The sequence below is a fragment of the Neoarius graeffei genome, chromosome 4 (genome assembly GCF_027579695.1).
Source record: "Neoarius graeffei isolate fNeoGra1 chromosome 4, fNeoGra1.pri, whole genome shotgun sequence".
Classification (NCBI taxonomy): domain Eukaryota; kingdom Metazoa; phylum Chordata; class Actinopteri; order Siluriformes; family Ariidae; genus Neoarius; species Neoarius graeffei.
The window spans coordinates 31,665,424-31,809,602 of NC_083572.1; the positions used below are offsets into that span (position 1 = coordinate 31,665,424).

The 144,179-nt window shown below is 43.0% G+C and overlaps 3 protein-coding genes across 13 annotated transcripts; 2 read left to right on the top strand and 1 right to left on the bottom strand.

Annotated features, from left to right (window-relative positions):
* Window positions 1–3,309: 3,309 nt before the first annotated feature.
* On the top strand, window positions 3,310–5,118 carry LOC132884558 (transcription factor Sox-21-A-like). Its single transcript, XM_060918417.1, has 2 exons — window positions 3,310–3,618; window positions 4,738–5,118. The coding sequence occupies exons 1-2, from the start codon at window positions 3,310–3,312 to the stop codon at window positions 5,116–5,118; spliced, it is 690 nt and encodes a 229-aa protein (XP_060774400.1).
* Window positions 5,119–12,547: 7,429 nt separating this feature from the next.
* On the bottom strand, window positions 12,548–56,004 carry gpr180 (G protein-coupled receptor 180). Of its 6 annotated transcripts, none has more exons than XR_009654518.1 (10): window positions 55,806–56,004; window positions 55,406–55,546; window positions 40,114–40,314; window positions 28,555–28,735; window positions 28,402–28,451; window positions 28,075–28,232; window positions 24,409–24,600; window positions 16,463–16,540; window positions 16,103–16,347; window positions 12,548–15,585 (listed from the first exon to the last, which is right to left on the bottom strand). XR_009654518.1 is itself a non-coding variant. In XM_060919122.1 (10 exons), exons 3-10 carry the CDS (start codon window positions 55,530–55,532, stop codon window positions 16,195–16,197), a joined length of 1,140 nt encoding a protein of 379 aa, XP_060775105.1. In that variant the 5' UTR covers window positions 55,533–55,546; window positions 55,683–55,720; window positions 55,806–55,886; the 3' UTR covers window positions 12,548–16,194. The 6 variants fall into 6 exon arrangements, 4 of the variants coding, with proteins under 4 accessions (XP_060775105.1, XP_060775103.1, XP_060775104.1 ...); XR_009654519.1 differs by having other exon boundaries at window positions 12,548–15,245; window positions 15,361–16,347; XM_060919122.1 differs by adding an exon at window positions 55,683–55,720 and having other exon boundaries at window positions 12,548–16,347; window positions 55,806–55,886.
* A 112-nt stretch (window positions 56,005–56,116) lies between these two features.
* On the top strand, window positions 56,117–115,914 carry LOC132884972 (dTDP-D-glucose 4,6-dehydratase-like). Of its 6 annotated transcripts, XM_060919126.1 has the most exons (14): window positions 56,134–56,197; window positions 56,287–56,311; window positions 56,428–56,683; window positions 56,762–56,828; window positions 56,931–56,999; window positions 59,731–59,821; window positions 59,943–60,085; window positions 62,394–62,492; window positions 62,603–62,662; window positions 62,767–62,810; window positions 62,889–63,054; window positions 72,366–72,421; window positions 88,880–88,977; window positions 89,229–89,365. In XM_060919126.1, exons 3-14 carry the CDS (start codon window positions 56,604–56,606, stop codon window positions 89,318–89,320), a joined length of 1,065 nt encoding a protein of 354 aa, XP_060775109.1. In that variant the 5' UTR covers window positions 56,134–56,197; window positions 56,287–56,311; window positions 56,428–56,603; the 3' UTR covers window positions 89,321–89,365. The 6 variants fall into 6 exon arrangements, with proteins under 6 accessions (XP_060775108.1, XP_060775110.1, XP_060775107.1 ...); XM_060919125.1 differs by lacking the exon at window positions 56,287–56,311 and having other exon boundaries at window positions 56,117–56,197; XM_060919127.1 differs by lacking the exons at window positions 56,287–56,311; window positions 89,229–89,365 and adding an exon at window positions 112,041–115,914 and having other exon boundaries at window positions 56,123–56,216.
* The last annotated feature ends 28,265 nt before the right edge of the window (window positions 115,915–144,179 follow it).

The following is a 144,179-nucleotide window of genomic DNA, read 5'->3' on the forward strand; positions in this document are numbered from 1 at the left end:
CGGACACAGCCAATGGTTAACACTCATTAGCCAATGAATTGTACGAGTAATGCATCTTAAAAATGGAGCAGATGACTAAACAGGGGGGCGATAATACAATCTAAATACATACATAGATAGATCTAGATATTAATACAACCCCGATTCCAAAAAAGTTGGGACAAAGTACAAATTGTAAATAAAAACGGAATGCAATTATTTACAAATCTCAAAAACTGATATTGTATTCACAATAGAACATAGACAACATATCAAATGTCGAAAGTGAGACATTTTAAAATTTCATGCCAAATATTAGCTCATTTGAAATTTCATGACAGCAACACATCTCAAAAAAGTTGGGACAGGGGCAATAAGAGGCTGGAAAAGTTAAAGGTACAAAAAAGGAACAGCTGGAGGACCAAATTGCAACTCATTAGGTCAATTGGCAATAGGTCATTAACATGACTGGGTATAAAAAGAGCATCTTGGAGTGGCAGCGGCTTTCAGAAGTAAAGATGGGAAGAGGATCACCAATCCCCCTAATTCTGCACCGACAAATAGTGGAGCAATATCAGAAAGGAGTTTGACAGTGTAAAATTGCGCAGAGTTTGAACATATCATCATCTACAGTGCATAATATCATCAAAAGATTCAGAGAATCTGGAAGAATCTCTGTGCGTAAGGGTCAAGGCCGGAAAACCATACTGGGTGCCCGTGATCTTCGGGCCCTTAGACGGCACTGCATCACATACAGGCATGCTTCTGTATTGGAAATCACAAAATGGGCTCAGGAATATTTCCAGAGAACATTATCTGTGAACACAATTCACCATGCCATCCGCCGTTGCCAGCTAAAACTCTATAGTTCAAAGAAGAAGCTGTATCTAAACATGATCCAGAAGCGCAGACGTCTTCTCTGGGCCAAGGCTCATTTAAAATGGACTGTGGCAAAGTGGAAAACTGTTCTGTGGTCAGATGAATCAAAATTTGAAGTTCTTTATGGAAATCAGGGACGCCGTGTCATTCGGACTAAAGAGGAGAAGGACGACCCAAATTGTTATCAGCATTCAGTTCAGAAGCCTGCATCTCTGATGGCATGGGGTTGCATTAGTGCGTGTGGCATGGGCAGCTTACACATCTGGAAAGACACCATCAATGCTGAAAGGTATATCCAGGTTCTAGAGCAACATATGCTCCCATCCAGAGGATGTCTCTTTCAGGGAACACCTTGCATTTTCCAACATGACAATGCCAAACCACATACTGCATCAATTACAGCATCATGGCTGCGTAGAAGAAGGGTCCAGGTACTGAACTGGCCAGCCTGCAGTCCAGATCTTTCACCCATAGAAAACATTTGGTGCATCATAAAACGGAAGATACGACAAAAAAGACCTAAGACAGTTGAGCAACTAGAATCCTACATTAGACAAGAATGGGTTAACATTCCTATCCCTAAACTTGAGCAACTTGTCTCCTCAGTCCCCAGATGTTTACAGACTGTTGTAAAGAGAAAAGGGGATGTCTCACAGTGGTAAACATGGCCTTGTCCCAACTTTTTTGAGATGTGTTGTTGTCATGAAATTTAAAGTCACCTAATTTTTCTCTTTAAATGATACATTTTCTCAGTTTAAACATTTGATATGTCATCTACACTATATTGCCAAAAGTATTTACTTACCCATCCAAATTATCAGAATCAGGTGTTCCAATCACTTCCATGGCCACAGGTGTCTAAAATCAGGCACCTAGGCATGCAGACTGTTTTTACAGTTTGGAACTGGCCCCTTCCTCTTCCAACATGACTGTGCACCAGTGCACAAAGCAAGGTCCATAAAGACATGGATGACAGAGTCTGGTGTGGATGAATTTGACTGGCCTGCACAGAGTCCTGACCTCAACCCGATAGAACACCTTTGGGATGAATTAGAGTGGAGACTGAGAGCCAGGCCTTCTCGTCCAACATCGGTGTGTGACCTCACAAATGCGCTTCTGGAAGAATGGTCAAAAATTCCCATAAACACACTCCTAAACCTTGTGGACAGCCTTCCCAGAAGAGTTGAAGCTGTTCTAGCTGCAAAGGGTGGACTGACGTCATATTGAACCCTATGGATTAGGAATGGAATGTCACTTAAGCTCATATGTGAGTCAAGGCAGGTGAGCAAATACTTTTGGAAATATAGTCTCATCTCATCTCATTATCTCTAGCCGCTTTATCCTTCTACAGGGTCGCAGGCAAGCTGGAGCCTATCCCAGCTGACTACGGGCGAAAGGCGGGGTACACCCTGGACAAGTCGCCAGGTCATCACAGGGCTGACACATAGACACAGACAACCATTCACACTCACATTCACACCTACGGTCAATTTAGAGTCACCAGTTAACCTAACCTGCATGTCTTTGGACTGTGGGAGAAACCGGAGCACCCGGAGGAAACCCACGCGGACACGGGGAGAACATGCAAACTCCACACAGAAAGGCCCTCGCCGGCCCCAGGGCTCGAACCCAGGACCTTCTTGCTGTGAGGCGACAGCGCTAACCACTACACCACCGTGCCGCCCTGGCAATATAGTGTATGTTCAATTCTGAATAAAATATGGAATTTTGAAACTTCCACATCCTTGCATTCCGTTTTTATTTACAATTTGTACTTTGTCCCAACTTTTTTGGAATCGGGGTTGTATATGAATTAACATTAATGGAAAATGGAAACAAAAGGGTTCCTCCACTGTTTTTCTAAGAACCCATATTAAAGCTTTATTGATATAATTTTGGGATATCTTCCAAAAGATATTACTATTGCTTGAGTTAGTGATGATGATGATAGTAGAGACTGGAGTCTAACAGATCACACAAAATCCCCCATTTGTGTTTAATTGGGCTGTGACTGAACAAAACCAAGGCCTTTCCGCAGAACAAGTTATAGTGGCGTTGTGGGCCGAAGGTAAGAACATGGGGCGTGTTTCTGTTACGTCATTGTCTCAGTAGGAGGGTCTAGAGTTCACTAATCACCCAGCACCTGTTAGACAGCAACTTGACAGAAAAGTACCACTTTGCCTGTTGGTGATGTGCTCTAAAAGCTGGTTTATTTATATTTTATATTTTTTTGGAGTGTTCACGAAATGGATTTGGGAAAAGCAACATATTTTCATAGGACACTGTCTCGGTAGCGTACACTTAAAAAAAAAAAAAAGTACTGTATCTGCTCTGAGGTGTATTTATCACTTTGGCCGACATCAGGAATGCAACGTTTAGTTAATCGAATTTGAGGTGGCGCTGGAACTTAAAGAAGTAGCAGCCTACCTGTCTGAAAGAGTTAGGGAAAAAATGTCAAAACAAACCGACCATGTAAAGCGTCCAATGAGTGCCTTTATGGTTTGGTCGCGAGCCCAAAGACGGAAGATGGCCCTTGACAACCCTAAGATGCACAATTCTGCGATCAGCAAGTGGCTCAGAGGAGAGTGGAAACTTCTGTCAGACTCAGAGAAAAGACCGTTCATCGACGAGGCCAAATGTCTCCGCGCAGTTCACATGAAGGAACACCCAGACTACAAATACAGACCACGGCGCAAGCCAAAGAACGGGTATCAGTATCATGTGGCTTATAACATTAGAGAGCAGGACGCACTCAAAGGCGTACTCACGAATCTGGTCTGTGAAGATTCTCAGTCATCCAGGTCATAGTACACTGTGGGTGGTAAAAGAGAGCAACTGGACTTGCTTGAAGATTCTTGAAGACGTTTCACCTCTCATCCGAAAGACTTCTTCAGTTCTGTCTGACTAATAGGGAGTATCAGGTATTTATCCTCTCATGGATGAAAAGCAATCCTAAGGTGTCGTTGAGTCATCCTGTTGGTGTGGGTCGCTGGGGGTTGGGATCTGTAGAAGATCCTCCTGAGTTTCTCAGATAGACCAGAAATGTAGGGAATGACAATGTTCTTGCATTTATTCCTGTTATCCCCCTTGTCCATTATGTTCCTTTTTCGGAGGATAACAGGAATAAACGCAAGAACATTGTCATTCCCTACATTTCTGGTCTATCTGAGAAACTCAGGAGGATCTTCTACAAACACAACATTCCGGTACATTTAAGAGCTAGTAACACCCTGAAGCAGAAACTGGTCCACCCTAAGGACAGAATAGCCAGACACAAACAGGACAACATAGTGTATGCAATTCAGTGCAGTGAGGAATGCACGGACTCGTATATTGGGGACACAAAACAACCGCTTCACAGGCGCATGGCTCAACACAGGAGAGCCAGTTCCTCAGGCCAGGACTCTGCTGTCTACCTTCATCTTAACAACAAAGGACACTCATTTCAGGATTGCAACGTATGCATTTTAGCCAGAGAGGATCGTTGGTATGAGTGAGGAGTTAAAGAAGCCATTTTTGTCAACCTGGAACGGCCATCACTGAACAGAGGTGGGGGTCTAAGACATCATTTATCAGCCACCTACAATGCAGTCCTCGGCACACTTCCCAGACAACTGAATGCACACCAAAACCCAGCTGTTTTCAGTGGCTCACAGGATGACAGAGAGAACCAACAATTCATTGATCACCCCAATGACTCTAGGCTGTTCACACCCAGCCCCTAGTGTCCCACACCAACAGGATGACTCAACGACACCTTAGGATTGCTTGTCATCCATGAGAGGATAAATACCCGATACATCCTATTAGTCAGACAGAACTGAAAAAGCCTTTCGGATGAGCGGTGAAATGTCTTCAAGAATCTTCAAGCAAGTCCAGTTGCTCTCTTTTACCACCTACAGTGTACTAACGAATCCTGAAAAGACTGCTGCCGCCATCGGAGTGCTGCTAATCAGTCACTCTGTGCCAACGACCCCTTACCCTTATCTGGATATAAACTTGAAAACATCAGAATTGTTGGCGACTACTTTTCCACACACCTCGCTTGATTATTTCGGACATGTTGTTGCATTTCCGAGAATGGGAATCCTTGGTGCCATGCACCCCTCCCCGAGCAATCCTGCTTACATGATGCCCTGCAACTTTCCCGTGTGGATGGCCTCTACTCCTCACACTCCTCCTTCAGCTTTTGTGGTTTTGATAAATATGATGCGCAAGACTCTGCACGAACTTTACTCTGCATTTGCAGCAGCCTTATGAGGGCCACACGCACTTTATACTTTAATACAGTGTCCTGTAAGGACACTTTTACTGCTTAACGCTTTTATGCATATCCTATGAAGTGTAGAGTGCGCGAATATAATAATAATAATAATAATACCATAACTAAAGTTACACCTACTCATCAATATTTAATATTTTGTTAAACGTAGAACTCTTTTTGGAAAATAAGAAACCATAATTAACCCATGAATCACCAAAGAACCCTTTTACTAAGTTTGACTCAATATGTATGAAATCGACAATAATTCAACCACATTGCTGTCCTTCAATTTTTGATTTCCATGAGAACAGGCAAATACACTGGTGAATATACAACATCAATCAATTAGTCTTCAGACCCTTGCTTACTTTAATGCATCCTGATAGGTGTAGGCTTAAAGCAAGTAAAGGAAACAGGGGAAAATGACAAATTTAAAAACATTTTTAAATTGCTTACATTATAAATGTAAAGAGGCAAAGAGACCCCAATGAGAATATAGGTGTGGTGGGGTTTTGTAAATTTCAGGAAAAAAACTACATAGCCTTAAATAATAAACAATTAATATTAGCCTACATGACTCCTGCTTCCAAAGCAATATCAAGCCAATTAAATGAAGCCAGTATGAGATCTGCCTAGATTAAAGACCCACTGACAGTCATTTCGTATTAATTTGTAAACAAACAATATACGACTCCAAAGATAAATTCTGGTTTTAATTCTTGGTTTAACTGTCCGTTTTAAACATCAGAAGTAATTTTAAATTTCGCACAGGGAGATTGACCTGGATATGAACTGGGCTCATTCAGAGATGCCGGAAGTGACGTCACATCAGTGTGTTGTTTTTGTTTACAAGTCACTATGTTGGTTCAGTTCTCACAAGTCTTGTGATATTGAGCTGTGGTTTTTTTGTGATTTCCTTGCGTGAAAAAGTTAAATGGCGTCTAACCAAAAAGGGATTATATGTGTGGCTTATGGGTGTTCTAACACCACGTCGGAAGGAGTGAAACTCCATTCCTTTCCTTGGAAAAAACACCCTGAAATAGCAAAAGAGTGGGAAAGAAACATTTCCAAAACAGGTGCGAACTGGAAGTCAACAAAATGGTCACGTCTCTGTTCAGCACATTTCGAGGAGCACTGTTTCACTTTGTCGTCCAGAACTCGAAGAACGTTTGATCCAACTTATCCACTGGCGTTGGAGGAGTCAGCTGTGCCGACGTTGTTTGACAGGCCCAGGCCGAATCAATCTGTCAAAAGAGAAACAGATGACAGCAGACCCCCCCGAAGGGGCGGTCAAAAAGCGAAAGTCCGGTGGTGCCTTTGCCAAAAGAGAACGAGCCAGGGTACGTGGCTATGTGTTGTTATTCAATACATGTATGTTGTTTAAAATTTGTTGTAACGTCACAAATGCGTCTTATACCATTGCATATTACTTATCAATAGGCCAAAGCAGCTAATACCAGTAATGTACAACAACTGAAAGGCCAATACCTTGTTTCATATATTTCAGGGATGCAAACAGCGCGCCTTTTGGCGGATGGCGCCTTTTTCACGGCTGAATCGTGCAGATCCGAATTTTTTTTTTGGGGGGGGGGCGTTGGAGTGTCTGATTTATAATTTCAAAGTAAATTCTGTATTAAAATGACTAAATAAGCAAATCCGTTACAGTCCATGAAACAGGAAGTATAAGGATGAGGAAAAAACAGTTTAAATCGGGAAGCTGCGCACATTTGCGCAGTCCTGCCGCTCAGGCTGCACAAATGTGCGCAGCTTCCCGATTTAAACTGTTTTTTCCTCATCCTTATACTTCCTGTTTCATGGACTGTAACGGATTTGCTTATTTAGTAATTTTAATACAGAATTTACTTTGAAATTATAAATCAGACACTCCAACGCGCCCCCCCCCCCAAAAAAAAAATAAAAAATTCAGATCTGCGCGATTCAGCCGTGAAAAAGGCGCCATCCGCCAAAAGGCGCGCTGTTTGCATCCCTGATATTTAGTTAGGATAATATACATGATATATGTTTGGAGTGATAGATATAAGATGTCATCCGGCATGTTTTGAAAGTTTGTGAACCCTTTAGAGTTTTTGATATTTCTGCATAAATATGACCTAAACTTCTGGTAGCTACTGTATCTAACATGATCTAACAGGAGCTTAGACATGATGTTTTTTGGAGTGGGACCAATAGTGTGATGTGACCAGGACCATATGTTTAAGACATTATGCTGTTTAAACAGAATCTTTAATAGACGTGAGGGCAGACAATCTCGATAGCTTCCCTGCTTCCTGTTTTGTTTTCATGCAATCCAGAACGACATACACTGATGTGACGTCACTCGCCCTAGCGGCAAAAACGGGCAAATGGCTCATGGCGCTTGTAGAAGCTGGGGCAAAAAACACAAAATCGGCTCTGAAATTCTTGATTTTCTACAAAGACGACCCTTTATTCAAGTTGAGTTTTGGATATTTTATTTCACAATACAGCAATAAAAAAATAAATACACATATTACGTGGTGTAAAAAGTTGTGTCAGTGGGTCTTTAATATGTATAAGAATTAACACTGCCACCAAAGATTCTAGGTTATGAGAGCCTTTGCCTGTCAGGTCTGTCTTTTAAAATGCTTAAAATTGTGTATACTTTCATCTTTAACAAACATGATGATGATCACAAAAAGAAGAAGAACTAAACCAGATGAGGGTGTGTATCTCATCTCATCTCATCTCATTATTTCTAGCTGCTTTATCCTTCTACAGGGTCGCAGGCAAGCTGGAGCCTATCCCAGCTGACTACGGGCGAAAGGCGGGGTACACCCTGGACAAGTCGCCAGGTCATCACAGGGCTGACACACAGACACAGACAACCATTCACACTCACATTCACACCTACAGTCAATTTAGAGTCACCAGTTAACCTAACCTGCATGTCTTTGGACTGTGGGGGGAAACCGGAGCACCCAGAGGAAACCCACGCGGACACGGGGAGAACATGCAAACTCCACACAGAAAGGCCCTTGCCGGCCACGGGGCTCGAACCCGGACCTTCTTGCCGTGAGGCGACAGCGCTAACCACTACACCACCGTGCCACCCAGGGTGTGTATTTGCAACCTTATTTCATCATGGTGAAGTACATAAAGGATGAAATAAATACACAAATTCTTTTCACAATGCTGGGCAGGCTATACATATTAAGGTCTAGCACCCAACATTATTTGGAAATGAAACATGGGGCTCTGGATCAGCTTGTAGCTTTAAAAGATAGAATATGATATGACTGAGTTTCTATAATAGAATGTAATTTTATTCTTAACCTTGCTGGGGGAAAAACCCACGAGAATACAGGTTACCAACCCTCTGATTTAATTTATTAGTTAATTAATAGCCCTGCAGTGATGCGGACATGTTAGAACAGGAAAAAACAATAAAATGTACAGGACAGAGGGTACTGTAGAAACAGGGTTGGGAAACTACGCATTAGCAAAAATCTCTAATGGTTTCCAACACATTATGGAGATTGGTTTACTGGTTTCCATCAGAATCAGACTCCATTAGAATTTTCTCAGTTACTATCAAATACCACAAGAACATTGCTTTCTTAGATGATCACTGTCAAAATAAAATTGAATAAATAATTAGGAACACATTCTATTAAACTACCATTACAGGAAAAAAAGAAACACAAAATTTTTTTTTTTTAAAGTGTTACCTGGAATCCCCCACATTAATTATTTTGTCATTGCAAATGATGCAGACATGTCAGTACGAAACTACATGAGTTATCCTTACATGAACAACACTTACAATAAAAAGTATTCAGTGGTTAAGAGGAATAGACCCACTTTAAATGTTACATTACCTTTCTTGCATGTGCCATATTTTTAACAGACAGGCAAGCACAATCAAGGACACTGTTGGTTTAAACAGAAGTTTTAACCTGGTTTACATCTTGACAGACCAATTTACTAGCATCTGTAGAAACTGTCAGTGCAATATGATGTCGCACGATGTTCTGTTATTCTTTTTATATGACTGGCTTCTTGAATATGTAACTGGTTTTTTTACCTTTAATTTTTTGATCACTTTGAAATTTTGGAATCAATGACACCCAAATGTCCTGATAGGAACAAAAATATTTATACTAATAGCATACAAACATTAGCATTTATCTGCAGTTAAAAACGCAGGTTCGTGGAGTGTTTTACAGCTAACAAGGACGTGCTGTAATCATTGTGCAATGGCTATATAGTACTCCCCAGTGGAGAAAGCCAGGTATAATAAGCCATGGTAAAAACACCATACTTTCATACCAACATAGACATATCATACTTTCCATAATGGACACAGGTCTTTGTTTTGAAGAGTGTACCCCTTTCAAAAGATCAATATATTCTCTTTTTATTCATTGCAAAAACAAACTTTCACTGGCAAGCTGATTGTCATTTCAGGCACTTGTGAAAATGAACATCAAACCACATACAACATTAAATGTACTTAGTACAGGGATCCCAGCAGTAATTGAAAAAAAAAAATAGAGGAATGTAAGAAACTATCAGCAGGGGTCAAGGGGGCTGCAAGCCCCCTGAAGCTGTTGAGATTTTAACATTTAAAGATGCTATAGAACACATTTTTTTACATAGATTTAACATAGAAAAGCAACAGAATTTAACAATAATGTGTATCTATTTGATGCCATATTTTGTAATCAATGACATAAGTGGCAAAAAAAATATTTATAAAAATTAGATGAAAATGTAGCTTTGAAGAATATACTTCTAACCCGGACACTGTTGCGCTATCTCTTTTATGGACGATATCTTTTTTTTCCACGACATATTGAATTAAGTTCAACGCATTAGAAACAAAAGCACGAACTGAGTTAAAACACATTTTCTAGCAAATGGGCGCAGCCATATTGTTTTCTCGTTCTATCGCGTACAGTCTCGCGGTATTTACATCAATTTAACTTCCGAGTGTTCCCGAATGTCAACGAGAACAAACGAAGCTGACAAAAACATCGCTAAACAAGCAAACCAAATCAGAACATATTCTGCTGGTCATTTTACTTAACGGATATACACAGGGGTGAAAGTAACTTTTATTTCTTGCCGGTACTATTATTTTGAGTCATCGTGCGCGCGCCGAAAAATACACCTAATTATTTATTATTGTCTACTTATCAAGCATTCACTAGGACTTCTTATCACTCAGTAGTACTAGTATAGTACTTTTTTAATCACACTATCACTCATCCACCTGTATCAGTTTTTGATTATAAATAAATTGCAAACACATCATTTCAACAAAATTGTTTTAATAATTTTTTTTTAGCTGAACAGTTGAAAACTAACTTTTCATTTTGGACATTGGACACAGAACAGTGTAACAGAACAGAAAAGTGAAAGTTTGTAGGTAAAAGTTGTCCTCTCTTCCTTATCTTATCAAATATATCGTTGTGGTTTTCTGTTGGTGTTTTTTGGATTCTTTGTATTTTCCCACGGGTGTGTCGGAACGTTTGAGAAAGTGCGCGCGTTCTACAGTAAGTGCGTGTGTTCTCAGTGCGCGTGCCATGCATCGGGAGCCTAGTTACTCTGCTCGCTCCAACCAGACAGTAATCTAGAACCTTTGCCCCAACTTCCACTCGATTTACGAATTCTGATCAAAGCCATTTTTAAATAGCCCATCATGAAACGTTAACATGTTTCTTTATATGCCTTTTTATTTGGGAGGCTTTGCAACTAACGTCTGTCTGCTAAAACACTGATTACCAGCTGCGCACTTTATAGCACAAGATCTGGTTAAGCCGTACGCGCGCTGTAGCTCGCTCGTTGTTTGTCCAGCGAAACACTGCACACATAATAGAATATTGAAACATCAACATATGTTTCTGTATATGTTGTTTTTTTTTATTTGGGAGGCTTTGCAACAAACGTCTGTCTACTAAAACACTTTGGATACCAGCTGCGCACGTTGGCGCAAGATGGTTAAGCAGTGGGCTCCGTGCACTATCTCGCACATTGTCTGTCGAGTGAAACACGGAAGGAATTCACTTCAGACAATTCAGAGACAGGTCAGAACGCGTTATATGCAATGTATATTGAGGAAAACGTGTTGCTTTTGGTAAACTGACGTTAGCAGGTGTGGTGTTATGCTTAAAGTGTATTTTTTTTCAGAGACAGTATATTTTTCTTTCTGGTACAGCCAAATCTTTTAGTGGTACGCCGGACCGGCCAGGACCGGCTTACTTTCACCCCTGGCCGTGCCCCAGTTATAAACGGCGTGAGCACAATGTTCTAAAGCTTAACCACGATTTATAAAAGGTGTATTTGAAGCAGTGGCGGCTCCTGAATTTTTTTTCAGGGGGGGCAATTTTCCCCCGTTATGTCTACACGGACCATAAATGTCCACAGGACTGAAGTAAATTGACCTAGGTAGCAAATCAATTGGCCCAACTTGTTTTTGCCTGGTAAATTCAGATATCAATATAGACAATATCTCTTCTCTCCACTAGGTGGCAACACTGAACAAGTTAAAGGTGGCAAACTAAGGCTGCTGGGCCATAGAAGGTTCACGCTGCACGTTCACGTGAAGAACCGGACCCTGGGCCATTAAACTTCATGCTTGGATGTTCACGTGTTGCGTCTGTTCTACTTTGACCGAGTAACCAACAATACGGACTCTTCGGATGACGACGATTGCCTCATTCTGCTTTTACTGAGACAGAGGAAGAGAAAAAGGAACAGAATTTGGAGCCGAGAACACTTCCTTCTGAGAGAAACCCGTGGTGAATTCACCGAACATTCTATAATCTGCTTGACAATCCCGATGAAGAACTATTTTTCAATTATACCATTCAATTATATTTTTTCTGAAGTTTTCCCCTGAAAGCATAGAGTTATCTCCCTTGACCCGTTCTGATTGGCTGGCGCGGCGGTGACCGCATGCATTGACTGGAATTTCCATCTTCACGCCTAGAAAAAAGTGTGCATGTTCATTTCACGCTTCACGCGTGAAGTGTGCAGCGTGCAACGTGAACGCCGTTCTATGGCCCAGAGCAAGTCATGCTACGTTTGTCCACTTTTCTTTACACGCGTGTAGCGTGTAGTGTGCAGCATGCAGCGTGAACCTTCTATGGCCCAGCAGCCTAAGGTAGCCTAGTAAACTAGACCCACCCGCCTAGCGGCCAAAAATATTTTTGCCTACGAGTGGCAAATATTCACATTTAGTCTGGCTTGCCAGGCTAAAACTAAGGAAGATTCATTGTGAAGCCTTCAAAGCAAAACATTTGGCATCACAAGCAATTAATATTACATTACTCATTTATTTTCTCATATTTTTCCAGTATTCTATAATAAGTAGACACAAATTCTTAATTATAAACATATTCTAATTTCTTCATTCTAAAGAATGCAATTAAAGTGGCAGGATATAAATCCAAAACAAGTGTTTATTTAAGTTTTGAAAAAGATGAAGAAAAGCATAACCATCAAACAAACATGTGCAGCTTAATTATGTGTTTTTTTTCATATGGAATTGCACCATTTTAACAACAAATAATAATTCTAAATAAATTCTGCAGTTTTTTCCCCCAAGAATTCCTCCAGAAAGCCATGCCTTAAAAGGAAATTTAAAGTATTACAAGCATGCCAATGAACACAAAAGGCTTTAGTTATTTAGCTATATACACACAAGGTTACACAAGGTTTTGTAGTCAGTGCAACTTGGCTTAACAAGTTGGAAAAAAGGTAAGGTGCTGCTGGCTCCAATGAACACATACTGTACAATATATAAAAACTGAAAATATGCTTAATTTACACCAAGTCAGAGAGAACTTGAGGCTACTGAAATATTCCAAGCATGGCAATGTTAAACTGCCATTGGTAAAACACACACACAAACAACTTTTGCCTAGTAAATTCAAATATCAGATATCACTGTACCGTCTGCTGTGCTACTTCCAGGGTGGAAGAGAACGCAAGGGTAGCAAAAAAGAGCATTGACTACATCACAGCCAGCTAGCCAAGTTTTCCGGTGGTACCAGTTCTTGTTAAAACCTCTTGAGTAGGTCTTCTCCCCCTTCGTAGACACTTGCTTGATGTTTAAATTCGGTCTAGGAGGTCCTAGCTGTTTGATTGCCGTTTTCTCCTCATTGGTACGACGACTAAAGGGAACTTCTTTCAGAGACGCTATCGTATTGTTGCACTCAACATTCGCCATCTTCTTCATAGAATGTTCACACATTTCCCGCGCAAGTTGCGTTTTCCAGCCCAAAATTATGTTCAAAACCCGCCAAAAATCACTTAAACCCCCCCCAATCTGGCAACACTTGTGCGGCGCAACAGGCGTATGACGTAAGCACACTGCTTGTGCGAGCACATAAAACCTAATAGAAAATGCATTGGGAGCATGATTTTCGAAAAAAACGTACGTACCATTAGTGTCAATGGGAGATTTTGGGGCAAATCTGAACCTGACAGAAATCGCCCCAAAAGGGCGTGGCTACACCAGGCGCGACCTTAGCCTGATTGGACAATGACATTACTGTTGCCGTGGTAGTAGGAGTAGATAAAAAAAAAATCTCCCTCCCTGTTTGGGAGTGCGTCGCCCAAATCGCCCCCATTAACGAGCTGCCAGTGATTTGAAGAGTCCTTTATTATTTGTCCGAGTGAAACCACCAGTGATGTGAATGCCATGTCTCAATCTGATACCCAGTCACTTAAAAACATGATGTTTGAAATGCCGATTAATTTCGTTGACACAATTTTCTATCAAAGACGAGACTTGGCTGACTAACTGCTGAGCGGGCAGCGCGAGCCCTGCATGAGACGGAATTGAAGCTCCAAAAACGCACCAACAGAAAAACCAAAATATGGGAGACATTTGCAGAAGTTTTGAAAACAGATTACCATACTTCCTGGCGTTTAGTACCATTATTTTCCTATTTATTATTTTTGCGGCTCGAATGGGTGGATTTGAAAGCGTCGGTCGATGCACAGCACTGCAAAAGGAAGCTGCTGCTGACACGCGTCACACATCCTATGACTTTTTAAACATGCTACTCTTCATCGGAGCTGGTCAAAAATGGCATATTGTGGGTAGATGTGTTTTCTTCTCAAACAGCGAACGTTACTAATTTTATGTGGGTTTTTTTTTTTTTTTTTTAGTCAGCATAAACCCGGGCGGCACGGTGGTGTAGTGGTTAGCGCTGTCGCCTCACAGCAAGAAGGTCCTGGGTTCGAGCCCCGGGGCCGGCGAGGGCCTTTCTGTGCGGAGTTTGCATGTTCTCCCCGTGTCCGCGTGGGTTTCCTCCGGGTGCTCCGGTTTCCCCCACAGTCCAAAGACATGCAGGTTAGGTTAACTGGTGACTCTAAATTGACTGTAGGTGTGAATGGTTGTCTGAGTCTATGTGTCAGCCCTGTGATGACCTGGCGACTTGTCCAGGGTGTACCCCGCCTTTCGCCCGTAGTCAGCTGGGATAGGCTCCAGCTTGCCTGCGACCCTGTAGAAGGATAAAGCGGCTTGATATAATGAGATGAGATGAGCATAAACCCTCTCTCTTACAGGTGCGACGCACCGGCCCTAAATCTTTTGACGGTGCGCAGCACCGTCTCTACTTTCACCCCTGGATATACAAGAGATTAAAAAAACACTTTGGCTAGGAAAAATAGCGGAATTCCGCTAAATAGCGGACGTCTGGGATCACTGTTAGTAATTCAGACAACAAACAGTGGCATCTTTATTCAAGTTTAGTTAAAAAAAACAACATGCTTGTGACTATTCGTTTTGTGTGCAAATGCGTATGCTGCCGATTGCACTATACAGTCAATAATCTTTTATCATGGCCCACCAATAAACAGAGCAGATATTTATTGTAAATCATTGTTGTAAATGAGTCATATAAAAGATCTTTCATAGTGTGATTCCCTAATACTTGTGAACTAGTAACACTCATTGATCTTCAGTAACCTTATCCTTGTCAGGGTCATGGTATATCCAGAGCTGACAATGATAGGATGCCTGTCCATCACAGAGCAGTGTGCGTGCGCACATACTCACACCTAGGGGCCATTGTGCCATCTTGAACCAGTCCCATGTTCCAGCTATTTAAAACTGTTTAGATGCAATCTAAGGAGACAGGTAACAAATTAAAGGAAAAATACAACAATGTATCTTAGTAAGTGTCTTAGTTTTTACCACATGGCGTAAAACAGCTGAAATGCTCCTTGGTATAGATTCTTACAAGTCTCTGGAACTGTAGTGGAGAGATGAACACTATTCTTCTCAACCTTAGTTGGTGTTTTGAAAACAGCATAAAAGACTGCAGCCTACCATGTCACTCAAATCTCCTCAAGGTCTTTAATTGGGTTGTGGTGTGGTGACTACACATACCGGTAGCACATGATTCCCATCCTCATCAAACCATTCAGTAAGCCTTTATGTCCTGTAGATTGCAGAGATTGTCTTCCTAGAAAAGACCACTCCCATAAATGTGATCACAATAACTTTGTATAAATTTTTTAGTGATTCTTTCCTGTAACAGGGCAAGTGGAGTCAAATCACACCAGCAAAATACGTCTGATAACAGAGCGACTGATATTTTCATGTAATTTGTCATCAGTCAACAGTTTGTAATTTGTAACCTTAATAAGTATTAAAGTACAGATAAAATACAGAATTTCTAATATAAGGTTATGGAAATACCAAGAATATTACATTTCCATATACCAGGACTTTTCCATCTATGTGCATGTCTAAAATGTCATTTTGTTTATAGGGATTCTTAACTAGATGAAACATTATTAGTCTGCAACATAAAAGAAAAACTCAGTCCTGCATGTCCATCTCAATAAATTGTACAGGTGCTTATTTTTCAGAAGGGCCCAGCTGTTTTATCTCTGCCCTGCAACATTGCATATAAAAAAAATGCATATCTGGAAGGCAACATGTTCGTATGGTAAAACGTGATTTTGCTCCCTACACACCTCTTGCTCCATCTCTCAGCAAAGTGATCCTTCTAGAGTGGCCATGTGCTCCTTACAAACATGCATCAATAGTATAGTCTAAATACTGCTAGTCAATGTCGTCCCCGTGGGCTTCTAGACATAGTTAAGGGGAGTGTCACGGAGGAAAGCGAGGAGACTTCCCAGTAAAGACTACGAGAGAGGAATAGCCTATACAAGATCACCAATGAGATGGACTGGCACAGAATCACACCAATGGTTATGACCTAAAACAAAACAAACAAAAAACAAACAAACAAACAAACAAACAAAAAACTCATTTTGAGCTACTTCATTTTCTTAAATATCTTGGAATCATAGTGTCAGTGGTAGCTCACCTACCTTTTCCTTTTGGTACTCACTGAATAGGATGGAAAGAAGAACAAGGACTGGGTGACACAGAAACCACAGGAAACAACCCTAAGACAACACATTTTTTTCCTCATTACTTAACATGACAGAGTTTACAACCCTGTCCCAACATTTTTGGAATCGAAGTACAAATTGTAAATAAAAACAGAATGCAACGATGTGGAAGTTTCAAAATTCCATATTCTATTCAGAATAGAACATAGATGACATATCAAATGTTTAAACTGAGAAAATGCATCATTTAAAGAGAAAAATTTGGTGATTTTAAATTTCATAACACATCTCAAAAAAGTTGGGACAAGGCCATGTTTACCACTGTGAGACATCCCCTTTTCTCTTTACAACAGTCTGTAAACGTCTGGGGACTGAGGAGACAAGTTGCTCAAGTTTAGGGATAGGAATGTTAACCCATTCTTGTCTAATGTAGGACTCTAGTTGCTCAACTGTCTTAGGTCTTTTTTGTCGTATGTTCCGTTTTATGATGCGCCAAATGTTTTCTATGGGTGAAAGATCTGGACTGCAGGCTGGCCAGTTCAGTACCTGGACCCTTCTTCTACGCAGCCGTGATGCTGTAATTGATGCAGTATGTAGTTTGGCATTGTCATGTTGGAAAATGCAAGGTCTTCCCTGAAAGAGACGTCGTCTGGATGGGAGCATATGTTGCTCTAGAACCTGGATATACCTTTCAGCATTGATGGTGTCTTTCCAGATGTGTAAGCTGCCCATGCCACACGCACGAATGCAACCCCATGCCATCAGAGATGCAGGCTTTTGAACTGAGCACTGATAACAACTTGGGTCGTCCTTCTCCTCTTTAGTCCGAATGACATGGCGTCACTGATTTCCATAAAGAACTTCAAATTTTGATTCGTCTGACCACAGAACAGTTTTACACTTTGCCACAGTCCATTTTAAATGAGCCTTGGCCCAGAGAAGACATCTGCGCTTCTGGATCATGTTTAGATACGGCTTCTTCTTTGAACTATAGAGTTTTAGCTGGCAACGGCGGATGGCACAGTGAATTGCATTCACAGATAATGTTCTCTGGAAATATTCCTGAGCCCATTTTGTGATTTCCAATACAGAAGCATGCCTGTATGTGATGCAGTGCCATCTAAGGGCCCGAAGATCACGGGCACCCAGTATGGTTTTCCAGCCTTGACCCTTACGCACAGAGATTCTTCCAGATTCTCTGAATCTTTTGATGATATTATGCACTGTAGATGATATGTTCAAACTCTTTGCAATTTTACACTGTAAAACTCCTTTCTGATATTGCTCCACTATTTGTCGGCGCAGAATTAGGGGGATTGGTGATCCTCTTCCCATCTTTACTTCTGAGAGCCGCTGCCACTCCAAGATGCTCTTTTTATACCCAGTCATGTTAATGACTGTGGCAGCGGGGGCGTGGTCAAGCGCCGGTCTGTGACAGGAGGGCGGAGTCAGGGAAGGTAAGTGGCAGAATCACTACACCTGAGAGCAATTAACCTGTTTGTGTGTCTTCCCAGTGACCGCGCCCTATATCAGGAGGGAGAGCGAGAGCGGAAGGAGCTCATCCCTAAACCAGACACCGGTTGTGTGTGTGTGTGTGTGTCTGTGTTAGTCACTGGACATTGTTAGACTGAAAAGTGTGGCAATAAAGCCTAGTTGTAAATCTGATCTCTGTCCTGCCGTCCTCTGTGCTCCACCCACACATAGGGAACATACCACAGTGGTGCTGAAACCCGGGAAAAGTGGAGCATCAACCCAGCAGCCCCATGGAATCCTCCCCGTTCGCCGACCTAGTCCACGCCCTCGCCACGGCTCAGCAAAGCCAGCACCAGGCGCTTGTCACACTCAGAAAGGAACAAGAGCTGCGCTTCGAAGCCCTGGTGCTGGCCCAGCAGGAAGATCGCAAGGCGTTCCGGCATCTCCTCGCGTCGGCGGGGTCCACCAGCGCTCCGGCCGCGGGCCTGTATCCCCTCACTGTCACCAAAATGGGCCCGCAGGACGACCCCGAGGCGTTCCTCACGTTGTTTGAACAGGTCGCCGAAGCCTCGGGGTGGCTGATGGAGCAGCGCGCGGTGCGCCTCCTCCCCCTGCTAATGGGAGAGGCACAGCTGGCCACGCTACAGCTCCCTGCCGACCGCCGGCTGGCCTACGCGGACCTCCGCTGGGCCGTCCTCCAGCGCGTGGGGTGCACACCGGAACAACAGCGCCAGCGCTTCCACGCGCTGCAATTGGAGGAAGTCGGCCGGCCGTTCGCGTTCAGCCAGCAGCTCCGGGACGCCTGCTGGCGGTGGTTGAGGGCCAACGATCGCGACGCCGAGGGAATCGTCGACCAGGTGGTACTGGAACAGTTCATCGCCCGCTTACCAGCAGGAACCGCGGAGTGGGTCCAGTGCCACCGCCCGGCGTCGCTGGATCAGGCAGTCGAGCTGGCTGAGGATCATCTGGCGGCTGTCCCGGCGGCAGGACAGCAGATGGCATCTTCTCTTCTCTCCTCTTCTCTCTCTCTCTCTCTCTCCCCCTCCTCCTGTGTCCCATCCTCGCCCCATTCCCCCACCGCGGAGGCGGGGGCCGGCACCACCCCAGCCGGCCCGCTGCACCTGCGGTGCCCTCCCGTTTCTCCCTTCTGTGTCTGTCTCTCCCCCACCTCAGGTCAGTGAGCCCCAGATCACCGGTGCAGAGGGAAAGCCCGGGCCGGTTTGCTGGCGCTGCGGGGAGCCGGGCCACCTTCAACAGCAGTGCACAGCAATGGAAGTGGGCACGGTGGTTTGGATCCCCGATGCACCAGAGGCCGCCCTTGATCGGGCCGGAGCGTATCGCATACCGGTGAGTATCCAAGGGGCTACATATCAGGCGTTGGTGGATTCTGGTTGTAATCAGACCTCAATTCGCCAAAGCCTGGTTCAAAACGAGGCATTGGGGGGAGCACAAGGGGTGAAGGTGTTGTGTGTGCACGGGGATGTTCACAGCTACCCTTTGGTGTCGGTCCACATTATTTTCAGAGGGGAAAAATTTATAGTGAAGGTGGCGGTTAATCCTCGCCTTACCCACTCTTTAATTTTGGGGACTGATTGGCCGGGATTTCGGGGTTTAATAACACGCCTAGTAAAGAGTGGGTCCTGCCATTTGACAGGGGGAGGTCCCAGTGTCGCTTTGGCGGGAGCAGCTGTCACAGAGCCGTCTACGCCATCTCCGCGTCAGAGTGAGGAGCCGCTGGCTCCTCCTCTCTCTATTGGGGAATCCCTCGCGGATTTCCCATTAGAGCAGTCGCGAGACGAGACTCTGCGGCATGCGTTTGACCAAGTGAGAGTAATCGATGGTCAAACGCTCCAGCCGAACGCCACCCCATCCTTCCCCTACTTCGCGATTATGAAGGATAGATTATACCGAGTGACGCAGGACACTCAAACTAAAGAGCGAGTCACGCAGCTTTTAATTCCGAAGAGCCGCCGGGAATTGGTATTCCAGGCGGCTCACTTTAATCCCATGGCTGGACACTTGGGGCAGGATAAAACACTAGCCCGAATAATGGCCCGATTCTATTGGCCGGGGATTCGCGGCGATGTCCGTAGGTGGTGCACGGCATGCCGCGAATGCCAGTTAGTAAATCCAGCGGCCATTCCAAAAGCGCTTTTGCGCCCTCTACCGTTAATCGAGACCCCGTTTGAGAGAATTGGGATGGATCTTGTTGGGCCATTAGATCGGTCAGCACGAGGGTACAGCTTTATATTAGTTCTGGTGGACTATGCAACGCGATACCCGGAAGCAGTGCCTCTGCGCAATATCTCAGCACGCAGTATTGCAGAGGCACTCTTCTGCGTCATCTCCCGAGTTGGAATCCCGAAAGAGATTCTGACTGATCAAGGCACTACGTTTATGTCATGAACACTGCGCGAACTGTATGGGTTATTGGGGATTAAGCCGATCCGCACCAGCGTGTATCACCCACAAATGGACGGTTTAGTGGAACGGTTCAACCGCACCCTCAAAAATATTAAGAAATTCGTAAGTGAGGACGCACGTAATTGGGATAAGTGGCTCGAACCCTTTCTGTTCTCAGTGCAAGAGGTCCCCCAAGCCTCCACGGGGTTCTCCCCGTTCGAATTATTATATGGGCGTAAGCCGCGCGGCATCCTGGACGTGCTGCGGGAAAATTGGGAGGAGGGACCTTCACAAAGTAAGAACGAAATTCAGTACGTTATGGACCTGCGCGCAAAACTCCACACGCTCACCCACCTAACTCAGGAGAATTTGCGGCAGGCCCAGGAACGGCAAGCCCACCTGTACAACAAGGGTACGTGCCTTAGAGAGTTCACACCGGGAGATAAGGTACTCGTACTGTTGCCCACGTTGAGCTCCAAATTGATCGCCAAGTGGCAAGGACCCTTTGAGGTCACACGGCGAGTCGGGGACGTCGACTATGAGGTGAGGCGAACGGACAGGGGTGGGGCGCTACAGATTTACCACCTCAATCTGCTTAAACTCTGGAACGAGGAGATCCCCGTGGCGTTGGTGTCAGTGGTTCCGGAGAAGGCGGAGCTGGGGCCGGAGGTTCAAAAAGGGACATTGGCATCACGTACTTCTCCGGTCCCCTGTGGAGACCACCTCTCCCTGACCCAACTCACGGAGGTCGCCCAGTTGCAGACCGAGTTTTCGGATGTGTTCTCGCCCCTGCCCGGTCGCACTAACCTCATAGAGCACCACATAGACGCCCCCGGGGGTGGTAGTGCGTAGCCGCCCTTACAGGCTACCCGAACACAAAAAAAAGGTGGTTCGGGAAGAACTTCAGACCATGCTCGAAATGGGCATCGTTGAGGAGTCCCACAGTGATTGGAGCAGCCCGGTGGTCTTGGTACCCAAGGCTGACGGGTCGGTCCGGTTCTGTGTGGACTATAGAAAAGTCAACGCGGTGTCTAAATTCGACGCGTACCCAATGCCTCGTATTGATGAGTTGCTCGATCGACTCGGCACTGCTCGCTTTTATTCGACGCTGGATTTGACGAAGGGATCCCCTTGACTCCACTATCCCGAGAAAAAATGGCCTTTTCCACACCGTTTGGTTTACACCAATTTGTCACCCTTCCGTTTGGGCTGTTTGGGGCACCCGCTACGTTTCAGCGGCTGATGGACAGAGTCCTCCGCCCTCATGCCACTTATGCGGCCGCGTATTTAGATGACATCATCATCTATAGTAATGACTGGCAGCAGCACCTCGAACATCTGAGGGCCGTCCTTAGGTCGCTGAGGCGAGCGGGGCTCACAGCCAACCCAAAGAAGTGTGCGATTGGGCGGGTGGAAGTACGGTATCTGGGCTTCCACTTGGGCAACGGGCAGGTGTGTCCCCAAATTAATAAGACGGCAGCAATTGCGGCCTGCCCGAGGCCCAAGACCAAAAAGGGGGTGAGACAGTTCCTGGGGCTGGCTGGCTATTATCGTAGGTTTATACCTAATTATTCGGACGTCACCAGCCCGCTGACTGATCTCACTAAAAAGGGGGCACCACATCCGGTCCAGTGGACGGAGCAATGCCAGCGGGCTTTCTCAGAGGTAAAGGCTGCACTGTGTGGGGGGCCACTTCTACACTCCCCTGACTTTTCTCTCCCCTTTATGTTGCAGACCGATGCGTCGGACAGAGGGCTGGGGGCGGTTTTGTCCCAGGAGGTGGAGGGGGAGGACCGCCCTGTCCTGTATATCAGCAGGAAGCTGTCGGTGCGTGAGGGGCGCTACAGCACCATAGAGAAAGAGTGTTTGGCCATCAAGTGGGCGGTTCTCGCCCTCCGGTACTACCTGCTGGGGCGCCCTTTCACCCTCTGTTCGGACCATGCACCCCTCCAGTGGCTCCACCGCATGAAAGATGCCAACGCGCGGATCACCTGTTGGTATCTGGCGCTCCAACCCTTTAATTTCAAGGTGGTCCACAGGCCGGGGGGCGCAGATGGTCGTGGCGGACTTCCTCTCCCGTCAAGGGGGGGGGGGGGGGGGGGAGTCGGCTGCAGGCCGGACGGGGCGGTGGGGGTATGTGGCAGCGGGGGCGTGGTCAAGCGCCGGTCTGTGACAGGAGGGTGGAGTCAGGGAAGGTAAGTGGCAGAATCACTACACCTGAGAGCAATTAACCTGTTTGTGTGTCTTCCCAGTGACCGCGCCCTATATCAGGAGGGAGAGCGAGAGCGGAAGGAGCTCATCCCTAAACCAGACGCCGGTTGTGTGTGTGTGTCTGTGTTAGTCACTGGACATTGTTAGACTGAAAAGTGTGGCAATAAAGCCTAGTTGTAAACCTGATCTCTGTCCTGCCGTCCTCTGTGCTCCACCCACACATAGGGAACATACCACAATGACCTATTGCCAATTGACCTAATGAGTTGCCAATTGACCTAATGAGTTGCAATTTGGTCCTCCAGCTGTTCCTTTTTTGTACCTTTAACTTTTCCAGCCTCTTATTGCCCCGTCCCAATTTTTTTGAGATGTGTTGCTGTCATGAAATTTCAAATGAGCCAATATTTGGCATGAAATTTCAAATTGTCTCACTTTCGATATTTGATATGTTGTCTATGTTCTACTGTGAATACAAAATCAGTTTTTGAGATTTGTAAATTATTGCATTCCGTTTTTATTTACAATTTGTACTTTGTCCCAACTTTTTTGGAATCGGGGTTGTACAATTAATAGCTGTAAATGCATAATACCCTAGTTTTAAAAGCCCATCCATACCATACATGAGAGACTGACCATCAAAGTAGTGTCAAACTACTTTGATCAAACTAGAATCAAACTAGAATGAATCCTCATGCAGATATCTTCATTAATTAACTCTTTGAAATTTATACATAGGAGCATTTATACACTAAATTCAGCGTTCATGAAAGATGATGTAAGTTTAGGAAAACACACACACAAAAACAAACAAACAAACAACAAAAAAAAAAACTATCTCCCAAAGGCTCTGGAGTTTGGGTAAATTTAGGTACAAGTTCACTCAAGTGATCAGGTTCAAATCATGGAACCCGGTGAGGAGTTATTGCAATTTTATATACTGATTATGCTTTCATGTGTAAATAGTTTAGTCCAATTACACACACAAATTTAATGGAATCTTTGTGAAGGCCAGTTGTTTCCTATTTATGCTATCAATTAAAGAAATAGTAAATATGGAAAAACAGTAATTAGTAAACAAGCCCAAATCCATGAAGACAAATTAGGCCTCAGTTTCCCAAAAGCATCACAGCACAAAGATCATCATTAAATGGTACCACAAGCAGAACAATGAACACTCTCTCTCCTAGTTAAGATGCTCTTAGCGTTAAGAAGATTTTTGGGAAACCCACCCCAGACCAGTCCTTTAATTCACATAAAAAAATGCTCATCTGGTATGCCTCAATCTGCAATGTGCCATATAATCTCAAGTGTGCTGTCCCCCATCATCAGGCACCGCAAACACAACAGGTTTCCTTTCTGTTTAACAGCAACAACAGCAGGGTTGCCAGAGTGGGCTAGTTCAAAAAAAATACTCTGTGCCCATGAAAATCTTGTTTTACAGCAAATAACTGGAATTATATTTAATAAATTTCAAAAAAACAACAGTTCAAAAGCAGTGTAGGTGCAGACAGTGACCTCTCTCATATGGCCAAATGGGCCCAATGCCCAAATCAACATAATCAGTTTATCATATGTGCTTGATGAAAATTCCATTCCAGATTTAGTTCCCCTTTTGCTGTTATAATAACTTCCACTCTTCTGGGACTGTTTTCTCCTGGATTTTGATAGCGGTGGGGATTTGTCCATTCAGCCACAATTTTGAAAGTTTGTTCCTTATTCAGAGACTCCATCAACACAGTTACTTAGTGCCTTCTCAATCACATCTGATATTTTCACACAGACATCTGTGAATCTGCTCAAGTGTAGTCATTTTGAAATGAACTGAATTGATTTACCTTGGCAAAGCTGAGATAGAAGCTCCTTTTTAGTGTGCTCCGCTCTGCAGAGATAATATGGTACAATACTGATGCAAGTATCAGTGTGAGAGAAACACGCAGCACCATCAGTAGTAACCCAGGTACACTGCGATGACCATGATAACTGTAATGTTCAGTGTCCTCAAACTGCTCCCAGATCAGCAGTGCTCCCTACAAGGTCACAAGTATAAAGAAACTAAACTGAGGCAAGTTTGGCTACTAAAATATAGTTGGAAACATTTATGCACTGATTAGAAATGGCATTAATTTATTCATGTAGAATCAACAGGTTTTATTTTGTCAAATTACTCCACTGTATGTGATCATATTATGAGGCTAAATAGTGAGTGAAAACAAACTGGTTACTGAGTTTGGTATGTGCAGCTTTAAATAAGACAGTTTAAATGCACATACCAAAGCTTGCTGATTTGTTTTTAAAGAGACACTACACTAAAAAGGCAAAGAGAGAGAAAAAAATTAAAAGATAAATGGTAAAGTCAGCATTTAAAAAGCCTACTATTTGGTAAAGTAGGTTTAGTTTTATAGTTGTTAAGCCTCCCTAAGTGTCAGTTATTGGTAAAACCAGCTGGCTTAAAATTTAGAGTACTTTATTGTGGAGGACACGGTCATCATAGTTTATTTTAATCATTCATTTCTTAGTCAGCAATGTCTATACACAAATCAGCCACAACATTAAACCACCTCCCTAATATTGTACACAATGACTAAATAAACAATAATACAAGAAGAATAAAAAATTTCCCCTTGTGCCACCAAAGCAGCTCTGACACATTGAGGCATGGACTCCACAAGACTGCTGAAGGTGTCCTGTGGTATCTGGTACCAAGACATTAGCAGCAGATCCTTTAAAGGCCCCCTTGCATCGTTTTTTCATTAATTGTGCGGTGGTCTCTAGTATGAATGAATGCCCTGTGAGCCGGTTTTGGTGAAACAAATGCTGTGGTTCTCCTGTTTCAGGCTGTTCTAGTTTGGTGGAGGAGTGGGTGGCGGGAGAATGACAGGATTTCAGCTCTTACTCATTAATATTCATGACATGTAAACGTGTTACCTCTGATTGCTGTTAGCCAATCAGTAAACGTGTTACCTCTGATTGGCTAACAGCACTGTGACGCTACCTCCAGTGGGTCAGAACAAGCGGATGTGGGTGTCTTTGTAAAAACTGTTTTGATTGGCTATTATGATCTCGACATCGATGTTTTGACCAATAACAATGTAGATGTGGCAGCGGGGGCGTGGCCGAGCGTCAGTCTGTGAATGGAGGGCGGAGTCAGGGAAGGTAAGTGGCAGAATCACTGCACCTGACTGGAATTAACGTGTGTTTGCGTCTTCCCCAGTGACCGCGCCCTATAAGAGGAGAAGGAGTGCAGAGGAAGGGAGCTCTCTCCCCAACCAGAACGCTTGTGTGTGCGCGCGCGTGACTGAGAGGGATTCATTTATTTATTTATTTAATTGAATACTCCCTAGGGTGGCACGGTGGTGTAGTGGTTAGTGCTGTCGCCTCACAGCAAGAAGGTCCGGGTTTGAGCCCCGTGGCCGCCGAGGGCCTTTCTGTGCGGAGTTTGCATGTTCTCCCCGTGTCCGCGTGGGTTTCCTCCGGGTGCTCCGGTTTCCCCCACAGTCCAAAGACATGCAGGTTAGGTTAACTGGTGACTCTAAATTGACTGTAGGTGTGAGTGTGAAAGGTTGTCTGTGCCTATATGTCAGCCCTGTGATGACCTGGCGACTTGTCCAGGGTGTAACCCGCCTTTCGCCCGTAGTCAGCTGGGATAGGCTCCAGCTTGCCTGTGACCCTGTAGAAGGATAAAGCGGCTAGAGATAATGAGATGAGATGAGATGAGATGAATACTCCCTGTGGCAGCGGCTCTCATCAAGGCACGAGGCACGGAGCGGAGCTCGCCTCGGGGTGTGTGGGGGGAATAACGTCCCCTGGCTGGGAGTTGACGGGCCCTGGCAGCGCTGGTTCGTTCGGGAGAAGGCAGGGGTCACTGGCTGCCAAGTCTGGGGAGGCTGGGACCTCCCCTGCCTGAGTTACGAGCGTGCAAAGTCAGGCTGGAGCCGCCGTTGAAATGAAACTGATGCGGACGCTGCGCCTCAGGGCGAATTACGTCATGTGGTGCAGAGCTAGCCCACCCAGGGAGCACTCTTTCATTCGGGAGAGGGCAGAGGCTGCTGGCTGCCAAGTCTGGGGAGGCTGGGACCTCCCCTGCCCGAGTTACGAGCATGCAAAGTCGGGCTGGAGCCGCCATTAGAAACGAAACTGATGCGGAGCACCGCGCCGCACCTCGGGGCGAATTACGTCTCTCTCCTCGCGCTTTCTTACCATGGGCGGTCGCAAGCCAAGGTGGGCGAGGCCATGAATACTAATTTTCGAAGTGACGTAACTTCGTATGGCTTTTTCTGATCCGCTCGTTTTTCCAACTATTTTCTTTCATAAGCTAATACAGGGAATGGGAGTAGAATTACACTTTTACATGCAGCATGCATATGCAACTCGGAGTGAACTATGGTATTTCAAAAAGAGCCAGTATTAAACGTTTTTGGTAGAAGGGCACCTTTAAGTCTTGCAAGTTGCGAGGTGGGGCCTCTATGGATCGGACTTGTTTGTCCAGCACATCCCACAGATGCTTGATTGGCTTGAGGTCTGGGGAATTTGGAGGCCAAGTCAACACCTTGAACTCTTTGTCCTGTTCATCAAACCATTCCTGACTAATTTTTGCAGTGTGTCAGGATGCATTATCCTGCTGAAAGAGGCCTCTGCCATTAAGGAATACTGTTGGCATGAAGGGGTGTACTTAGTCTCCAACAATGTTTAGGACGATGGTATGTGACAAAGTAACATCCACATGAATGCCAGGACCCAAGATTTCCCAGCAGAACACTGTCCAGAGCATCACAATGTCTCCAACAGCTTCCCATAGTGCATCCTGGAGCCATCTCTTCTCCAGGTAAGTAACGCACACACACCTGGCCATCCAGATGAAGTCCAAGAAAACATGATTCACCAGACCAGGCCACCTTCTTTGATCGGTGGGCAGGGATCAGCATGAGCACTCTGACTGCTTGCTGTGTAGGCGCAGACCATTGATGCACTGTGTGTTCCAAGACCTTTATCATAATCAGCATTCATTTTTTTCAGCAATTTGTGCTACATTAGCTTTTCTATGGAATAGGACCAAACAGGCTAGCCTTCTCTCGCCACATGCATCAATGAGCCTTGTTGCCAGTTCACTGGTTGTCCTTCCTTGGAACAATTTTGGTAGGTACTAACCACTGCAAATTGGGAACACTCCACAAGACCTGCCGTTTAAGAGATGCTCTGACCCAGTCATCTAGCCATCACAATTTGGCCCTTTGTTAAAGTTGCTCAGATCCTTATACTTGCCTATTTTTCATGTTTCCAACACATTAACTTCTAGAACGGACTGTTCACTTGCTAGCACCAGCACTGGGATGGAGTCATAATGAATGATTCAAACGTGAATTAACTGTAGTGTGCAGCTTCAATCCTCAGCAATTTTCTTTGAAGAGTCCTTAAACATCCTTTATATCTAATTTATTACAAACAACATTAGCAATTCTGGTCAAAGCTTTTCTTTATAGGTTATCAACTATCTGTAGTCTAACCTGTGCAGCAACTCCTCCAAGAGCAAGAGCAGTGGACGCGGGAGAGGAGTCCCACTGCAGTGGTTTACTCTGGGATTTCCTGTTTCGGCTCAGTGTCCAGCCCATACACAGACTCAGCAGCATGTACAGCATCTGTACTTGAGCCACCATGTCACAGACTACACAAAAACACATACAAACAAACAGTACTGACAGAGATGTCCCAATCTTATTTACAAAATACTTAGTTCTCTCATTGTCCAGTTGTGAGGGTTTTATAAATACAGTGACACTAGTTATTATAAACAGTAAATGATATGTAAATGTCTAATGAAGAGGATGACTTACACTCTGCTAGGTTGCCCATCAGAGGTGTTCCCACTCCATCTCTAGCATACCTGCAGAATGAACATAACATAATAACCTAGACTGATACCATAAGAAATAGGAAATTTTCTGATAGAAACAGAATGCACAGCTAATGTCAACAGTCAGTCTCACTTGGCCATGTGGATGTAGTTCAAGATCACAGATAGACCTTGCAGGAACAGAGCTGCAGACAGGACCTTCAGCACTGTGTGCATGGGACCTCCCTTATACAAAGCCTGCCACAGGGGCTGCATGTAGATACAGGAGGCCACAAAATAGGCCAGGATCAGCAAGAAGAAAAAGCTGTGCAAACCTGAGGACAGCAAGAGGACCAGAAGTGTCACACTGTTCTCTGTGAGAGAACACTTTCCCTTTTGAGAAAACACTTTTAAAACAAAATAGGCAAAAGCAAAACAATATTGTATGGCCTTGTTTATCCTACTCTTGCCTGTTTTGCATGGAAGTGTGCAGCAGCACCATCAGTTAAAGCCAGTCTGTAACTTTTTAGCGTCAACTTGGTATTGTTGTTCAGTAACCATAATCATGTGTTGTAGGCTAAGCAAGTAATTGGCTTAAATGTGTCACATTAAATATTAAAAAGAGTTTGAATCCAATGGAACAGACAAGAGAAAATATCCAGCTTTTTGAAAAATAGACAAACTTTTGACCACATTTGCTGACGTATTTCCACGTCGATAAGTAAGTATTTTTTTAAAGTACTTCCTTTTATTTAATTTTTTGGCCACCTAATTGTTAACATTTACCCTGGCTGCTTGGTACAACAGTTCACAAGGTCAAATTTAGACATTTTCCTTGACAGACATTCCTAAACTTACAAATGGTTCCCTTTACATTATTTATCACCCCAGAAGTCAATCTTACTACCCCCAAATGTAAAAAAAATAATAATAATAATAATAATAATAATAATAAAAAAATAATTTTTTTTACACACACACACACACACACACACACACACACACACACACACACAGGCCTAGAAAAACTAGCCAAAATTTGTTCATGTATGAATTTTACTTCTGTCAAAAATAATGCAAGAGAGTAGTTACCATTGTTCATGACTAATGTGCATTTATTTCAAGACCCGAGTATTTTGATACTGTTGTTAAATACATAAATGAGAACAACACAGAGCACCATAATATAATATCAACAAATAATAATATATTGGAAAAACTTGGCAACTTGGTGTATGAGTATTGAATACAAATATACTTACTATCATGACTATAGCACCCAAACTATGTCCAACATGCTTTCTGTATTTAACCATTTATGAGAGAGAAAGCATTAGGAGCTTCATATTGACTAGGAATCAACTTGAAAAAAATTAATTATTCCATAAAAATCGTGGGCGGCACGGTGGTGTAGTGGTTAGTGCTGTCGCCTCATAGCAAGAAGGTCCGGGTTCGAGCCCCGTGGCCGGCGAGGGCCTTTCTGTGCGGAGTTTGCATGTTCTCCCCGTGTCTGCGTGGGTTTCCTCCGGGTGCTCCGGTTTCCCCCACAGTCCAAAAGACATGCAGGTTAGGTTAACTGGTGACTCTAAATTGACCGTAGGTGTGAATGTGAGTGTGAATGGTTGTCTGCGTCTATGTGTCAGCCCTGTGATGGCCCGGCGACTTGTCCAGGGTGTACCCCGCCTTTCGCCCGTAGTCAGCTGGGATAGGCTCCAGCTTGCCTGCGACCCTGTAGAACAGGATAAAGCGGCTACAGATAATGAGATGAGATAAAAATCGTATCACAGCCAAGGCCTACCCTGCTCCCACGTTTGCTTATAAGTCCTTTGTCGTTTCTCCTTCTTGTACGCTTTATTGGTGGCCTTTTTCTCCTCTTCAGACCGAGGTCGCTTTGTCCCCGTTTCTGGCGGTTTCTGTACACCTTTCAGAAAATTCCACATCGCAACATAGGTTTGGCAGATGTAGATGTAAACAACAAAAAAAACCACAAGTGTTTAAATGGGCGATAATGTGGCCACATCTATTGAATTTGATAACGTGATGTGGCAGTGGGGGCATGGCCAAGCGTTGGTCTGTAAATGGAGGGCGGAGTCAGGGAAGGTAAGTGGTGGAATCATTGCACCTGATGGGGATTAACCTGTGTTTGTGTGTCTTCCCCAGTGACCACGCCCTTTAAAATGAGAGGAGAGCAGAGAAAGGGAGCTCTCCCCAAACAGAACACGTGTGTGTGTGTGTGTGTGTGTGTGTGTGTGTGTGTGTGTGCGCGCACGCGTGCGTGGCTGGGAAGTGATAAAAGGCTGAAAAGCTAGCAATAAATAGTTAATTGAGAACTCAGTTCTGGCCTGCCGTGCTTCTGTGCTCCACCCACCTGGTCCAATACTACACGTGATTACCGCGATATTCAATGAGATGCGTTATATGCATGCGCAGTAGTGAAAAAAACGACAGCCTGACTCGTACACGATATGATTCGGAATTCTTCGGTAGTTTCCGTCCTGCTGATAAACACATCGATTAGCACAGACATGGCACACGCTTAATATGTGGCGGCTTTAATTGACAGTGTGTCTGAATCTTCGCTTCATATATATTTTTTATTTTCAACTAGCCAGCCAGGCTGGCTAGTGACAGGAATTACCCGCCAAATGACAAATTAAGTCGCCTCGGGCGACCAGACCACCGTCAATTTCAAGTCCTGATATATATATCTCCCTGTGATGACCTGGCGACTTGTCCAGGATGTACCCCGCCTTTCGCCCGTAGTCAGCTGGGATAGGCTCCAGCTTGCCTGCGACCCTGTAGAACAGGATAAAGCGGCTAGAGATAATGAGATTATATATATATATATATATATATATATATATATATATATATATATAAATAAAAGAATAGGGTAATCCTTAGACACAAGAGTGCTCAAACTAGGAGCAATAATACAACAAAATAAAGAGAGAAAATACTTCAATTTGTACGCATGATTTTATTGCGCACGACAAGCCTGTTTCGAGAGCAACTTGCTCTCTCATCAGGTGCAGCAAGAATATCAGTACACGGCTACTTTTATACTCAAAAGATGTTTGCTAAAATAAACCTACTAGCATGCCGGCATGCGCTGGCTAGTTCATTGCGCTTGTTTAGCGTGCCTAGATGTGGTTTGCATACAATGTAATATTTTTCTGCGAGGCACAAATTACAGTGCTTAGTGCTATTATTATATGCTGGAGCGCGTGCTATAATGTCCTATGTCAGTATATAATTTTCTCCGGATTCCTTTAGAGTCCATATATGTTTACTCAGCTCTGTTGCGTGATGCTTGCCCTCGTGACGGAATGATGCAGTGTGGTTATTGTAGCGTGACTTGAATGTATCCCCCGTAAGCCCGAAGGTTTCCTTACCGCGCTCACTCTCAACGGTGGCTTGGTAAATAACGTTCTTTGTAAGGCACGCGCCGTTGAGGGGGCAGGTCGTCTTATTGCGGCAGTTACACATCTTGGGCGGCTCCGGTGTTTCCGTCAGTATTTTCTTGTTGTGTGCGCTGATTTTGGCGGCCCAACTTGGCATACAGGAATAACTCAACTTAAGGGTGTTCTTGTTGAAAATCCTAGCCAGGGGATGCCCACGTCTAAAGCAATCCTTGATTGTTGCAAGGAATTTTCTCCCCACGTTTGTTTTAACCCGTTTGTTGTAGGGGGGGGTTAAACCACATTATCTTCCGGCCACGATTTCGTCTGGCACGGAGTCTTTGTGCGTTGGTCGCATCAAAGCATAGGCGGTGCCCATAGCAGCTGCTGTCAAGGGCATGTTGGTATTGTAGCGCCGCTTTATCGAAGCATTCGGCGGACGAGGATATTTTGTTAAGGCATTTGTTTACCCCTACTGGAATGTTCTTGGTGATGGTGGGGGGGTTGCTTTCCTTATGTACATACAATGGAATGTTATTAGGTTTAGCATAGGGCTCATATGAATGCTTATTAAGATCGAGAGTCACATCCAGGAAATTAACCACTTTTCTGTTTGCATCTATTGTTATTTTCAGGCCGTTGTTGGTAAATACTTTACATATTTCCTTCTCGTTGAATATCGCGGTAATCACGTGTAGTATTGGACCAGGTGGGTGGAGCACAGAAGCACGGCAGGCCAGAACTGAGTTCTCAATGAACTATTTATTGCTAGCTTTTCAGCCTTTTATCACTTCCCAGCCACACGCACGCACGCACACACGCGCGCACACGTGTTCTGTTTGGGGAGAGCTCCCTTTCTCTGCTCTCCTCTCCTTTTAAAGGGCGCAGTCACTGGGGAAGACAGACAAACACCGGTTAATCCCCATCAGGTGCAATGATTCCACCACTTGCCTTCCCTGACTCCGCCCTCCATTCAGAGACTGACGCTTGGCCACGCCCCCGCTGCCACATCACGTTATCAAATTCAATAGATGTGGCCACATTATCGCCCATTTAAACACGTGTGTTTTTTTGTTGTTTACATCTACATCTGCCAAACCTACGTTGCGATGTGGAATTTTCTGAAAGGTGTACAGAAACCGCCAGAGACGGGGACAAAGCGACCTCGGTCTGAAGAGGAGAAAAAGGCCACCAATAAAGCGTACGAGAAGGAGAAACGACAAAGGACTTATAAGCAAACGTGGGAGCAGGGTAGGCCTTGGCTGCGATACAATTTTTATGGAATAATTAATTTTTTTCAAGTTGATTCCTAGTCAATATGAAGCTCCTAATGCTTTCTCTCTCATAAATGGTTAAATACAGAAAGCATGTTGGACATAGTTTGGGTGCTATAGTCATGATAGTAAGTACATTTGTATTCAATACTCATACACCAAGTTGCCAAGTTTTCCAATATATTATTATTTGTTGATATTATATTATGGTGCTCTGTGTTGTTCTCATTCTCATTCTGCAGTCCGGGTACTGAACTGGACTGCAGGCTGGTCAGGTCAGTACCCGGACCCTTCTTCTACGCAGCCATGATGCTGTAATTGATGCAGTATGTGGTTTGGCATCGTCATGTTTGAAAATGCAAGGTCTTCCCTGAAAGAGATGTCATCTGGATGGGAACATATGTTGCTCTAGAACCTGGATATACCTTTCAGCATGGTGTCTTTACAGATGTGTAAATATATACCCAGTCATGTTAATGACCTACTGAGTTGCAATTTGGTCCTTCAGCTGTTCCTTTTTTGTACCTTTAACTTTTCCAGCCTCTTATTGCCCCTGTCCCAACTTTTTTGAGATGTGTTGCTGTCCTGAAATTTCAAATGAGCCAATATTTGGCATGAAATTTCAAAATATCTCACTTTCGACATTTGATATGTTGTCTATGTTCTATTGTGAATACAATATCAGGTTTTGAGATTTGTAAATTATTGCATTCCGTTTTTATTTACAATTTGTACTTTGTCCCAACTTTTTTGGAATCGGGGTTGTACTAGGGGTGTCAAATTATCGCGTTAATTGCGATTAATTAATTATAGTCATATTTAGTGTGTTTATGTTTTTTAATCGCGTTAATCTAATTTTTAATCTCTAACTACTGTTTCTGTATGCGAGTTGCCTTTTTATAAAATCCGTTTTTATGTGTTGGGCTTCTTGTGCTCGAGTTGTTGGGAGTGGAAAACAATGGTCAGTCACACCTGAAGTGGACACTGATTGGCTGTCATTGTGTTTGGGCTTGTTTAGCATAAACTGATAGGCTCCCATTGAACTTGGGGAGGACAGGGTGAAGAGCGGTGAAGAGACATGAAAATGGAGGAGCATGTGAGAGTTGTCGGTCTAATGAACGGGAAATTTACATTTCAAAAACGCCCCGACGGCACCATCAATAAAGGTAGAGTGATATGCCTTCTTTGTAAGAAGGAATTTGCTTACCACTGAAGCAGCTCAAGTTTAGCATACCACATCAACGCAAAGCACCCAGTCATGAGTGCAGCCACAGCTAACGTTAGCAGCGAAGACATTAGCAATTTAGCAAGCTATAGCAAAGCTCTTCACCAAACTAAACTCAAGAACACCCCGCGTATGAGCAAGTCTGCGACCGACAGGCTGGAGAATGTTCTTGCCAAGTGGATAGCGATGAACTGCAGGCCGATAAACATAGTGGAAGACGACGGGTGTTGCGAACCGCGTCCAATGACCCATCATACAAGCCACCGTGCAGGACTACAGTGACGACCAAAATCAGCAAGATGTATGACGGCGAAAAGAAAAACAAACTTGAGATTTTGGTGGAGGATTCGCCCAACTGTGTTGCTATAAATGGAGATCACTGGACCTCAGCTGGCAACCACAGCTATTTGGGGGTGACCGGACACTTTATTGATGGTGAGTGGAACCTCAACTAATTTGCGCTGACCGTTATGAAAACAGAAACCAGGCACTTTGCTGTTGAATGCGCCGAACAGTTCCTCAAGGTGGCAAATGACTGGGGAATTGAAAACAAGATATCCACCATCGGTACAGACAGCGCAGCAAACATGCTGGCTGCTATGAGAGCCCTTCCATACGAGCACATCGCCTGCAATGCTCACATTCTCCAGAGGACCATCACAGTCTGCCTCGATAGCAGTGGGTTTGCTGGTGTACTAGCAAAGTGCCGCAAAATTGTTGGCCATTTCAAACAAAGCCCTGCGAGTACCACAGAACTTAACCAGCAACAAGTAGCACTTGGAAAAAAGAGCGAGCAACTTATACAAGCTGTACCGACTAGGTGGAATTCAACACTCGCAATGGCTAATGCTTCCTACGCAACCGAGAGGCAGTCCAGACTACATTGGACCAACAGAACAACCACAGATTGGTCATGCCAACCGAAGCTGAGTGGGGGAAACTGCAGAGGCTGGAGGTTCTGCTTGAACCATGCAGGTAAGCCCAAATAAACACCCATCCATTTTAATTAAATAAACCACTGTCACATGTGTAATCCAAAAATGAATGAACATTAGGTAGTTACTTTTAAGGAAAATTAAATTGGAAATCAGTTACACTTTAATTTAAATTTCCAGCTAAATTTATTTTGCAAACTTATCCACCTCTGCAGGTACGTGACTGAGCTGCTGGGTAGTGAGGCCGATGTCTCTTGCTCTGTAGTGCTGCCTGCTTTTTGCCATCTGGACCATGTCATGGACATCATTGATGATGATCCAGCCTACGTGGTGAAGTTCAAGAATGCCTTCCAGAAGGACCTGGCAGCACGGCGAGCTGATGCCAACGAGACATGGTTCAAGGTGGCCACAGCACTGGATCCACGTTTCGAGGATTTGAAATGTCTTCCAAGAGAAAAGAGGGAACAGGTAAAGACTATAATGATAAGCTGGACTAATCTGTCCAATTTATCAAATCAAACTTTATTTATATAGCACTTTTCACACATAAGAAATGCAACACTTCTTCAAAAATAAAATAAAACGGCCCACTGCACTTTAATGACAATTATTCATTCATCCACCATCCATCTATTCATCCATTCATTCAGGTGTGGACCAGTCTGGAGAACATGCTCCAAGCAGCAGAGGCCAGAAGAGTAGCTACTCTCCAGCCCTCCACAGAGGATGATGAACCAGCTCAGAAGAAGAGGAGGAGCGCTCTCCTGCTTGGGTCTGACTCTGACTCAGAAGAAGATGGAATGGAGTCTGGAGAGCTCCAGCACTACAGAGCAGAGCCCAGCATCAGTATTGATGACTGTCCCCTGTAGTGGTGGTATGCTCACTCAGGAGCCTATGAAAAGCTGTCAGCCCTAGCACGCAAGTACCTGGCCTCCCCGGCAACCTCCGTACCTTGTGAGAGACTATTTAGCCTCGCAGGCCACATAGAGCAAAAGAAAAGGGCAGCCTCGCTTCCAGAAAATGTGACCAAGCTGGTCTGTCTCAGCGACTGGCTGAAGAAGAAGAAATGAGGCATGAGGTCAGCATAGCTGCTATGCCCTCTGTAGCCTACTAGAAGTGATTGCTTGATGTTATTTCAGCACTTTATTTTGTGATGATGAACAATGTTATTTTTGATGTGCTAACTTACAGCACTGTGATTGATGGGTCTGTTTTATTTATTTTATATTATCTGAAGCAGAGGAAAAGCAGCAAGTTCAGCATTCAATACTTGTATTGCTCAGAAAAGTGTTCTTACTGTTTTTTGATATGTTAACTTACAGCACTTTATATGGGCCTGATGGGCCTTTTATTTTATTTTTAAATTACTTGGAGATTGACAAAAGAACAGCAATATTCCCTCCCTGGTGGTCGAAACTAAAGGTTGCAGGCAGCACTTGAGACTAGTCTCAAATACAGCGGAATGTAAATGGTTACGACTGCATCTGTTCAAGTCTGTTAAAAACAATAAATGACTTTATAAAGCCACTTTTTTTGTTATATATCAATCTTTTGATCTGCCACAATAATGTAATGAATTTAAATGAAAATACCTCAAGTCGAGGGCTTTTCTCAGTAATTTTTAGGTGAGATTAAAAAAAAAAAAGAGAGAGATTAATTAGATCAATTAATTACAGATCATAATTAATTAATCTCTCAATTTTTTTAATCTCTTGACAGCACTAATATATATACACACACACACATACATATCTCCAGCTGCTTAACCTGTCCTACAGGGTCGCAGGCAAGCTGGAGCCTATCCCAGCTGACTATGGGCGAGAGTCGGGGTACACCCTGGACAAGTCACCAGGTCATCACAGGGCTAACACATAGACAGACAACCATTCACACCTACGGTCAATTCAGAGTCACCAATTAACCTAACCTGCATACCTTTGGACTGTGGGGGAAACTGGAGCACCCAGAGGAAACCCACACGGACATGGGGAGAGCATGCAAACTCCATACAGAAAGGCCCTCATCAGCCGCTGGGCTCGAACCCAGGACCTTCTTGGTGTGAGGCGACAGTGCTGATCACTACACCACTGTGCCGCCTAATATATATACACACACACACACACATTATATATATATATATATATATATATATATATATATATATATATATATATATATAAAATTATCTCTAGCCGCTTTATCCTGTTCTACAGGGTCGCAGGCAAGCTGGAGCCTATCCCAGCTGACTACGGGTGAAAGGCAGGGTACACCCTGGACAAGTCGCCAGGTCATCACAGGGCTGACAAATAGACACAGACAACCTACAGTCACAGACACTCACACCTACAGTCAATTTAGAGTCACCAGTTAACCTAAGCTGCATGTCTTTGGACTGTGGGGAAAACCGGAGCACCCGGAGGAAACCCACATGCAAACTCCGCACAGAAAGGCCCTCGTCGGCCAAGGGGCTCAAACCTGGACCTTCTTGCTGTGAGGCGACAGCGCTAACCACTACGCCTCCCTTTTATATATATATATAAATAAACACACACACACACACACAGTGTCTTGCAAAAGTATTCATCCCCCTTTATGTTTGTCCTGTTTTGTCGCATTACAACATTGTGACACAAACAATTAAAGATGAAACAATTAAGAAACAAATCTGGAGTATGCATAGGTATTCATGCCCCCCCAAAGGTCAATACTTTGTAGAGCCACCTTTTGCTGCAATTACAGCTGCAGATCTCTTGGGGTATGTCTCTATTAGCTTAGCCCATCTAGCCACTGGGACTTTTGCCCATTCCTCAAGGCAAAACTGTTCCAACTCCTTCAAGTTAGATGGGTTGCATTGGTGTACAGCAATCTTCAAGTTGTATCACAGGTTCTCAATTGGATTGAGGTCTGGGCTTTGATTAGGCCATTCCAAGACATTTAAATGTTTCCCTTTAAACCACTCCAGTGTAGCTTTAACAGTATGTTTAGGGCCATTGCCCTGCTGGAATGTGAACCTTCGTCCCAGTCTCAAACCTCTAGCTGACTCAAACAGGTTTTCCTCCAGAATTGCCCTGTATTTAGTGACATCCATCTTTCCTTCAGTCCTGACCAGCTTTCCTGTCCCTGCTGATGAAAAACATCCCCACAGCATGATGCTGCCACCACCATGCTTCACTGTAGGAATGGTGTTCTCAGGGTGTTGGGTTTGTGCCACACATGGCATTTCCCATGATGGCCAAAAAGATCCATTTTAATCTCATTCTTCCATGTGCTTGGGGAGTCTGCCACATGTTGTTGGGCAAACTCCAAACATGTTTTCTTAAGCAATGACTTTTTTCTGGCCACTCTTCCATAAAGTCCCACTCTGTGGAGTGTATGGCTTAAAGTGGCCTTATGGACAGATACTCCCTTCTCCGCTGTGGATCTTTGCAGCTCCCTCAGTGTTATCGTTGGTGTCTTTGTTGCATCTCTGATTAATGCCCTCCTTGCCCGTTCTGTGAGTTTTGGTGGGCGGCCTTCTCTTGCCAGGTTTGTAGTGGTGCCATATTCTTTCCATTTTGCTATAATGGATTCAGTGGTGCTCCCTGGGATATTCAAAATTTGGGATTTTTTTTTTTTTTATAACCCAACCCTGATCCATACTTCTTCACAACTTTGTCTCCGACATGTTTGGAGTGCTCCTTGGTTTTCATGTTGCTTGCTTAGTAGTGTTGCAGAGTCAGGGTCCTTCCAGAACAGGTTGACTTATACAGACATCATGTGACAGATCATGTGACACTGATTGCACACAGGTGGATCTCAAGTCAACTAATTATGTGACTTATGAAGTAAATTGGTTGGACCAGCTCTTATTTAGGGGTTTCAGACGAAAGGGGGTGAATACCTATGCATGCTCCAGATTTCTGTTTTTTCATTTTAATTATTGTTTGCATCACAATAAAACAGCAATTTGCTCCTTTAAAGTGGTAGGCATGTTGTGTAAATCAAATGATACTACTACCCCCCCCCCCGAAATCCATTTTAATTTCAGCTTGTAATGCGACAAAACAGGAGAAACACCAAGGGGGATGAATACTTTTGCAGACACTGTACATCATTACTTGCCCTAAATTGTCCCCATCCCAACTTTTTTGGAATGTGATGCAGGCCTGAAATGCAGGAATGGATGTATATTAGAATCAGAATCATTTATTTGTCATTGTAAAACATTGTAAGACATTGTCACAACAAAATTTAAAGTGCTACTCCTTCTGGTGCACAGAAGTATACATTCATACACTCACTCATGCCATACTCTCATACCAAACTCATACCGATACATACACATCATAGGACAGGTCACATAAGAAAAACAGTATAAAAATAGATATTAGGCAGTATAAAAATAGATTTTTCCCCTTTTCCTCTTTTGAAAAAAAATAAATAAATCACAGTACTGGAAAGTGCAAATGCATATTAACAAATAAAATGAAGTTGACCAGACAAAACATGAAATGTATTGGGTTCATGCTGTCTGCAGTGAAATACAATTCAAAGTAAATTTAGAAATCACTGCTCTTTTTTTTTTTAATTTGCATTTTCCATACCATCCCAATTTTTTTCTGATTTGTGACTGTGTGATAATGTGTTCTCCATGTCAGCTCCAGATTTGTCTGTGACAGCAAAAGCCATTCATGAAGTGAATTTAATCTGTACATTGTATCTTTAAAAGAAAATGCATGTGGTTATTCCAGTTAAGAAGAAGAATCAGTCTATATTTTAATATCCATTTTACAATTAACCTTATATCTGATAATATGGTTACTATTTATATTGCATGTAATATAGGTATTCGTATAGGTTCATGTTTAAGAAATAGTGTGTCTGATATAGCTTCCTCACCAGCCTCCTCAGCACTGAAGTGGTCCATTGGGTTCCCTGCAGAGTCTGGGTTTAGCATGGTAAGCTGGAAGTGCACGTCCTCCAGGACCCCATCAAGCTCCTCATCTTGGCAGGTGTAACGGTCTGCATAGATCACATGCCAGGCCTGAGGTCTTGGCTGTTGTGGTATGGTCCAATTGTGTTCCTCTGTGCTCAGGGTTACTGAACAAATATTAGAAATGTGATGTTTTATACAAGATTGATCATGTGCACACCAGAGGTGGACAGTGATGAAGTACATTTACTTGAGTACTGTACTTAAGTACACTTTTTGAATATCTGTACTTTGAGTATTATTTTTTTTTGGAAAATTATGACTTTAACTTCACCATTTTTGAAAGACAAATATCATACTTTTTACTCCACTACATTTGTGTCAAGGTCCTCATTACTGTGAAGCGACTTTGAAAGTGGATGTTTTTTCTTTTCTTTTCTAAAACGTGATTGTTTTTTTCGCGGGTGACACTGAGACAGCCTATCAGTAAATCAACAGCATCACGTCACGTCCATAGACTGTATAAAATCAAGCTCAATTATTTCTCAACAGCATTATTTGAACATGATCAGTTGATGGCAGAATGAAAGGAGGCAGTTATTCTGGGGAATGCATGTACCCATGGCTTTACCTAGAACCCATGTTTCAGTTTTCTGAAAGGATTAAAGATACATTTCGCTTTAAATGTTTGCTTTGTTTGCCGAAAACAAACCACATCACGGCCTACAAAAACTCGCCGTCCAACCTGCGGGAGCATATTGAGGTATGTAAACATTTTATTCCAAGAGAAAGCTTGCAATGAAGTTGCCTGTGCTTTTAGAGCTAGCGATAATGTTACAAACGTAGCTATGCAGTCTGGTTAGTCAAATGACTTTCTATGGATTGGCCCACCAAGGTGTTATAGCCTTGCCCATGGCTAATGTTTACACATAGCTAGTTAACTTGACACCATTAGTTAGCATGTAAAAACAGAGTTATGCTAACATGACTAACATTAATGTATCTGAAGTCCTTTCAGAAATATGTTTCAGCATAATGTTGCCAAATAAACAGAATGTAGAAATCTTTTTCTAGTAGCGTTAGCTACCCAATATGATTTCAAGTTTGAAAAGAGTTTGCTAGCATGTCAGGTGGAGCTTCACTGACTACCTAACTTAACGTTAAATCACCATGATAGCACAGCATGCATTCATTTTGTGAATTCACATTTCTGTCCTTGGTAGCGGCATTAGGTATTGTAAGCATTGTGGCAATAATACAACAATGCGTTGACAGAAAATGTACTTTTAATACTTAAGTATTTTTAAAAGCAAGTACTTCAGTACTTTAACTTAAGTAAAAATTTGACTGGACAACTTTCACTTGTATCAGAGTAACATTTGACCAGTGGGATCTGTACTTTGACTTAAGTAATATAGTTGGGTACTTTGTCCACCCCTGGTGCACACAAACACAAGTAATACACATTTGCATTTCTTGAAGGAAGTACAAGTGCTTAAAGTTTTTTAAAAATGAAAAATTTAAAATGGGTGGATGGAACCCCAAATCAGAAAAGTTAGGAGGGTTTGGAAAACCCAAATTAAAAAACAAAAAAAACAAAAACAAAAACCAGTGCGTCAATAACAATGCTGAAAGCCTGAGTTCGGCGCAACCTCCAAACATGGCCGCTCATGGAGTACTGCTTACATCACTTGTCAGTTACCTCACCTACTTAAACCCTACTAAAACACTTACTCACTGCAAAGTATTGTTCTGTGTCCCATGCCTGACTTTACTAAGCTGTTTGTTTTCTGACTGACTTCCTGTTAAGACCATCATTTATGTTCATTTCTGACCTCGTCTTCATGTCTACTCTGTACTACGCTGTTTGCTGATTGATCGACCTCCACCCATTGCCTGACTACGATTCCTGCTCCATGATTTGTCTCAGTTTGCGCCGCACCTGCTCTCCCCTGCAAGTGCATCCATAAGCGCCTGCGCTCTGACAGGATACGTCGCCATCTATGGATGCAGCAGAGGAGGCAAAGCAGACTGTGATCAACGTGCAGGAGTGTTTGTTAGGAAAGCACCAGCAAATGATCAATCTCAACACCAGGACGTCACAGCTCACTGCTGTGGTGTTGTAGGCTGTCCTCACACGCCGCTCATCACCCACTGGTGCATCTCGAAGCATTCCTCTGCCAAAGAAGTTTTCCAGAGAGGTTTCCATTAGGGGTCGACCGATAATCGGCCTGGCCGATATATCGGGCCGATATTCTGCATTTTTAGGGTTATCAGTATCGGCCATAATTTCCACCGATATGCCGATAACATGCCTTTTTGCAGCCATTTCGTTCCTAACGCGACTGTCACTGCACGTCCTTTCCTGCACTCGCCTCTCTGAGTTCAAGAACACGGTCCCGCCCACCACAACATCTGATTTGTTTGGCACAAGAGATATAGCCAATCGACACATGTAGCTAAACGCTGTGAACTGTTTCAAGGCGGCCGTACGGGCACTCGGGCAGAAGCAGCACAAGGGATACAGCCAATCAACACGCTTAGCTAAACGCTGTGAACTGTTTCAAGGCGGCCGTATGGGCACTCGGGCAGAAGCAGATCCCACTTCAAGGTAAGGACATGCTGCTTTTGCCGCAATAAGTCACAAACACACAAGTTGCAAAAGCACAACATCATTATATGTTTACATTCTTCATCTACTACCCGTTAAAATTGTCCATTTGCATCTGTGTACCCAGGCAAACTTAGCTTACGGAAGGAAGCACATGAATTAGCCTACAACCAACTAGTCTCGCTGAAACTACATGTAATGCTTCCTTCACTACAATATAATCCTCCTAAATTGGGAATATTAGGCTTGGGCATTAAAAGCATTAGAATGTAGATGGTTACTTGTTAAGTTGTTACATAATAGGGAGTGATAGCCTACTTTATGTTTGATTTTACTTTTTAAAAAATGCTGCAGGCAGCTCCCTACACTTGATTTGTTATTTAAAAACTATTTGAAGTTGGTAAGTCTTACTTAGTTCTTAGTGTAAAAGAATCCAGAGTGTATTTTCATTTATTTTCCACTGAAAATGGTGAGCTGTAATATAGTAGGGAGTGATTTATTTTTTTATTGGTGAATATTTATTTTATTATTATTTTATTTCTCATTTTATTCTAACTAATGTTTGACTTTATTGTACAAATGCTGCTGGCATCTCCCTGCACAAAATTTCATGTTCAATTTTACAATTAAACATACATTTCATGGATATGAAGGTCTATGTCAGTGTGTGCTATGTTTAATTTCATGTGAATTATAATGTTTACATTTATCGGTTGCACATATCGGTTATCGGCATCCCAATTCCATAATAAATCAGTATTGGCCCTGAAAAAAACATATCGGTCGATCCCTAGTTTCCATCTGCAAGGGATTCCTCCTTCAGTGTTCACTGTATTTTTATCTCTCATGGGGTTGACTGATGAACACAAGATTTCTCAGTTCATCAGCCTTCTCACAGGTAAAGCTCTCCAGTGGGCAAGCACAATGTGGAGGCATGGGAGCGAACACACCACGTCTTACGACTGTTTTCTGGAATTCTTTGTAAGAGTTTTTGACCACCAGCCCGAGAGACTAGAGGTTGGAGAAAGCCTATTAACAATCCGACAGGGAGAGAGAAGCGTTGGAGTATGCAGTGGACTTCCGCACCCTAGCTGCTGGCAGTGGCTGGAATGAGCCAGCACTGAAAGCCACGTTTTGCCAGGATTTCCATCCAGAAGTGCTCAGTGAGCTGGCCTGCCACAACAAACATTTCTCTTTGGACTCTCTTATTGATCTGGCTAGATCATCTCATTCATAAGCGACCCTCACTACAGTCACCTCCTGTTCCCTCTCACAATATGAGCCCAGTAACTCCTATGGAGGTCTCACACACACATGACTACAATGTTCTGAAAAGAGAAAGAAGACAGGAGAGCCTCTGTTTTTACTGTAGAGATGCCAGCCATCAGATCTCCAAATGCCCCATTCAACCCCCCCCCGTGTGACAGCCAGCCCAGCAAAGCTACCAGCCCACCTAATCTGGTGAGTTCAGACACTACTTGCAACTCGCACTCTTTTCAAGTGTCTGTGTTACTAAAGCGGTGGCACAGTGGTGTAGTGGTTAGAACTGTCGCCTCACAGCAAGAAGGTCCTGTTTGGATACAAAAGGATCGTCCCTGAGGAATAACACACATTGCATAATTAAGATGCCCAAACATAGAAACAATTTCCTTTTTTGAAATTGCTATTACCTCCTGCACTTCTCATGACCTCTCTGGAGTGATTTGATTTTTCCAAGAGACAGTGAAGCTTGTATCCCACTGCTGTCCAAAGTGATGCCTAGAAATTCTATAGTCTGGAGAGGGCCTGATGTTTTCTTTTCAGATAGAGGAATACCCACCCAATTTATAAATATGTGTTGAGCTCTGAGATACATCACTCTTGGCTTTGAATTTGGGCTGTTCACTAACAAAAGTCATTTAAGAGGTGAAGAATGAAAGCAATTTACAGTTGTTAAGGAAGGTCTAGTTAAGAGCCTCTGACAAGGTGTCAAATATTATGGGCTGCTGCGACAACCAAAGGTAAGCCTGACTGAGAAATACATCCTATCTTTCCATTTAGCCAAATAAATACCAATGTGAGAGGTGTAAAGGCATGACATGAATGAGACTATTGATGCACTGAGCTTCACAATTACGAAGAGCAGACAAATTGATTATCAAGCATTTTTTTCTCCTCTGTTTTCCCCTCTCTCCCCAAGATATTTATGGGGTGTTCTACCTAAAAGGGTTAATGCGAGCTGTTAAATTGAGTAGCGGGGTGATGACATCGTTCTGCGACGTAGGAGCTGGTCCCGCGGCTAATTTGGGAGCATGGAGAATGTAAAATTTTTTTTAAAACCCGGTGTTGCTGGGTAACACAAACTTGTAGAGGGAGCCGACCAGACTCCAGGGCTTGGATTCTGGAGTTCATGGTGGCAAGTGATGCTGGATGCTGGACAAGGCTGACAAGGAGTTATTCAAGTCTGGTATGTGGGGCTGCTAGCTTAGACTCACGTGCTCTTGGGCGGCAGAGCATCCGGAGTTGGGACTGCACGGAGGTATGGACAGCGTTTTCATTTTTAGCAGCTTCCCTAGGAGCAGAGGAGCTGAAAAGATCTGCAGCTGGGGGCTCAATGCGGATGCCCCCTGCCACAATGCAAACAGTTCCTCAAAGGAAGTATCGTGCTTCCAGTCGGAGCCATTTATTATCAAGATTTCCAGGAGTCTGGCGCAGGCCATTCATTAATCCTGGGAGCAGAAGACTTCTACCTGCCAAATGAGCGCTCCAGTGAATGGAAATGTTTCTTTCTTACAAAATGGCTTACAGAGGAAGCAGCAAAGGTAGGCAGGTTAAAGCAGTTTAAATAGGCACTCTATTAGAGATATGCCAATAAAATGCGCAGAATGGAAATCAGATAAGCTGACAGCTGATGTAGGCTGGCTTGAGATCAGCTGCAGTCAGCTGATGTAACTGGGATTGAAGACTGAGCTTGAGTTCATGGCCTGCCAGAACTACACTATGCTCAATTTAGTTTCATTCATAGGCCCAGATCACAGAGGCTACTCCATTCTGTCGTCTTCTCATCTGGGCTTGGTCTCGCACACCATGTTCTCTCAGCTCTTACTGCAGTCCATCATTTATTCCTCTATTTACTTATATACACAGGCAAACAAGTAGCTGTTTAAAAATGTTGCAGAACATTTGGCTTTGTTTGCTAATGTAAACAGCACTTTCAACATAGCAGTGCATGTTAGCCTAGAGCTGCTACATGCTACAAGGTTAATACTGTAAGTAAACTATTTTGCTTTTCTGAAATAAATTATCAGTTTGAATCACCACAAACAAAAATATCTGCTGAAAAATAGGCTTCAAGTAATCCACAGGGGAACTCATAAGTTGCAGTATTGGAAAATTTACAGCATGTTCAGACTGAAGCATTTATCCATGCCACAGCCATCTTTTAAAAAATAAAAAATAAAAATGAATGCTTCAGAAAATGTGTCAAGGACCTAACTTTCCTCTAGGGACATAAAACTCTTCCCATTCATTCTCTATGGAGAGAAAAAAAAAATTGGTGATTAAAATGACAATTTAAAAAAATAAAATAAAATAGTGGACCTATCATTTAGCTGTTTACAGGCACACTACTCAGGCAGAAGATGGAGGAGTTAAAATTGGCTTGGCATCAATAACAGTGGGAGAAGAAACAGCCAGAAATTTGAGGTAATAATAAAAATTGGAGCACAATGTAGGATTGCTTCAAAATCACATTATAAGGAGAAGCTAATGGATAACAGTATAGTGCTTTGTAAGCAGTATACTATCTTGAAAATCTATGCTCAAAATTCAGTCACAGAAATTTTTAACAAATGCTCAATTATAACCAAATGTTAAGAATTCTGGTCTCTGACTCATTACAACTAATCCATGGCTATCTCCTACAAGAAGTAATCAGGGATATTAATATGGTTATCCAAAACTGAGTTTGACAATATTAAATAGCATATACTTAGATTGTACTTGTGTACTCTTATAGCATGTCCTTAGAGCACACTCTCATACTCAGGCACAGGTCTGAAATTTCAGGAAAGTATTAGTCTTAATACCAGTGGTCAGTATCATATCAGTGCATCCTGAGTCATTGCTTTTTTTGAAACATCCATCTAAGGCGAAGTCTTAACCACCTGGCAGAGGCAACCAGGGTTTGGGATAAAATATCCTTGTTTGTAAACTACACTAATGCTGGATAGTTGGTCATTTTCTTACAGAGGCAATATTCGGGTCGGGGAACGGTCTCCGATTGTCATTTGTGCTTATGCACCAAATGGTAGTTCAGAGTACCCAGCCTTCTTGGAGTCTTTGAGTGGGGTACTAGACAGTGCACCACGAGGGGAATCCATTGTTTTACTGGGGGACTTCAACGCTCATGTGGGCAATGACAGTGAGACCTGGAGGGGTGTGATTGGGAGGAATAGCCTGCCCGATCTGAACCTGAGTGGTGTTCTGTTGTTGGACTTCTGTGCCATGCATGGTTTTGGCCATAACAAATACCATGTTCGAGCATAAGGGTGTCCATAAGTGCACGTGGCATGAGGACACCCTAGGCCGTAGATCGTTGATTGACTTTGTAGTCGTTTCATCTGATCTGCAACCGTATGTCTTGGACACTTGGGTGAAGAGGGGAGCAGAGCTGTCAACTGATCACTACCTGGTGGCAAGCTGGATCAGATGGCGGGGGAGGAGGCTGGACAAACCTGGTAGGCCCAAATGTGTAGTGAGGGTATGCTGTGAACGTCTGGCAGAGGCTCCCGTCCATCAGATCTTCAACTGCCACCTCCGGCAGAGCTTCAACTGCATACCGGGGGAGGATGGGGACATTGAGTCCAACTGGACCATGTTCCATACCTCCATTGCTGAGGTGGCTGTGCAGAGCTGCGGCTGCAAGGTTGTTGGTGCCGGTCATGGCGGTAATCCCCGAACCTGGTGGTGGACTCCTGTGGTGAGGGGAGCCATCAAGCTGAAGGAGTCCTGTTGGGCTTGGTTAGCCTGTGGGTCTCCAGAGGCAGCTGACAGATACCGACGGGCCAAGCAGAACATGGTGGTCGCTGAAGCAAAAACTCCAGTGTGGGAGGAGTTTGGTGAGGCCATGGAAAGCAACTTTTGGTCAGCCTCAAAGAGATTCTGGCAAACCATCCAGCGGCTCAGGAAGGGGACGCAGTGCTCTATCCCAACTGTTTACAATGGAGATGGAGTGCTGTTGACCTCAACTGGGGACATTGTCCAGCAGTGGAAGGAATACTTCAAGGATCTCCTCAATCCCACCTTCATGTTGTCTGAGGAGGATGCAGAGTCTGAAGGTGCTTGGGAGGACTCGCCCATCACAGGGGCTGAGGTTGGTGAGGTGGTTAAAAAGCTCCTCAGCGGCTGGGCTCCGGGGGTGATGAGATTTGTCCTGAGTTCCTGAAGGCACTGGATGTTGTTGGGCTGTCTTGGTGGACATGCCGCTTCAACATCACGTGGAGGTCGGGGACAGTGCCTCTGGATTGGCAGATTGGGGTGGTGGTCCCCCTTTTTAAAGGGGGGGGACCAGAAAGTGTGTTCCAACTATGGGGGGGACACACATTTCTCAGACTCCCTGGGAAAGCCTATGGTGGGGTGCTGGAGAGGAGAGTCCAGTCGATAGTTGAACCTCGGATTCAGGAGAAACAAACAATGCAGTTTTCGTTCTGGTCATGGAACACTGGCCCAGCTCTTTACCATTGCAAGGGTACTGGAGGGTGCATGGGAGTTTGGCCAACCGGTCTACATGTGTTTTGTGGACCTGGAGAAGGCTTACGGCCATGTCCCTTGGGGTGCCCTGTGGGGGGTGCTTCGGGAGTATGGGGTTCAGGGCCCACTGCTGCGAGCCATTCGGACCCCGTATGACCAGAGCAGGAGTTTGGTTCGCATTGCCAGCAGTAAGTCGGACTTGTTCCCGGTGCATGTGGGACCCCGCCAGGGCTGCCCTTTGTCACCAGTTCTGTTCATAACTTTTATGGACAGAATTTCTAGGCACAGCCAAGGGGTGAAGGGTGTCCGGTTTGGTGGCATCAGGATTGCATCTCTGCTTTTTGTGGATGATGTGGTCCTGTTGGCTTCATCAAACTGTGACCTACAGCATACATTGGGACGGTTTGCAGCTGAGTGTAAAGCAGCTGGGATGAGGATCAGCACTTCCAAGTCCATGGCCATGGCGCTCAGCCGGAAACGGGTGGAATACCCACTTCGAGTCAGGGGGAGCTGCTACCTCAAGTGGAGGATTTTAAATATCTTGGGGTCTTGTTCATGAGTGAGGGGAGGGGGGAGCAGGAATTGGATAGATGGATCAGGGCAGCATCAGTAGTGATGTGGACGCTAAACCGGTCTGTTGTAGTGAAGAGAGTGCGGAGCCAAAAAGCAAAGCTCTCAATTTACTGGTCCATCTACATTCTCACCCTCACCTATGGCCACAAGCTGTGGGTAGTGACCGAAAGAATGAGACTGCAGATACAAGTAGTCAAAATGAGTTTTCTCCGCAGGGTGGCTGGGCTCTCCCTTAGAGGCAGGGTGAGAAGCTTGGTCATTTGGGAGAGACTCCGAGTAGAACCACTGCACCTCCACATTGAAAGGAATCAGTTGAGATGGTTCAGGCACCTTGTTAGGATGCCCCCTGGATGCCTCCCAGGGGAGGTTCTCTGGGCATGCCCCACTGGGAGGAGATCCCAGGGCAGACCCAGGACACACTGGAGAGATTATATCTCTCGGCTGGCCTGGGAACACCTCGGTATTCCCCCAAAAGAGCTGGTGGAGGTGGCCAGGGAGAGGGAAGTCTGGGCTACTCTGCTTAGGCTGCCACCCCCATGACCCAGACCCGGATAAGTGGCAGAAAATGGATGGATGGATGGATGGATGGATGGATATGCTCATTTTGAATTTGATGTCAGCAATACATTTCAGAAGAGCTGGGACAGGGCAACAAAAGACTGAAAAAAAGTTTTGTCATGCTAAAAAAACTAATTTGGTTAATTGGCAACAGGTCAGTAACATGATTGGGTATAACATAGCATCCCAGAGAGGCTGAGTCTCCCAAAAGTAAAGGTGGGGAGAAGTTCACTGCTCTGCGAAAGACTGCGTGGGCAAACAGTGCAACAATTTAAAAATAATGTTCCTCAATGCAAAATTGCAAAGAATTTGGTGATCACATCATCTATGATATATAATATTAAAAGATTGAGAGAATCCGGAGAAATCCCTGTATGCAAGAGACAAGGCTGAAAACTGACATTGGATGCCTGTGATCTTCAGGCCCTCAGGCATCAAAAGCAGATATGTCTGTAGTGGAAATCACCGTATGGGCTCAGGAACACTTCAGAAAAACAACAGCTCATTAATCCATCGACAAATGCAAGTTAAAACCATACATAAAACAATATCTAGAAACACTGCCACCTTCTCTAGGCCAAAGCTCTTTTACGGTGGACTGAAGCAAAATGGAAAATTGTCCCAAGATCTGACGAATCAAAAGTAGAAATTCTTTTTCGAAATCATGGACACCACATCCTCCAGGCTAAAGAGGGGAGGGACCATCTAGCTTGTTATCAGTGCACAGTTCAAAAGTCAGCATCTGTATAAGGGTGCATTAGTACACATGACATGGGTAGCTTGTACATCTGAGAAGGTATCATTAATGCTGAATGATATAGACACGTTTCAGAGCAATATGTTGCCATCCAGACAAAATCTTTTTCAGGGAAGACCTTCTTTCAGCAAGACAATGCCAAACCACTTTCTGCACATGTTAAAACTGCATGGCTCTGTCATAAAAGGCTCTGGGTGCTAAACTGGCCTGTCTGCAGTCCAGACCTGTCTCCCATTTAAAATATTTGGCACATTATGAAGTGCAAAATATGACAAAGGAGACCCCAAACTGTTGAGCAACTGAAATTGTATATCAGGCAAAAAGGGGACAACATTTCTCTTTCAAAACTATAGCAACTGATCTCAGTTCCCAAACGTTTACAGAGTCTTGTTAAAAGTACAGGTGATGCTTTACGTTATGGCTGCCCATTGATATTCGACGATGACAAGGTCCTCCTCTTTGTTGTCTTATTTGCCTTCCCAGGTCTTGCTGCTGTTGGGGTTGTTGCTGTCTTTTGCCGTCTTTCGTGTGCCCGCACATGAGAGAAGCCCGATTCTGGACTGGCAGATCCTGACAATAGGCAACAGGACCAGGTGTGGGAGCAGAGAGAAGGAATTGCCGAAGGTGTTGCTGAGCCCGTTTCTCCTCCCTCAGCCTGGTCTGTTCTTCCTTGAAGTGGTGGACTCCTGGGACACAGTCCCCTTCAGTTCACATGGTCCTCTGCAAGGATCTTAAGGTCGGCAGTTGGGATGTTGCAGGACCACAGGGACTACTTCAGGAAGTCCTTCCAACGCTTCTTGGGTCTTCCATGGGAGAGGGTCCCTTCTGTGAGATCTCTGTCAAGGACTATCTGGGGCATTCGGTTAGGGGCCACTCGGATGGCATGTCCGGTCCATCAGAGGACACACTGGAGGATTATGGACTCCCTGCTTGTGGAGTTAGCCTTGCTGAAGATCTGTGTGTAGGGGATCCTGTCCTCCCAAGTCACTCCGAGGATGTGTTGGAGGCAACGCATATGGAAGGCTTCGAGGGACTTGATTTGCTTCGTGTACAATGTCCAGGCTTCAAATCCATAGAGAACAATTGAGATGCATACTGCATGACAGACCACGACCTTTGTGTGGATGCAAAGGTTGTGGTTTGTGAAGACGTGCTTACGGAGGTGGCCAAATGCTGAAGAAGCATGCCTGATACGGGAGGTGGTGATCTCTTCATTCAATGAGACATTGTCAGAGAGAATGCTACCGAGGTATGCGAAAGAGCTTGTGTTCTCCAGTACTGCACTGTCGATTGTGATGGCCATTGGGGGGGGCTCATTGTGGAAAAGTGAAAACTGCAGGGTCAGAGTTTGAGACATTGATAGTTAGTCCCATCCGTGTATAGACCATATGAAGGGATGCAACAGTCCTTTGAAGGCCCACAGGACAGAGGGATACACCAGCAGTCTCGTCAGCATGTTAGAGTTTGACGATTGTCATCGTGGATGTCTTTGTCCGGGCTGAGAGACACTGAAGGTTGAAGAGGTAACAAATTCACACGCCGTCGTGCGCGTCAAGTGTATTTCTAGAGAGGAGAGTAACGCCGACAAGGTAGATATTGAAAAGCACTGGAGCGATAATGCAGCCTTGTTTCATGCCGACCGTGATTTCTAATGCAGAGAATGCTTCCCCACCGACAAGGACCTTTACAGTCATTCCATCATGGATTTCCATGATTTGAAAATTATTGCATTCTGTTTTTAGTGACTATTAACACAGTGTCCCAACTTTTTTGGAATTGGGGTTGTAATAAATTAACCAGATACATCTTTATTCAGCTTACAAAGAAGTTTATGGCAACTGGTTGGGCCGCACCTTGGCTTTCAGGGTCACAACAATCATTAGATTCTATAATTGTGTGTATCCAAGTTTTCACAATTGAAGACCGAATTAATAACCCCTGTGCATCTGAATGAGAAACACTGCTGACGGCAACTGATTTTTAACCAATCAACGAACAGAACGACAGTCACTTCCGTAATGTAGGATTCACCCAGGCTGTCCGACGTTTTTTACAAGCAGTCATTCATCGTGGCCACTAAACCAAATACCAAATGGCAAAAATATGAATGCAAATACTAGGTTGCATGGGAGAATGAATTTCCATGGATAAGCAAATGTTCGACCATCCAGTTACACATTTTAAGGTAAAGATACCTTAAATCAGAATATAATGGACATTTGAGTGTGAAATTAAACTAGTTTTCTATACCATTTCAGAAACAAACTGTACAACTTCTAAAGTGTTCAGTGAAATTTTGCATGACAGAGAATTTGTTTGATGAGTGTATTTGAATAGTGTGGTAGTGTCATCTCATCTCATTATCTGTAGCCACTTTATCCTTCTACAGGGTCGCAGGCAAGCTGGAGCCCATCCCAGCTGACCATGGGCGAAAGGCGGGGTACACCCTGGACAAGTCGCCAGGTCATCACAGGGCTGACACATAGACACAGACAACCATTCACACTCACATTCACACCTGCGGTCAATTTAGAGTCACCAGTTAACCTAACCTGCATGTCTTTGGACCTGGAGGAAACCCACGCGGACACGGGGAGAGCATGCAAACTCCGCACAGAAAGGCCCTCGTCGGCCACGGGGCTCGAACCCGGACCTTCTTGCTGTGAGGCGACAGCGCTAACCACTACACCACCGTGCCACCCGTGTGGTAGTGTCTTAGTGCTATTTTGAATTTTTGTTTGAAAGTTTTAAGTGAAAGTTTACAAGTGAATTATCTGGAAAGTGATTGATTTTGATAGAGTTTTGAGGTTTTAAGTGAAAGATTACTAGTGAGTGTATTTTGGTAGTACTAAAATTTTGCATTTGAGTGAATTTTGATAGTATCGTAGTATTTATAGTACCATTTTAAAATTTTGTTTGAAAACTTTCAAAGTTTGCAAATAAGCAAATTCCTTTGATGCATTCCGATAGGATTTTGATAGTATTTCTAGTGCTTTTTAAAAATTCTGTTGGAAAGTGTTTAGTGAGAGAGATGCATTTTAGGAGTACTAAGACAGTGCAGTATTTAATTGAGTTGTTACTATTTTGGTCAAATCTTATTAAAATTTAATTTATATATGATATTATAGTTCTCTGTATTTTTACATGAGCTTACAAAGGAAAACACATTTGATGCAATCCAATAATACTTTCATTCACTGTGACTATTTTAAGAAATTATAAACATTCTTCTAAAGCATCACTTGTGTTATTTTCTGTGGGTCTCTGTATGTATACAATGTTCAGGCATGAGATTTTTCAGCTAAAAATCTGATTGAAGACTTCCCTTTCATTGTTATTATATTAAAATTCAAGACGAGTATTATTTCAGATTTTTCACTCTGAGCTATCTCATGCCTGATACATGAATCCCATAACCTATAGTAACTGATAGAACAATAACAATTCAAAAATTCTTTAATTGTATAAATTTCAAATGGTTTTCAATTAATTGGGATCCACTGTTTTTATCGTTTCAACCGCACATCATACCCTTGTCCAATTGAAAATGGAAAACTTTTCTCCCCCATGAGAATTTTGAAAAGTTGGCAAGCATGCAAGAGACTTTTTAAATTTCTCTCTCATATCAAAGCTCAAAGTTTCTGTGAGATATGTATACATGTCCAGTCATTGTGGGCTTGTCCACTGCTTAAGATCATGCATATCACCCACACACAATGATAAGCCTTAAAGTGCATATCACGGGTAAATTCAGGAGCAAGATCAATATAATTCTCCTATTTTATATTAAACTTTGGTCAAATATCTGTCACATTTTGCATTTTGTGCAATTTTTTTTACCTTGCGCAATACCAGAAAAATTCAGTTGAAATCAAGCCATTTGAGGCGAATTCGTCCGCCTCTGAAAAAACTTGGCATTTGGATTTCCGGGCAAACATTGATTTTCGTGACGTCGCGTGCAGGACGCCTCCCTCTGAATCCTACATCAGTGCTGGTTTGTTTATGAAAAAATGACCTGGTGGTTTTCTGCAAATTTCTTCAACGTTATCAAGTAATTATTAAAATGGTTAACAGACGTATCATTATAGGAGGGTGTAGCAACACCAATCTTGATGGGATTAGTACTCATCGTTTCCCAAAAGACCAGACAATGAGAGAGAAATGGGAGCGCTTGGTCTACACAGGCTGTGCACTGAAACCGTGCAAGCTCACGCAGCCTGCTGGCGCTTCCGCAGGTGACGTCACAAATCTAGCTCCAGACTCCCTTGGGATTTTTCCAGACGCGTTTTGTTATTTTATTTTTTTCTGCTGTAGACAGATGGCCTTGTGCAAAATTACCCTTCTGGAGGAGTGTGTAAAGGGACATACTTTCATATAAAAAAAACGAAATTGGTCCAGAATATGCACTTTAAGGGTCTTCTAGGTACATGATCTTTGTACATGGTACAGCTAGTGGCCATTTGAAAGTGTTAGTTTAGCCAAATATCACTCCCTGACTTTTAGCTGGGGTGGCACGGTGGTGTGGTAGTTAGCGCTGTCGCCTCACAGCAAGAAGGTCCGGGTTCAAGCCCCGTGGCCAGCAAGGGCCTTTCTGTGTGGAGTTTGCATGTTCTCCCCGTGTCCGCGTGGGTTTCCTCCGGGTGCTCCAGTTTCCCCCACAGTCCAAAGACATGCAGGTTAGGTTAACTGGTGACTCTAAATTGACCGTAGGTGTGAATGTGAATGGTTGTTTGTGTCTATGTGTTAGCCCTGTGATGACCTGGCAACTTGTCCAGGGTGTACCCCGCCTTTCGCCCGTAGTCAGCTGGGATAGGCTCCAGCTTGCCTGTAGAGCAGGATAAAGCGGCTAGAGATAATGAGATGAGATGAGACTTTTAGCTGCAATCCATAAAAATAAGAGGATCAAAATGAAGCTATCAATCTGATTCCTAAATACAAATATTGATAGATTCTATGGAGAAGACCATATCATATCAAATAGCTGGAAAAATATTTTTGTAGCACCACATAATAAAGAAACTGAACTTACCGGTAAGCTGGGCTCCTGACACTCTGTCCAGACAACTTAGGTTTTCAAAGCCCTCACTGCCCTGAAACAGCAGAAGTCTTGCCTCTTTATGTACTGCCAAAGGCACGTTCTCCAGACGGTAAGCCATCAATCCATTCTCCCCTAGGTACACCACAGGGAGCCAGAGGTGGCTAGATTAACTTATATTAATGTGCTCTCTATAAATTTACCACAATCTTTGGAAATCCAGACTCACAACCATCAGTTGAAATCACTGTACTGCACAAATGTGTTTTACCTTTTTTCTCTATAAAGTGTCTGAAACTTTATGTGCATCTAAACAAACCGAAAGAAATCAGCATACAGAATATCATTATTGTGATCTTAAAACGACAGTACAATTTCAATCCAAATCACCCACCGTAGTAGAGAAATCTTGTAATATATTGCCCATAATTTTCCCTCGCTACATGGCTTCGAAATACTCCCGATACAGTTTTCCCATCCGCAGGATAGTAACTGTGCAGAAAAGCGATCAGAATAACTGTAAACGCATGCATTGTATCATTACTCTCCCATAAAACGACTTATTTTCCGCAATGAATGAAGATTACGATTTCCTTCGTCCGCCTCATTGATTAACAGACTTGCAGACCAATCATATGGTGAGGAATTCGAGCGCGCATTTGTAGAGCCAATGAAAATGCAGTGAAGGAGGGAAGACGATTTTAGGCAACACTGACAACAAATATGATACGTGTCAGCACTGCCGGAAAGTGTTTAAATGGGTCGGAAAGCTTACTAGTGATATTGGTGAGTACGCGCAAACTAGGTAGGTATATCGTGTTTTGATTTATGAACTGACATCACGGTTTAATTATTGCGGGGAATTTTTTTTATAGTAATCAAAGAATGAAGAGACGTCCGGTAATTTACACTGATCTTATTGTTTTAGAGTGTTAGCTATGTAGCTAGCTTGTATTACAGTACACACTGTTAGCTGTCGTCTACATTAATCTGTTGCTTGTGTTGTTTTCGAACAGGAACAGCCGAAAGAAGAAGATTTATTCTATTGTAAATTAGACATTAGACTCGATACACTGAAATCGGCTGAAATGGTGGCCTACAGCTTCATGAAGAGATTGCTGCGAGCGAAAACTTTTTAGCTCTAAACCAACTAAAATCCTAATTATTATTATAAGAAGAAATTTGTAGAGAAATGTCAGGTAAAAATGAGAGTATCAACAAACCACAGCTGGATCATAAAACTATCCTTGTTACTGGGGGAGCTGGGTTCATGTAAGTGCAGTTTGTTTAATATACATTGTATTATGCTTCGTCGATGGGCCATATTAATCATTTATTTTCCCCAATTAGTGGGTCGCATCTGATCTTACTTTTGGCTGCAAGATATCCTCTGTGGCGAATCATCAATGTTGATTCAGTGAGTTTTCGTACTCAGTTTATTTATAACTATGTGAGCATTCATTTGGAGTACAACAGCTACTGTTTGTATTTTTTATAGAGTACTTCTTATTTGTTCTAGTTGAACTATTGCTCAAGTTTGAAGAATCTCCTTGATCTTGAGAACACAAGTACTTACAAATTCGTTCAGGTAAGTCTTACTCTTGGGGGCTGTATTGTGACCTACCTTTCTTATCTCTAGCTGCTTTATCCTGTTCTACAGGGTCGCAGGCAAGCTGGAGCCTATCCCAGCTGACTACGGGCGAAAGGTGGGGTACACCCTGGACAAGTCGCCAGGTCATCGCAGGGCTGACACATAGACACAGACAACCATTCACATTCACACCTACGGTCAATTTAGAGTCACCAGTTAACCTAACCTGCATGTCTTTGGACTGTGGGGGAAACCGGAGCACCTGGAGGAAACCCACGTGGACACGGGGAGAACATGCAAACTCTGCACAGAAAGGCCCTTGCCGGCCACGGGGCTCAAACCCGGACCTTCTTGCTGTGAGGCGACAGTGCTAACCACTACACCACCGTGCTGCCCTGACCTACCTTTCTTCATACTATTTTCAACATTCATTTAGCTGTTTAAAGATACTGTGTGCATGAGCTTTCTCAATGATGTCCATAAGGATTCTTTATTCAGCAAATGCCTGACTAAAGCGTTTGAGAACAACCTGAGCCTTCCCCATCCACCTTACGATTCATTTTTACAAAGCTATTCAGTTTGCACCAGTTTCTTACTCCATGGCAGAATTTTGCTTGCAGGGTTGTTAAGTAAACATTATTACATATGGTGGCTCAGTGACATGACCATAGGCTGACTGACCTTCTAGAGGTTTATTCAGTGATCATTTCTCAAACCTGATCAAATACTGTAATGCCAAGTACACTGTAGCAATTCTGACGGGTGGGTGGAGCACAGAAGGACGGCAGGCCAGAACTGAGCTCAACAAAACTCTTTTTTATTTTCCACTTTTCAGTGTACTTATTTTCCACTCTCCCAGCCACACACACAAGGCATCTGGTTGGGGAGAGAGCTCCCTTCCTCTGCCCTCTCTCTCCTTATATAGGGCGCGGTCACTGGGGAAGATGCAACACACGTAAACTGACCTCAGGTGCAATGATTCTGCCACTTACCTTCCCTGACTCCGCCCTCTGGTCACAAACCACCGCTTGACCACGCCCCCGCTGCCACAAAGACCTATAAGGTTTGGGAATATGGAGGGAATAACTTAATAATCCACCTGGATATACTCAAAATCAGAAGTAGAGCGGCGGCTACAATTATCAACACCTTAACGATCTTTTGGCCACTGCAAAAGTAGAAAAGACTTTCAATATGTAAATTATGCATGAATAATTGCTCAAACTTCCACTGGAAAAAAAAAGTTGATTGCTGATTACTTAGCATATCAGATCACGTGACACTGTTCCACAATTATTGACATCCAGTTAACAAAACAGTTTTTTATTTAAAATTTGTTTTACGTAGACTTTTAGATTTGGTACAAAATATATTTTTATGTAAATGTTGTTGGTGCTTACGTAAATGAAGTAATTCAAATGTTTGTAAACAAGTGAACTGATTGTTTAATCTATATCAGAATTTTTTTTGTTCCACTTTCTAAGTATTTTTGTAGATCACATTTTGTTAATCATTTGTTGTTTGTATAATTTCTAGTTTTGTAGTTTATCAATAAATGTCTACAGGCGGTTGACGTTGTAACCACATGTAAATCCAAGTCAAAGGTTCCTTGAAATCATTCCTCGAACCAAAATATAAAATGTCTACTGATATTGTAATATGTAGTAGGTATTTACAACAAACTGCAAAAAATATATATTTTCTGAATGGAATAGAAAAATCTGAATATTAGAAGCATGTAATTTTTTTTTTTTTTTTTTATATGCTAGGAATTTAATTCTGGTCTAATTCTATTTATTGCAGTAGGATTCCAAATACTTTAAGCATTCCATTCTGTTATGAATCAGAAAAAAATTGATAAATCACAACCCCTTTTATTTTTTTTTATTTATTAAAAAGTACTTCATCTACTTCAACAATGTTACACAAAGATCAATACATAACAGTTGTAAATGTCACTTAATTCCACAGGGTGTCAATAATGGTGGACCCTGGTGAAAGCGATCACTATTATTGACCCCTCACGTGAATTCTCAAACATGTGTTTAGATACAAAATGGTGGCTGTCAAATAAGAGTAAGAAGTAAGGTAGGTTTTGACAAGGATATAATGAAATATTGGTGAATTTGATAAGTAAAAACATGTCTCTGATCTTTCCACCATGCTTACCTGCGATGATAATGTCCGGGTTTTCCTCAAAGTGCTGATCGTGCATTTTTATTTTTTTTTAAAATCCATCTCGGGTAACAAGCTGTGTCCTCAGACAACAAGATCAAAGGGCGAGGGGTCCTTCCGGTTGATTAATTAACCAATAATAACTGCTGCAACTGAAACTCGCCTTTGTAAAATTTGTTTTTTGTTGATAAATCTGAAAAGGTGTCTAATTAATTGTACCTGCCACTCTCATACTGATTTTCTTTCTTCAGTAAAAGAACCAAGATCAGGACATTGCTTGGTCAAGTTATTTTCACCAGTGTCCTGTTTAGTAGTGAGATTATTTTATATAACCTATTTATTTTAAACAAATGTCGGGGTAGCCTATTTTGCTCTTCACTTGCATGGGAAAAATTTGCCTCATGTTTATACACATTGACAACTGCTTTTGCTTCAGCTTGCTACAAAATATTCTGTATACTAAAAATGGCAAGTCATCTAATATTTAACAAGCAGTGAATTATGTACAAAATTTCTGTTCTCCAATTTATTACTTTTGTCCCTTTCACAATAGGGGGATGTATGTGACCAATACTTCATTGATCATATCTTTTCTACTGAAAATATAGACATTGTCTTTCATTGTGCTGCTCAATCACACGTTGGTGAGTAATGATCTGGAGAAATTTTTTTTTATTACATAATACAGACAGTACTCCTGTAACCTTCGCATTCCCTGAAATGCGCATGTTATGTTTTTTTTTTTTTTTTTTCCTCCCCCCCCAGAAAATTCCTTCTTGTATCCATCCCAGTTCATGCATGTGAATGCAGCTGGCACAACTGTGCTGCTCCAAGCAGCATTTGAATCTGGAGTTGAAAAGTTCATCTATATGAGCACCGATGAGGTATATGGAGACAGTCTGGACAAGGTCTGTTGCACCTCAGTGAACATAAGTCTTAGTTGCCTTTAAAATTAGTGTCTCTAAGTATACAAATTTTATTTTGTGAGGAACTCCTTAATGCATGTGATGGTGTAGTCTCACTGTAAGTAGTGTGGATAAGTATTAAAAGCCATTCAATTGTGGAACTTATTTTCTATATTTTTATAAGTACCAGGATTGTCAATTTCCGGAAGTAGTAGTGATGGGTTAGCAAGTTTAACTAATGTTACATTCAAATGGTGGTCATGTTCACTGTGCGGAAAAGATTCTATATGAATGGCTCACTCTGTGTGAATTCACTTGTGAATCCTACATTTTTCAGTAAGCTCAAAGTTTACAAGTTTTTGCAGTGCAAATATTCCTCAATATGCAGAACCCACAAGTTCAATTTGGTGTCCATACTAAGTATAATTTGTGCTTTGCCAACACGTCGAGGGGAAATGTGTACGAATTTGGTTTGTTTCCAATGTTTCTTTGCCAATGATTTCTTGTGGGAAGCCTAAGGCTACGTTCACACTGCAGGCTGAAGTGACTCAAATCCGATCTTTTTGCCCATATGTGACCTGTATCCGATCTTTTATTGACAATATGAACGACACAGATCCGATTTTTTCAAATCCGACCCAGGCCGTTTGGATATGTGGTCCTAATTCCGATTCCTATCCGCTCTTTTCATATGCGACTTCAGTCTGAACCGCCAGGTCGCATTCATCCGACTTACACGTCATCAACAAGCCACAAACGTCACTATTCTGCGCTGAAGTAGGCGGCGGGTCTCTCAAAAAAAGTTACAACAACATGGCGCATAATCACGGGCGCAGATAGAGGGTGGGAGTCGTCCCACCCAGATTTAAATTCACCTCGTTCAGTCCCCCCCACTTATAGGGAGGAAAAAACGTCTATGCTGTCTTTCTTTGCATAAGGCAAACCTCACGGAAAAATCAAAAGACTAATTACCATTCGGTTTATTGAGGTGCACAGCAGTGTATACATAGTTGCAACAACTCACATAAAACAAAACAAAGACTGATATTCGGTTGGTTGAGCTGCACAGACTGCACAGGTTGCGAGCTCGAGCTTGGTTGCTATGGTAACCCGCAACAAGTTTGACAGGCATATCGGGGTTGGGGTTGGTTTGCTGGCAGCTTTGTCCCCCCCAGTTTTTTGTCCCCCCCAGTTTTTTGTCCCCCCCAGTTCAAAAAACGTATCTGCGCCCCTGCGCATGACATCAATGCGAGGGACGCTTCGGGCTGTGAAGGTTCTGAATCTTCTCAATGGAAGGACGCAGAGGTTAGGGAGCTGATTTCCATTTGGGGGGATGCAGCTATTCAAGCTAGATTGGATGGGTCATACCGCAACCGGGCGGTTTTACTTCCGTAAACACTGGCCATGCTCACTGCGTGTGACGTTGTCGTATCTTGCAATGCGCATGCGGAACACTTTTAGGTCGCTTTTCGTTCATACTGAGGATCACATACAAGTCGCATATATTTGTTAATGTGAACGACCTCACAAAAAAATCGGAATTGAGCATTAAGCCTTGCAGTGTGAACGTAGCGTAAATGACCAGAGTCTAGATAGCTAAACCCTGTTTAGCACCAGTATTTTCATGAATTTAATAATGTCAAGATTGAATATTACGGGGAACTTTGGCATACAAATATGCAGTGTCCAAACACTGGAGATGAATGCAATGTAGCTAGTCATCTGGGGTGCAGGTTGAGCTTCCTCTAGAGATGTCACCATTGATACTGAAGCACCAGTGTTAAAGCTTCACTTGAACCATTTTTCCATGCATATGGGAGGGAACTTTGATTCTTTGGAAAGCTTCACTTTGCTATAACTAGCTTCCTTAGCATCCTGAGGAAGTGAAAGCATTGGTGGACTTTCTTGGTGAGGGTGGCGATGTGGTGGACCCATAAGAGGTCTTGAGTTATGTGAACAGGGAACATGAAGCTGTCAACTCTCTCAATGGCACTTCTATTGATGGGTCTATGATTCACCCTCAGCTTCATGAAGTTAACAATTCATTCCTTGGTCATTCTAAGGTTGCCCTTAGTGCTCCAGTCCATGAATAAATGTTCTGTAGAATGACTCGCTGCTGCTGTAAATCGAGCCTACCACAGTAGTGTCATCTGCATATTAATAACCAGTTGCCCCAAAGATCATTTTGACATGATGAAAATGGTAACTGAGTGAAGTGGTGAGCCAAACATATTGGCCATGCCTTTTTGGGAAAGTCCATTTGTTTGGTTGAAATGTAACCTGTGTAATCTTGGTTATCTTCTGTTGACAGTGTTTTGATGAGTCAAGCCCAAAACGGCCGACCAATCCATATTCAGCATCAAAAGCTGCTGCTGAAAACATTGTGATGTCGTACTGGAAAAATTACAAGGTATTAAAGTAGCATTGGTGGATGGTGTCCTCACTGTCTAATAATCATATTGCTCATATCGTTGAGGTTTCAGCGTTTTGTGTGTGTGTGTGTGTGTGTGTATACTTTAGCTCCCTGTAGTAATTGCACGGAGCAGTAATGTATATGGACCACGGCAATATCATGAAAAGGTATGCAAAATGTTGCATTTTATTAAGTGTTTTCTGGTTCATTAATGAGTAATCATGAAATATGGACAGCTGCTTTTTGTCCTGATTTTTTTTTTTTTCTCCAGGTTATTCCAAGATTTTTATTTCTCTTAGAACAGGACCAAAAATGGTGAGAATGTTGTCCTTATGTTTTAATTAAAAGTATGACCCCCTTGACCTTAGCATGTATAGTTCTGTTCTCTTCCAGCACTATTCAGGGGACAGGCCTCCAGTCCCGTCACTTTCTCTATGTAGATGATGTGACTGAGGCACTCTTGATACTCATGAAGAGGGGCATCATGGGAGAGATTTACAACATTGCAGGCAACTTTGAAATCACAATCATACAGCTGGCTAGAGAGCTGATGATGATGGTAATTATTTTTGTCAGATTTACATGGCTGCATTTTTCTTTTGTCTACATGGCACCTATATTGTATATACTAGGACTGTATGTTGGTGATACTATGTATCATAATGCAGGGGTTATGATTCAGTATATTTAAAAAAAAAATTTTTTTTTATTTAAATGTGGCCAGAACAGTGGTGTCTACGTTTTGTATTTATCATGGTCTAACATCCAACATAATCACACTGATCTAAGCAAAGGAACTGACATTTGCCTAGATCAGTAAAAATTAAACTACTTGCTGGATTCTTTCATCCAAATTTTTTTTCCTTTTTTCTCTCACACCGACACATTGACTGGATATGAGCAATCGCATGCTCTGATTGGCTACTCTACTACTAGGCTATCAGCTCCTATACCGTGAGTAAAGAAAAAGAAAATGGTGGTGTGTTTTGCTGAACCAACCAAGGATGAAAAACACTCTTCTGGCTTATTTTTTAAAAGCAACAAAATATGGAATAAAAGTATTTGAGATGCCACCCAGTGCGCGCGCACATTTATTATAGCATTTTTCACAAATTGTAACAGTTATTTCACTGGTTTAAGTGGAAGTGATTTCGTTGGAAGTCTTTGTATAAAGTTATTTATCAAGTTTGCAAAAAATGAACTACTCTCTCAGAATCCAGTGAAGGTTTTATTCTATTCACAATTATTCCACTCAATCTTGTCATACATGGATTATAGCTAACTCGGCGCTACAACTTGATTTTGTGTGTGTGGATGTACAGTTGTGGTCAGAAGTTTACATACAGTGCCTTGCAAAAGTATTCAACCCCCCCCCTTGTTTTGTTGCATTACAAGCTGGAACTAAAATGGATTTTTGGGGAGTTAGCACCATTTGATTTACCCAAGATGCTCACCACTTTAAAGGTGCACATTTTTTTTTTATTGTGACACAAACAATAAGATGGGGGGGGGGACAGAAATCTGGAGTGTGCATAAGTATTTACCCCCTTTCGCATGAAACCCCTAAATAAGAGCTAGTCCAACCAATTCACTTCCTAAGTCACATAATTAGTTGATTAAGCTCCACCTGTGTGCATTCAAAGTGTCGCATGATGCGTGTGTATAAATCAACCTGTTCTGGGAGGACCCTGACTCTGCTACACTACTAAGCAAACATGAAAACCAAGGAGCACTCCAAACAGGTCAGAGACGAAGTTGTGGAGAAGTATAGATCAGGGTTGAATCATAAAAAAAAAAATCCCAAATTTTGAATATCCCAGAGAACACCATTAAATCCATTATAGCAAAATGGAAAGAATATGCCATCACTACAAACCTGACGAGAAGGCTGCCCACCAAAACTCACAGAACGGGCAAGGAGGGCATTAATCAGAGATGCAACAAAAGACACCAACGATAACGCTAAGACAGCTGCAGAGATTCACAGTGGAGATGGGAATATCTGTCCAGAAGGCCACTTTAAGCTGTACATTTCACAGAGTGGGGCTTTATGGAAGAGTGGCCAGAAAAAAAGTCCTTGCTTTAAAAAAAAAAAAAATTGTTTTGGAGTTTGTTCAACAGCATGTGGCAGACTCCCCAAACACATGGAAGAAGATTCTCTGGTCAAATGAGACAAAAATTTGAACTTCTTGGCCATCATGGGAAATGCCATGCGTGGCGCAAACCCAACACCCTGAGAACACCATCCTTACAATGAAGCAGGGTGGTAGCAGCATCATGCTGTGGGGATGTTTTTCATCTGCAGGGACAGGAAAGCTGGTCAGGACAGAAGGAAAGATGGATGTCACTAAATACAGTGCAATTCTGGAGGAAAACCTGTTTGAGTCAGCTAGAGGTTTGAGACTGGGATGAAGGTTCACATTCCAACAGGACAATGACCCTAAACATACTGCTAAAGCTACACTGGAGTGGTTTTAAAGGGAAACATTTAAATGTCTTTGAATGGCCTAATCAAAGCCCAGACCTCAATTCAATTGAGAACCTGTGGCATAACTTGATTGCTGTATGCCAATGCGACCCATCTACAGTGGGGCAAAAAAGTATTTAGTCAGTCACCAATTGTGCAAGTTCTCCCACTTAAAAAGATGAGAGAGGCCTGTAATTTTCATCATAGGTATACCTCAACTATGAGAGACAAAATGAGAAAAATCCAGAAAATCACACTGATTTTTTTTAAAGAATTTATTTTCAAATTATGGTGGAAAATAAGTATTTGGTCAATAACAAAAGTTCATCTCAATACTTTGTTATATACCCTTTGTTGGCAATGACAGAGGTCAAACATTTTCTGTAAGTCTTCAAGGTTTTCACACACTGTTGCTGGTATTTTGGCCCATTCCTCCATGCAGATCTCCTCTAGAGCAGTGATGTTTTGGGGCTGTCGCTGGGCAACACGGACTTTCAACTCCCTCCAAAGATTTTCTATGGGGTTGAGATCTGGAGACTGGCTAGGCCACTCCAGGACCTTGAAATGCTTCTTACGAAGCCACTCCTTCATTGCCCGGGCGGTGTGTTTGGGATCATTGTCATGCTGAAAGACCCAGACACATTTCATCTTCAATGCCCTTGCTGATGGAAGGAGGTTTTCACTCAAAATCTCACGATACATGGCCCCATTCATTCTTTCCTTTACACGGATCAGTCGTCCTGGTCCCTTTGCAGAAAAACAGCCCCAAAGCATGATGTTTTCACCCCCATGCTTCACAGTAGGTATGGTGTTCTTTGGATGCAACTCAGAATTCTTTCTCCTCCAAACACGACAAGTTGAGTTTTTACCAAAAAGTTCTATTTTGGTTTCATCTGACCATGTGACATTCTCCAAATCCTCTTCTGGATCATCCAAATATTCTCTAGCAAACTTCAGACGGGCCTGGACATGTACTGGCTTAAGCAGGGGGACACGTCTGGCACTGCAGGATTTGAGTCCCTGGCGGCATAGTGTGTTACTGATGGTAGCCTTTGTTACTTTGGTCCCAGCTCTCTGCAGGACATTCACTAGGTCCCCCCGTGTGGTTCTGGGATTTTTACTCACCGTTCTTGTGATCATTTTGACCCCACGGGGTGAGATCTTGCATGGAGCCCCAGATCGAGGGAGATTATCAGTGGTCTTGTATGTCTTCCATTTTCTAATGATTGCTCCCACAGTTGATTTCTTCACACCAAGCTGCTTACCTATTGCAGATTCAGTCTTCCCAGCCTGGTGCAGGTCTACAATTTTGTTTCTGGTGTCCTTTGACAGCTCTTTGGTCTTGGCCATAGTGGAGTTTGGAGTGTGACTGTTTGAGGTTGTGGACAGGTGTCTTTTTATACTGATAACGAGTTCAAACAGGTGCCATTAATACAGGTAACGAGTGGAGGACAGAGGAGCCTCTTAAAGAAGTTGTTACAGGTCTGTGAGAGCCAGAAATCTTGCTTGTTTGTAGGTGACCAAATACTTATTTTACTGAGGAATTTACCAATTAATTCATTAAAAATCCTACAATGTGATTTCCTGGATTCTTTCCCCCATTCTGTCTCTTATAGTTGAAGTGTGCCTATGATGAAAAAATTACAGGCCTCTCTCATCTTTTTAAGTGGGAGAACTTGCACAATTGGTGGCTGACTAAATACTTTTTTGCCCCACTGTAACTTGGAGTTGGAGCAGTTTTTCCTTGAGGAATGGGCAAAAATCCCAGTGGCTAACTGTGCTAAGCTAATAGAGACATATACCCCAAGATACTTGCAGCTGTAATTGTAGCAAAAGGTGGCTCTATAAAATATTGACATGGGGATACTTATGCACACTCCAGACTTCTGTTTTTTCATCTTAATTATTGTGTCGTAATAAAAACACAATGTGCACCTTTAAAGTGGTAGGCATGTTGTGTAAATCAAATGGTGTTTAACCCCCCAAAAATCCATTTTAATTCCAGCTTGTAATGCAACAAAACAGGACAAGCAGCAAGGGGGATGAATACTTGTGCAAGGTACTGTACAGGGACATGTCATCTTGGATATGAATGTCATGGCAATATTTGGGCTTTCAGTAATTTCTTTGAACTGTTCTTTTTCTGTGGCAGAATGTACAGCATGCATCTTTAATTAAAAAAACAAATTTGATGCACAAGTTTTAACTTTCTTTGGGTTTTCTGAAATCAACACAGGGTCACAATTATACATGCAGTATCAAAAATATACATACAGCATACCGAATATTTGGGTAAAATGTCTCAAGATTCACTTTGACCAAACATTTTTGTTTACCATGGATAAGCTTCTGGCAAAATTCTGGTTGGATATTTCATAACTCTTCATGATAGAATTGGTAGAGTTCAATAAAAATTTTATTTTTTTTTCTTGGCATGGACTTGACATATAAGCACGGTCCATATATTTTCAATAAGGTTGAAGCTAGGACTTTCAGCTTAATGTTAGCCTGCTTTATCCTCCACAACCAGTTCTGATGCACATTTGGGTTCATTGTCCTGTTGTAAGTCCTAAGTCATGTTCAAGTTTCTGATGGCTTATGCTGTAGAATTCTGAGGTAGTCCTCCTTGATTATTCCATCCACTTTGTGCAATGAACCAGTTCCACTGGCAGCAAAACAGCCCTGGAGCATGATGAGCCTACCACCACCACGAGCTGGCACAGTGTCCCTCTGTACATGGTCATTGTGGCCAAACAACTCAATCTTTTTCATCTGACCATACAGTTATCCTCCAGAAGGCTCCCCCGCCCCCCCCCCCCCTTTGTCCATGTGGTCAGCTTCAAACTTTAGTTCAGCTTGAAGGTGTCAATGTTGGAGAAGGGGGTTATTTCTTATATAGGAGCCTCTTAGTCCATGGTGATCTGAACTGTAGACAGTGATCCATCAGTTTCCAGTTCATGGCAGGACTGTGCCATGGTGGTTCCCAGATTGTTCCTGACCATCCAAACCAATTTCCTTTCAGCTGAGGGTGACCGTTTGAGTTTTCTTGAAGCAAAGTGGCTTGGCAAAGTGACTGCTCCTCACAATAACTTGCATACAACTGTTTGAACTGATCTTGGAATTTGCAGTTGTTTAGAAATGGCTCCAAGAAGACATTCCTGAGTTGTGTACATCTGCTATCCTCTTTCTCAGATCTGTGCTGAGCTCCTTGGACTTTCCTGTTTTACTGTGTGTTGGTCAATCCAATGAGTGCTGCAAACAGGCCCTTTTTATGAAGACACACAGAATCTACCAGCTGTAGTCAATCATGGTCATTATCAGGAAGCTAAGAGACCTCAGCCTTGGCAAGAGAAGACATTTTGGAAGTTTCAGCACCTCTGAATTAATAATTTAAGTGAGCGAATGTAAATTTTTGACCCTGTGTTGAGTTCAGAAAACCCAAAGAAAATTATAACTTGTGCACCAAATTGTGGTTTGGTGTGGATTTTTTTATTTATATTAAAAGATGTATGCTGTACAGTCATTCTGCCACAGAAAAAAAGGTTCAAAGAAATTACTCAAAGCTCAAATTATTGCTATGACATTTATGCTAGTGTATGTAAACTTCTGACCACAACTAATATATACTAGTGCATCTCAAAAAATTAGAATACCATGAAAAAGTTCCTTTTTTTCATAATTTAATTCAAAGGTAAACTTTCATATATTCTATATTCATTACATGTGAAGTGAAATATTTAAAGCCTTTTTTGTTTTAATTTTGATGGTTATGGCTTATATCTCATGAAAATCAGAAATCTCATATCTCTAGCCGCTTTATCCTTCTACAGGGTCGCAGGCAAGCTGGAGCCTATCCCAGCTGACTACGGGCGAAAGGCGGGGTACACCCTGGACAAGTCGCCAGGTCATCACAGGGCTGACACATAGACACAGACAACCATTCACATTCACACCTACGGTCAATTTAGAGTCACCAGTTAACCTAACCTGCATGTCTTTGGACTGTGGGGGAAACCGGAGCACCTGGAGGAAACCCACGCGGACACGGGGAGAACATGCAAACTCCACACAGAAAGGCCCTCGCCGGCCACAGGGCTCGAACCCGGACCTTCTTGCTGTGAGGCGACAGCGCTAACCACTACACCACCGTGTCGCCCCAAATCAGAAATCCAGTATCTTAAATTTATTAGAATATTCCCTAAGATCAATCAAAAAAAAGGATTTACAATACAGAAATGTCCAACTTCTGAAAAGTACATTCATTTATACACTCAATACTTGGTTGGGGCTCCTTTACCATGAATTACTCTATCAATGTGGTGTGGCATGGAGGTGATCAGTCTGTGGCACTGCTGAGGTGTTATTGAAGCCCAGGTTGCTTTGATAGTGGCCTTCAGCGTATCTGTATTTTTGGGTCGGGTGTTTTTCTCATCTTCCTCTTGACAATACCCCATAGATTCTCTATGGGGTTCAGGTCAGGCAAGTTGGCTGGCCAATCAAACACAGTAATATCATGGTTGGCAAACCATTTGGTGGTAGTTTTGGCACTGTGGGTAGGTGCTAAGTCCTGCTGGAAAAGGAAATCAGCATCTCCAAAAAGCTCGTCAGCAGATGGAAGCATGAAGTGCTCTAAAATCTCATGGTAGATGGCTGTGTTGACTTTGGACTTGATAAAATACAGTGGACCAACACCAGCAGATGACATGGCACCCCAAATCATCACAGACTATGAAAACGTCACACTGGGCTTCAAACACCTTGGATTCTGTGTCTCTCCACCCTTCCTCCAGACTCTAGAACCGTGATTTTCCAAATTAAATGCAAAATGTACTTTCATCTGAAAAGAGGACTTTGGACCACTGAGCAACAGTCCATTTCTTTCTCTCCTTAGCCCAGATAAGACACTTCTGACATTGTCTCTGGCTCAGGAGTAGCTTGATATTAGGAATGCAAAAGTTGTATCCCCTTTCTTGAAGATGTCTGTTCGTGATGGGTCTTGATACACTGACACCAGCCTCAGTCCACTCCTTGTGAAGCTCTCCCAAGTTCTTGAATCAACTTTTCTTGACAATCCTCTCAAGACTGCGGCTATCCCTGTTGCTTGTGCACCTTTTTCAGCAATGACCTTTTGTGGCTTACCCTCCTTGTAGAGGGCATCAGTGATCATCTGGACAACAGTCAAGTCAGCAGTCTTCCCCATGATTGTGGTTGTGTGTACTGAACTAGACTGAGAGATACACTGTGTTCATACTGTTTTACTCAAACTCGAAATGAAATATTCTAATATTTTGAGATGGGTTTTTGTTTTTGTACTGTATGTCATACTGATTAAAATAGAAAAATGCTTGAAATATTTTAGTTTGTGTAATGAGTCTATAATATATAACATTTTCACTTTCTTAAATAACTGATGGAAAATATTGAACTTTTTCACAATATTCTAATTTTTTTGAGGTGTGTGTGTGTGTGTGTGTGTGTGTGTGTGTAATACACACAACCCCAATTCCAAAAATGTTCAGACGCTGTGTAAATAAGAACAGAATGCGATAATTTTGTAAATCATGGAAACTCTATGTTTCATGGAAAATGGTATAGAGACAGCATATCAGATGTTGTAACTGAAATTTTATTTGGTTTTTTTTTTTTTTTTGGGGGGGGGGGATATATGCTGATCTTGAATTTAAGTTCAGCAACACGTCCCAAAAAAATTGGGACGGGGCATGTTTACCGCTGTATTGCATCACCTCTACTTTGAACAACTGTTTGGGAACTGGGGAGACTGATTGCTGTAGTTTTGAAAGAGAAATGTTGGCCCCTTTTTGCCTGAGATACAATTTCAGTTGCTCAACAGTTTGGGGTCTCTTTTGTTATTTTGTGCTTCATAATGTGCCAAATGTTTTAAATGGAAGACCGGTCTTGACTGCAGGCAGGCCAGTTTAGCACCCAGATTCTGACTACAAAGCCATGCAGAAAGTGGTTTGGCATTGTCTTGCTGAAAGAAGGAAGGTCTTCCCTGAAAGATTTTGTCCGGATGGCAGCATATTGTTCTGAAACTTGTATACATCATTTAGCATTAATGATGCCTTCCCAGACGTACAAGCTATCCCTGCTATGTGCACTAATCCACCCTCATACCATCACAGATGCTGGCTTTTGAACTGTACACTGATGATAAGCCAAATGGTCCCTCCTCTCTTTAGCCTGGAGGACGTGGTGTCCATGATTTTCTAAAAAGAACGTCTGTCTACTTTTGATTAGTCAGACCTCAAGGCAGTTTTTCAATTCTCCTTAGTCCAATATAAAAGAGCTCAGGCCTAGAGAAGGTGGCAGTGTTTCTGGATGTTATTTATGTATGGTTTAACTCGCGTTTGTGGATGCAGTAATGAACTGCTTTTTACACAGACGATAGTTTTTTGAAGTGTTCCTGAGCCCATACAGTGATTTTCCACTACAGACACGTGTCTACTTTTAATGCAGTGTCGCCTGAGGGCCTGAAGATCACAGGCATCCAGTGTCAATTTTCAGTCTGGTCTCTTGTGCACAGAGATTTCTCCAGATTCTCTGAATCTTTTTTTAATGAGTTTTTGTAACATAGGTGTTGTGATCCCCCAAATCCTTTGTAGTTTACATTGAGGAATGTTATTTTTAAGTTGTTGCACTTGTTTACCCATGCAGTCTTTCACAGAGCAGTGAACCCCTCCCCATCTTTACTTTTGAGAGACTCAGCCGCTCTGAGATGCTCTTTTTTTGTGTGTGTGTTTTTTATACCCAATCATGTTACTGACCTGTTGCCAATTAACCTAATAATAATAATTTTTTTTAAGCGTTACACACTTCAGTTTTTTGTTGCCCCTGTTCCAACTTCTCTGAAACATGTTGCTATTGTCAAACTGGGCATGTGTTTTTCAAAAAAGCAATAAAATTTTTCATTTTCAACTTTTGATATGTTGTCCTTGCACTATTTTTCAATGAAATTGAGGGTTTCCGTGAACTTTCACATTGTTTTAATTTAGTGTTGCAACTTTTTTGGAAGTGTGTGTGTGTGTGTGGGGGGGGGGGGGGGGTGTTAATAAATTAAATAAATATTTTAGTGCGCTCTGATTTTAATCGTGTGGAGGCCAAAATGTGCCCACACTTTGGCTCTGTATGCCACATTCTTGTCTTTTTATGCTACAGACCCTTTTGGGCTTCTGTTTATCCATTATATTTCCTTGTCTGTTCATACTTTTGCCACCCTGTGAGCTATAAGGATAATTAGTAGATAATGTTTTGTTTGTTTTTTTTTAAACAACTGAAGGTTTACTAACAGATTTTTAATGCGAGTGTGTAGTCCTATCAAATAAACTGTTTTAAATCTTTATCTGTGCACTATACAACAATAATAAATTATAATAATTTCCTAGGTGAAAAATGCTTCTAATGACGAGTTGGATGACCGGCTGCAATATGTTGATGATAGGTGTGTATGAAACAAGCCTTTGTTACATGCTTTTTATAAAGAATACATCTTCATAAAATATGTACAGTGGTGCTTGAAAGTTTGCGAACCCTTTAGAATTTTCTATATTTCTGCGTAAATGTGACCTAAAACATCAGATTTTCACGGAAGTCCTAAAGGTAGATAAAGAGAACCCAGTTAAACAAATGAGACAAAAATATTATACTTGGTCATTTATTTATTGAGGAAAATGATCCAATATTACATATCTGTGAGTGGCAAAAGTATGTGACCCTCTAGGATTAGCAGTTAATTTGAAGGTGAAATTAGTCAGGTGTTTTCAATCAATGGGATGACAATCGGGTGTGAATGGGCACCCTGTTTTATTTAAAGAACAGGGATCTATCAAAGTCTGATCTTCACAACATATGTTTGTGGAAGTGTATCATGGCACGAACAAAGGAGATTTCTGAGGACCTCAGAAAAAGCATTGTTGATGCTCATCAGGCTGGAAAAGGTTATAAAACCATCTCTAAAAAGTTTGGACTCCACCAATCCAGTCAGACAGACTGTATACAAATGGAGGAAAATTCAAGACCATTGTTACCCTCCCCAGGAGTGGTTGAGCAACTAAGATCACTCCAAGAGCAAGGTGTGTAATAGTCAGTGAGGTCACAAAGGACCCCAGGGTAACTTCTAAGCAACTGAAGGCCTCTCTCACATTGGTTAATGTTCATGAGTCCACCATCAGAACACTGAACAATGGTGTGCATGGCAGGGTTGCAAGGAGAAAGCGACTGCTCTCCAAAAAGAACATTGCTGCTCATCTGTAGTTTGCTAAAGATCATGTGGACAAACCAGAAGGCTATTGGAAAAATGTTTTGTGGATGGATGAGACCAGAATAGAACTTTTTTTTTTTTGGTTTAAATGAGAAAGGAAAAACACTGCATTCCAGCATAAGAACCTTATGCCATCTGTGAAACATGGTGGTGGTAGTATCATGGTTTGGGCCTGTTTTGCTGCATCTGGGCCAGGACGGCTTGCCATCATTGATGGAACAATGAATTCTGAATTATACCAGCGAATTCTAAAGGAAAATGTCAGGACATCTGTCCATGAACTGAATCTCAAGAGAAGATGGGTCATGCAGCAAGACAACGACCCCTAAGCACACAAGTTGTTCGACCAAAGAATGGTTAAAGAAGAATCAAGTTAATGTTTTGGAATGGCCAAGTCAAAGTCCTGACCTTAATCCAATCGAAATGTTGTGGAAGTACCTGAAGCGAGCAGTTCGTGTGAGGAAACCCACCAACATCCCAGAGTTGAAGCTGTTCTGTACGGAGGGATGGGCTAAAATTCCTCCAAGCCCGTGTGCAAGACTGACCAACAGTTACCGGAAATGTTTAGTTGCAGTTATTGCTGCACAAGGGGGTCACACCAAATACTGAAAGCAAAGGCTCACATACTTTTGCCACTCACAGATATGTAATATTGGATCATTTTCCTCAATAAATAAATGACAAAGTATAATAATTTTGTCTCACTTGTTTAACTGGGTTCTCTTTATCTACTTCTAGGACTTATGTGAAAATCTGAATGTTTTAGGTCTCATTTATGCAGAAATATACAGAAAACTCTAAAGGGCTCACAAACTTTCAAGCACCACTGTATGTTGACTGATTTGTGTGTACAATGCTGTTTGTACAGTCAGTGGCCAATTTGTTAGGTATACTGACTGTATAGATGCACTTGTTTTAATTCATTGTGTACATGGGTGCACTTCATTTGGTAATTATCGACTATGCTCCATTTATTGGTATACACCAGGGTTCTCAAACCTTTCACCACCCAGGACTCTTAACTGTTAATAATAATGTAGTACTAACAGTTCAAGGAATGAGGACATAGGCTTATGACAACACAAGGTGTGTGTATTCTCTGTTTACTTTCGCTTCTCCAGTAACTTTATCGGGGCACTTGCGCACATGGCACTAAGTTGTTCAGCAATATCTCTCTCTCTCTCTCTCTGGTTACTGGCTTGTCAGTGGACTAGGTCTGGTACCCCATTGACTAAGGTCAGTCAGCAGGCTGACGATGTCCTAAAAATTAGGTATGAACCTCTTGTAATAACCAGCCAGCCTAAGGAATTGCCTCACCTCCTTTTTGGTCTTGAGTCTCGGGCAGTCCGCAATTGATGTGGTCTTATCAATTTGGGGACACACCTGCACATAACCCAAGTGGAATCCCAATTGGTGTGCTTCCACCTGCCCAATTGCACAATTCCTTGGGTTTGCTGTGAGTCCTGCACCCCTCCATGATCTCTGTACAGCCCCAAAATTTTGTACATGTCACTGCCAATCATTACTGTAAATAATGAGGTCCACCAAATAGGCAGTGGCATGTGCACTGTGTGGGTGGAGGATTCTGTCCTTCAGTTGTTGAAATGTCGTTGGGGCTCTAAACAACCCAAATGGGAACATTAAAAAAAAAAACTGGTGCAACCCAAACAGGGTGGAAAAGGCCCTCGGGATATTGGAGTCAAGGCTTGGTCACATCCAGTGTCGAATAAAAGCATGCCCTGCCTAACCAATTAGTGAACTGCTCAATTTGTGACTTCAGATGCACATTGTGACTTTAGACTCCACATTGACTCTCTTCTAAAATCCAAACGCATTGGGCTGCTTTAGCCACTGTGCAACTTCTTGATTACCCCCATGTCAAGCATAACCTTTCATTTTTCCCGAGCTACTACTTTTTTTTTGGGGGGTGGGGGTGCAGGCAGTGTTTGGGGAACTGATACAGGTGGCTGTGTACCACCACCTTTTGGAGGAATATCAACATGGTGTTATTTCAGGTTAGTGCAACCAGGCAGAGGTGAAAACGCGTTGGATTCCTCCTGCAATCTGTACTCTCTGGGACAGCAAGAGGTGGTCTTCACAGGGGACTGGGGTGAATTGGGCCACACTTCTTAGGTTTGCCTCTGGTTCCAGCTCTTCCCTCTCAGGAACCACCTTTTGCCAGAGCCACAGAAACCACCTGTCTCTATAGTTTCAGGAGATTGAGAGGATAAGTATGAAGAGTATCACCTTTATTCCTTCACCTACCTTCATAGTAGTCTTCTCCAACTCACCCACTGTGTGGCTTTAAAGACTCCTTGCTACTTTGTGAGTAATTTAGAGCTCTGTGTAAGTAGTAAAAGAAGCACTTTATCTCCGGGTGCAAATTTCTATATCTGAGCCCCCTTATTATACAGCCGGGATTGCCATTTTTGTGCCTGTAACAAATTTTCCTGGGTTAGGTGGCTCAATGTGTAGAGTTTTTGCTCTTGGCTCAAGAATGTACTGATTTTTTTTCAATTTTATTGTTGGGTTCCTCCCCCTAAGTTTCCCTAATGACCTCCATGATGCCATGAGGCTTGCCACCATATAACAATTCAAATGGGGGGACCCTGTGGAAGCTTGTGGGACCTCTTTTACTGCAAATAGAAGGGGTCCCAATTTCTAGCATCTACATGAATGAACTTACGAATCATGTTTTATAAGCATTTGATTAAATTTGTTGGACCAGCCTATCCATTTGCAGATGATACAAGCTGGTAAGAATTGATTTCATACCCAGTAATTCATACAGTTCACATAGTATACATGACATGAATGTTGTATGTTGATCAATCTGCATCTCTTTCGGAATCCTGACTTGGGAGATGATGTGGAAGTGATTCTGCAACACTGCATGTAGAAATGGTGTGTAGAGGCACTGCTTCTAGTGTTGCATAATTCACTCAATTTGTACAGGTAGATGTTAACCTGCTAAGCTCTAGTCCTGCCACACCTCCACCAGTGCCTGTCTGCTTAGCTGTGGGGTCATCAGCTGCGGACTGCTGTTCCTAGATATTTTGTCCTTTTATCCCGGAACATCTCCTGGTGGCGGGAGCAGTGAACAGGGACGTCTCCCTGAAACTCCCCATAGCTAACCTTTCTCAGGAGTTGCCTGCTCCCCAAATATTGTCCTGCCTTCTGAGCTATAGCCAGAAGCTGGCCATCTCTGCCTCTTCAGAGTTCCCTGGTGGCTTTTTGTTGCTCTGCCCCATGACCTTAAATCTCAGAGCAGGTGTAATATTGAGTTTCCAGCAAATTCCCTTGTGTGAATCTCCACTGGACAGAGTTTTGTGTTCCAACTGCCTTCCCTGCACTCTGCAACCAAGTCTGCATATTGTCTGCGGTCTTCACTTTCTTCCTTTCATGGGCTGCCTCCAACCCTTCCTCCCAAAGCACAGTCAGCTCCACCAGCAACACTGATTTTGATGCCCATTGACCAGAGCACCATGTCTGGTCGCAGTGTTGTGCTTCAGATCTCTGTTGGAAAATGGAGCTGCTTACCTAAGTTGACCTCCAATTTCCACTTCATCCCAGAAGAGAGGAGCAAGGGTGCTGGTCTTTTGCTGATGCTGTCTGTGGACTCCCCTTGCCTTTGGAAATGGATCCACTGTTGGGTCATTGTCTGACTCCCTTGGCTCACCTCTTGCCTCTTTCTCTCCACCAACTTTGCAAGCTTCCTGAGCACCTGGTTGTGTCTCCATCTGAGTCAGCTCTGTGTGAGAGCGATCTTGCAGCTTGCCAGAATGTGCTGGAGGGAGGTCTTGGCAATCCTACAGAGCTCACAGGCTTGCTCTGTATCCAGCCACTGGTGCAGATTGCAGGGGGAGGGGAGGGTGTTCTAGGTTGCCCGAATAAGGAAACTGAGTCGGGCTTGTGGCAGCTTCCATAAGTCTGCCTGGCTCACCACCCTGTCCCACGTTGTCCAGTGCCCCTGTGCATTGGCCTTCACCTTGTACTCCTCCTGAGCCATCCTCATGACCTCAGAAATAAGAAGGTCCTTTCTCTTCTTGATGGCTCTGGACCACAAGATGGGTAGGTCACTCCATCCAAGGCTTGCCCTTCCTGATTGGACCATACCCATTGCCTCCTTGTGTTACAGCCTGCCCATTGCTTTTTCCACTTTCCTCTATCCACACAGGCATGCAAGTCCTTCATTGACTCCTCAGCTGAGTACCTCTGCTCCATCACCAGCCTTGCCTTCTCATGCTGACAGACTCGATTTCCCAGCTTGCGATCAATATTATTGCAGCAGCAAATTATCAGACATGCAAAAAGAGAGAGAGAGACACCATTGTGCAACATAAAATAGAATTTAGAAAAAATTCCCAAGAACAAGCCAACTATATAATATACGTACAGGTAGAAACATGATGATAAATGTCTGTGTGCTTTGCACATGTGAACGTGTTTAATAGTGCTAAAAGCAAAAATTGTTAGAAATGAAGATAAAAACTATGCAAGAATGGCAATGTTGAATAGAAGAGTTAAAAAAAATTAATGATGCAAAAGTAACCAATGACTACGTAAATGAGCAAGCTCTGGTGGGGCAAAAGTTGCAGAGGATCAGGGTCATAAACAGGACTATACAGCAGCGAGGTCAGAGTTCTCTCTGTCAGACAGAGGGGAGTTATTTTGCAGGATGATGGCTTGGGGCAGGAAACAGTCCCTATGACAGCAAAGCTGTAACAGTCTGTTGAAGGTACTCCGCTGTCTGTCCAGTATGTGGTTGAGAGGGTGGTCAGGATTATCCAGGATGGATAAGTTTGTTCAGAGTCGTCCTCTCCACCACAGCCTCAAGTGTCCTGTTTGCAGCCAATTACACAGCCAGTCTTTAAAAAAAAAAACTTTGTGTGGCTTGATATGTCCCTCTTCTGCTGCTATCCAGTGTGCTGCTGCAAACAGGAAATTTCCCCATTGTGGGATAATAAAGATCTTATCTTTTATCAGTTTGAGTCTGCTGGTGTCACTGGCTCCAATGCTGCTCCTCTAACAAACCACTGCAAAAAAAAGCATATTGACCTCAACAGACTGATAAAAGATCTCCAGCATCTTGCTGCACATGTTGAAGGATCTCAGCTTCCTCAGGAAGTAGTCTGCTCATCCCCTTCTCCTATACAGCCTCAGTGTTTTGCTTTACAGTCCAGTCTGTTGTTGATGGTAACACCCAGGTACTTGTCCTCCTCCACATCCTCTCCCAAAATGTGCAATGGTTGTGAAGCGATCCTCTTCTTTCTGAAGTCGATCACCATCTCTGGTCTTGTTGACATTCAGCTGCAGGTGATTTCTGTCCAGCCCACTCCACAAAGTTGTCTACTGGAGCTCTGTACTCCCCCTCCTGTCCCTCACTTATACATCCAACAACAGCAAAGTCATCAGAAAATTTCTGCAGTCCACATAGCCTGGAGTTGTACTGAAGGTCAGTGGTTTAAAAGGTGAAAAGGAAAGGAGACAGCACAGTCCCCTGTGGAGCAGCAATACAACTAACCACCACGTCAGACAGAACACTACCCAGATGGACAAACCGTGGCCTGCCTGTTGGTCAGTAATCCAGGAGACAACGGAGGTGTCAACACCCATCACCTGCAGTTTCTCCCCCAGTGGCTGAATGGTGTTTAAAAGCACTGGAAAAATCAAAATGTGATTCTCACAGTGCTGCCACCACCATCCAAGTGCAAATTAGCTCATTGCAGCAGGTAGATGATGGAGTCATCAACTCCCAAATGGGGCTGATGGGCAAACTGTAGCTGGTCCAGCAGCACCCTCAGATGGGCCAAGGCCACCCTCTCCAACACCATCACATGAGATGTGTGGGCAACTGGTTGATTTTAGTCCTTAAGGTCTGATGGGGTCGACTTCTTTGGGACTAGAACTAGGCAGGACGTCTTCCAAAGTGCTGGTATTCTCTCTTGACTCAAGCACTGGTTGTAAAGGTATTGCAGGACAGGAGACAGCTAGCTGGCACAGGTCCTCAGGATCCTGGGGCCGATATGGTCAGGTCCTGCAGCTTTTTGCTGATGGAGTCTCTCCAGCTGTCTTCTAAATTGGCCTGTAGTCACAGTCATGTGGGATGGGTGCTGATGTTTTCAGTGGAAGAGCATAGGCCCTGCTCACCGGGAGGGTCTGGATGTGTGGAGGAGATGACAGAGGGCTGTGAGCTAAACTTGTTGAAGAAACAGTTCAGTTTGTTTGCTCTTTGATGGCTGTCTCTCACCTTTACACCTGGTGATCTGCTTCATTCCAGTCCACGCATCCCTCCTATTGTTCTGTTGGAGTTTGGCCTCTAGCTTCTTCCTGTAGGCATCATTACACTCAGAGTTTCTCTTGGAGCTCATGTTGCGCTCTCCTCAGTTCTTCTCCATCTCCAGACCTCAACACCACCGCCTTCTTGTTTTTAGAAGTGCTTTTAGGTCCCTTGTGATTCATGGCTTGTTTAGGGAAGCAGTGTACAGTCTGGGTTGGCATGGTGGTGTTTTCACAGAATCTGATGTATTCTGTGATGTTGGTTATGTCATTGATATTCTCCCCATGTTGCTCAGAGTACATCCCGGTCTGTCGACTCAAAGCAGTCCTGCAGCCTCCTGAGTCCACCTTCTCACAGTCCTTGTGTGGCCAGGCTGCTGCCAAACAAGAGTGACATACTTGGGGATTAGTAGGATCAGATCTGCTAAGGGGGGAGGGCTGTGGTGTGCTGTATGTATCATTTGTATACAGAAGATCCAAGGTTTTATTGTGTCTAGTGGGACAGTCAACATATTGGTGAAAAGTTGGTAGTGGTTTGTCCAGTGTAGCATGATTTTTTTTTTTTTTTAAATCCCTAGTGATTTGCTATAAACATATTGGGCTGTTCAGTCTGTATCTTGGCAACAGTGGAGCTGATGACCTCGCAAGCTAATGCTGCATCAGCTCATGGAGGAATGTAAACAGCGATGACAATGGTGGACGTGAATTCTCGAGGCAAATAATAGGGACGCATTCCCACAGCAAGCAGTTCAATGTCCAGGTTACAGAGACATTGCTTCATATGCATGTCTGGGAAGAAAGGAGGAATTGTACTCCATGTGAGTGAGAGGTGGTGTAATCCCAGACATGTGCATGTGAAGGAACATTTCTGTCACCTGGATATTCAGCTACTTGCTGTGGGGATGTGTCCCTATTATCTGCCTTGGGAATTCCTATTTGCCATAGTCATGTTCGAATGAACGAATGTTCATTTTAATTTCTTACATCAAATACTTTCTTCATATATTTTTTTTGGGGGGGGGGTATTTACAAGTAGAGTTTTTCATCCTAGGTTGGTTCACCAACACGCTCTGCCATTTTGGTTTTATCTACTCGCAGTATATGAGCTGATAGCCTAGAAGTAGAGTAGCCAATCAGAGTGCGTGATTGCTCATATCTAATCTGTGTGTTTTAAAATAAATACATATATGAATGAATGATGCTTCTGAGTCCAGCCCATAAGGGCTGGGTGCTAGGAGGAAAATTTTGAAATTGGAGACTTCAAGTGGTGCATTCTGGTGGACCTCTAGGGCTGATTTTGGGCACAATTCAGCTTTTTATTTTTATTTTATTTTTAAACACACAATGTCAAATATGCAAGGGGCAAAATTTAAAGGGCAAAATTTAGATTTGAAATTAAAACACTGGAAACAGTCAATTCAAAGAAATCTAATTTTATTATCCAATAAAAAATGGAGTATTGAACAATGTAGGAAATCGAGGTCAAATCACGCAACAGTGCCATCTAGAGACCAGCACTGAGAACGTGGCTTTATTTATTTTTTTTTTTCCTTTTTTTATTAAAGTAGTATATGAATTACAGCATCTCGTAGAGGAGACATATATCTGGGAAAAACAAACAATATATCACAACACACAAAAAATAAAAAATAAAAAAAAATAAAAACTCAAAAAGCAAAAAAAAAAAAAAAAACACAAATGGGGCAAGAGAGACATGTAGTATAGGAGCATTTTAGAGTAATAACAAAGAAAAAATTTCTTTAAGGATTTTGCCAGCCACCTTGGACTTCACATTACGGAGTGAACGACAGTATAACTGAAACTCATTAATAAAACACAAGAAGGAGGGCTTGACACTTCTCCACTTACAGCAATGAATGTGATATTTACCCATTAGTATTACAATGTTTACCAAATCAGAAATGGAAGAATCAATGTTATCCATGTAAAAATGAATATGAGAGATAGCAAAAGGTTGCAAGAGAACGTGGCTTTATGTATGGTTGCAAATGGCAGTTAGTGCATGCAGCGAAACCCTTTTTATTTTCACTTCTGGGTTGAGTACCAGGATAGTCTAGACCTATATATTGCAAGATTGTCCTATTTCTGTTCTTCCCCTCTGAAAATGAGTAGTTGGAAATATTTCGGTGTGGAAAGTACTCTACATTTTGCAATTTATGGTTGTTTTTTTTTTTTTTTTGTGTGCGCGCGCGCAAGTGACAGCGTCATGCTGATGTCATACAATGCGGTGGAGCACCATATATCTGTGCGTTGGTGTGTGTGTGTGTGTGTGTACAGTGGCATGCAAAAGTTTGGGCACCCTTGCTGAAAATGTCTGTTACTGTGAATAGTTAAGTGAGCAGAAGATGAACTGATCACCAAAAGGTGTAAAAATGAGATTTCTTTTCAGTGTTTTATGTGAGATTTGTGTATTTTTTTTTTGTACAATTGGAGAGTGAAAAAAGAAAAGGAACACCATGCGAAAGTTTGGGCACCCTAATACATTTGAGTTCTCAGGAAACTTTTTTTTCTTTAAAAAAAAAACCAAGGTTCCAGACCTTAATTAGCTTATTGAGCTGTGGCTTGTTCAAATTCTTCATTAGGAAAAGTCAGATGATGCAGATTTCAAAGCTGTATAAATTCTCTGACTCCTCAAATTTGTCCCTAAAATCAACAACCATGGGCTTCTCTAAGCAACTCCCTAGCATTCTGAATAATAAAATAATTGATGCTCACAAAGCAGGAGAAGGCTACAAGAACATAGCAAAGTGTTTTCAGGTAGCTGTTTCCTCAGATCATAATGTTAAGAAATGGCAGTTAACAAACAGTGGAGATCAAGGTGAGGTCTGGAAGATGAAGAAAAGTTTCTGAAAGAATTGCTTGTTGGATTGCTAGAAAGGCAAATATAAACCTCTGTTTGACTGCAAAAGACCTTCAGAAAGATTTAGCAGACCCTGGAGTGGTGGTGCACTGTTCTACTATGCAGCAACACCTGAACAAATATGACCTTCATGAGAGAGTCATCAGAAGAAAACCTTTCCTGTGTCTGAGCCTCAAAATTCAGTGTCTGAAGTTTGCAAATGAACATCTAAATAAGCCTGATGCATTTTGGAAATAAGTCCTGTTGACTGATGAAATCAAAATAGAACTTTTTGGCCACAATGTGCAAAGGTATGTTTGGAGAAAAAAGGGTGCCAAATTCCAGGAAAAGAACACCTCTCCAACTCTGAAGCATGGGTGTGGATCGATCATGCTTTGGGGTTGTGTTGCAGCCAGTGGCACAGGGCACATTTCATTGGTCGAGGGAAGCATGGATTTGAATAAATACCAGCAATCTCTGGAAGCAAACATCACACAATCTGTAGAAAAGTTGAAGTTAAAAAGAGGATGGGTCCTACAATAAGACGATGATCCAAAACACACCTCAAAATCTATAATGGAATACCTCAAGAGGCACAAGCTGAAGGTTTTGTCATGACCCTCACAGTCCCCTGACCTAAGCATCATTTGAAAATCTGTGGATAGATCTCAAAAGAGTAGTGCATGCAAGACAGCCCAAGAAACTTGTAGAACTGGAAGCCTTTTGCAAGGACGAATGCACGAAAATCCCCCAAGTAAGAACTGAAAGATCGTTAGCTGGCTATAAAAAGTGTTTACAAGCTGTGATACTTGCCAAAGGGGGTGTTAATAAGTACTGACCATGCCAGGCGCCCAAACTTTTGCTTCAGGTCCTTTTTCATTTTTTGGTGTTTTACACCTGTAAATGGGGGTGACACGGTGGTGTAGTGGTTAGCGCTGTCGCCTCACAGCAAGAAGGTTCGGGTTCGAGCCCCGTGGCCGGCGAGGGCCTTTCTGTGCGGAGTTTGCATGTTCTTCCCGTGTCCGCGTGGGTTTCCTCCGGGTGCTCCGGTTTCCCCCACAGTCCAAAGACATGCAGGTTAGGTTAACTGGTGACTCTAAATTGACCATAGGTGTGAGTGTGAATGGTTGTCTGTGTCCATGTGTCAGCCCTGTGATGACCTGGCGACTTGTCTAGGGTGTACCCTGCCTTTCATCCGTAGTCAGCTGGGATAGGCTCCAGCTTGCCTGCAACCCTGTAGAACAGGATAAAGCGGCTAGAGATAATGAGATGAGAGACACCTGTAAATGATGGAAATAAAAATGTAAGCTTGTGGAAAATATTTAATGTCATCTTTACCCTTATGCCTTTTGGTGATCAGTTCATCTTCTGCTCACTTAACTATTCACAGTAACAGACATTTTCAGCAAGGGTGCCCAAACTTTTCCGTGTGTGTTTTTTTTTTTTTTTTTTTGATTGATTGATTGTGTGTGTGTGTGTGTGCGCGCGTGTGTGTGTATGTATGTATGTGTGTGTGTGTGTGTGTGTATGTATATATATATATATATATATATATATATATATATATATATATATAAAATAATAATCTCCTTCTCACCCCCGGCGGGGGGGTGGTATCCATGTCATCCTCAAGCTCGGGTCCTCTACCAGAGGCCTGGGAGTTTGAGGGTTCTGCGCAGTATCTTCGATGTTCCTAGGACTGCGCTCTTCTGCACTGAGGCTTCAGATGTTGTTCCTGGGATTTGCTGGAGCCACTCTCCCAGTTTGGGGGTTACTGCCCCAAGTGCCCCCACTACCACGGGGACCACGCAACCCTTGACCTTCCACATCCGTTCCAGCTGCTCTTTCAACCCTTGATACTTCTCAAGTTTCTCATGTTCCTTCTTCCTGATGTTGGCATCAGCTGGGATCGCCACATCTATCACCACCACCCTCTTCTGCTCTTTGTCCACCACCACTATGTCCGGTTGGTTAGCCAGGATCTGTTTGTCAGTCTGGAAGCTGAAGTCCCACAGAATCTTGGCCCTGTTGTTCTCAGCCACCTTCTGTGGTATGGCCCATTGGGACTTGGGTATTTCTATTCCATACTGGTTGCAGATGTTCCTGTATACTATCCCAGCCACTTGGTTGTGCCTCTCCATGTACGCTGATCCAGCTAGCATCTTACACCCTGCTACTATGTACTGGACTGTTTCAGGGGCTTCTTTGCACAGTCTGCATCTTGGGTCTGATCTACTCTGGTAGATCCTGGCCTCTATGGCTCTTGTGCTTATGGCCTGTTCTTGTGCTGCCATGATTAGTGCCTCTGTGCTGTCTGTCAGTCCTGCATTATCCAGCCACTGGTAGGATTTCTTGATATCAGCCACTTCCTCTATCTGACGGTGGTACATGCCATGTAGGGGTTTGTCTCTCCAGGTTGTCTGTTCCTCCTCCTCCTCTGCACTCTCATCAGGGTTCTGCTGCCTGAGACATTCACTTAGCAGTTCATCCTTTGGGGCCATCTTTCTGATGTATTCTCGGATTTTCGATGTTTCATCCTGGACCGTGGTCTTGAAGCTCACTAGCCCTCGGCCTCCCTCTTTCCGCTTAGTGTATAGTCTCAGGGTGCTGGACTTGGGGTGGAACCCTCCATGCATGGTGAGGAGCTTTCTAGTCTTGATATCTGTGGCTTCTATCTCCTCCTTTGGCCAGTTTATGATACCAGCGGGGTATCTGATGACTGGTAGTGCGTACATGTTGATGGCTCGGACCTTGTTTTTACCATTCAGCTGACTTTTCAGGACCTGCCTTACTCTCTGGAGGTATTTGGCTGTGGTTGACTTCCTTGTGGCCTCTTCATGGTTTCCATTAGCCTGTGGGATGCCAAGGTACTTGTAGCTGTCTTGGATATCACCTATGTTGCCCTCTGGTAGGTCAGTCCCTTCAGTCCGGATCATCTTGCCTCTCTTTGAGACCATCCGGCCACACTTGTCCAATCCGAATGACATCCCTATGTCATCGCTGTAGATCCGGGTGGTGTGGATCAGCGAGTCTATTTCTCGCTCATTCCTGGCATACAGCTTGATGTCATCCATGTAGAGCAGGTGGCTGATTGTTGCCCCACTACGGAATCGGTACCCGTAGCCGCTCTTCGTGATGATCTGACTGAGGGGGTTCAGGCCTATGCAGAACAGCAGTGGTGATAGCGCATCTCCTTGGTATATGCCGCACTTGATGTTGACTTGGGCAATGGGTTTTGAGTTGGCCTCTAGGGTTGTCTTCCACATTTCCATTGAGTTCTGTATGAAGGTCCTTAGGTTCCTGTTGATCTTATACAGTTCCAGACATTCCAGTATCCATGTGTGTGGCATTGAGTCGTAGGCTTTCTTGTAGTCAATCCAGGCAGTGCACAGGTTGGTCTGTCTCTTCTTACAGTCTCGGGCGACTGTTCTATCGGCCAGTAGCTGGTGCTTGGCTCCTCTGGTGTTACTGCCAATTCCTTTCTGTGCCTCACTCATGTATTGAGCCACATGCTTACTCATTTTTGCCGCAATGATGCCTGACAGGGCCTTCCATGTTGTGCAGAGACAGGTAATTGGCCGGTAGTTGGATGGGATGGGTCCCTTCTGGGGGTCCTTCATGATTAGGACTGTCCTGCCTTGGGTTAGCCATTCTGGGTGGGTTCCATCCCTCAGCAGCTGGTTCATCTGTGCTGCTAGGCGTTCATGGAGTGCAGTTAGCTTCTTCAGCCAGTACGTATGGATCATATCGGGGCCTGGTGCTGTCCAGCTCTTCATCTTTGACACTCTTTCTTGGACGTCTGCCATTGAGATGGTTACTGGTTCTTGTTCTGGGAGGTTGCTGTGGTCAGCTCTTAGGTCCACTAACCATTGGGCATTGGTGTTGTGTGATGCCTTTCTTTCCCATATGTCTTTCCAGTATTTTTCCACCTCAGCTCTTGGTGGGTCTGACCGGTTGTTGTTCCCCTGCCATTGAGAGTACACCTTGGCTGGTTCAGTGGAGAACAGCTTGTTTATTCTCCTGGCCTCTCCTTCCTTGGTGTATCTCCTCAACCGGGTGGCCAGAGCTGTTAGTCGCTGTTTGGCAGTTTTATATATATATATGTGTGTGTGTGTGTGTGTGTGTATATATATATATATATATATATATATATATATACACATTATATATATATATATACACATTATATATATATATATATATATATATATATATATATATATATATATATATATATATATACACACACACATATATATACATACACACACACACGTATATACACATATATATATATACATACACACATTATATATATTATATGTATATACGTGTGTGTGTATGTATATATGTGTGTGTGTGTATGTATATTATATATATATATATATATATATATATATACACACACACACACACACGTGTGTGTGTGTGTGTGTATATATATATATATATATATATATATATATATATATATATATATATATAAAACCCCGATTCCAAAAAAGTTGGGACAAAGTACAAATTGTAAATAAAAACGGAATGCAATGATGTGGAAGTTTCAAAATTCCATATTTTATTCAGAATAGAACATAGATGACATATCAAATGTTTAAACTGAGAAAATGTATCATTTAAAGAGAAAAATTAGGTGGTTTTAAATTTCATGACAACAACACATCTCAAAAAAGTTGGGACAAGGCCATGTTTACCACTGTGAGACATCCCCTTTTCTCTTTACAACAGTCTGTAAACATCTGGGGACTGAGCAGACAAGTTGCTCAAGTTTAGTTACACACAGGAATGTTAACCCATTCTTGTCTAATGTAGGATTCTAGTTGCTCAACTGTCTTAGGTCTTTTTTGTCGTATCTTCCGTTTTATGATGCGCCAAATGTTTTCTATGGGTGAAAGATCTGGACTGCAGGCTGGCCAGTTCAGTACCCGGACCCTTCTTCTACACAGCCATGATGCAGTAATTGATGCAGTATGTGGTTTGGCATTGTCATGTTAGAAAATGCAACGTCTTCCTTGAAAGAGACGTCGTCTGGATGGGAGCATATGTTGCTCTTGAACCTGGATATACCTTTCAGCATTGATGGTGTCTTTCCAGATGTGTAAGCTGCCCATGCCACATGCACTAATGCAGCCCCATACCATCAGAGATGCAGGCTTCTGAACTGAGCGCCGATAACAACTTGGGTTGTCCTTCTCCCCTTTAGTCCGAATGACACGGCGTCCCTGATTTCCATAAAGAACTTCAAATTTTGATTCGTCTGACCACAGAACAGTTTTCCACTTTGCCACAGTCCATTTTAAATGAGCCTTGGCCCAGAGAAGACGTCTGGGCTTCTGGATCATGTTTAGATATGGCTTCTTCTTTGAACTATAGAGTTTTAGCTGGCAACGGCAGATGGCACGGTGAATTGTGTTCACAGAAAATGTTCTCTGGAAATATTCCTGAGCCCATTTTGTGATTTCCAGTACAGAAGCATGCCTGTATGTGATGCAGGTGCTGTCTAAGGGCCCAAAGATCACTGGCACCCAGTATGGTTTTCCAGCCTTGACCCTTACGCACAGAGATTCTTCCAGATTCTCTGAGTTTTTTGATGATATTATGCACTGTAGATGATGATATGTTCAAACTCTTTGTAATTTTACACTGTTGAACTACTTTCTGATATTGCTCCACTATTTGTCGGCGCAGAATTAGGGGGATTGGTGATCCTCTTCCCATCTTTACTTCTGAGAGCCGCTGCCACTCCAAGATGCTCTTTTTATACCCAGTCATGTTAATGACCTCTTGCCAATTGACCTAATGAGTTGCAATTTGGTCCTCCAGCTGTTCCTTTTTTGTACCTTTAACTTTTCCAGCCTCTTATTGCCCCTGTCCCAACTTTTTTGAGATGTGTTGCTGTCATGAAATTTCAAATGAGCCAATATTTGGCACGAAATTTCAAAATGTCTCACTTTTGACATTTGATATGTTGTCTATGTTCTATTGTGAATACAATATCAGTTTTTAAGATTTGTAAATTATTGCATTCCGTTTTTATTTACAATTTGTACTTTGTCCCAACTTTTTTGGAATCGGGGTTGTGTGTGTGTGTGTGTGTGTGTGTGTATATATATATGTGTAATATATATATATATATATTATTAGTGTGTGTATGTGTATATATATATATATATATTAATTAGTGTATATGTAATGATTTAGAACCTAGGGTGGCATCCAAAAGGTAAGGCTGGTTCTTTTCAGGTTTTCTTACTATTATCTTTTCTGGGAGGATTTTACCTTGTCATTGTTGATCATTATGCTTGCTCATTAGGGCTCTATTTCTGAAGGGAAGCATATTTAGACCAACATTTTGGGATGTTGAAACCTCTATAAAAAAATAAAATTCAGTTTAAATGTAACTTCAAAATATAGCCATGCATAGACCAATGAATGTTTGTTTGTTTCTTTGGATAAATGATTGAGGTTTCATTTTTACATTTTAGACCGGTCAGTGACCTGAGGTACCCCATGTTCTCAGACAAGATGAACAAACTGGGATGGAAGCCAAGGGTCCCATGGGAAGAAGGCATTAGAAGGACAAGTAAGGGTGTTCTTTGCGGTCATACTGTTGCTCAAATTATGGTACTATTTTATAACCTTAAGATTTGAACACCAAACTACAATAAAATAACGTTTCTTAAAAGCCTCATATTTAACTTAAATGTGGGTGCTTTGACTGCACTTCAAGCCAAACAAAACCCAAAAAGTAAATTATTTTATACTGACAATATCCATACAAGGCATGTTCAAGTTTTCACTTGTTCATATTTGTACCTTTTATACTGTGTACAGATTTTAAAAGAAAAACAATCTCCCTGGGTGCTGACATCTCTTCAATGGTGTGGGGTGTTTGTTTGTGTGTGTTTTTATTTATTTATTTATAATGAACGTTATTGAAAAAATTCAAATATAAAAATGTATCAGACAAGTACTCCGTCTAGTGGAACAGTGACGTAAGATGTTATAAAAAATGATTGCAAAATGAATCTACATGTGTATATGAAATTTACCAGACAAAATTAACAAATTCACAATAAAATCAATGTCGTCTTTTTCATGCTCAAAGTATATAGTAACGTTCTGACATTTAATTTTGATATTAATACTCAAAGTATATAGTAACGTTCTGACATTTAATTTTGATATTAATACTCAAAGTATATAGTAACGTTCTGACATTTAATTTTGATATTAATTTTACACAATGTATAACTTTCTAGTTGAGTCCAGAAATTGAGTATATACAGTGGAAAAATAAATGTGTTAAAGATTCTGGTTCAGTGTTATAAAAAAACAAACTACTGGAGAAGTATAAATTTGTTGGATATGGGTATATAAATATGTAAAACTTTGACGTGCTTCTTTAATCTTATTAGAAATACAGAACTTGTATGGCAATAACCAGGTCCTCTGCCAGTCAGTGCCTGTAAAAATGTTGTCCATAAAAGATTTCCCTTTTGGAGATAACTTCCTCCTTTTCTAAAGTGTATTATGTACAGTATCTGCTTGTTATTGCCTTTTGAGTGCATAATATCAGCACTGTTTGTCATCAAAATGGGTTGTATTCACAGTGATTCTTGAAATTGAAGATGACCAAGAAGGATAGGCCACTGGAAATAGCTTTAATTTCAAAATTCAGGTCTTTCCTTGTAATGGGGAAGGATTTGATGAAGGAAACACTCATAACTTTGCAATGCACAGGGCTCTACATTAACTTTTGAAACCACTTGTCCTGTTGGGCAAGTTGAAAGGAAATTTACTTGTCCGAATGTGAAGTTGACTTGTCCGAAGAAAAATTTGAGAAAAAAACCCCACAAAAACTATTTGTAATAAACTAATTTCACCAGAATTACTTTAACACAATCTATTCACTGCAGAAAAAAATTGGACTCCATCAATCATTAATTTATTTATGAGAAATTGAAAAACAGAAAATTAAAATTATACAGTATATTTTCATTTTTAAATTATTAACTTCGAATATATATCCTCCACTGATTAATTGTTGTTGTCTAATTATTCATTGTGGCTCCTGTATGGTATTTAATGGTTGCGATGAAAGTTGCAGTGTTTTTTAGGTTTTTGTTGCGATTACATCGCGGGAGGAAGTGAAAGTTGCGAGAAATTGTTGCGATTTTCTCTTTTTGTGATTAAAATTGAGTGATATGTTAAATATTAAGTTATTACTAAAAACTATTGATTAAAAAAACAAAGACACTGAGAAATGGTCCTATAAACAACTTTACCAATATAAAAGATTACCAGGACTACAAAAATGCAGAAAAATAGGCTTTACTTATCCAAATACACCTGTTGGTTCAAAAGTTGAAGTGCATAGAACCTCACAACACAACATGAAGTTACCTTAAAATATAATATAAATGCCTCAGCTTTCATGTAAGAAAAAAAAACTATTAATACTAGTACTGTGTGCAGACAGTCTCTCCTGAAGACTGAATTAAACAATAATTATAAACTAATAAAATAAATGGCTCAGGCTTCATAGAAGGAAAAAAAACAATTTGAACAGAATCTCACAGTATGCTGCTGAAGCTGCCTAAACAATGGAAAATAAAATACCATTTTGGCAAAAATATTGGCATCCATTAATTTCTTGTATTAAGTAAAAAATAAAGTGCACACAGTCCTTCACTGTAAACATAACACACTTTCAGTAACAGAATTTAAGCCTACGTAAACACTGACTCGCACATGCGGCTTCTCTTGAACGTATACACAGAAGTAAGGCGGAAGGTAGTTTGTCGACGTCACCTCAAGACGATGCCAACAATTGGTCAAATTTGCGGGAAAGTTGCGGTGATTGGATATAATTGCAACACCGCCCTGAATTCACAGGGATTGGTTGAATTTGCATTGAAGTTGCAAATGGCAACATCGCAAAATCCTGGAGGGTCTGGTAAACGACCGTTTACTTTTCAGCTCAAATACACGAAGCGGTATTGGCCGGTTTTGCAAGAGGAATATTGCACATGCGCACATCGCTCTTTCCGAAGAGAAACATCCAGCGATTCATCAAAACAATATGTCGAGTGAGATGCTTCGGAAATCGTGAATAAACTGATAAATTTGATATGTAACCTGAATATCGGCGTATTTTGTCACTTGTCCAATCGGACAAGTAACTGAGACGATGAACTTGTCCGACATAAAGGATCGCTTGTCCCGGACAAGCGGTCAACCGTTAATGTCGAGCCCTGATGCATCATTACTATCACAATTGCATAAATGATTCCTTGATCAAGCCAATTCTGCTTAAATATAATTTTTTTTTTTTTTTTAAACTGTGATGTCTTCATTATTCCATATAATAGTTTTATGTGGGGAAACATTATGGGAGTAACAATTTCCAAGCCTATTTGGTAAAATTTTGACAATTTTAAAGGCAATTTGGTAATCCTGACATTACAAGTGAGTAAGAAATGAAGACCGCCCAGTTTTCTAAAAGTGTTGTTTGGGATAAAGTACCAAATAGAATCTGGGGCTTTGAGACATTTCTTTAATCCATCTTATCTTAAATGTGTTGTTTAAGTCAATAAAATTTAATAATTCAAATCCCCCTTCTTTTCCGGATCCTGAAAGTATATCCATTTTAGGAGGGCTTTTTTTCCCATATAAAATTAGCAAGTATTTTGTTTGTCTTTGGGGATTGAGTCTTGCGTGAACGAAAATAAAGCAGGATACACACTGGTCTTGAAATACCTTCATCCTTGGTTAAAAGGATTCTTCCAAGAATATTCTAATATTCTTTATTATTGAAGTCACTGAAAAGCGTAGAGCAAATAAACAGCACGCCTTGAATTGCAGTGCCTCTCTCCAGTTTCTCATTGCTCACTTTCCTAAAGTTGTTACACTGGTGCTGAAACCTGGGACTTGAGGAACAAATGTCACCATGGAGACCAAACCAGTCAGGGAGATCCTCCAGACCCTTACTGCTGATGACCAACGTCAGTACCAAGAGCTACTTACACTGGCCAGTGAGCAGGGGCAGCACTTCCAGGCCCAGGCGAAGGACCGACAGGTGACACGGAGATTGGTCCAGTCAGTAGGTACTCCCAGTGGTTGCTCCTGCGGCCAGGATTCTTGTTCAGCTGGTCAAGATGGGGCCACAGGATGACAAAGAAGCTGTTTGAGCACATTGCGGAATGAGCTTTTGGACAATGTCACAGTGGGTGGCTTGCCTGTTGCCGCTTCTGTCGGGGGGGAAACGCAGGCTTGGCAGCTCCCAGCCACCAGCATGCTGGAGTACCTGGGTCTAAGGCAGGCTATGTTGCAGCGAGTTGGCCGCGGCCCAGGAGAACATCGCCAGCAGTTCTGTGCACTGGCCTACAGCAAAGTCGGCCGCCTGTTTGTGTTCATGCAGCAGCACGGAGACATGGTGGTTACGAGCAGGCGAGTGCGACGTGGAGTATGTCATTGACTGCGTGATGCTGCCGCAACCCCCCCCTGGAATCTCCTTAGGGAATTTCCTTTTGGAACAGATGCATGATGAGTCTCTGAGGCATGTTTTTGACCAAGTGAAAGTGATTTGATGGCCAAACCCTCCAGCCTAACATGGTGCTTTCCTTTCCGTATTTTAGTATTCTTGTACCCTCTATGGTCAAGAGCTTCGCCAGCAAAGCTTGGCAGGTTTAGAATGAGTAGATCATGTATTTAGATTAATATCTGACTTTTTATCATACAAGCATGATAAAAAGATTTGTCAATTCACTATATATCCAGGACACACAGAATTGAAATTGAAATGCTGTTTCTCACCTTTCTTGTAAAAAACAGATAAAGATTACACACTCAAACAAAAAAAAAAATAGATATATAGATTAAAATTAAGAAAAACAAATGTATATGTGTGTAATACACACTAAAATCAATGTACAAAATAGCAGTAGTGCAATACAGTACAATAACGGAGGAGGTGCTAGAAGAGCAGCTTATGAGGTGTATATGACAGTAGTGCAAATGAGCAATAGCAGCAGATACAGCAGTAATGCTAATGTTTGTGGTGTGATGTGCAAATGAATGAGGTAGTTTTCTTGTGTGAATGAATATGTTATAGACCAGGGGTAGGGGGTAGATAGTGGACAGAGTTCAGCATCCTGACAGCCTGGTGGATGAAGCTGTTCAGCAGTCTTGTGGAGTGGGCCCGGAGGCTCCGGTACCTCTACCCTGAGGGCAGGAGGTTGAAGAGTGAGTGTGAAGAGTGGGAGGTGTCACCAGCGATGCTGATGGCTCTGCGGGTGAGATGGGAGTGATGGATGTCTGTAAGGGAGGGCTGAGGGGTACCGATGATCTTGCTGGCTGTGTTCACTATGTGTTGCAGAGTCTTCCGGCAGGAGGCACTGCAACCTCTGTACCACGCAGTGATGCAGCCAGTGAGGACACTCTCAGTGGTGCCCCTGTAGAATGAGCACATGATGGGGGGGGGACTAGTGCACTCCTTAGTTTGCAGAGGAAGTAGAGGCGAGTTTGAGCCTTCTTGGCCAGCAATGTGATGTTGGACCAGGAGAGGTCCTCGGCGATGTGCACCCCTAGGAATTTGGTGCTGCTCACCCTCTCCACTTCAGCACCATTGATGGTCAGAGGAGGTTGCTGTGAGTGACCTCTCCTGAAGTCGACTACAATCTCTTTGGTCTTCTCCATGTTCAGGAAGAGATTGTCTTTACTCCACTGGACCAGTTGGCTCACCTCATTCCTGTAGTTGGCTTCGTCGTTGTTAGTGATGAGGCCCACCACAGTCATGCCATCCACAAACTTGATGTGGTTGGTGTTGTAGATTGGTACACAGTCCTGGGTCAGCAGGATGAAGAGCAGTGGGCTGAGCACACACCCTTGTGGGGCCTCTGTGCTCAGCATGATGGTCCTGGAGGTGGTCCTGGAGGTGTTACTGGCGACCTGAACTTTCTGTAGCCTCCCTGTAAGAAAGTCCAGCACCCAGTTACAAGGAGAGGCGTTGAGTCCCAAATGTCTGAGTTTTTGTTTCAGCTGCTGGGGAATGATTGTGTTGAATGCCGAACTGTAATCCAAGAACAGCATTTGCACATACAGTAGGTGTTTGAGTCCAGGTGAGTGAGGGCTGTGTGGAGAGCAGCAGAGATGGTGTCCTCTATGGACCTGTTTGACCTATATGCAAACTGGAATGGGTCATGAGAGGGAGGGAGAATGGACTTTGTTCTGCATGACCAGTCGCTCAAAGCACTTCGTGATGATGGAAGTCAGTGCTATGGGCTGATTAGTCGTTATAGTTAGATAGGAGGGGCTTCTTTGGCACTGGTATTGTGGTTGTAGCTTTGAAACATGTGGGGACATCATCTCCCTGAACCAAGCTGTTAAAGATGTCCGCAAGGACATCCCTGAGCTCCATGGCACAGTCCTTCAGAACACGACCAGGTATGTTGTCTGGTCCAGCTGCCTTACGTGGGTTGATCCTAAAGAGGGTCCTCTCCATGCTGGCTGGATCCAGACATACGGCCTGTTCGTCCGGGGGGGAGTGGTCTTCTGTGCTGGTGTGTTTTGTGTTTCAAAGCATCCAAAGAAGTAATTTAGGCAGTTTAGCAATGTGATGTCACTCTCACAGGTCCATGGTGGGGGTTTGTAGTTTGAGGGTTTGAATGCCATGCTAGAGAGACTGTGCATCTCTGGTGTTGCTGAAGTATCCAGATATTTTATTGCTGTACTGACGTTTTGCCTCCCTGATGCTGCAGGACAGGTTGGCTCTGACTGTTGTTAGACCTGCAGTGTCACCGGCCCTAAAGGCTGCGTCTCGAGCCCGCAGTAGCCTGTGAAGCTCTCCTGTCAGCCAAGGCTTCTGGTTAGCACGAACAGTGATGGCTTTGTAGTGAGTGACATCAGTGCATTTAGCGATGTATGATGTTACGGCCTCAGTGCATTCCTCTAAGTCTATGTGGTCGTTGTAAGTGGCTGCTTCTTTGAAAATGTCCCAGTGTGTAGTGCTAAAACAGTCTTTCAAAGCATAGGAAGCCCCCTCTGCCAACACACGTACCTCCTTCTGTGTTGGCCTGGTGGCTCTCACTCTGGGTCTATATGCAGGTCTCAGCATGATGGTAATGTGATCAGAGAGACCCAGGTGGGGGGGGGGAGGCCTTGTAAGCTCCTTTTGTGAGTTGTGTACACAAGGTCCGGTAAGTTGTCACCTCTTGTTGGAAAGTCTACATGCTGATGTGATTTGGGCAGTAAAACCTTAAAATCTCTGTGTGATTGAAGTCACCTACTGTGATGAGGAATCTGTCTGGGTGTGTTGTCTGTTGTTCACTGATGGCCTGGTAGAGTTCACGGAGTGCCTCGCTCCTAACGGTGTTAGTGGTGGGAGGGATGTAAACAGCGACAAGCAAAATCGATGTAAACTCCCTCGGTAGGTAGAAGGGTCTGCACTGGATGATAAACTCTGCCAGTGGAGAACAGTATTTGTGCACAACAGTAGCATTCCAGCACCAAGCCTCGCTGATGTAAAAACGCACTCCCCCTCCGTGAGTCTTGCCTCCTTCCATAAAGGCTCGGTCAGCGTGGTAGCATGTTAGCCCAGCTAGCTGGATAGCAAAGGCCGGGATGTTGTTATTCAGCCAGGATTCTGCAAAGATGAAAACATAGCAATCCCTCACATCATGTAGTGCAGATCGCATGAGTTCTATGTGATTTATTTTGTTGTCTAGTGAGCATACATTGGCTAGAATGAGGGATGGTATTACAGGTCTGTGCGGGCTAGCCTAGTCCGGATACCTCTACACTTGCCACGCTTCTGTTTCCTCTCACGCCGCTTCCGGTGCCTCTTCTCTGGGTGAGACACAGCAGGTGAGTCCGGTGGTGATGTAGTCCAGCAGAGAAGACCCAGGCCTCAAAGTTCCTCACTGACTTTCTGGTCCAAGATGAGATGTTTGGTCATATTTCCTATAGCTAGAAGGCAGTGGCGACAATATCTTGTGGGCGACAATATCTTGTGACCGACATTGTCAGTGCACTACTCGCACATGTATGTAGACGTAAAGCACACAGACACTAGAACACGCACTTTTTAGACACTAAACGCGGAGAGAGAGGGGCCACTGCGTCCGTACAAAAGGATGGAATTGGCCAGTACAGGGCTTGAACCTGGGACCTTGGCATTATTAGCACCATGTTCTAACCAACTGAGCTAACTGGTGGTGGCACGGTAGTGTAAGTGGTTAGCACGGTTGCCTCACAGCAAGAAGGTTCTGGGTTCGAGCCCAGCAGTCAGCGGGAGCCTTTCTGTGTGGAGTTTGCATGTTCTTCCCGTGTCTGTGTGGGTTTCCTCCAGGTGCTCCGGTTTCCCCCACAGTCCAAAGACGTGGTTAGGTTAATATGGGACAGCCTTGGACTGAGGTGCCCTTGAGCTAGGCGCCTGACTCCTAACTGCTCCCCAGGCACTGTTAGCATGGTTGCCCACTGCCCTGGGTATGTGTGTGTGCCCATTGCTCGTGTGTGTGTGTATGTTCACTGCTTCAGGTGGGTTAAATGCAGAGAGGAATTTCACAAGTGTGTGATGAATAAAGTTGTGCTTTCTTTCCTTAAACATACTGATAGACTTTATACTTTTTTCCTATGTGCCCATTGCCAAATATTATTATATTTTTTTCAAATGGCCTAAATTAGATTAAACATATAAAACTTGTCACTTTACTCTGTCACACCTGAGTTGGAGCACTGAGTGCTCACTTACCCATTCATAAAAGACTATTTACATAGTAACAGCATGATAATTAATTACTTTCTCTCTTTTGTTTTGGATTGGTTTCTCTTTTGTGGTGAGAACATCCACCGTCAACAGGATAAAATATGTCCACTATAGTTTAGGCTACCTGTTTGGAGGTAAAACCTGTTGCGAGATGGTGCAGCGATTTGATGATCAGGAGGTGCTTCAGATGATTCAGGACAGTGATTCAATTTCAGCAGTTCATTGGATCTTGGATCTCAACACTGATGTTGAGCGGTGTCATTTTGAACTTTGACTCTATCTAGCCGAAGAGCAACATGAGTTAGTGTAAATATTTCTTATGAGCATATCGGTTGATGATTCATGCTATGTAGTGCATAATGCTTGTGTGCTTCTTGAGTAAATAAAACGTGCACTGGCACTTGGTTGCTCCCTTTTTCTTCTTTTTCTGGCACTCTCATGATTTTGGAATGCTCTGTCAGTTTTAACAAATCTAAGCAGTATTTTCAGTCATGATTTTTTTTTTGGGGGGGTGTTCAGCTACGATATCATCTATGTGGTATGTATATCATGATTGTACTTTTTAAAAAAAATAACAGATTATGTAAAAAGCAGTTTTGGAACTGTGTTGGCATGTGTGAAAAAACATTACCCATTGTAATGAACCATTTTGAGCACTTGACCTGATGCAATTAAGAGTTGGCAGTGGGAGGGATATTCACTCCTCATTGAATGGAATGGGATTTTTTTTGCTCTTCTCATTGAATACTCCTCCCACTGCCAACTCTTTATCCCAAAACAATAGGACCTACATTTTTGATGGCCAGTTAATTGTTGAAATCAGTGGAGCAGATTTAGTTTGCATGTTCTCCCCGTGTCTGTGCGGGTTTCCTCTGGGTGCTCCAGTTTCCCCCACAGTCCAAAGACATGCAGTTAGGTTAACATGTGGCGGCCTTGGGCTGAAGTGCCCTTGAGCAAGGTACCTAACCCCTGACTGCTCCCTGGGCGCTCTAGTGTGGCTGCCCACTGCTCTGGGTGTGTGCGCGTGTGTTCACTGCTTCAGATGGGTTAAATGCAGAGGATGAATTTCACTGTGCTTGAAGTGTGCATGTGACAAAGGTTTCTTCTTCTTAGATTTAAGTTTTTGTGCTTGATACAGTCCTAAGACTTAACAGTATCACTTCAAGTGACCAAAATGGTTCATCACAGTGGGTTAAGGTAATGTTTTTTTTTTCACATGTTCCAACACCATTCCAAAACTGCTTTTTACAGCATCTTCAGTGTTTTTTTTATTTATTTATTTTATTTTATTTTTTTATTTTATTTTATTTTATTTTTTATTTTATTTTATTTATTATTCTTTTTTTTAAAGTATAATCATGATATGCATACGACACTGATATTGTAGCTGAACTTGTGCTGGATACAAGCCATGTGATTTGAAAATGCTGCTTAGAGTTTTGAAATTTTGGCATGCTCTGATGTCAATCACTAGAGTGTTAGAAAATACCCTCAGACCCCAGAGGGTTAAGGATAGGTTATATCGAGTGATGCAGAACACTCAAACTAAAGAGATGACATGGTTGTTGGTCCCCAAGAGCCGTAGCTAACTTTTTATTCCATGCGGCTCATCACCCAATGGCTAGGAATTTGGGTCAGGATAAAAAACTAAATCATCTTGTGGCTCATTTCTGTTGGCTAGGGATTTGCGCCAATGTCCACAGGTGGTGTGGTGGCTTGTTGTGAATGCCAGCTGGTCTACCCAGTGGCCGCGCCATTGCACCCATTACCATTAAGATCCCCTTTGAAAGAATTGCCATGGATCTCGTTGAGCCATTAGATCAATCCGCATGCAGTTATTGCTTTATGTTGGTCATAATGGGTTATGCAACACAATACTCGGAAGCGATGCCTTTTCGCAAGATCTCTGCACACAGTGTTGCGGAGGCACTCTTCTGCGTTATCTTCGGAGTCAGAATCCTAACTGATCAAGGCACTACATTGATGTCAAGCACACTATGTGAATTGTATGAATTATTGGGGATTAAAACGATTCTTACTATTGTTGATCATCCATAAACAGACGGGCTGGTCGAATGATGTAACCAAACAATTAAAAACATAATTTGTAAGTTTGTTCACAGGGATGCAAAAAATTGGGATGGGTGGCAAGACCCTCTGTTTGCAGTCCACGAGGTCCCGCAAGCCTCCATCAGGTTTTCCCCGTTTTGAATTACTGTATGGGTGTAAGCCCCAGGGTGTCTTAAATCATTAGAGAAAATTGGGAGGAGGGGCCTTCCCAAAGCAAAAATTAAATTCAACACGTTCTTGATCTGATAGCAGAACTCCACGCACAGAGTCACATAACCTATGAGAATTTGCTCTAGGCACAAGAATGTCAATCCCACCTGTACAACAGAGGGACACGGCTCAGGTAGTTTGCACTGGGAGACTTTTGTTTTACTGCTCACGTCAAGCTCAGAATTGCTTGCCAGGTAGCAAGGGCCCTTTGAGGTCACACGGCGAATTGGGAAAGTCGACTAAGAGGTCAAACGTCCAGATAGAGGCGACACATCAAATTTACCACCTCAAATTCCTAAAATTGTGGAGAGGAGGTTCCTGTGGCTCTGGCGATGGTAATTCCGGAGAGGGCAGAGCAGGGATCAGAGGCAAGTCCCAAAAGTGCGGCCCAATTCATCCCGGTCCCCTGTGGAGACCACCTCTCACCATCCCATAGAGCATAGGTTATCAGGTTGCAGGAGGAGTTCTGTGATGTGTTCTCACCCCTCCCTGGTTGCACTGACCTCACAGAACACCACATTAAGACTCCCCCAGGGGTGGTGGTGCATAGCCACCTGTATTGACTCCCTGAGCACAAGTTTGGGATGAGCTCCCGGCCATGCTTGAGATGGGGGTAATTGAGGAGTTGCACAGCGACTGGAGTAGCCCGGTGGTCTTGGTTCCAAAGACTGATGGGCCAGTCTGGTTCTGTGTCAACTATGAGCCAACACAGTGTCTAAATTTTTGACGCATATCCGATACCTTGCATTGATGAACTGCTCGGACGGTTGGATGTGGCTCACTTTTATTCAACGCTGGATTTAACAGAGGAATATTGGCAGATCCCTTTGACTCCCTTAGCCCACAGGAAAATGTCCTTTTCCACTCTGTTTGGTTTACACCAATTTGTCACCCTTCCTTTCAGGTTGTTTGGGGCCCCAGCAACGTTTCAGTGTCTCATGGACCGAATACTCCACCCCCATAATGTGTATGCCACTGCCTATTTAGGTGACAGTTGTTTATAGTAATGATTGGCAGCAGCACTTGCATCTCGGGGCTGTCCTGAGGTCACTGAAGCATGCATGGCTCATAGCAACCTCAAAGTGTGCAATTGGGTGGGTGGAAGTACAGTATCTGGGCTTCCACTTGGGTCATGGGCAGGTGCGTCCCCAACTTCAGAAGATTGCAGCAATTTCAGTGTTTTCAGGAATCCCATGTATCCGTATGTTGTCTCTGCACGATCTAGCCTCCAAATCAGCTACCTTGTCCTCCAGAGTGTCACATAGTACCGTTAGCTTGTCCACTGAGGCAGAGAGACGGCCATCTACCTCAGACAAGTGGCTTTTGCTTGTTTCCATATGCTCCCTATGCTTTGAGGTGTCAGCCCGAATGGTTAGATTAGATAAAACTTTATTGATCCCTTTGGGCGGGTTCCCTCAGGGAAATTAAGATTCCAGCAGCATCATTACAGATAAACAGAGAAAAGAAATGGAGAACTTCTAGGTAAATTAAAATAAATTAAGTATTTACATATACAAATGTAAAAAGAATAAGATATGGGGAAGAAAGGTGGGGAGAAGGGGGGGCGGCGGCAGGAGAGATATTGCACTTTATATTGCACATTTGTCCGGTATTGCTTATTGTTAGGCTAGGCTACTGCTCCTTCCCATCCTCTGTCCTCCTGTTATCCCTCCTCCCTCCCAGAGAGGAGTTGTACAGTCTGATGGCATGAGGGACAAAGGAGTTTTTGAGTCTGTTCATCCTGCACTTGGGAAGGAGCATTCTGTCACTGAACAGGCTCCTCTGGTTGCTGATGACTGTGTGCAGAGGGTGACTGGCATCGTCCATGATGTTCAATAGTTTGTCCATAGACCTCTTCTCTGCCACAGTCACCAGAGAGTCCAGCTTCATGTCGACCACAGTGCCGGCCCGCCTGATCAGTTTGTCCAGCCTGGATGTGTCCTTCTTGGATGTGCTGCCCCCCCCCCCCCCCCCCCCCCCAGCACACCACGGTGTAAAACAGGACACTGGCGACCACAGACTGATAGAACATCCACAGGAGTTTCCTGCAGATGTTAAAGGACCGCAGCCTTCTAAGGAAGTATAGCCTGCTCTGTCCCTTCCTGTACAAGTGTTTAGTGTTGCAAGTCCAGTCCAGCTTGCTGTCCAGCCACAGCCTGAGGTACTTGTAGGAATCCACAGCCTCCACCTTGACTCCCTTGATCAGAACTGGTCGTGACCTTGGTCTGGACCTTCCAAAGTCAATGACCAGCTCCTTGGTCTTCGAGGTGTTGAGCTGCAGATGGTTCCTGTTGCACCACACAGCAAAGTCCCTCACCAGGCTCCTATACTCCTCCTCTCTGTCGTCATTGATGCACCCAACGATGGCGGTGTCATCGGCAAACTTCTGAATGTGACACAGCTCCAAGTTGTAGCAGAAGTCCATGGTGTACAGGGTGAAGAGAAGAGGGGCCAGCACCATGCCCTGCGGTGCTCTGGTGCTGCTAATCACAGTGTCAGACGTGATGTCCTTCAGCCTGATGTACTGTGGCCTGTCAGTGAGGTAGCTGGAGATCCAGGTGACCAGGCCGGGGTCCACTCGCATCCTGTTCAGTTTGTCCTGAAGCAATAGGGGCTGGATGGTGTTGAAGGCACTCGAAGTTCAAGAAGAGGATCCTCACTGTCCCATTTCCCTTATCCAGATGCGAGTGGGCTCGGTGTAGCAGGTGGAGGATGGTGTCTTCCACACCGACACCTGCCTGGTACGCAAACTGCAGACAGTCCTGGGCATGTTGTACCTGGGGTCTGAGGAGGCTGAGGAAGAGCTGCTCCAACGTCTTCATCAGATGTGAAGTGAGTGCCACCGGTCAGAAGTCGTTCAGCTCGCTGGGTTGATTCTTTTTTGGGCACTCTCCCCAGCTGCAGGCTAAGGTTGAAGATGTGTTGGAGTGGTTCATCCAGTTCAGCAGCACAGGTCTTCAGTAGTCGTGGGCACACCTTGTCTGGGCCTGCTGCTTTCCTGGGGTGAAGCTTCCTCAGTTGACCTCTGACCTGGTCTGCAGTAATGCATAAGAGGAGTCTGTGTTGAGGAGGGGGCTGCTGTGATGACTGGGGGGAGGTGTGTTGAGGGAAGAAGGAGAGATGGCTGCAGAGAGGGTGGGGGGGAAGTGGGCTGGTTGAACCGATTGAAAGTCATTCAACTCATTCGCCCTCTCCACTGTCCCCTCAATGACTCTGGTCTTTGTATTGTGTCCTGTGATGGTTTTCACACCTTCCCAGACCTCCCTCATGCTGTTCTCCAGCTTCTGCTCCACCTTTCTCCTGTAGCTGTCCTTAGCTTCCCTCACACAGTGTTTTACCTCCTGCTGTGCTGCTTTCATTGCCTCCCTCTCCCTGTTCCTGAAGATGGCCTTCTTCCTGTTGAGGACAGCTTTGACTTTCCTGTGTTACCCATGGCTTGTTATTAGGGTAACACCGTACAGTCTTGGCGGGGGAGACCACGTCTGCACAGAAGTTAAGGTAATCCGTCAGACAGTGTGTCAGCCCCTCTATGTCCTCACAGTGTGGGCTAAGCAGCACATCCCAGTCCGTGATGTCATAGCAGTCCCTGAGGGCATCTTCCATTTCAGGGGACCACCTCCTGATGGAGCTAGTTGTTGCAGGCTGCATTTGAACCGGGGGGGGTGTACTTTGGCTGTAGAAGAACCAGGTTGTGGTCAGACTTCCCTAGTGGGAGGAATGGTGTGACTCTGTATGCATCCCTCACATTAGCATACAGGTTAACATCTCTCTCCGAAATTCTGAAAGTTGTTCAGTCACCATAGCCTCTGTTTTAGCAGAAAGTTGAGCTACCACATCTACAAACTTGGGGATAGCTTCCTTAATGGCATCTGCCACTGCTAGCTTAACTAGCTTAGTGAGTTATTTGCTGTCAACAGGAGGAGTATTTGTCTGCACTTGAGCTTGTTTGGCAGATTGCTTCTTCGATGATGCCACCATCACTATCTAGCTAGTAAGAAACTTCAACCAAAAGTACAGGTATGCGGTAAAAATATATGAAAATTTCAGGAAGGAACTTTGGAGCTGCAGTGAAAAACTACTGCATCCCTTGCGGTGGTCACATGACTCCGAAGAATTTTTTTTAGGGGTTTGGGCACCAGCAGTCAACCTTCTTAACTAATTAGTGGGTTGCAGAGTGACCAGTATGTTGAATCAAACTTATTTAACTGACTTATTGACCAATCTTTTATAAATCCAACACTAGTCCGTTCATAAGTAGAATGAATGAGAGGAACAGTCAATGGCTGCTTAAACAGCATCCTTGATTGCATCTACTGCAATTCTTTTTCCATCAATGATATCAGGACTATGCAATGTCATATCCCCCCCCCCCCCCCCCCCCGCACTATTTGTCAACAAGTGGCCAAAGTTTCTTCTGACACTGTCTCTCCCAGTATGTATGTTGGGTCCTCTATGAGTCATGGCTGCTTCTCTTTCATTATCTTGGCGTTCGATGAAGCTTTCCATATTTTCTGCCTGAAGGTGCACATGGAGAATTGGATGATCATCGGACATGGGCTTGTATCTTTTCTATAACTTCCGACTCGATATACCATGTCTATGAGGAAGTCCAGCTTTGTTTTCTTCATCTGGAGCTATTTGTCCAAAGGTGTGAAGGATCTGCTTTCTTGTGTCTTCAGCTGAGTCATTGTTCATTTCGGGGAGGTTAAAAAGTTTTTGTTTCCTCCATCGACTGTAAAGTTCTGCTTCAATTTTCATGTCTTGCTCAGAGAAAGCTGCTGATTAATTGCATGTATTTTTATCATTTAGTTGTCATCAGGTATTCTAACCCTTCAATGTTTTCATTGATGGCCCTAATATCCACAGTGTTCTTGCTTATCTTTTGTCTGAGGGAAATGAATCTGCTTGTTATCGATTTCAGTATGTCCTTATTAGACACTTCAGCCTCATGGTTGCTCAAACACGTTCTCTTGGGGTTAAGACTTGATACAGGAGTTTCGGGTAAGGGCGAGCACAGACAGCTGCCCCATCATCAAAATTCATCAGAATGTTCCCCTTTTTTATCCTTTCCTCACTTTGTCATGTTGCCGTCCAGGTAACGTTAAGCTAGTTAACTTGTAAGTTCGCAGACTGGTTAGCTTAAATTGTTTTTGCTTGTCTAAATTTTTGTATTCCTTTCAAAACAATGGTATTGTTGGACTGTCATTTTTTTCCTCAAATACCGGTCCTTTAGAGTAACATCTGGTCGTCTTTTCTTTGGTTAGAAAGTAATTAGTGCTCAAAATGTCTTGGAGCTCAAAACAAAGCTTGTGTGCTGGCTGCCATCTTGCCCAGTCCCCCTCTCCGAGGTTCAAATGACATACTCAGAGTACAATTTCATAACGTCACTGACTCCAAGCATGTCTCATGGACACATCACTTCTAAATTGTTTGTAAACAGCCCTAAAGATGCCTAAGTGTCAAGCATTTGGGTGTCAAATAAGTCTAATCATTTTATGACATGCATTTGTTTTCGTTCAATGAGAAAAGCGATCTTTTTAGACGGCAAGAATTGCATTATGGTAACAGCATTGTTTGTTTACTAGTATCTGTCAGTACTGCATATGTGAGATTTTAAACTTCACTTTTATCAAGTTTGTTGATTCGCGTATTTCATTGCCAGTAAAAAAAAAAATCACATGGTTACAGAACATTTCTGATTAGGTTTTTAGGATTAGAAGCCTTTTGTCATGCATACTTAAAAGCACAATGAAATTCTTTCTCTGTATTCACCTATCTGAATCAGTGGGAAGGAAGAAGGGAAGGAGAAAAAAAACCATACCCCACAGCACGCTTTCACTGCTTCAGATGGGTTGAATGCAGAGAAAAAATTGTGCTCTTTTCTCTGCATTCAATCCATCTGAAGCAGTGAAAACGTGCTGGGGTTTTGTTTGTTTGTTTGTTTTGTTGTTCTCTTCTTCCTTTCCCCTTCCTCCCCACTGCTTCAGATGGTTTGAATAAAGGGAGAGAATTTCACTGATCATTGGTTGGGTTTATCTTTACATCCAAACGCTTGACACTCTGGCATCTTTTTGGGTTCTTCACAGCAATTTAGAAGCAATGTATCCACGAGCTCCAATAAGGGCCTTTCACATGACCATCATTGTAACTGCGGACTTGAGTTGCTGGGCAAGCTTTGCGTTTGACAATGACTGGCACAAGTGTACATGAGCGAGCATAAGCCCAATTCGAACATCTACAGATAAACTTCTACAAGTTATATCTAAAAGAACAATGCCAGAGACCTGAAGTGCTTTTGGATGCGATAACAGCCATGGAAATAAGCCTGGTTTAACTTGTAGTTGTGGAAACATGGTTTAACGACAGCGTCCCGGACTGTGCCATTCAGCTAGCCCGGCTAACATGCTACCAGTCAGACAGAGCGCTAGTTGAGGTGGGGAGACTCGCGGTGGAGGACTCTGTCTTTACATCAGTGATGCCTGGTGCTGCAATGCTGTCGTGGTCTGCAAACACTGCTCACCACTGGTGGAGTTTATAATTATTAAGTGCCGGCCATTCTACCTGCCGAGGGAATTTACAGCCATATTGCTGGTAGCAATATACATCCCTCCCGGCTCCAATAGCAGGAGTGAAGCACTGAATGAACTCTATCAGCACATCAGTGAGCAGCAGATAACCCACCCAGATGTACCTCATGGGCGGCACAGTGGCGTAGTGGTTTAGCATGGTTGCCTCACAGCAAGAAGGTTCCAGGTTCGAACCCAGCAGCCGGCAAGGGCCTTTCTGTGTGGAGTTTGCATGTTCTCCCCATGTCTGCGTGGGTTTTCTCTGTGTGCTCCGGTTTCCCCACAATCCAAAGACATGCAGTTAGATTGATGTGGGGCAGCCTTGGGCTAAGGTGCCCTTGAGCAAGATACCTAACCCCTGACTGCTCCCTGGGCGCTCTGGTGTGGATGCCCACTGCTCTGAGTGTGTGCGTGTGTTCACTGCTTCAGATGGGTTAAATGCAGAGGATGAATTTCACTGTGCTTGAAGTGTGCATGTGACGAATAAAGGTTTCTTTCTTCTTCTCCTGGCTGGGGATTTCAACCATGCAAACCCCAAGAGTGTGTTTTCCAAAACTCTATGGACATATCAACTTTCCCACATGTGGAAACAATACTCCTGGACAATGTTTACACCATGCATAAAGGCACCTACAAAGCCCTCCCCCTCCCCCACCTTGGGGCCTCAGATCACTCCAATGTTATGCTAATGCTAGCATACAGGCTGCTGGTTAAAGTCACCAAACCAGCTACAAAGCAGGTACATGTGTGGCCAGAGGGGTCCTCAGAGGCACTCCAGGACTGTTTTTCCACCACTGACTGGAGCATGTTCAGACAGGCAGCCACCTACAACACTACAGATCTCCAGGAGTACATGGAGACAATCACTGCCTACATGAGGAAGTGCATGGACAATGTTACAGTCACCAGAACCATCTCCATTCTGGCAAATCAGAAGCCATGGCTGACCGGGGAAGTCCACAGGCTCCTGAGGGCTCGGAACTCCACCTTCAGAGCTGGGGACGAGGTGGGCCTGAGGACCGCTAGGGCCAACCTGTCACGAGGCATCAGGGTGGCCAAGAGACAGTATTCCAGGAACATTGCTGACTACTACAGCAACAGCAGAGACACCAGGAACCTGTGGTGGAGGATTCAGACCATCACAGACTACAAGCCCTCGTTGCAGACCTGTGATAACTCCACCTCTCTGCTGAATCAGTTGAACAACTTCTTCGCTTGCTTTGAGGCAGACAACAGCACCACGGCACAGAAGACCCCACCACCTCCCGGCGACCAGGTGTTGACGCTGTCCCCAGACAGCGTGAGGAGAGCTCTCAGGATGACACATGCACGGAAAGCCCCAGGTCCTGATAACATTCCTGGTCGTGTCCTGAGAGACTGTGCCGAGGAGCTCACGGATGTCTTTACAGACATCTTCAACATCTCGTTGAGCCAGGCTGTTGTCCCCACATGCCTCAAAGCCACCACCATCATCCCGGTCCCAAAGAAGCAATCTCCCTCCTGCTTCAATGACTACCACCCGGTCGCACTCACTCCCATCCTCATGAAGTGCTTCAAGCGGCTAGTCATGCGGCGTATCAAGTCTGCCCCCCCCCCCCCCGCCCTTGACCCTTTCCAGTTTGCATATCAGTCCAACTGTTTGACCGATGACGCCATCTCCACTGCCCTCCGCTCAGCCCTCATGCACCTGGAGACAAAAGACTCGTACGTCAGAATGCTGTTCATAGACTTTAGCTCAGCATTCAACACAATCATTCCTCAGAAGCTCATTCACAAACTGGACCAGCTGGAACTCAACACCTCCCTGGGCTGCTGGACTTCCTGACGGGGAGACCACAGTCTGTACGGGTCGGCAGCAACTCCTCCAGCACCATCACATTGAACCAGGGGGCCCGCCAAGGATGTGTGCTGAGCCCCCTTCTCTTCACTCTGCTGACCCATGACTGCACACCAACATCCAGCTCCAACCTCTTCATTAAGTTTGTGGACGACACGACTGTGGTGGGTCTCCAACAGTGGCGATGAGACAATCTACAGGAGTGAGGTGAGCCGCCTGGCCATGTGCTGCAAGGACAACAATCTCCGCCTGAACCTGGAGAAGACGAGGGAGATTGTTGTGGACTTCAGGAGAGCGCACACCCAGCATGCTCCACTAACTATCGACGGTGCTGCAGTGGAGAGGGTGAGCAGCACCAAGTTTCTGGGTGTGCACATCTCTAAAGACCTGTCCTGGAGCAACAACACTGCATCACTGGCCAAAAAAGCCCAACAGCGTCTGTACTTCCTCCACAAACTAAGGAGAGCAAGAGCCTGGCCCCCATCATGCACACATTCTACAGAGGCACCATCGAGAACATCCTGACCAGCTGCATCACCATGTGGTACAGCGCCTGCACCGTGTCCTGCTGCAAGACTCTGCAGCACATCGTGAGAGCAGCTGAGATGATCATTGGTGTCTCTCTCCCTTCTCTTATGGATATCTATAACTCCCGCCTCACCCGCAAAGCCATCAGGATTGCAGGTGACCCCACCCACCCATCTCACAGCCTCTTCAGCCTGCTGCCATTGGGGAGGAGACTGCGGAGTCTCCGGGCCAAAACCAGCAGGCTCAAGGACAGTTTCTTTCACCAGGTGGTCAGAAGGCTCAACTCCCTCTCTGTTCTGCCCCCTGCCACAGATTCTGCCCGCACACCCCCCTGCCTGGTGACATCATGTCACCCTCACAATTCCCCCCCCCCCAACACACACACACACACACACACACACACACAAATTGGAGCAAAAGGACATAAAATAAACAGTCAAGGGCACTTGAGGTATAGCAGGTAAACATGAAATAAGCAGTATAAACAATAAACTAATAGCTGTTAAGGTGAGCTAGTGCAGAATAGTGCAAATGAGCGAGGTACAGTGAAATGTGCAGTCCCTGAGTTCAGTGTGTGTGTGTGTGTGTGTGTATGAGTGTTTAGTCGATGTCTGTCTATTTCTTATCTAGAGTGTTTTTATATTGTTTATTTCAATTATTCTATTTTATTTATTGCATTGCCTGTTTGCACCATGGGTCAGAGAGGACTGAAATCTCATCTGTGCTGTATGTCGAGCATGTATAGTATATTTGACAAAGTTGACTTGACTTTTTTTTTTTTTTTTACTGCTTCCTGGTGAACCCAGAAAGACAAGAATAATGGTGAGCTGCAGTTAAATGGGAAGACTGGATGGCAACAAAATATTCCTGTGTGTGGAGAACATTTTATATCCAGTTAGTGTGAAAGCTCTGTGCACTTCTTTCTCCTAACACTTTTTCTAGCTCAAGGCTATTGTTATAAAAATCCAATAGATCTAGATCTAACCCCAGTGTACTCAAGTTTAACATTCAACAAGTCCGTAAGTTGGTTTAAGATGGACAGAACTCTGTTCTGGATGGTAAAGCTTTTAACTATTTGCATGGTCTGGCATGACTTGGTACAGTCTACTGCTACATACAGAAGCATGTCATAATTAGCAGCTGTACTGCATTACCAAAAAAATTGCAAATGTATATCTGGATGTGGCCTTTGGACATGATGTATCTTATTAGACTTAATGCTTGACTAGTCAAGCATTATGTTTATGTACTCGATAATGTAGACTCAGCTAAGCACCATAAAATATACTAGATGTAGGCCTTGGCTTATTTATTACGATGGGAAGTCCATGCTTAAAGTGCTGATGACATGTTTTTGACATCTTTGGCGATGTTTTATAACATAAAAAGTAATTCCCGATGATCCATATATTAATTCACGAAGGCGCCCATTTTACAAGTTATGATAAAAAACGCGGCTATTTGGGCAAATTTGACAGGGCTGCAGCACCCAGGAGACGAAGGAGGAGGAGGAGCTATATGACGTCAGCGAAAGAACCTTCCTCCTAACTTACCAGTTTGTTGTTGATGCGACAGGTGTTCAGTTTGTCATTATTAGTATTATTATACATTATTTTATATATATATAGTTATTATGCCTTCGTGTTGTGTTGCCGGCTTTTGCTCCAAAACCTACAAGGATGGGGTAAGTTTATTCAAGTTTCCCAGAGATCCCGAGCTGCATGCGAAGTGGGTGAAGCAAGTCAGGCGCACTCGTGACAAGTGGGAGCCCTCACCAACATCCGTCCTGTGCTCTGAACACTTTGATTTGGATTGTTTTGACACCCTTCCCAGCTTAAAAGAATCTCTTGCGTGTTCAGTTAATCACAAACGTGTGTTACTACCATCAGCAGTGCCTACACAGTGTTGCCAGATTGGGAGGAATCCCGCCCAGTTGGGCGGTTTCAAGTGCATTTTGGTGGGTTTTGAACATATTTTGGGCTGGAAAACTTCAGCAGTATCTGGCAACAGATACTGCTGAAGTTTTCCAGCCCAAAATATGTTCAAAACCCACCAAAATGCACTTGAAACCGCCCAACTGGGCGGGATTCCTCCCAATCTGGCAACACTGCCAGTATTCCGGAGGGGGTCTACTAGTAGCTATGCCGGATCCAAAGACAGTCCTCCTGTCAGAACATGTGTTGTGAAACGACATAAGATAAAGGTACGTAGAGCTATAGATTCTACATGATAATCATAAATGTAATCATAAAGTCGGCGTGATATCAGTCATGTATTTGCTTGTGAAAGCTTGCGGCTTTCATGTAACTGCTGCCTAGCAACAAGAGGCAAAGGGTAAAGAGGGTAGGCTATCATAGATTCTATTCGGAAGAGATCAACACAATTCTAGACTCCCAGAAGAGGAAGAGCTAGCACTAGAGTTCACCGGCGTTTTCATGCGTCATTTCCATTGAGTAGAACCAGAGTAGAACAGCCAGTGAACCGCAGCGTGTTCTACCGCAGCGTGTTCTTCCGCTGACGTCACAACATGGCTGCGAGCCACGGACCCAGTTTTCTTGTGCTGTGCAATTAAAAGTTGGATATTTGCATAACAACAGCTTCTTTTCACGTAATTATAACAGAAATCTAACATGTTTGCCATGTTGTATAGTTTATTTAAGAAATTGCATAGAGTCATGTTCGTGTCATCAGCCCTTTAAGCTCATCTTTTCTCATAAGTGGGGTGTGGTTTTTTTTTTTTTTAAGTCAAGAATTCCCCATAACATTCCAGTATGCACTGAACCTGCCTTGAAATATTGGTAGGCATCTGTACTTTTGTATGCCTTTAGCATCTCTCCAGCGTATTTATAAGTCTGAATAGTTCAGCATATTGCACTATCCCAAATCTGGTAGCTGATTTGCCATACACTTCAAGCAGAATTTGTGGGTAAATTAAGAAGCCTTTATTTTTGTCACATGTACAAAATGTATAGTCTAAATTTTTAATCGTTTGAGTTATTACACTGGCTGCAGTCATCTCAGTTGTCATTATTAACTGTCATGGCCATGTTTATTTGTTTGCCCAGCAATATGGCAGATGCTGTGTGATAAACAAAAATTTGTGATGTCAGTGAAGAGCTTCTATAGCCTCAAAAAGTTATATTTTGAGTTAATGACATCACAATTTGTACTCCAAGCCCAATATTTAAACCTCAGAGAGAGTAAGATGTCAGCGCCCAGGGACATTGTTTTTCTTTTAAAATAAAATCTGTACCCTGTATATAGGTATGAATATGAACAAATTATTACTTGAAGATGTATGGATGGATATTATGTCAGTTTAAAGCAGTTTATTTTTTTGAGTGTTTGGCTTTAGACATTAATAATTTCACTAATTCTAGTTACTAATACTAGTAAAGTTTGATCTTGACCTTTTGTCTGACATGGACTTTTTAACTATACTGTACTACTATGGCTGTATGGCATGCATGCTTGTTTTTATGTCTAGCCTTATGTCTTTATTTATTTATATATATATATATACACAGAATTAAGTAGTCTTGAAAGTGTTTCTTCCAAGACCTTTGATTTGATCAATAGTCAGCATTAGCAAATAATGGGCATAAGAATTATATGCATAAATTTTACTGTAGATTTCATGGATGGCTTAATGTCTGCTTTCTTTTCAGTTAAATGGTATGAAGAGAACAAAAACTACTGGCCAGTGGTGACCTGAAAAAGATTCTCAAGGCTGTTAAATGATGGAAGCCATTATTTCAAAATGCAAAGACCCATTTTCACAAATTGGTAGCTGTGTATGCATTTACTAAAAATGAGGACACTTTTTTTTGGGGGGGGGTTTCCCCTCCAGCACAATGTGAACTATACAACTTGTCATTCATGTTTATTAAAATCACATTTAGGTTTTTAGACACGATGTTACCAAAAATATATGGACAACAGACCAATCACACTTGTTGGAACATCCTATTCCTGATTTAGATTTTGAACATCTCATTCCACTTTACTATTATAATAACCTCCACTCTTCTGGGAAGACTTTCCAGTAGATATTTGGAGCATGTCTGTGGGTATTTGTCCATTCAGCCACAAGAGCATTAGTGAGGTCAGGCACTAATGTTTTGGCAAGGGGGTTTGGGGTGCAGTTGATATTCTTGTTCAGTGGGGTGAGGTCAGTGTTCTGTGCAGGCCACCCAAGTTCTTCCACTCCAGCCTTGGTAAACCATGTACAAGCTCATGGGGGGGATAACTTATGAAACTCCTGGATTTTCCCTATGAGGATCAAAAAAGGAATATCTTATCACTTATGGAAAAACTTGTTTTTATTGCTTGTGCACATATTTGGATATCCAGACTGCTTACGACCCCACAAACTTGAAATAAGAGAACAGTCAGGATTTTTTGACCTGTTGATAAATCATAAAACATGCTTTGACAAGCCATTCAGATTTTTCTCACGTTTCTATGTTACAAGGGAGCCTCATTAGAATAATCCCCCCCCATCCAATCTTGTGTTAATAAAAGCATGGATTACAGTCTCCAGATCTCTACGTGGCAGGTATCCTTTTACTTTCAATAAAATCCTAAAATGGTAAAAACTGTTTTTCACAACCGAGCTAACCTGGCGATCAAATTTTAGCCTGTCATCAAATATTACACCAAGATTTTTTACAGAAGACCGAATGTTTGGTGTAAGGGAGCCCAGAAAGCCAGCAGGAAAGTCTGCTGGACAACATCCAAACATTATGATTTCAGTCTTGTTTTCATTTAGATTCAAAAAGTTTGAAGTCATCCAGGACTTAACATCATTTAGACAATCAAGCAATGTCTGTACTGAATCATTGGATTTAGATGTCAAAGGCAAATAGATCTGGACATCATCGGCTTAACAATGAAAAGAAAGATTTATACTTCTTAAAAATTGACCCTAATGGTAGCATATACAGCAAGAACAGAATTGGCCTGAGGATGGAGCCTTGGGGGATCCCAGAAGTAAGAGGGGCTGAGGATGAGGTGAATTCACCTAGCTGCACAGAAAAACTCCGATCAGTCAAGTAGGACTGGAACCATGAGAGAGCAAAGCCTGTAATGCCCACCCACTGCTGCAGTTGTGCAAAGAGAATCCCATGATCCACAGTGTCAAAAGCAGCCGTCAAATCAAGAAGCACTAGCATAGCAGGGTTTCCTGAGTCAACGGTTACCATTAGATCATTAAAAAGTCTCAGCAGTGCTGTCTCAGTGCTATGTGATGGTTTAAAGCCAGACTGAAACTTCTCATAGATATCATTGGCCACAAGGAATGATTGGATCTGAATAAAAAAACTTTCTCTAAAATTTTGGATAAAAATGGCAGTTTAGAGAGGCCTAAAGTTAGACAGCACAGAGGGATCTAGATTTTTTTCTTTTTGATAAGAGGCTGCACAACAGCATGCTTGAGAGCAACTGGAACGCATCCGGTACTAAGACAGGATTTAATAAATCAAAGTATATCAGAGCCCAACGTACTGAATACCTCTTTAAAAAGATGAGAGGGAATGCTGTCTGAAGAACAGTTTGTAGGTCGCAAGTGCTGAACTACACTGGCCAGTAAGGGGAGGGATACAGGTTCAAACTGATCAAAAACAGCATTGAAAGGAGGAACGGTGAGATCAGAGCTAGGGCCTGCAGAAGAGAAGGCAGGTGGCCTAAGAGCAGAGATTTTTTCAATAAAAAAATTTGAGCAAACTCTCACAAAAAGAGTGAGTGAGGGTACAACTGGAGAGTTATCACAAGGGTTTACAAGGGAATTAAAAATGTTAAAAAGAACTTGGGGCTTGTGACTATTACAAGAGACAAAAGACTGGAGAAATAGTCCATTTTAGCAGCCTTAACAGCACTCTGGTAGACAGACAGGCTTTCACGAAGAACTTCTTTAGAGACATGGAGCTTATCTTTTTTCCACTTTCTTTCAGCGTGCCGACATGAGCGCCTGAGAGCGCGTGCAGAGTCGTTAAGCCACGGTTCTGTAAGTGCTTTTATGCACATTATTCTAAAAGGTGCAACAGAATCAAGGATATCCACGCAAGTAGAATTAAAATTGCTTAAAAGATCTTCAGTTTTGAAAGCGTGATTATCATCCAGAGTGCTAAGTATATCACCAGAAATGATAGTCTTTATACATGGCTGAAAACTGTGATACAGTTTTGAGCATTAATTGTGCACAAACGACGTGTAGAAGCACAGGTTTTTGCCCTCAAACAAGGAATTGAAACAGTAAAAAGCACAGGCAGATGGTCAGAAATACATGCTGATTCACAGATTTCATTAACGCTTACAGATAAATCATATGATAAAACCAAATCTAAAATGTGCCCTTTCTCATGAGTCGGGTCTTTAACACATTGAACAAGATTAAAAGATTCAGTGAGATTTAGGAAATCCGTGACCAGAGGTCTTGATCTACAGCAGACATGTATATTGAAATCTCCAGAAATAAGAAAATGATCGTATTTCACAGAGGCACCTGACAGAAAATCTGCAAAGTCACAGATGAAGTCATTATAAATCATAAAACATGCTTCGACAAGCCATTCAGATTTTGTTCACGTTTCTATGTCACAAGGGAGCCTCATTAGAATAATTCGCCCCTCCCCCCCCCAAGTATCTCCATCCATGACTTGAGAATTCAATCCTTACATCGACCACTGGCAGCACGGTGGTGTAGTGGTTAGCGCTGTCGCCTCACAGCAAGAAGGTCCGGGTTCGAGCCCCGTGGCCGGCGAGGGCCTTTCTGTGCGGAGTTTGCATGTTCTCCCCGTGTCCGCGTGGGTTTCCTCCGGGTGCTCCGGTTTCCCCCACAGTCCAAAGACATGCAGGTTAGGTTAACTGGTGACTCTAAATTGACCGTAGGTGTGAATGGTTGTCTGTGTCCATGTGTCAGCCCTGTGATGACCTGGTGACTTGTCCAGGGTGTACCCCACCATTCACCCGTAGTCAGCTGGGATAGGGTCCAGCTTGCCTGCGACCCTGTAGAACAGGATAAAGTGGCTAGAGATAATGAGATGACATCGACCCCTTGTCTCAAGGACAGAGTTGAGTGGATTGGATTGAGCTTATTTTTTTCTGACAATGTCCCAGCACCAGTCAGCAAAAACCTGTTCACAGGTGCTCACTTTACCAACCTGGGCCAGTACAGGATTGGTGCAGGACTGGCAACAAAATTGTACTTAAGAGGGATCAGTACCAACTGTCCATGGCAAAACTGTAGGTGAGGGGAATGTAAGTATTTAAAAATAATTATGTGATGTGTTTCTTTGGCCAATAAAATCTGTGCAGTCCTCGAATCAAGGACTCAAGTCAGTGAGTGAGAGACATACAGGTCTGGTTCCTTTCAAGGTTTCATGATGTTATCTGAGGAAGGTTTTCCTTGACACTGTTGCCTGAGGCTTGTTCATTAGTGGTAAAGAATTTTATTAGGAGTAAAATTAGTTTTGTTTTTTTTTTTGGTAAAGCTGCAACAATTGTAAAAAGCACTATACAAATAAACTGACGATGTAATATATATGTGAGTCTTACATGTTCATTTTTCCCACAGGCAGTTCAAAACCAGTATGTTTCATGTTCAGAGACTGTATGGCAATTATTGCTTATAATGAAATTGATTTTGAGACTAGGATGACATGGTGGCACACGGTCACTGAAGCCTCACAGCAAGAAGGTTCTAAGTTTGAACTCCACAGCTGACTGGCGCCTTTCTGTGTGGAGTTTACATGCTTTCCTTGTGCCTGCATTGGGTCCTCCAGGTGCTCTTGTTTCCTCCCACAGTCCAAAGACATGTGGATTAGGTCAACTGGCTACTTGAAATTTCTTATAGAATGATTGTGTCTCTGTTAGTCCTGTGATAGCTTGACGACTTATCAAGGGTGTGCCATGCATCTTGCCCAAAGTCAGCTGGGATTGGCTCCAGCTTTTCTCATAACCCTGACGGACAAGCAGTATAGATAATGGATGGATGGTGAAGACTTTTAAAATGTACATCCCATACAATACACTTGAGTTATTTTATATTATTCTATGAGATGTATTTTGTGGGGTGGGGGGTTTAAAGACTTTTTTTTTCCTCGCTCTTTCCTCATGCCTTGTTAACATGATATGAAAATCCTACAGGCTGATTTTTGCAGCTGTGTCTTTTAAACTTGAAATATGCCTTGATCTGATTGGCCAACATCCAAAAGTCATCCACAGATTCCTTTAGCCAGAGCAAAAATCAGAGCAAAGTTGTTTACAGATATAAATTTAAAATACACACCCTAAAATCAGCTTGTTTTATTCTGTATGAGGCACCTTTAAAAAGAGGTGTCGATCTTAGTTTTAATGCGACATCCATGAACACCATTGAAGTCAATTCTATCTTTGTGATTTCATCTGAGGTTGCTTCTCCTGTGTGAATCAAGCATAATTACTATATATTTGATATCCTCTGACATCACTTAATAAACTGGAACTCCTATCCAGTCAATAGTGCTGCATTGTAAGGAAAGTATTTCCAACACCTTTTTTTTTTTTAAAGCTTGGTTTATTAATTGAAACTGTGGCCATTTGTTCTGTCTAGGACTGCAAAATTAGTGTGGTGGGGTTTTTTTTTTTTGTTTTTTTTTTTGTTTGTTTGTTTGTTTGTTTGTTTGGGGGGGGGTACCCAAGATGCTGAGGATTATTTTATATAATATTTTGTGTGTGTGTGTATCTTCCTTCTTCTTTTGGCTGCTCCCGATTAGGGGTCGCCACAGCAGAACTTTCATCTCCATTGCTCCCTGTCTTCCGCATCCTTCTCTACCACACCTGCCACTTTCATGTCCTCTCTTACCACATCCATGTATCTCCTCTTTGGCCTTCCTCGTTTTCGTTTGCCTGGCAGCTCCATCCTCAATATTCTCCTTCCCACATGCTCTGCATCTGTTCTCAGTATGTGCCCATACCATCTCTGTCTCATCTCTCTTAGCTTAATTCCCAAGCTCTCTACATGCACTGTCCCTCTGATGTGCTCGTTTTTTATCCTATCCAACCTTGTCGCTCCCATCGCAAACCTTAACATCCTCAACTCTGCCACCTCCAACTCTGCCACCTCCAACTTTGCCTCCTGTCTCTTCATTAAGAGTACGGTCTCCAATCCATACATCACAGCTGGTCTCACTACTGTCTTATACATGTTACCTTTCACTTTTGCTGGGACTTTCACAAATGACTCCCGAAATCCTTCTCCAACTGCTCCACCCTGCCTGCACTCTTTCTCACCTCACTATCACAGCCCCCATTTTCCTGCACAGTTGACCCCAGGTACTTGAATTCACCAACTTTCTTCATGTCTACTCCTTGCATCTTCATCACACTCTCATCCCCATTCTCACTGATGCACATGTATTCTGTTTTGCTACTGCTCACCTTCATTCCTCTTCGTTCCAATGCATACCTCCATTTCTCCAAACCCAACTTGACCTCCTTTCTACTTTCACCACATATCACATCATCTGCAAGCATCATGTTCCATGGTGACTCTTGCCTCACTTTGTCCGTCAAGCTATCCATCACTATGGCAAACAAAAAAGGACTCCAAGCAGATCCTTGATGGAGTCCCACCTTCATCTTGAACCATTCAGTTGTTCCAACTGCACACCTCACTGCTGTTTCACTGTTCTCATACAACCCCGATTCCAAAAAAGTTGGGACAAAGAACAAATTGTAAATAAAAACAGAATGCAATAATTTACAAATCTCAAAAACTGATATTGTATTCATAATAGAACACAGACAACATATCAAATGTCGAAAGTGAGACATTTTGAAATTTCATGCCAAATATTGGCTCATTTGAAATTTCATGACAGCAACACATCTCAAAAGTTGGGACAGGGGCAATAAGAGGCTGGAAAAGTTAAAGGTACAAAAAAGGAACAGCTGGAGGACCAAATTGCAACTCATTAGGTCAATTGGCAATAGGTCATTAACATGACTGGGTATAAAAAGAGCATCTTGGAGTGGCAGCGGCTCTCAGAAGTAAAGATGGGAAGAGGATCACCAATCCCCCTAATTCTGCGCCAGCAAACAGTGGAGCAATATCAGAAAGGAGTTCGACAGTGTAAAATTGCAAAGAGTTTGAACATATAATCATCTACAGTGCATAATATCATCAAAAGATTCAGAGAATCTGGAAGAATCTCTGTGTGTAAGGGCCAAGGCTGGAAAACCATACTGGGCGCCCGTGATCTTCGGGCCCTTAGACGGCACTGCACCACATACAGGCATGCTTCTGTATTGGAAATCACAAACTGGGCTCAGGAATATTTCCAGAGAACATTATCTGTGAACACAATTCACCGTACCATCTGCCGTTGCCAGCTAAAACTCTATAGTTCAAAGAAGAAGCCGTATCTAAACCTGATCCAGAAGCACAGACGTCTTCTCTGGGCCAAGGCTCATTTAAAATGGACTGTGGCAAAGTGGAAAACTGTTCTGTGGTCAGACGAATCAAAATTTTAAGTTCTTTAGGGAAATCAGGGACGCCATGTCATTCGGACTAAAGAGGAGAAGGACGACCCAAATTGTTATCAGCGCTCAGTTCAGAAGCCTGCATCTCTGATGGTATGGGGTTGCATTAGTGCATGTGGCATGGGCAGCTTACACATCTGGAAAGACACCATCAATGCTGAAAGGTATATCCAGGTTCTAGAGCAACATATGCTCCCATCCAGACGACGTCTCTTTCAGGGAAGACCTTGCATTTTCCAACATGACAATGCCAAACCACATACTGCATCAATTACAGCATCATGGCTGCGTAGAAGAAGGGTCCAGGTACTGAACTGGCCAGCCTGCAGTCCAGATCTTTCACCCATAGAAAACATTTGGCGCATCATAAAACGGAAGATATGACAAAAAAGACCTAAGACAGTTGAGCAACTAGAATCCTACATTAGACAAGAATGGGTTAACATTCCTATCCCTAAACTTGAGCAACTTGTCTCCTCAGTCCCCAGACGTTTACAGGCTGTTGTAAAGAGAAAAGGGGACGTCTCACAGTGGTAAACATGGCCTTGTCCCAACTTTTCTGAGATGTGTTGTTGTCATGAAATTTAAAATCACCTAATTTTTCTCTTTAAATGATGCATTTTCTCAGTTTAAAGTGCTGTTGACACGAACATGACTCTATGCAATTTCTTAAATAAACTATACAACATGGCAAACATGTTAGATTTCTGTTATAATTACGTGAAAAGAAGCTGTTGTTACGCGAATATCCAACTTTTAATTGCACAGCGCAAGAAAACTGGGTCCGTGGCTCGCGGCCATGTTGTGACGTCAGCGGAAGAACATGCTGCGGTTCACTGGCTGTCTACTCAATGGAAATGGCGCATGAAAATGCCGGTGAACTCTCTAGCTCTTCCTCTTCTGGGAGTCTAGAATTGTGTTGTGAGTGGGATAGATCGGAAGAATCAAGTGATGACGAACATGGGTGCATCCAACCGTACAGGTTTGAACCTGTTACTGTGCAATCCGAGAGCGACTCCGACCCCGAGATGGATAGCGGACAGGCAGACAGCCCAGCATTGAACACCACAAGGTTGGATAACAAGGATTGGTAGGTCAACCCGTATTTGTTCAAAATGTTACGGAATCAATATTTTAATATTGTATATTGTTGTCTTGCATGTGTAAACACTGCTTATATCATGTAAGCCGTATGCTACACTGAATACATAGTTCCTAATGGAGCATGCAAACGGCTAACATCATAAGCTTACGACTATGCCTGATCCGTGATACATTTAGGATAATATTGGCAGGCACGTCTTCTAGTTTATGGCTTCTTAGTTTTATCCTTGAATGAAGCAAAATATTTGATAACCTACATCAGCGTAAGCAAATGACAATCTGTAGCCTACTTGTCTGGCTAAGTTAGCTTTCCCTCAGTGTTTGCTTTGAGAAACAAGCTTTCACAAGCAAATACATGACTGATATCACGCCGACTTTATGATTACATTTATATCTCATCTCATTATCTCTAGCCGCTTTATCCTTCTACAGGGTCGCAGGCAAGCTGGAGCCTATCCCAGCTGACTACGGGCGAAAGGCGGGGTACACCCTGGACAAGTCGCCAGGTCATCACAGGGCTGACACATAGGCTACGTTTACATTAGACCATATCTGTCTCGTTTTCTTCGCGGATGCACTGTCCGTTTACATTAAACCCCCTGGAAAAGCCAGGAAACGGGAATCCGCCAGCGTCCACGTATTCAATCTAGATCGTATCTGGTCCGGTGCTGTGTAAACATTCAGAATACGCGAATACGCTGTGCTGAGCTCTAGCTGGCGTCTCATTGGACAACATCACTGTGACATCCACCTTCCTGATTCGCTGGCGTTGGTCATGTGACGCGACTGCTGAAAAACGGCGCGGACTTCCGCCTTGTATCACCTTTCATTAAAGAGTATAAAAGTATGAAAATACTGCAAATACTGATGCAAATACTGCCCATTGTGTAGTTATGATTGTCTTTAGGCTTGCCATCCTTCCACTTGCAAGTAATAAGTGATCTGCGCTGGGATCTCACACACAGCGGCTCAGTCCCGAATCGTGGCTTGTTCACTTCACTCGCGCGCTGTGTGAGCTGCGCAGGGCCGGAGTGCGCACCCTCCAGAGGGCACTCGCTGTTCAGGGCGGAGTGATTTGGAGCGCAGGATGCCTGCGGAGCCGAGCGTATCCGCGTATTGGCGTTGCTATGTGCACGGCTAACGGTTTTAGTGTAAACGCGAATCGTTTTAAGAACATTAATCTGATGATCCGCTGATTCGACGTAATGTAAACGTAGCCATAGACAACCATTCACACTCTCATTCACACCTACGGTCAATTTAGAGTCACCAGTTAACCTAACCTGCATGTCTTTGGACTGTGGGGGAAACCGGAGCACCCGGAGGAAACCCACGTGGACACGGGGTGAACATGCAAACTCCGCACAGAAAGGCCCTCGCCGGCCACGGGGCTCGAACCCGGACCTTCTTGCTGTGAGGCGACAGCGCTAACCACTACACCACCGTGCCGCCCCGTCACAAAACATGTAATCTTTAGTGAATGATATGTTAAAAGATAACTTTAATTTTCTGAGATGTAATAAAAAACATATTTATATGCCAAAGTCAGAACGTAACAGAAGTGTTGTGGACATATATATTCTCAATTTTAACAATGTAGAATTACTTTTTGAAACATAGGAAGGTGATGTTTTAGCAAATATAATTAATAAACGTGTGTAGTAGAATAAACATACACATTCTTTCAATAAGATTAACATGGTATATAGCTAGATTGTAATTAATTTGTAACAGACGCGAGATGGACAATCGTAACAGAAGTAATGTAACAGACATCATTTTGGAACTCATAGGCTTGACTTTGGCATATAAATATGTTTTTATTTCATCTCAGAAAATTAAAGTTATCTTTTAACATATCATTCATTAAAGATTACATGTTTTGTGACCTGATGGTAAAAAAAAGAAATGGTTTTAGGTGAATAAGTTCATGTCCCCATTTCAGTACCCATAAGCGTGGAATCACTCATATATATATATATATATATATATATATATATATATATATATATATATATATATATATATATATAATAATGTATAATGTAGCCATCTTGTGTCTAAGAACTATAACTTCCGCATGACTACGTCACGCCTGGGCGGGATCACTTACATCATCTCCGTGAGATTCAAAAGTGCTTGGAATACACCATTTTGTGTTTCTGGTGTCTGGACTCAGCGGAGAACGGACTATAGAGAGACGCTCGCCATCGGACCGTCCGAAACACGCTCCAACGCGATTTCCTCTCTGTGTCTGCTCTTGATCACGGCAGATACCGGAAACACATGAGCTTCAACTCAAACTAGTTAAAAACCGGTTTTTCCTCCATTTTCTTTTGCGCGCGCGCGCGCAGCTGCAAGTGAAAGCAGTCTACTGAGTTTTTAAAGAAGAACGGCGGGTTCCACTTCTTTAGACTCGTGCACAGAACTTTCCTCCTCACGAACTCCGAAGCTTCTCCAAAGAACCTCTCCAGGCTCCTGTGAACATCTGATTCATCAGAGATTCTCCGCTTGCTACAGAAAGGCGAGACTTTTGAATTAAGGCTGGCACTGGGCACAGATAAATAATATTAGTCTAGACAGTAATTAATTCATTAAGTGTGAAGTTATAGTCAGGAATAAGTGTGTACACTGATTTATTATTTTTGATTCCCTATTATTTGGTACTATTGATTTTAATTTGGTTAATCAATAAGTTTTTGCATGATTCTCTCTCTCCTAACATTCTAATTTCATTTAACTCACTCATATTGTGACCTCATTAAGATTTCAGAATGTTTTGCCTCCAAAGAGGGCCTTTGTATGCTTAGGAAGAGCCCCTCCTCCTCCTTTGTTCTCAACACGAGGTCCTCTGGATCTCAGTTTAGATCAATATCACCTTGGCTCTGACTGGTACGACCACATTCCTGGGGGGGTCTTAACTCCTCCTCCACAAACACGTGGAGTTAGCCACGAGAGCCAACACTCCTCTGTATCTCAGTATTAAAGAAATATTATAAGTCCTAAGTTTAATTCAACCTTGATAGCAATTCTCCTGTTTACATTTAAAGCCATATAAACTACAGATGACTGTTGGAATGTATTTTAATCATTAATTTCTGGTTTTTGACACACATGGTTTTACTAGGCCTGAAGGAAGCACATGGTGTAGCTAGGCTTTTCTTTGTCTGTTAGCCACAAAGCTAATCACTTGGCTACACACACACACACGTGCTCACTAAACCTTGCAGATAACGTTCCTGGCTCTTCCTGGTACACCACATTCCAGAGCTTTAACCTCTAACCCCACACACATGTGGAGTTAGCCACACACCATACACACACACACACATATATATATATATATATATATATATATATATATATATATATATATATATATACACTCAGAGAAACATTGTTCCATTCTGAGATTTCATTCTGTTGCCATTCAGTTATTAAATTTTCATTTTACTTTTTTTATTAATTCCCTTTTTTTTAAAAATCTTTTTATAATAAACTCCATTATTATCAGAATTGAAGTGGTGTCGTGTCTGTTGTCCCAATATCTTCTGGAAGTCGCCCACATCGTCAAAGAATTCTTAAGGTGTATGAATAATTAATTAGATGCAGTTTGGTAAGTGATAAATTTGAATTATCAAATTTTAAATGATTCTTCAAATGATTCACTAAAATGATTCATTTGATTCACTAAACTGATTCATTTGATTCACTGAGTGATTCACCGAATGACTCACTGGATGATTCATTTGAATGATTCACTTCAAACAATTCAATGAGACTGATTCCATGGTAGGATTCAATTCAAATGAGTCAAATTAAATGATTCAATGGGATTGAATCCATTTAATTATTAAAGATTGATCACTTAATACCAATCTACATACACATAATCATTAATTACACCTACAATAATAATGTCTAATAAAAATACTAATAATGATAAACTGAACACCTCTCGCATCAACAACAAACTGGTAAGTTAGGAGGAAGGTTCTTTCGCTGACGTCATATAGCCCCTCCTCCTCCTTCGTCTCCTAAGTGCTGCAGCCCCGTCAAATTTGCCCAAATAGCCGCGTTTTTTATCATAACTTGTAAAATAGGCGCCTTCGTGAATTAATATATGGATCATCGGGAATTACTTTTTATGTTATAAAACATCGCCAAAGATGTCAAAAACATGTCATCAGCACTTTAAACATTCAGGGCTGTGAAAAATCCGCGGAATTCCGAGAATTTGGCCGCCAAAAATATAATTTTAGTAAATCATCTAATTTTGCAATAACAAATTGGGGGGGGGTAGGGGTTGTTGTCTACCGATCGCTAGTAGTCTCGTACAGCGAGTGTCACCGAGCCGGCGAGTCTGGGAAAGAGCCTACCGCAAATTGTTCTTTCTGTAACGACATTGTAATATTTTTGGTATCTTTCTTTCTTTTGCGACAATGACAGACCAGTTTACAGCATTTGTGCCATGCTTACAAACCATGGTGCGAATCTTGTGTTCTTTTCGTTTTACCATTGTGCTCTTTAAAGACGCTTTCGATATTAACGGTTTTGAAAAGGAGAATTTCACGGTATGTCCATGTCACGGAGGGACATCGTTCAGAGGGAGGACGGTGAGACCGACGATGTCAAAAACATTGACAAGGAAAACGGCATCAAAAATCCATGGAATTGGTGATGGCTGAAGTTTAAAGTCGGTAGTGAACATCTCCATGAGCACATACGGAAGATAAAAGAACCAGGGAAAACTTACTACATCTTGTGCCATCAGTATGTGAAGTACGGTTCTGGTGGAAGAACACGTTTGGTTGACCATGTTAAAGGAAAAAAACATGCGGAATTGGTGAAATTGAAGCTGTTGAACTATAGATTACCAGGTAGACCATCTTGTTCACATTTATTATTTATGTAGTTTTAACTTATGTTATTGTTCATAATGTTCATTGTTATCATGAATATGTAATGAAGGAGAGACCAAAAGAGCAAGGAAAAGCCATATAGAAAGTCAGAAAGAAAAGAGTAGGCTTTCTAAGCTGAAGAAACTGCTAACAAAGAAAAGGAAATAAATATAAATATTGACTTGTAAATAGTTGTATATAGTTTTTGACTAGAATCTGTCTAACATGAACAAGAAAGACATTTTGGTATTTAATCAGTTCAAAAACAAGAACATTAGTGACTATTATTTAATAGTCAGTCTAGAATTTCCCCCCTGGAAAAGACATTATGGTACCCAATGAATTGATACAAATCGACACAAGAATATGAGTAAATTTACAATATGAGGTATGTTATTGATATATTTTCATTCTTCAAGTGAACCCTTATCAGTTAAAAGGTAAATCAGTTCAAATTGTATTATTTCAACATAATAATAACAGTTCAAATTAAATGGCATGGTTGAGAAAATATTTGCTTTCAGGAGATGCTTCAAACCTATCAATATACACAAAATCTGTTCAGCTTCTGGGGCTCTGCAGCCCCCAGGCCCACGGCTCCTGGGGAGCTGCGCCCCCCAGCCCCCCTGCTAAAATTGTTTCCTCGGATTTTGTCATTTCTATTTCACAGTCCTGAACATTTGATATGTCATCTATGTTCTATTCTGAATAAAATATGGAATTTTGTAACTTCCACATCATTACATTCCGTTTTTATTTACAATTTGTACTTTGTCCCAACTTTTTTGGAATCGGGGTTGTACATGTCTTGCACCACTCGAACATACTTCTCATTCACTCCACTCTTTCTCATACAATACAATAACTCCTCTCTCAGCACTCTATCGTATGCCTTCTCCAGGTCTACAATCATACAATGTAGCTTTCTCTGGCCTTCTCTGTACTTCTCCATTAACATTCTTAAAGCAAAAATTGCATCCGACGTGCTCTTCCTTGGCATAAACTCGTACTGCTGTTCACAGATTGCTACCGCTCTTCTCAATCTCGCCTCCAATACCCTTTCTCTTAATTTCATGGTGTGGCTCATCAGTTTTATTCCTCTGTAATTACTGCAGCTCTGTACATCTCCCTTATTCTTGTATATTGGGACTAGCACACACTCTATTCATTTGGCATTTTCTCATTCTCTAGGATCTTATTAAACAATCTCATTAGGAACTCCACAGCCATCTCACCCAAACATCTCCAAGCCTCAATAGGGATACCATCTGGTCCGACTGCTTTCCCAGTCTTCGTTCTTTTCATGGCTGCCCTCACCTCATTCTTACTAACCAACTCTGCTTCTTGATTTGCTGTCTCCATCGAATCTGACCTTTTCTCTCTTGGATTCTCCTCATTTAATAAATCCTCAAAGTACTCTTTCCACCTTTTTAATACACTCTTTGTTTGTCAGCACATTTCCACTTTTCATCACTCTTACCTGCTGTACATCCCTCGCTTCCCTGTTTCTCTGCCTAGCTAGTCTGTACAGGTCTTTCTCTCCTTCTTTGGTCTCCAGTCTTTCACACAACTCCTGATATGCATCTGCTTTCACCTTCGCTACCCCTCTTTTTGCCTTCTGTCTCGTCTCTCTGTATAACCGCCTACGTTCCTCGTCTCTCTGATCGTCCCAGTTCTTCTTTGCTAGCCTCTTCTATTTTTATAATTTCTTGCACTTCTTTGTTCCACCACCATGTCTCCTTGTCTTCCTTCGTCCTTCCCGATGACCACCCTTGCACCTTCCTTGCTGCCTCTCTTACTAGGACAGCAGTAGTATTACAATCTTCCGGCAGATTTCCATGACCACTCAATGCTCGTCTCATTTCTTCCCTAAACTCCTTCTGATGTTCAACCTCTTTTAGTTTCCACCACTTAATCTTCGGCTCCACTATTTCATGCTTCCTCTTTTTCACTTTCAAGCTCATCCTGCACACGACCACTTGATGTTGTCTAGCTACACTCTCCCCTGCCATCACTTTACAGTCTCCAATCTCTTTCAGGTTACCCCTTCTGCAGAGTATGTAGTCCACCTGTGTAGATCTTCCTCCACTCTTAAACATCACTCTATGCTGCTCTTTCTTCTCAAAGTATGTATTGACGATTGCCAAATTCACCCTCTTTGAAAAATCAACCACCATTTGCCCTTCCACATTTCTCTCTCTTACACCATATCTGCCCTCATCTCCTCTGTTTCCCTTGCCAACATGTCCATTGAAATCTGCTCCTATCAGCACGTGCTCCTCCCTCGGTATACTTTCTACCACTTCATCCATCTTTTCCCAGAAAGACTCTTTTTCTCTTCATTCTCACATCCAACCTGTGGGGTGTACGCGCACACAACATTGATTACCACTCCTTGAATCTCTGACTTCATGCCTATCACTCTGACACCCTCTTCACATCAGTCACACTGTTGACCAACTCTCCCCTCAAAACAATACCAACACCATTTCTCTTTCCATCGACTCCATAATAAAACAACTTGCATCCACCTCCAATGTTCTTGGCCTTGCTTCCTTTCTACCTCGTCTCCTGCACACATAAAATATCCAACTTTCTTCTTTCCATCATAACTCTCTCACTCTGCCAGTCAGTGTTCCCACATTCAGTGCTCCTACCCTCAATTCTAAGCTCCTTCCCTTCCATCTTTCACGCTCTCTCCTAACACGCCTCTCCCCCTCTTTCTCCTTCTCCGTTTTGGCGCAACAGTAGCACACTTTCCACTGGTACCCTGTTGACCAACAGTACCAGAGGCGGTCGTTGTTAACCCAGGCCCCGACCGATCTGGTATGGTATTTCTCTTTTCATTCCGCATGTTAGATTTGGCACAGTTTACAGTGCTCAGCATAAATGTGTATGTGTGTATTTTTATATATATATATATATATATATATATATATATATATATATATATATATATATATATACACACACCGTATTTATCCTAATAAACGCGCCCGGGCACAATGCAAAACATGAAGGGGGAGCGTCAATTTCGACCCTTAAATGACAAAAATCGAACATGACAATCATCGGAATTTAAAACATTTATTTTGAAACACATGAAAATACAGTTATATGTCCAAAAAGTCAATTAAACAATGTCCAGCTCGCTTATAAGGATAACATTGGTAAGTAAACTATTTGTAGTGACGTCACAATTCACGTCATCGTCGATGTTTATGAGCTCACAAAACAAAATGTCGTCCTCAAAACGATCCTTCACTGCTAGTTTTAAGTTAAAGGTTGTAGAACTGGCAGAGCAGAAAGGCAAACACTTAGCTGCAAAAACATTTAATGTTCACCGTAAACGTGTACAAGAGTGGTGCAAACAAAAGGTACGTCTCCAAATGGCTCCAAAGTCTGAGAAAAGAAAACCTGGTGCAGGTCGCCCACTACGTTATCCAGACGTCGACACGCAGCTAATGAGGTGGTTTGACGAACGCCGAGAATGTGGAGTACGTGTGACAGGAAAGTCCCTACGTCATCAGGCCCTACGGCTTCACTGGGAAAATGGTAACCAGTCGTTCAAAGCCTCTAACGGCTGGTACCGGCGGTTCAAAAAACGACATCAAATTGTTTTTAGAAGAACCACGCATGTAGCCCAACACGCCGTGGAAATCATCGATGATCGCATAGATAAATTCCTGCGTTATGTTATCCGCATGCGTAGATTACGAGAGTACGACTCCTCAGAAATTCTCAACATGGATGAAACACCTGTGTGGTTCGAGATGCCAGGAAAAAGCACACTGACTAAAGCTGGCACCAAAGAAGTACGTGTAAGTTCCACGGGTCATGACAAAGAAAAACTTACCGTGACGCTGGGAGCCTACGCAGACGGAACTAAGTTGGCCCCCCTCGTACATTTGCCAGGGGTTCGCCCGCCAAAGAGAGACGAAATTCCTGCTGGCATCCAAATCATCATGTGTGGTGCTGGAAAGAAATCCTGGGCGAATGAAGAGAGCATTATGTATTGGCTCAGTAAGCTCTATGGTGTGAATAATCGCTGCCGTCGTCTACTCGTGTGGGATGCATTCAGGGCGCATATTACATCAAAGGTGAAGGGGTTAGTCAGACAACGCTACAACTCGGATATGGCAGTGATACCTGGTGGATGCACGTGTAAATTGCAGCCAGCTGATGTGTCTTGGAACTGTCCGTTCAAGACTAAACTTGCAGAACTCTTTGACGAGTGGATATTCAGCGGCCCGATAGTATTGGTGGGACATGGCGATTCATTTCCGCCAGTTCGTTCATGTCGGTCAGTTCAGCAAAGAAATTCGTTCGTTCAGTTCGTTCACTCGTTCATTTTGATGACGTCACACCAAAGCGGCACAACAATGGCTGTCGTCCGAAGTTTAGTTCATCTTGAGTGAACGAGAGGCGGCAGAGGTGCCATCCACAATAGATTTTCATACATTACAATGTGCTTGAGAAAAAGATGGAAGAAAAACATTATCCTAGCATTATCTGAAAAAGACTACATAAACAAAGCTCTGAAAGTTAATTAAATGTACATGAGAATAAAGCTGTTTTTATATTATATTTATTTTAGTAGAGCCATGGTCTGCCGGCTATGCAGTTGTTCTCTCAAACCCATTAAGCAAAAAAAAAATTGCTTATTTAACAGCAACACTCATTTCAGAGAATAAACAACTTTACAAGTCATCGTATTCAGCGAACAGTAGCCTGCGATGTCTCTCTGCTGCATTCATGATCATTCATTGTTTGGCCTGGTCATGGACATGGAAACGGTTGTTATGCACGAACATTCGATTGACGTCACGTCTAGCGAGACCTTTTCCAGCTGTTCGAGCAAGAGACCTCCTTGCAGACTGTTTCATGCAGTATTCAACAGCAATGCTCATTACAAAGAACAAACCACTTTATTACAAATTGCATTAACATTAAAAAAACGAACACAGTATGCCGCGATCTCCAGAGCCACGTTCTTCATTGTTTATCACAGTCATGGAAACCGTTGCTATGCGCCCAGCCCAGTATGGCAGCAGGCAGGCTGGCTGCTGGCTGTTCGTTCGTTCGCGAACTGCTGAGCTCGTTCGCTGTGAACTGAAATGTATTGCTGAGTGAGAGCTCTAAATTGTAAACTAAAGACCTGGCATGTGTCAACGCTCTGATAATAGGGCTCAGATAGCCCTTAAAGAAGTAAAGTGGCGCTGCTCTGCACAGATCAAAATGCAAGTTGGGCGCCCTTCTGCTACTGAACAGATCCTGCTGATTCGCCAACGACCGAGATTCAGCGACCGCCCTGCTGCCAGCGAGCAGAGACTGCTGATTCGCGAACGACCGAGAACGAGAGGCAGCGCGAACTAGTTCTAGTCGTTCACTTCGAAGACTCGTTCAAAAAGAACGGTTCGTTCGTGAACGACACACCACTACCCGATAGATAAAACTCGTCTAGGAAATCGTCGACCACCCCCGAAAACGCTGCTTTTGCAGTGGATCAAGGAAGCATGGGCAACAATTTCACCTGACGTCATACGTAAATCCTTTAAGAAGTGTGTACTATCAGTAGCGCTGGACGGGACAGAAGATTACATGTTTCAGCAACAGTCAGATTCAGATGACGACAACCAGTCTTTCGAGGGGTTCAGTGACGACGACATAGCTATAGGCGAACAGGTCAATATTTAATTGCAATCTTGGAGATAAAAGCCAAAGAAAAACAACAATGACAACACTTTCAACAACTTTTATTGTTAAATAAACATACGCTAGACATATTTCGCTCTGTGAACATTTTACATCATTAAGATTACGTGCGGCAGGAGCTCGAATCGTAACAGTTATTTAAATATGGTATCTTCTAATTTTAAACTGAAAATTATTTATTCTTTTGTACTTTCAGGTCCTGGAAAACGTTTCAGCTGGCACCAGCCATGACATCGTGTTGTCGGAGTCCGACGTAGAAATAGATTCCGACGAGAATTCTGACAGCACGGATCCCGATAGTGACGGTCATTAGATGTAAAAACATTCCAGTACTCGACATAATGTACACTTTTAATAAACCACGATGGCAAATCTTGACTTTGTTTGCTTTAAGACATCTACTGTATTAATGACAACATTCACTTATATTTCTCCATCGTATAGACTTTAAAACACTACCTGTATACCAAGTCAAAAGTTGTTTGTTTGTTGTTATTTTTTCTCGTAAAATATGCCTATCTTTTCGCCCGTAGTCAGCTGGGATAGGCTCCAGCTTGCCTGCGACCCTGTAGAAGGATAAAGCGGCTAGAGATGATGAGATGAGATATGCCTATCTTTATAATACCCCAATGGAAAAAACGTTTAAACAGTCTAACACATCAAACACTCAACAAAACAACTTTTGTGGGATAATTTGGTTGATATTCTAGCAAGAAGACAATAACAGAAAGGTACAAGCATCTATTCCACTGCTTTTAAATTAAGAAAACACGCAGAAAATGTCGAGGGTAGTAAAATGACTCTACAAGTGCAATCACGTGCAATCATTCCTGTAACTGGACTCACTGGATACTCTCCATCCTGAAATTAACTAGATCACATGTGGTTTTATGTCTCTGAAAATGGAAAACAAAATACATTGTGTTAAAACGATAGTACTATAACGACACATCGTTGTAGTAAAGCTATAGATTCTTATATAATTATCGTTTTACATTGTCACTCACAATATTGAGATGTTGTCATACGATAATCCATACATACGGTAAGATTTTATGTTCCTTAACAACTCCTATCAAAAACAATCGTATTCTCTATTTGTTACGAAATAATTTTCAACACGCTCGCACCCGTATTGATATCCGCAGCAGAGTGAATGTCCGTATTTTATACTGTCCATGTTTACTAACGCGATTTCCGGTAAAAAAAAAAATCAGCGGTGAAATTGAACGTCTCTGTTGTGGTTTGTTGGATTTAAAGTTTGTTAAATGTTTGGTAAATACTATTCTAGCTCTGAAAATCGTGGAGGCGCGTCAAATAGGGAGGGCGCTTCTATAAGGATAAATACGGTGTGTGTGTGTGTATGTATGTGTGTGTATGTGTGTATATATATATACATCATCCAACATCCATAATCGAAATCTGCTATCACAACTAGAGATTAATGAAATACAACAACGATGCTACGGCAAGGGGGAGCCAGGAAGACAGGTCAGCGGGGAGATGTCATCATCCCCACAACCAGAGATTGGGTACCAAGCCCCAACAGCTAACAGCCTCAACACAAGAGCTGCTGACCTGAGAAGGAAGATCGTGACCCAACTGGAAACCTGGAGCCCCCGACGAATACCGAAGCTGAGTTGCCAAGTACCTTCAGAAGATCTACTAGTAGATGTGAATGCTGCTCTGAAGACAATCTCCACAAGAACCATCACTGAGACCAACAAGCTGATACACAGTACAGCAACAGTAATCATGGAGATGCTTGGACACAAGGTGGGCTCGGGACATAAACAGTATCCACCATGGAAGAGACGATTAGAGGCCAAGATAAAGGCAGCAAGGAGAGAAGTTAGCCAGCTAGCTGAACTACAGAAAGGGAACATGGTGAATAAAGGGGCGCCCAGGAAGTACAACTCACTCTCCATACCAGAGGCACTCGAAACTGCCAAACAGCGACTAACAGCTCTGGCCACCCGGTTGAGGAGATACACTAAGGAAGGAGAGGCCAGGAGAATAAACAAGCTGTTCTCCACTGAACCAGCCAAGGTGTACTCTCAATGGCAGGGGAACAACAACCGGTCAGACCCACCAAGAGCTGAGGTGGAAAAATACTGGAAAGACATATGGGAAAGAAAGGCATCACACAACACCGATGCCCAATGGTTAGTGGACCTAAGAGCTGACCACAGCAACCTCCCAGAACAAGAACCAGTAACCATCTCAATGGCAGACGTCCAAGAAAGAGTGTCAAAGATGAAGAGCTGGACAGCACCAGGCCCCGATATGATCCATACGTACTGGCTGAAGAAGCTAACTGCACTCCATGAACGCCTAGCAGCACAGATGAACCAGCTGCTGAGGGATGGAACCCACCCAGAATGGCTAACCCAAGGCAGGACAGTCCTAATCATGAAGGACCCCCAGAAGGGACCCATCCCATCCAACTACCGGCCAATTACCTGTCTCTGCACAACATGGAAGGCCCTGTCAGGCATCATTGCGGCAAAAATGAGTAAGCATGTGGCTCAATACATGAGCGAGGCACAGAAAGGAATTGGCAGTAACACCAGAGGAGCCAAGCACCAGCTACTGGCCGATAGAACAGTCGCCCGAGACTGTAAGAAGAGACAGACCAACCTGTGCACTGCCTGGATTGACTACAAGAAAGCCTACGACTCAATGCCACACACATGGATACTGGAATGTCTGGAACTGTATAAGATCAACAGGAACCTAAGGACCTTCATACAGAACTCAATGGAAATGTGGAAGACAACCCTAGAGGCCAACTCAAAACCCATTGCCCAAGTCAACATCAAGTGCGGCATATACCAAGGAGATGCGCTATCACCACTGCTGTTCTGCATAGGCCTGAACCCCCTCAGTCAGATCATCACGAAGAGCGGCTACGGGTACCGATTCCGTAGTGGGGCAACAATCAGCCACCTGCTCTACATGGATGACATCAAGCTGTATGCCAGGAACGAGCGAGAAATAGACTCACTGATCCACACCACCCGGATCTACAGCGATGACATAGGGATGTCATTCGGATTGGACAAGTGTGGCCGGATGGTCTCAAAGAGAGGCAAGATGATCCGGACTGAAGGGATTGACCTACCAGAGGGCAACATAGGTGATATCCAAGACAGCTACAAGTACCTTGGCATCCCACAGGCTAATGGAAACCATGAAGAGGCCACAAGGAAGTCAACCACAGCCAAATACCTCCAGAGAGTAAGGCAGGTCCTGAAAAGTCAGCTGAATGGTAAAAACAAGGTCCGAGCCATCAACATGTACGCACTACCAGTCATCAGATACCCCGCTGGTATCATAAACTGGCCAAAGGAGGAGATAGAAGCCACAGATATCAAGACTAGAAAGCTCCTCACCATGCATGGAGGGTTCCACCCCAAGTCCAGCACCCTGAGACTATACACTAAGCGGAAAGAGGGAGGCCGAGGGCTAGTGAGCGTCAAGACCACGGTCCAGGATGAAACATCGAAAATCCGAGAATACATCAGAAAGATGGCCCCAAAGGATGAACTGCTAAGTGAATGTCTCAGGCAGCAGAACCCTGATGAGAGTGCAGAGGAGGAGGAGGAACAGACAACCTGGAGAGACAAACCCCTACATGGCATGTACCACCGTCAGATAGAGGAAGTGGCTGATATCAAGAAATCCTACCAGTGGCTGGATAATGCAGGACTGACAGACAGCACAGAGGCACTAATCATGGCAGCACAAGAACAGGCCATAAGCACAAGAGCCATAGAGGCCAGGATCTACCAGAGTAGATCAGACCCAAGATGCAGACTGTGCAAAGAAGCCCCTGAAACAGTCCAGCACATAGTAGCAGGGTGTAAGATGCTAGCTGGATCAGCGTACATGGAGAGGCACAACCAAGTGGCTGGGATAGTATACAGGAACATCTGCAACCAGTATGGAATAGAAATACCCAAGTCCCAATGGGCCATACCACAGAAGGTGGCTGAGAACAACAGGGCCAAGATTCTGTGGGACTTCAGCTTCCAGACTGACAAACAGATCCTGGCTAACCAACCGGACATAGTGGTGGTGGACAAAGAGCAGAAGAGGGTGGTGGTGATAGATGTGGCGATCCCAGCTGACGCCAACATCAGGAAGAAGGAACATGAGAAACTTGAGAAGTATCAAGGGTTGAAAGAGCAGCTGGAACGGATGTGGAAGGTCAAGGGTTGCGTGGTCCCCGTGGTAGTGGGGGCACTTGGGGCAGTAACCCCCAAACTGGGAGAGTGGCTCCAGCAAATCCCAGGAACAACATCTGAAGCCTCAGTCCAGAAGAGCGCAGTCCTAGGAACATCGAAGATACTGCGCAGAACCCTCAAACTCCCAGGCCTCTGGTAGAGGACCCGAGCTTGAGGATGACATGGATACCACCCCCCCCCCGTCGGGGGTGAGAAGGAGGGGTTATATATATATATATATATACACACACACAGAGGTGGAAAGTAACGAATTACATTACTCGCGTTACTGTACTTGAGTAGCTTTTTTGTGTACTTATACTTTTTCAAGTAATTTTTAAAGAGTGTACTTTTACTTTTACTTAAGTATGTTTTCTTTTAAGTAGTGTACTTCGGTACATTTTACATCACAACCGTTACTGAGTAAAAAAAAAAATACATAAAAAATAAAAAAAGGCTAAAACGGAGAAGGGGAAATGCGTTCTGGAAATGAATCACGGGAAGGACAGTTGTCGCGCGCGCGAGTCTCACACAGACGATGGCGGACATGCACCGGCGCTTTAAAGGGGGGGGCTTCGGGGGGCTCACGCCCCTGGGCCACAGGGCCAATCAGGGGCCTTGTAATATTAATAAAATAATAAACTGTCGGAATCGTGGGCCTACATTAATGTACGGATAGAAATAAGGTTAGAAATAAATGAGCGCACAGTAGCCTGCTGTAAGAGACATGGTGGATGTGGTTCGCGAAACAAACACCCACAACTGTACCAGAATAAAATGGAACAAAATGTAACGTCACGCACGAAAGCGCGCCAAAGACTGCAGACTACTGAGACACAAATTTAGAGGCTTTGAAAGATGAAGCGTTCACATGTTAGCAGGGCGCATAAAAGGAAAAAAAGAGAGAGATGCAGGTAATGATAGAATCGTTGCCTAAAGTCACAGACTTTTTTAAGGTAAGGATCACCAATATGTTCAGAATATCAGCTACTTATCAGTTATCAGCCTACCAGCAGCTAGGCTATGTGCAGCTAGGCTAGATACGCTATGATCTGTCCAACAGTAAAATAAATCAGTTGTGATTTGAGTATGTGTCGTGTGATTTGAGTTATAATCCTGTTAGTATAATAGCATATTTCAATGGGGATAATAAAATGTCTAAAACGGCATCTACTGAAGAAATTGATGAAAAGATTGTAGCCTATAATTGTCACAGTTCGGGCAGCAGACAGAGTAAGCATACTGAGGGGAATAGCAATACAAAGCTAGCGCAGATCCACATTTCTCGCTAGCTGTGTTGGGTGTGTTGTTAACCCGTGTGGATTTAAGTGAAATACTTGAGAAGTTCTGTGGTCAAGACAACGTTTTAAGGTCAGGACGCTTGATTATTAATGTTTGCCCGCCGTGGCTTGTTGTTGACGAAAGGCCCACATGATTTTGCCTTATGCAGCTACTGCTAGCGTCATGCTTTGAACTAGGTTAAGCTCATTTGCGCTAAAGGATGGGTTTATTGAAGGACTTTGATGTAGCTAGTTTGTTTTTTAAAAATCGTATGCTCAAAACAGTATGCCCGTGTTCATCATGTTTAACTTTTTTCTTGATGGATTGCGTGAAATATTGTTGCAAGTGGTATTTCGATGCAGTCATGTCAAAAAGGCAGTTGAATGCAGGTCTTATTCAAGGAGAAGGAAGACTTGCATGATGCTTGAACATCTCATCTCATTATCTCTAGCCGCTTTATCCTGTTCTACAGGGTCGCAGGCGAGCTGGAGCCTATCCCAGCTGACTACGGGCGAAAGGCGGGGTACACCCTGGACAAGTCGCCAGGTCATCACAGGGCTGACACATAGACACAGACAACCATTCACACTCACATTCACACCTACGGTCAATTTAGAGTCACCAGTTAACCTAACCTGCATGTCTTTGGACTGTGGGGGAAACCGGAGCACCCAGAGGAAACCACGCGGACACGGGGAGAACATGCAAACTCCGCACAGAAAGGCCCTTGCCGGCCATGGGGCTCGAACCCAGACCTTCTTGCTGTGAGGCAACAGCGCTAACCACTACACCACCATGCCGCCATGCTTGAACATAGATCGGTAAAATAGACCCTAGTAGGACTTGGTTTCGTGTATTTCAGTCTGTAGAGTTATGAGTTTGGCCGCTGTCCATGGTGTTTACGTTTCATGTGGCCGCCGAGCCAAGTACCTTCATCATCATCATCATGTTCCCCTGTCAAAAGTTAAACACTCTAGGGGTGCTTCTGCTGTAGCAGTTGCTCAAAGTTTGATTTGTCCATCATCATACGTCTTATCTGTTGGGTGTCTATGCCCAGCAGATTTTCCCATTTCGTCCATTTGTAACCATTTTTGTCAAACAGGAGCTGCTTTTGCACTTGGTTATTGCCCATTCGGCAAACGTGAGCAATATATTTTAGTTGTTGTACGTAGCAGGATAGTTTTATATCCTGGGTTCCTGTCAGTTTCTGGAGGTCAGCATCGGACATCTTGTAGCTCCAGTCTATATCTTCATTTGTAGTGTTCTTTTGGTCAGGGGCATTCTTTCGTTTATATCCACCTTTAATCATTTTCCTTAGGAAGCCGTGCCACACTACCTCAATTTTGTGAATTTCACTGGATGATAGTTGCCATGCCTGTGTGCTGTACAGGAGGCGAGATCGAACGCATGCCACTAGGAACTTTTATACGGATTTTTAGTAGTATTCGGTGGTCAGTTAGAACGTGTTTCAGTTCATTCCATTTCATGAATGCAGCACTTATCCTAGCATGCAGGAAGTGTGAGGATTCATCACAGTTGCTGACATTATAACCAAGATATTTAAAGGTGCGGACGTTTTTAATATTAGTGCCGCCAAGGGAAATGATACTTGGTTTACATTTGATATCCTCATTGACGTTAAAAGCCATTGTTTCTGTTTTGACATATGATATTTGTAAACCAAAGCGGGTGTAGGTCTTATCATACAACTGAAGAATATTCTGAAGCTCCTCGATGGATCCAGCGAGTATGGCCTGATCGTCTGCGTATAGAATCTCTGTTATGCAACCCTCTCCTGATGCTCATGCTTTCGTACGCATTTCTCTTGTGGATACCTCATTTGGAATGCAATATCTGAACTTGAAGCCTGTATCTGGGTACAGTTTTGATATCTCATGCTGTGCAATCCTGACAACAAAGTCCATATAGATATTAAAAACTGATGGCGATTCTAGGGCACCTTGTCTTGCAGTGAATGTTTGTTTTCATGCCGCCGAGCTATTTTTATGTATTTTATTTTTTAAAAGGACTTGTCTGTAGGTGTGTGTGTTTTATGTTTACAACACACAGGTCTACATTAGCGCACGCGTGCTTGTGTGGTTATCTCTGGCCACGCCCCTGCGTGAAAGTTACGCAGTATCACTGTCCTGTCCGTGGTAATAATCAGAGCCGGCTCTGTAATGATAATGCGCGCGTTCTTCTCTCCCTCTGTGGTCGGATGTGTTGAGCGATGTGAGCGTGGGCCTTGTGCAGCTACACTGAGCCAAACGTAACCTATCGTAGGCTTCTAGGCTAATTACGCGCTTACACTGTAAATGCTTGACACGTATTGCAAATAAAATAAGAGTGTTTTCCTGGCCAACGGTAAGGGTAGGGTTGACAGGTAGCCTATGAGGGGCCTAGCCCCTGGGCCACGGGTGTTGATAAAGCGCCCCTGCGGACATGGAGGAGACCGAGGAACCTGTGGTGGACGACCCTGCAGAAAACGCAATTTCTTCCAGTAATGAAGTGCACCCCTGGCCCCACATACGTGATCACTTCAGCTTCGTAGAGAAAAGGGGTGACAGTTTCATTATGCAATGCAGATTGTGTGCCCAAGAAGACAACCATTGCGGCATACAAAAATTCGACGTCTAATCTGCGCAAGCATGTTGAGGTAAGTATTGTATTTGGCATCATAATCACGGGCGCAGATAGAGGGTGGGACGGGTGGGATTCGTCCCACCCAGATTTAAATTCACCTCGTTCGGTCCCCCCCACTTATAGGGAGGAAAAAACGTCTATGCTGTCTTTCTTTGCATAAGGCAAACCTCACGGAAAAATCAAAAGACTAATTACCATTCGGTTTATTGAGGTGCACAGCAGTGTATACATAGTTGCAACAACTCACATAAAACAAAACAAAGACTGATATTCGGTTGGTTGAGCTGCGCAGACTGCACAGGTTGCGAGCTCGAGCTTGGTTGCTATGGTTACCCACAACAAGTTTGACAGGCATATCAGGGTTGGGGTTGGTTTGCTGGCAGCTTGGCCCCCCCCATTTTTTTGTCCCCCCCCATTTTTTTTGTCCCCCCCCAGTTCAAAAAACGTATCTGCGCCCCTGATCATAATGTTTCCTTTCCATAGTAAAACCGACAATAGGCTGATTATATTCCAAAAATAGTGGATGGCATTGCTAATGTTGAAGTAGCAACCTGTTGGTACTGTAACATAATGGTAACTAGTCTGTTATTCGGTTGGCTAATCATGCAAGCAAGTTAGCTCGCCAACCTGACGTGATCAGTCCTCCTACCATCCTACATCCAACAGGCCAGAAAGGAATACTAAGCAAAACAAATAATGTTTGAATTGAATTGTTCAATAACACACAGTGCACACAGGCAAGCTACGAGATTTCGGTGCAACATTTCACTTTCATATTTCGTGTACAATGCTGTGTGTGTGGTCAGGGCGATGTAAACGACATGACTGTGTATTGACCTTTTTTGTTTGTCTCAGTTTTAATGCAGCATTATCCTAAGCATTCAATTTGATACACTTCCTTTAAATAAAACATCTGGGTTGAGATGTACATATATCCTTGTTTCCTCTTCTTTTTCATTTTTGCACAACACAATGGAGGCAGAAAACACCCATTGTTAAAAGTAACGTTTTACTTTTACTCAAAGTACATTTTAAATGATCTACTTTTTACTTTTACTTGAGTAGATTTTTTGTCTGGTAACTTTACTTGTATTTAAGTAAAATTTCATCAGAGTAACAGTACTTGTACTTGAGTATAATATTTTAGTACTCTTTCCACCTCTGTGTATATGTGTGTGTGTGTGTATATATATATATATATATATATATATATATATATATATATATATATATATATATATATATATTTAAAAAAAAACGATTCCAAAAAAGTTGGGACTAAGTACAAATTGTAAATAAAAATGGAATGCAATAATTTACAAATCTCAAAAACTGATATTGAATTCACAATAGAACATAGACAACATAAGTGAGACATTTTGAAATTTCATGCCAAATATTGGCTCATTTGAAATTTCATGACAGCAACACATCTCAAAGTTGGGACAGGGGCAATAAGAGGCTGGAAAAGTTAAAGGTACAAAAAAGGAACAGCTGGAGGACCAAATTGCAACTCATTAGGTCAATTGGCAATAGGTCATTAACATGACTGGGTATAAAAAGAGCATCTTGGAGTGGCAGCGGCTCTCAGAAGTAAAGTTGGGAAGAGGATCACCAATCCCCCTAATTCTGCGCTGACAAATAGTGGAGCAATATCAGAAAGGAGTTTGACAGTGTAAAATTGCAGAGAGTTTGAACATATCATCATCTACAGTGCATAATATCATCAAAAGATTCAGAGAATCTGAAAGAATCTCTGTGTGTAAGGGTCAAGGCTGGAAAACCATACTGGGTGCCAGTGATCTTCGGGCCCTTAGATGGCACTGCATCACATACAGGCATGCTTCTGTATTGGAAATCTCAAAATGGGCTCAGGAATATTTCCAGAGAACATTATCTATGAACACAATTCACTGTACCTTCCGCCGTTGCCAGTTAATACTCTATAGTTCAAAGAAGAAGCTGTATCTAAACATGATCCAGAAGCGCAGACGTCTTCTCTGGGCCAAGGCTCATTTAAAATGGACTGTGGCACTGGCGGCTCGTTAATAGGGGCGATTTGGGCGACGCACTCCCAAACAGGGAGGGAGATTTTTTTTTTTTATCTACTCCTACTACCACGGCAACAGTAATGTCATTGTCCAATCAGGCTAAGGTCGCGCCTGGTGTAGCCACGCCCTTTTGGGGCGATTTCTGTCAGGTTCAGATTTGCCCCAAAATCTCCCATCGACACTAATGCTATGTACGTTTTTTTCGAAAATCATGCTCCCAATGCATTTTCTATTAGGTTTTATGTGCTCGCACAAGCAGCGTGCTTACGTCATACGCCTGTTGCGCCGCGCAAGTGTTGCCAGATTGGGGGGTTTTAAGTGAATTTTAGCAGGTTTTGAACATAATTTTGGGCTGGAAAACGCAACTTGCGCGGGAAATGTGTGAACATTCTATGAAGAAGATGGTGAGTGTTGAGTGCAACAATACGATAGCGTCTCTGAAGGAAGTTCCCTTTAGTCGTCGTACCAATGAGGAGAAAATGGCAATCAAACTGCTAGGACCTCCTAGACCGAATTTAACCATCAAGCAAGTGTCTACGAAGGGGGAGAAGACCTACTCAAGAGGTTTTAACAAGAACTGGTACCACCGGAAAACTTGGCTAGCTGGCTGTGATGTAGTCAATGCTCTTTTTTGCTACCCTTGCGTTCTCTTCCACCCTGGAAGTAGCACAGCAGACGGTACAGTGATATCTGATATTTGAATTTACTAGGCAAAAGTTGTTTGTGTGTGTGTGTTTTACCAATGGCAGTTTAACATTGCCATGCTTGGAATATTTCAGTAGCCTCAAGTTCTCTCTGACTTGGTGTAAATTAAGCATATTTTCAGTTTTTATATATTGTACAGTATGTGTTCATTGGAGCCAGCAGCACCTTACCTTTTTTCCAACTTGTTAAGCCAAGTTGCACTGACTACAAAACCTTGTGTAACCTTGTGTGTATATAGCTAAATAACTAAAGCCTTTTGTGTTCATTGGCATGCTTGTAATACTTTAAATTTCCTTTTAAGGCATGGCTTTCTGGAGGAATTCTTGGGGAAAAAAACTGCAGAATTTATTTAGAATTATTATTTGTTGTTAAAATGGTGCAATTCCATATAAAAAACACATAATTAAGCTGCACATGTTTGTTTGATGGTTATGCTTTTCTTCATCTTTTTCAAAACTTAAATAAACACTTGTTTTGGATTTATATCCTGCCACTTTAATTGCATTCTTTAGAATGAAGAAATTAGAATATGTTTATAATTAAGAATTTGTGTCTACTTATTATAGAATACTGGAAAAATATGAGAAAATAAATGAGTAATGTAATATTAATTGATTGATGCTAAATGTTTTGCTTTGAAGGCTTCACAATGAATCTTCCTTAGTTTTAGCCTGGCAAGCCAGACTAAATGTGAATATTTGCCACTCGTAGGCAAAAATATTTTTGGCCGCTAGGCGGGTGGGTCTAGTTTACTAGGCTACCTTAGTTTGCCACCTTTAACTTGTTCAGTATTGCCACCTAGTGGAAAGAAGAGATATTGTCTATATTGATATCTGAATTTACCAGGCAAAAACAAGTTCGGCCAATTGATTTGCTACCTAGGTCAATTTACTTCAGTCCTGTGGACATTTATGGTCCGTGTAGACATAACGGGGGAAAATTGCCCCCCCTGAAAAAAAATTCAGGAGCCGCCACTGGACTGTGGCAAAGTGTAAAACTCTCCTGTGGTCAGACGAATCAAAATTTTAAGTTCTTTATGGAAATCAGGGACGCCGTGTCATTCGGACTAAAGAGGAGAAGGACAACCCAAGTTGTCATCAGCGCTCAGTTCAGAAGCCTGCATCTCTGATGGTATGGGGTTGCATAAGTGCGTGTGGCATGGGCAGCTTACACATCTGGAAAGACACCATCAATGCTGAAAGGTATATCCGGGTTCTAGAGCAACATATACGACGTCTCTTTCAGGGAAGACCTTGCATTTTCAACATAACAATGCCAAACCACATACTGCATCAATTACAGCATCATGGCTGCATAGAAGAATGGTCTGGGTACTGAACTGGCCAGCCTGCAGTCCAGATCTTTCACCCATAGAAAACATTTGGTGCATCATAAAACGGAAGATACGACAAAAAAGACCTAAGACAGTTGAACAACTAGAATCCTACATTAGACAAGAATGGGTGAACATTCCTATCCCTAACCTTGAGCAACTTGTCTCCTCAGTCCCCAGACGTTTACAGGCTGTTGTAAAGAGAAAAGGGGATGTCTCACAGTGGTAAACATGGCCTTGTCCCAACTTTTTTGAGATGTTGTTGTCATGAAATTTAAAATCACCTAATTTTTCCCTTTAAATGATGCATTTTCTCAGTTTAAACATTTGATATGTCATCTATGTTCTATTCTGAATAAAGCATGGAATTTTGAAACTTCCGCATCATTCCATTCCATTTTTATTTACAATTTGTACTTTGTCCCAACTTTTTTGAAATCGGGGTTGTGTGTGTGTGTGTGTGTGTGTGTGTGTGTGTGTGTGTGTGTGTGTGTAGATATCTACTGTATGTATGTATATATGTATGTATGTGTATATATACGTGCGCGTGCACACGCGCGCGCGCACACACACACACAGTGCTCAGTATAAATGAGTACACCCCCTTTGAAAAGTAACATTTTAAACAATATCTCAATGAACACAATTTCCAAAATGTTGACAAGACAAAGTTTAATATAACATCTGTTTAACTTATAACGGGAAAAAGTAAGGTTAATAATATAACTTAGATTACACATTTTTTTCAGTTTTACTCAAATTAGGGTGGTGCAAAAATGAGTACACCCCACAACAAAAACTACTACATCTAGTACTTTGTATGGCCTCCATGATTTTTAATGACAGCACCAAGTTTTCTAGGCATGGAATGAACAAGTTGGTGACATTTTGCCACATCAATCTTTTTCCATTCTTCAACAATGACCTCTTTTAGTGTCTGGATACTGGATGGAGAGTGATCCTCAACTTGTCTCTTCAGAATTCCCCATAGGTGTTCGATTGGGTTCAGATCAAGAGACGTACTTGGCCACTGAATCACTTTCACCCTGTTCTTCAGAAATCCAACAGTGGCCTTAGATGTGTGTTTAGTCATGTTGGAAAAGTGCACGACGACCAAGGGCGCGGAGTGATGGTAGCATCTTCTATTTCAGTATAGAGCAATACATCTGTGAATTCATGATGCCATCAATGAAATGCAGCTCCCCGACACCAGCAGCACTCATGCAGCCCCACATAAGGACACTGCCACCACCATGTTTCACTGTAGGCACCATGCATTTTTCTTTGTATTCTTCACCTTTGCGACACCATACAGTTTTGAAGC

Bases quoted from the DNA above. Each gene is read 5' to 3' on its own strand.
- LOC132884558 (XM_060918417.1), top strand. From the start codon at position 3,310: ATGTCAAAACAAACCGACCATGTAAAGCGTCCAATGAGTGCCTTTATG. The intron at 3,619-4,737 runs GTACTCACGAAT...AAGCAAGTCCAG, and splicing joins AGCAGGACGCACTCAAAGGC to TTGCTCTCTTTTACCACCTA.
- gpr180 (XM_060919120.1), bottom strand. From the start codon at position 55,944: ATGCATGCGTTTACAGTTATTCTGATCGCTTTTCTGCACAGTTACTAT. The intron at 55,547-55,805 runs GTGGGTGATTTG...TGGTGTACCTAG, and splicing joins TACAAGATTTCTCTACTACG to GGGAGAATGGATTGATGGCT. The intron at 16,541-24,408 runs GTAAATCAATTC...GTGTTGTCTTAG, and splicing joins TCTATCTCAGCTTTGCCAAG to GGTTGTTTCCTGTGGTTTCT.
- LOC132884972 (XM_060919125.1), top strand. From the start codon at position 56,604: ATGTCAGGTAAAAATGAGAGTATCAACAAACCACAGCTGGATCATAAA. The intron at 56,684-56,761 runs GTAAGTGCAGTT...TTCCCCAATTAG, and splicing joins ACTGGGGGAGCTGGGTTCAT to TGGGTCGCATCTGATCTTAC. The intron at 63,055-72,365 runs GTAATTATTTTT...ATAATTTCCTAG, and splicing joins CTAGAGAGCTGATGATGATG to GTGAAAAATGCTTCTAATGA.